The sequence below is a fragment of the Triturus cristatus genome, chromosome 4_1, assembly GCF_964204655.1.
Source record: "Triturus cristatus chromosome 4_1, aTriCri1.1, whole genome shotgun sequence".
NCBI lineage: Eukaryota > Metazoa > Chordata > Amphibia > Caudata > Salamandridae > Triturus > Triturus cristatus.
In genome coordinates, this window is record NC_140585.1 from 460,893,002 (window position 1) to 461,037,180 (window position 144,179).

Sequence of the window (144,179 nt, forward strand, 5' to 3'; positions counted from 1 at the left end):
ACACATTGCATATGTGTTGCAGTGCACTACACACTTTCAATGAGTGGGAAACTTCTGAGTTTGTTGACACATAGGAAAGTGTACTGGTAGAGTATGCCTTCAGTGCAAATCCTATGCTAGACAGTGAACACTTCCCTGTGCACCATGGAGCAAAGCCATTCTTTGTAGATATGGTGCTGCGCTTTGCTTTCTCCTTTTTGCAACCCAGCTAATCTAATTTGGACGCTTTGTTGCATAAAAAAGTAATCTATCTGGCCCGTAGTTTGCTGCCATCAGAATACTGCATACTGCAGGATGTTGACCCTTCAACTGGCTACTCTGTAAATCGGAGGCTCCACCTATGTGTTGACAGGGTCGGCTCTAGGGCGGTGCGACCAGTGCCACAGCAACGGGCACTGACTTTGGGGGGCTGGGGTTGATGCCTTATTTTAACATATATTGTGGATGTAAAAACACCTTCTGCAGCTTCTTTGCCTCCAGCGTTTTCCAGGCAACAATAAAAATGTCTAGATAACTGGCGATTAATGGGTCTGCTGGAGAGAGATCGGAGTTTTGTCTACTGGAAGTTTTGACATATCACAAGGTAGCACAGAGAATGAATATGCCTCCTGCAGAGAATGTGCATCATGCAGACCACAGAAGGGCATAAAATGTAAGTAGTTCAACACGTTTACTGCTTTGGTCACAGAGATCCTGCTGTTACTTGCAATTTATAAGTTAAAATCCTAACATAGAACAGTGACCTATTAACTGTCATCAAAGAGCTGCAAGCAGACTGCAAGGTATACATTAGAACAATATGTTTTCTTACCATGTCTTTTATTATCCTAATGTCGGAAAAAGAGTTCATTTGAGTAGAAGTCAATTCTTATTATTAAACAGAACCCTCAACCATGGTGTTACGTTTTAAAATCTGACTTTGTGCTTCTACAGACCAAGCATTCTTAAACTATACTGCCCATCAGAATGGATGACACGTGACTCCCACATTTTCTAGTCCTCTGTCTTATGTAACATTTCCTATGCACTGTTTCACACACATATGATTTATTGTCTCTGTGTGATGTAAAGACCGGCCCGGGGAAGCAAGATGGCGTCTGGTTAGCAGCAACAGGAGATCGCTCCCTATGCCGGTAGCATTCAGCTAGAAAATAATACCTTAACCCCCTCGTACCATCAATGGAACCGATCCACGGTATTGGAGCTGATTTTCTAAGGATGGCCGAGAGCCTAATAGTGGTGCTACTGTCAGGCGCTGCGAAGCTGGTGGCAGAGTTATGGTCACATCGGCGGTGGCGGCAACAACGGGAAAGAGCATCGGGTGCCACGGAAGAAATCGACAGCGAAGTCAGCGGAACTTGCGGAGTCAGCAGAGTCAGCAGAGTCAGCGGAGTTCCGAGAAACCGATACCGCAGTCAAGGTAACGGAGCGCCGAAAAAGGAAGCAGAAGCCAGTGTATCTACAAGGGCTCCGTCGAGCTGTTGGAAGCTATCGTTGACAAAGATGGCTGCTAAGTCTGCAAGGGCTGGGAAGGGGAAAGTCCCTGAAGCGGAGCAGCGACCATCGGCGATATCAGCGGCAGTAACAAAGCTTCCAGCAAGACCTCCAACACAACTTAAGCTTGCCATGAAAGTTATCGGGAAAGACATCGGGAAGGACGTCACCCCAGGTGAGAGAGGGGGGGGAGTTGATTTGCAGAACTCCGATGATGCCACAGCCCGGAGCTATACTAGAGCAGGGAAAAAACTGGCGTCGACAAATATCGGTAGTTCAAAAAATATTATGGGTTTCTTCTCCCCAGTGGAGGCGACTAACTCCGCAAAGAAAATGATAACTAGCAACGTAGGAGGTAGCATACTGAGGGAGAATGGCGATATACAGCCAGAGCCCGTATCGCGCCAGACCGCTTTGATCACCGCTGAAACACAATGGGGTGAAATAATGGAAGCTAGGGAGGAACCGAACCAAACAAATGACAGTCCAGATAGTCATGAAAACATTTTGGAGTTACCAGTTACACTTCACGTACTGCCAGAGGGGTGCACAGATCAATATGAAGCCTCACAGGAAGACCTATGCATCGGTGAGACTAACATGGCAGCAGTGGACGGTTCGGCACCGATAACAACGGATAGATTGGTTCAAGAGGCCACAGCTAGCAGCGGCCCTAGCGGCCTAGAGGATACACAGGATATTGCCGATAAATTCTTTTCAGTGACGGATGGGTCACTTGGAACCCCCTCGGATCTCGATAGGGAAGAAGAAAAAGATACCGATATGGATACAAGCATCAGTGAGAGCTCTAGCTTCAGTTCCAATCGGGAAGAGGTTAGAGAATCATTAAAGGAGAAGGGAACAGTTATAAGAAGAAAAAGGCTGTCAAAAAGACAAAGAGACACACATTCAAAAGAGAAAGTCATCACTGGCCAAAGGCGAGCAAGTGGGAATAATGGAGATAATGTACTTAAATGGGACTATTCGACCACTCGCACAGTTTATTCAGAACAAACATCACAAGAAGGAGTAACTCTCGAAGCCCATGCATTACAGCTGATATTGGACTCTATAAAACAAGTACAAGATGAGATAAAGACGGAGGGGAAAAAAAGCAGACTGGTAACCAAAAATTTACAGGGGGCAATTAAAAAAGTAGCAAAGATATGCACAGATACAAACGCAAGGGTTACACAGTTAGAGAATCGCATTAGCCTGGTAGAAGATTGTCAAGCTAGAAACTCAGACAAAATAAAGGGGTTCGAGAAACAGTATATAGATGTCCAGTGGAAGTTGGAGGATCTAGAAAATCGCCAGCGGCGAAATAATCTCAGAATCCTTGGTATTGATGAAGGAGCTGAAGGCGATAATATCCAGGCCTATGTTCTAAAGCTCATGAAAGGAGCATTCCCTGAGCTAAATCATTGGGATTGGGAAAAGGAACTTCAAAGGGCACATCGGTTTCCAATAGTTAGAAGAAAGAACCAGCTGAGAGCTCAGGATGGCACCCAGAGACGAAGAGCGATTTTGGTATATTTCGGCAGTTTCTTGTTAAGGGAAGAGGTATACTCTAAAGCTCGCCCTAATGTTAAGCGTTCATTCGAGTCGCAGACCTTTTTCATTACACCTGATTATAGTCACATCACAGTCGAGAGGCGGTGGAGATTGAGAGAATTGGTTGCAACTTGTCAGCAGATGGGCTTACAAGCCTTTCTAATGAATCCTGCAAAGCTAAAGATAATACACCAAAATAATACCAGAGTCTTTACATCTGAAATACAAGCAAAGGCTTATATGGAGTCTTTAAAAACTGGACCAGTGACTACTCCTGCCCAGTGAAGCTCTCAAGATGTAAAAACTGCCTTATTTTTTTAATATTATTTTTTGGTTCAAAATGTGAATGTATGCAATGTATGCAAGGCATGTATTATTATTATAGAATCACTTGAAAGGGTAAATAGATCTGTCTTAATAGATAGGACTGGTTTTCATTGCACATTGCTCATTGTACATTGTACATTGCACACCAGCGAGAGGGAGGGGGAGGTACAGGGGGGAAGGGGGACGGCATAGGGAGGCTGATAGCCAGACTCCATCACAGAGACGTCAAGTCTACTTGCTTCATTAGGAGGGGGGGTTTGTTGAGGGAGGGGATAGGGGAGGACACTGGGGGGGACACTGGGGGCACTGGGGGGAGAAGAGGGGAAAAAGAATCATCATCAAGGAATAAGTTAACACAACACTGTATGCATAAGGGAGAAAATGGCAAAATAGGACAAAAATCATGCGGATAGTTACTATCAATATTTGTGGGTTAAACAATGCTAAGAAGCGTAGAGACTTGAAAGAGTATTCAAAAACTGTTCATGCAGATATTATGTGCCTGCAAGAAGCGCATATAGAGTTTTCCCAGAAACATTTATTGGAACAACTGGGATTCCAGCTGCTAACATGCACAAAACAAGGGACTAGAACTCGTGGGGTGGATATATTAGCACGCGCAAATACGATATTATTAATTAGGCAGCAGGCAGATAAATATGGACGTTGGGCTCGGGCTGAATGTCAAACGCAGGGGTATAATTTCACGCTATGCTCAGTATATGCACCAACAGGGGATGATCCAGAGATGTTAAATCACATTAACGCAGAGTTGATTAGTTGACCTCTCCCAATAATTCTATGCGGGGACCTGAACATAAATGGACTGAACGGTCTATGGCTAAATGATCCCGATAAGTTTACAGGCAGAAAGAGAAAAAGTCATAGAGCTCTGGTGCAACTAATGCAAGATAATGGGCTGATTGATCGGTGGGAACAAGACAACCCTCTGGGGGGGGGGGGGGCAGTACCTATTACTCTGCACCGCATAAGAGGGTAGCACGGCTGGATTATTTTTTGACATCACCCTCGCTAATTTCTATAACTAAAATATCTAGATTACCAAGGGTGATTTCAGACCACAACCCCTTGATCCTTGATATTGTAGGGTTTAATGCCCAAAGGGAAAGAAGCAGCTGGACTTTCGAGAGGGCATTATTATTAGACCCCAAGTACATTAAGCATATGGAAGACTGGCTTAGGGAGTTCCTCGAGGTAAATAGGGGATCTGCCTTACCAGCTGTTGTATGGGACGACATGAAAGCGGGTATCAGGGGAGAGACCATCAGCTTCTCTGTTAGGCGGAACAGAATTGAAAGGGAAGAGATTGAGGGGAAGATAAGAGCTGTTGCCATTCTAGAAGAGGAACTAGCCAAAGCAATTAGTATTAAAAATGACTTGGTAAGGATTGAACAGAAACTGTCTATAGCCAAGGCAGCAGCCGGGGAAATATTCGCGTCAAGAGCAGCAGGGAAGTATCTTGCTCGAGGCAGGATCAATATGAGTTTAGAGAACAAATTGGACGCCTCTTGGCAATTAGAACTCGACAAGCTGCCACGAAGGGAGGAATAAAAAAGCTGATCTCAGGGGGAGGTGTCATCGCTACAATGCCCAAACAGATTTGTACAGCTTTTCATGATTTCTATCAAATAATATATTCTGCTGATCCGAGGTCTGACAGTGTCGAGATCGAGCATTGCTTAGAAGCATCCTTAGTTGAGAGACTAGCACCAGAGGATAAAAATGATTTGGAACTATGTATCACATTTGAAGAAATACAGACAGCGGTTAAAGATCTCCCTGCTGGGAAAGCAGTAGGACCGGATCTAATCCCACTTGAGTTCTATAAAAAGTTTCTTCATATTTTAGAGGCAGATATCATTAAGATAATAGTTTCAGTACAAGGGGGGTCGGTACCTCCAAGCTCCTGGGGGGAAGCAACTATGGTGGTCTTTCTCAAAAATAATAAACCCCCCGAAGCCCCTGGGTCATATAGACCAATAAGTCTCTTGAACAGCGATTCTAAAATCTATTCTAAGCTGTTAGCGAATCGGCTGAGCATATTAGTTGGTAAGATAGTCTCCCCGCGACAACACGGGTTTATACCCGGGAGGGGTACGGCGGACCACATAAGGAGAGTCTGTACTCTGTTCGATGGCACGGCAGCCTTACGAGACCCTATGTCTCTGATATTACTTGACGCTGAGAAAGCGTTTGATAGGGTCTCGTGGGGCTTCCTATGGATGGCATTACATAAAGCAAATATTGGGAAAGGCTGTATTGAGGCGTTGAAAGCCCTGTATAGAAAGCCCACGATCAGACTTAGAGTAATGGGGGAACAGAGCGAGGTGATTAAGATCAAGCGCGGGACCAGACAAGGATGCCCCTGCTCCCCGCTACTCTTCGCTCTCTATATCGATTCATTCATAAGGAGAATTGAGTTAAACAGAAGAATCCTCCAGATAACATTGAATAGATACGCTACCAAAATACTGGGGTATGCGGACGATCTAGCTATTACAACATCTGATCCAGCCACCGCAATAGCAGAAATAGAGAGGGAAGCAAAAATTTACGGGCTCTTGTCGGGGTATGAACTAAATGGAGGAAAAACCCAGATTGTCGTAAACGAATATGTAACGATAGCAGATAGTAGAGTTACAGAGGGAGCAACTTATCTCGGAATCACTATAACAGCAGAAATAACGAAGATTGTTGAAAAAAATCTAGGCCCGGTGATTAAGAAAGCTAAAGAAAATTTAGACGGAATGAACAATCTACATTTAACAACAATAGGAAGGTGCAATGTAATAAAAATGCTACTTCTGCCCAAAGTATTGTATTTATTTCGTACCATCCCTTTAAAATTTAATAATAGCTGGTTCAAAGAACTCGATGGTATCACTAACCGCTTTATATGGGCAAAAGGTAAAACACGTAGAGCTATAAAATATCTATCACTTTCTAGAGAACGGGGAGGCTTAACAACTCCTGATTTTAAGGTTTATTATCTCGCGGCAGTTCTACAGTATATTAGAGGATTGCTGGGCGGGAATATTAAAGATAGGTGGGGAGGTAATGATGATATTCCAGACATATATGAGTTAATATTAGAGGGCTCTAAAGGATCGCTAATACTCTATGATCCAAATTACTACAAAAAAACTAGATTTAAAACATTTGGGGGTGCAGGGTCAGCATGGTCCATGGTCCGGAAAAAGATTAATATGGGAAGAATTAATTTTTATACCCCCTTGTATAAAAACCCGGCTTTACCAGGAGTGTTCCATGATTTAGTAATGAAACGCTGGGATAGCTTAGGGGTCAAAATTATTGGGGAACTCATCGATAGCACAGGCTTGACAGCAAGTATATAATATAGAGAGCAAAGATTTTTTTAAATATCTGCAGATCAGATCAGTGCTATCCAAAAAACAAGCAGGTAATATGCACTTTAAGAGAGAGGAAATAATGGAGCAGATGAGGGATGATGGGGGCTGCACAATAACCCATCTATATGAAGCAATGTGCCAGTATAAAGAAGATGACCGAGCAAAAGTATTTGAGAAATGGAGAACAAAGCTAAACTTAACAGAGAACGAGGGTGAAAAATCGCTAAAATTAGCAAACACAACACTAAGAGTAGCAAATCTACAAACCCAACACTACAAGACCTTCTTTGAACTATATCATACTCCTTACAGGATAGCTCGGTGGGGGGAATAAGCGGTATAATTTATCCAAGGTGTCAAAGTACGCAGGCAGATATAATACATATGTTTGCTGCGTGCCCTAAGTTAGATCCCTTCAAACGATCAATAGAACAATTTCTGGATAGAGCACTCGGGATATCTATTAGCTTAACAAATTAAGTTATGGTTTTAGGGGTAGCAAGGGAAGGCACTGAAATATTCTTCCAAGAATTTATATTCCTGGCTATGACTTTAAGCCGGCTGTGTATAGCGGCCTTATGGAAAGATCCGAATCCGCCTGTGTTTCAGCAGTGGCTGTCGCGGCTGCTAGCTATATATACCTTAGAGAAGGCTCGGTATGATAAAAAGGGATGGAAGCTTAAGCAAATGGGTAAGCAAATCTGGGCACCTGTTGCTGAATGGAGATTAAGGATGGAGGGATAGTTAGATCTCGAATGTTGGATATGCATATTTGTTGATTATATTTTCTTGTTTTTTGTGCTATTTTGTGTATTATTTTTTCTTCAATAGTAGAATATTTGAGTTAATATGAGCTAATGTAATTGGATATGATTTGTATACATTATTTGTATTGCATTATTATATGTATTTGTTTTTATTTCTTCTTGTTTTGAATGTTGCATCAATAGTGCTTTAATTTTGATGATGATTCAATAAAAAAAATAAGTAAAGTGCTCTGTCCCCCTACACTGTCATGAGTGGTGCTTTAAACCAAAAGAAATGCATGTGAGAGAGAGTGGTTATGGAGACTTGAGGAGGATTGTCAAAGTGTGGTAGGACATCCGTGGGAAAAGAAGTCATTGGGGGAACCCAAATGTTTTTTTTCACCATGAGCCACCAGAGCTGTTTGTTAAAAACTAATGGTGACAAGATTGAACATGGAAATGGTGAAGGGCCTGGATGGACTAAGTGCACTGTGTGTGTTCACCAAACGAATCATGAAAATGAATGCAGGATTGTTTTCATAACACACTATTCTCTGCCAGTACCCTCTTTCCAGCCCTGGAAATTATAAGCTTTCAACGGATTGATCCCTGAGCCTCCAGCGCCAGAGAAAGCAGAGATGCAGTAATTTGTGTACCGCACAACTGCCATGCAATAGATGAGAACTGATGTATGTGACACATACCATGTCCGTACAGCACAGATATTTAAAAATATGCTATTTTATACTTTTAGAACGTGACTTCGGTATCCCACAAGTTGCTTAAAGTGTGGAGCGGATGCTAGAGGATACAGTCAGAATATGTCTTCCAGTTTTCTAAAAGAGTGGTTAAGTTTATTCCAGATACTTCTAGGCTTTTTCTTTTTTTGTAATGAATAAAGTAATAATTATTACTAGAAGGCCATCCAAATTCATGGGACCATACAATAAATGTGTTCTATGTTCTATGTTCTAAGTAATTGGTATTGCGCACAATTCATGAGGATACCTTATGTTCTTGATGCAGGGCATTGAGTCGTGTTGCATCAGTTCTGATGAGGAGCTGTAAGGGCTGCAATGTGAGACCCTGCATTTAGTTGTGGTGTGCTGCATCAGTGTCTACGAGGGCTGTTATGCAAGTTCCCGCTACATCGGATCAGATGAGGCTGCTGATTAGGGGCTGTGGGGTGCTGCGATGTGAGTGCTGTTGCACTACACCACACTGCATCGGATCTGAGGAAACTCACATTTGGGCCAGTAGGAGTACACTCTGAGGCCAGCCAAGGACTTCCTGATCTTGAGAGGGCACCTCTGAGGATCAGGAAGCACTCAAGCAGAGGCCAGAAGCATGACACAGGCACGTTGGGTTGAGTCTGGGCAGCTAGGCAGAGGTAGGGCAAGTTTCTGGAATTTTTTAACATCCCTGTAGCTCAGAAAAGGAAGCCAATCAGCTAGTCTTTATAGTCATGCTGGTGGTTCTGGGTTCAAGGAGCAAGTTGCATCCTCCTTCCTCAGTAAGCAGACCAACAGGACAGTCCTTCTTGCTTGCAGTAGTACAGCAGGGCAGTCCTTCCAGCAGCAGGGCAGCAGAGCAGTCCTTCTTCTGAGTCTTCCACAAGTCTAGAAATGACCTAAAGAGTGGGTCTAAGGGTCCCACGTTTATACCTAGTGCTAGCTTTGAAATGAGAGAACCTTCTGGAGTTTTCCCCTCACAGAGTTGTTTGGAATTTCCTACCTCTTTTCTCTGGTCTCAGTCTGTCTCCATTCATAGTAGGCGAGTGTGAAGATCTTTGTCGTTGAGCTGAGGCAGTGTCATTAAAGTGCAAGTATGAAAGGTGCAGCTCTGTCCACCCTGATCAAGCCAGGATGGCCCATCCTGTCAACGGCCAGGTCCTCTATTGTGTGGCTGTCTGGGTGGAATACTCAAAGGTCAACTGCTAACCACACCTAGTCAAGTGACGTAGAAACAGGGTGCCAGCACCAAATAGTTACGACACAAAAATTACAACTTTCTAAAAGTTAACATTAAGCATCAATGAAGTTACCCTGTATTTCTCAGAACCTGGGTATCATGTGGTACATAAACAAGAAGTGGCTTGGTAGGATGTAAATCGGTGTCAATTACCGGAATCAATAATTGTGCAAATGCTGATGTTGTAAATTCATAAAATAAGAACATGTGGGCCTGCACAACACAGTGATTGAGTAAATGACATATTTTAGATTAACAGAATTATGCTAAACCATATATTCAACAATAAGGTGCTCCATAAGTGATAAGTGAAGAGATGCTTGGGCAGTGAATCAAGAAAAAGGAAGAATGATGGTACATATACCTAAAGAACATGAAACAATCCAACTTAGCCTGCCTAAATTGTCCGTTTAATAGTCTCTTATTCATAGCCTCTTTCATCCATCTGGGAATACTCAAGAAGTACGGAGTTAACGTGCAGGCAGAATGTAAAACCATTGACATTTTGACCCTCTTATGACCTTATATACATCTAAGCGGGTCTTCAACAGGACAGGGTACGACACAACCTGAAAGTCGATGAAAATCAGCTATGATCTTTTATACCACTTGCCAAAGGTGTGTCCCAAGTGCCTTGGGTGGTTAATTCCTTCCTAAATCAATCATGAAGGCTTGAAATGCTCATTATGAACTGGGGTCCAGTATGTGGATGACTCCCACTGATACAGATGCATGTGGATAAGTTTGAAACATTGCATGATCATCAATAACGCTCCTTCTCAGAATGATGGCTCCCACTGAATGCGGTTCTGTATGTTGGTCTGAGGATCAAATATTTATACCTGGTGCTCACTTTAAAGTGGGAGAAGCTTCTGGAGTTTCCCCTTTCAGTGCAAGTGATCTCCTATCAAGAAAGAGATGGCCCATTCTGCCAACACTCAGGCCTTCATTTGTAATACTGCCTGGGAGCAATACACAAAGGCCAACTGCCAACTACACCTAGTCATGTGACCAAGGAACAGGCTGTATAAACCATATACTTAGGACAAGAAAATGCAAACTTTCAAAAAGTGCTATTTTCAGAATTGTGACTTAAAATCCGACTTTGACATTGTTTTTAAATTACAATTCCTCAGACACCAAAGATGAGATTTGTACCTACTCCCACACAAAAGTTATCACCTATTAAATTTAATAGGATAACCCAATGTTATCCTATGGGAGAGGTACGCCTTGAAATAGTGAAAAACTGATTTGAGAGTTTTTCACTACCAGGGCATGTAAAACTTAGAGGTACATGTCCAACCTTTTTTAATACAATGCATCCTGTCCTATGGGTTGTTTAGGGCCTACTCTAGGTGTGACTTATATGTATTAAAAGGAAGGTTTAGGCCTGGTTAAGGGTTTATCTTCCCAGGTCGAAATGAAAGTTTAAAACTGCACTCAAAGGCTACAATAGCAGGCCTGAGACATGTTTTAAAGGGCTGCTTATGTGAGTGGCACAATGAGAGCTGCAGGCACACCATAAGCATTTAGTTTACCAGCGCTGAGCATATGGTCTACAACTTTACTAGGGACATACAAGTAAATTAAATATGACAACTGGGCATAAGTCAATTTTGCCATGTTAAAAGGAGAGAGCCGAAGCACCTTAGCACATGTTAGCAGTGGTATAATACACAGAGACCTAAACCCTAACAAAAAGGTTTCTGGAAACAGGAGGGAGGGAGGTCAAACATTTGGGGGTTGACCTACAGAGAGGGCCAGGTCCAACAATCGGCAGGGACCAAAGTGATGTGGGTTTATCTGCTTACTCTAAATTATTCCAACTCTAATCTCTTGTGGACCTTTTACAACCCCATACATAGAATAAGAGCTCATATAATCGACATGTAAGAATAGAGCACTGTGCCCATTAATTTCCGCATGGATACCACTGACTCAATACAAAATAAAAAAATCCCCTCCTAGAGGAGTGCAAATAGGGAAAAACTAGCATATTTACACACTCGCACATTCAGTTGTCACGTGGAAAAGACGTGCTGCAAATGCACAAACTTGTCTTTATTCACATTCCAACCTGCTTGTATACGTTTCTGCTTAAAAGCTTACATGGTTATATGGCAGGTGCATAGAGAGATGCGCCAAAATCCACACTTCTCTTTCCCTACGCCTTTTCAGACCTACTTTGTGACAGCTGTAGAAGGTGCAGGGCAGCCAGAGCATAGAAATGACCTCCTTCAGAACTTCAGTCCCCTGCTCCACCACTGGGAAGACAAATGAGAAATATAGGACAGGTTTACCTCTTCATTCATTTTGTAAGATGGAATGTAAATGTTACCAATGACATGTAAAGACTTCTAATGTCAATTCTGCTGCCATGATGCGTATATGAGCACTCAAGCCTGTTGACATCATCCAGCCCCCATCATCATCATGCTGATGTGGCGCATGGAAGCTTTTGTGAAGAAGGTAACACACTCTTCTTAAAGAAACTGTGATTTATTAGTTGTAAGGAACAGACCCCTGGGACACATCTGCTTACAAGTCCAACTGCAACTCCTCTGCTCACCTTCCCAGTTTACAATCAGATAGCCGGTTGCTAGGGGACCGCAGTGTTCCATTTCATCATGACAATCCATGGTAACTAACAACAAGGTAAGCTATGTAGAATACAACACATCTCCCCTCTTAAAAAATAAATAAATAAATAAACTATGTACATACATAATCTTTATATCTTGAAGGCATTGTACGTTGTCTTACATTTGTTCTGACCTTAGCAACAGGCAATCCAACAGGATCAGTATTAACTCTGCATGCAACAATATTTTGTTGAGTACTTGGAGGCATAACAATTTCAGTGTCGGAGCATGGTGATACCTTCCTAGTGTTCCACCAATTTCCATCTTCCAACTTAACACTGTTACCCTTAACAACAATAATCTTTTTGGGAGAAGACCATTTAGAGTGACCCTTTTTTGCCTTGTCTCCAACAAATACTCTCACAAACATTCCTTGCATGAAACAACGTTTTGGCTTCACAATGTTTTCATTAAAGCGATCACAATAATTTTTTTGATATTTTCCTACTATATTCCGCACTTCCTCTAAGTTTGCATTGTATATTCCAGCTCTATTCATCCAAGGTGGCACAGCCACAGAACAAGGAATCCTTCCTTTAAGTAAGGAAAAAGGTGTTTCTCTTGTCACTGAATGTGGAGTTGTGCGGTACGACCACAACATATCCTTGACACACTGCCTCCATAGCTCTTTGTTTTTGCATGCTAATTGAATACATTCAACCAGTACTCTGTTGAAACGCTCCACCAACCCGTTTCCCCTCGGATGATAGACTGGCGTGGTAGTGTGTTTAATTCCCCACTTCCTCAGAAAACTCTCAAATTCATCTGATATGAATTGGGGTTGATTATCTGTAACAAGTTCAGTGGGGCAACCTTCCCTTCTAAAAATGTCTTCACAAAATGAAATAACACTTGCAGACTTGACCTCTTTAACAAAGGCAACTTCTGGCCACTTTGAAAAATAATCCACCATAACTATGGCAAATCTCTCTGATGCATTTAAGATATCGAAAGGTCCACATATATCAATGGCTAATTTATCCCATGCACCTTTAGGCATGGGCGACGCACTTATGAAGGTTTCTTGAGAAGAGTGGGTCTTGTCGCTACACGCACAAGCCATGCAATCTCGAACAAAACGCTCAATCTGCACATCCATACTAGGCCACCAAAAATCTACTCTGATCCTTCTCTTCATAGCTGACATTCCCCCATGCCCTTCATGCATGATGTTTAGTAATCTGTTTCTTAATTTCTCAGGAACCACTAATCTACTACCTCTCCTAAGTAGACCTTCTATCACATTCAACTCAGACTATATCAATTTGAAGGAATTTAGATCCTTATGTGCCTTCCATCCTTGTTCACAACTTAAGGCTTTTATAACCATGTCTAGTACAACATCTTCCTCCATGGCCTCCTTCCACTCAACTTCACTGATGGCCGTACACACATCCTTTATTTCAGCAACTATCCATTCATCATCTTCCTCCTCATATGTATTTTCTAACGGTAGTCTAGATATGCAATCTGCATTTACATTCCGTACACCTGGAATATATTTCACATCACAAACATATTCTTGCAAACGGTATAACCATTTTGCTATTCTGGGAGTGGCCTTGCTTGCACCTCTAGTGGAGAATAGATCTATCAAAGGTTTGTGGTCAGTATGTAATTGGAACTTGGTTCCCCACACAAATGTCCTAAAATATTGTATACCCCACCAACATGCTAAAGCTTCTTTCTCAATGGTAGAATAAGAGTGTTCTGCCCCTTTTAGTGTGCGGGACGCAAATGCCACTACCCTTTCTTGTCCCTTGTGCATCTGGACTAATACTGCACCTAATCCATTATTACTGGCATCAGTAATGATGATAGTTTGGTCATTGGGGTCAAATGGCCTTAATGACACCGCATTTCTTGATAGAATCAAAATTTTGTTGACATACTTCAGTCCACTCGAATTTGGCACCTTTCTTAATTAAGTTCCTAAGCTCTTGTACTTTGTCTGAAAAATGGTGAACAAATTTCGAGTAGTACTCTGCTAACCCCAAGAATGACCTGAGTTGATCTCTATCTCTTGGGGCAGGAGCCTTTTCAATGGCTTCAACCAAACTACGTTTTGGTTTTACTCCCTCACTGGACAAAGTATGACCAAGATACTCCACCTCATTGACTCTGAATTTGCATTTTTCTAATGCAATCGTGAGACCAGCTTCAGAAAGTCTTATGAGAACCTCTTCCAAGATTAAATCATGATTGTTTTCATCACTCCCCCATACCAACACATCATCTTGAAATACCACTACATTTTTAAGACCGGTTAAAATAGATTGCATCACACTTTGGAAGACAGCTGAAGCGGACGCTAAACCAAATGGCATGCGTTTAAACTGAAAAGCTCGTTCTGGAGTAATGAAAGAAGTGATGTGCTTTGAGTCTTCGTGTAATAGTATTTGATGATATGCATTAGATAGATCTAAAGTGCTGAAATATGTTCCCCCTTTGATAGTAGCTAGCATTTCGTTTATTCGTGGGAGAGGATACCGATCTATCCAGATGTTGTCATTCACATCTCTCAAATCAATGCACATCCTAATATTTCCATTAGGTTTTCGGGCCAAAACTACTGGACTTAGCCATTCAGACGCCTCAATTCGCTCAATAATATCTTCGTTACACAATCTGACCAATTCATTTTTAAGTTTTTCTCTTAAAACCAAAGGTACATTTCTTACTTTATGTACTTTAGGGGTAGCATCTGCTTTCAAAATAATTTTGTGTTTGAATTTATTCAAACACCCTAATTTTTCACTGAATAATTTGGGAAATGTACTAACCCATTTGGAAGTTGTGCTTGGTGAGGTTAGCAAAACTTGTTGGGGATGATTAGGCTTCAATACTATATTGAGTGCTCTCTGCTCCTTCCATCCTAAAAGAGATCTTTATTTTGCTGTTATCTTCCTGTCTAAAAAACGCATCTCAGTTTCTATACAAACTAACACAGGAAGTTTTTCACCACAATACCCCTCTGGAACAACATCGGTGGGCTGCAATTCATTCAAATTACCACCTAAACCTTCCCAAATAAACTAGTCTATAATAGTAAATGGGGAACAAGAATCTGCCCATACATGTACATCTTTGTTCTTAATTTTGATGATGCATTTGGGAGGGCGATAACTATCTTGTTTGTTTGTTTCACATTTGAGAACTTGACTTGATTCAATGACCATAACTTCAATATCCTCATTCTCACCCTCACTATCATAGAACAGCTCCTCCTTGTGAGGCATATTATCTTGAACTAATGCATTGACAGACTTAGATGTCGCAGAAGAACTTGCACTTCTACACCATCTTGCAAAATGCCCTAACCTTTTGCATTTATGGCACCTTGTTTTAATTGCAGGACAATAGGTAGCATCTGCTGTGTGTTTCGGGCTTCCACACCTATAACAAACTTTAGGTTTAAATCTCACACCTTCTAGTCTGTTGAGAGATATAGGTTTGGCTTCCACTTTTTTTGTATTCCTTTTTATGTTGTGTATAGTGTCATCTTCTTTTACAATTTTTGGGGAAGGTGTATTTAACTCTTTTACGTATCTGGAAGTGTTTTCCATCCGTTTGGCTACTGACAATGTTTTATCTAAAGAGGGATCCTTTAAACCTAATAGTTTTTCCTGTATTTTTAAATTAGACATTCTATTAATTAGTTGGTCCCTAATTAGATCATCCCTCATATCATTAAATTTACATGTAACGGCCAACATTCTTAAATTTGCTACATATTGTTCGATGGTTTCTCCTGCTGCCTGTACACATGAAAAAAAATTGTGTCTCTCCAGCACAACACTGACTTTTTTTCCAAAGTTCTCCTCTAACGCTTTCAATGCAACTTCAAAGATGTCAATGTTGCTGTCTCCAGAAGCTTCACTATCAGCGCTGGTTTCAGTCATAATGGCTTCCATTGAAGGTAATGTTTTTAGAACATTTCTTCCCTCCAAGCCTAAAAATTGTTTTAAAATCGCTAATTTTCTTTTTGAAACGTAGTCATCACCCCCAATGGCTTCTAAATAAGTTTCAAAGGATTCCTTCCAGTGCTCCCATAACATGCACGGTTCACCAGGACTCGGTAGAAAATAAGGTGGTGCTAGAATCACCTGTGACGACATTGCTTGATGAAAATAAAATACACTTTGCGAATTTCCAATAAAAATTGAGTGGTGCTGCACTCTTTGTGATGTTTATGCTCTTATGTAGATATATTTTTATTTATTTATTCTTTTTTTTTTACCAAAAATCCTTTAGAAATTAGAATAATAAAATTGTTTACAACATCAATATGAAGATGGTGTTTTTTAACGTTTGGGAATCACGACGTTTCTTTTCGCTTTCTTTTTCTTTTTTTAAAAAATGGATGCATCTTGTGCTATATGGAAATGAACTTTAGTCCTTTGTTAGTGTTTGTGACTGAGATCCATTAGTTTGTTGTAGATGTTGTCCTTTCTTTGTGTTTGTACCCAAAATCCTTTCCGGTTGGGGAACGCTCCAGTCGGCAGAATGAAGTCAGCAGTAGCTACGAACGCCCGTGTGGAGAACGCAGCGCGAGGAATGCTTCCGAAGAATCCAGGTACATGCGCGTATTTATTCAAATAATGCCAATATGCTGCTTAGAGGAATCTGCGCATCCAAGCGAAGGAAAAAAAAACCTTGATGGCAAAGTATAAATCCGTCGACAACAAGTGCACTCAGCAAAGCAAGTGCGCATCTGCAACAGTGCGCACGTAGCTGGGAACCCGTGCTCAACAGATTAGACGCTTATACTCAATTGTAACAAATCGGCACGACTCGATCCACGGTCCAACTTTAAGCGTGTCTTCACAGTCCATAGCACTACATCCACCAACAAGGTGAAAATTTAGAACAAATTTTGTCACTTTACACGCAGAGTTGGTCCCTCTTTAAAACAAATTGTGGCATTACTACACACGTAGTTGAAGCATTCAGTTAGAAGTCGCACTGCAACAAATCCGAACTTGATGCACAAATCCACAAAATCAAAGAGCAATCAGTGTCACTTAGAGAATAATGATCCAGGGGTCACTCACGGTTTAAATTGGTTCTAGCACGGCCATCCAAAGTTTATCTTTTGTAAGGTTGCTTCCACGCTCGTCGCCAGTTTTGTGCAGAAGGTAACACACTCTTCTTGAAGAAACTGTGATTTATTAGTTGTAAGGAACAGACCCCTGGGACACATCTACTTACAAGTCCAACTGCAACTCCTCTGCTCACCTTCCCAGTTTACAATCAGATAGCCGGTTGCTAGGGGACCGCAGTATTCCATTTCATCATGACAATCCATGGTAACTAACAACAAGGTAAGCTATGTAGAATACAACAGAAGCCAATGCCTGACCGCAGTGCTTTGTTGTACGCTGAGGGTCGGGCAGAAAATGGAAGTGCAAACTCAGTGTTCTCTTCCCAGCCCCCCCCAACCAACTACAGGTCTCAATTACAATTTGGAACCTGCAACCAAGAAAAATTCAGCCACGTGTTTGCCATGGGAATATTTCTCACTTAAAAATGCATCTTCAATGTATTTTATGAATCGAACTCTATGTACGTTATGCTTTTTCTACGAAAGAGGAATAATATAATGTCGTAATTCCATAAATATCCCATAAGAGCCATAAATGAAAGTGCTGGATTCAGTTTTGAACTCCACAACGGAAATGCTTGCAAAACCTACAGTTTCTGGTAAAAATAGAGCTGACGAAGGTTTTCAAAGCACATTTTAGATTCACTTTGACTCAGTGGGGAACTGCTTGACTTCACAAGCTGGCTTACTCCATGACTCAGTGCCTCTTCTCAGCCCCTGTTCGTTTTGGGCTGAGAATGCTGTCGCCTCAGATTCGGTGTCAGTCTATGCCCCAATGCACTTCTGTCTCAGTAGAAGTGGTGCCCAGAACACAAACTTGTCTCCGAATATGCTGTCAGAAATGATTCGAAAAAATGTATTTGTGTCCAGGAGTTTGTGGGACAGGTTTCTATTTAGAGAGCGACGAAGTTCAGAAAGAGCAAGAGAGGAAAAGAGACAAGGAAGGAAAGAAAGAGGAGCTGAAACAGATAGAAGAACAGAGGCACAGGAATGGACTCAGAGAGACAGAGACAGAGAGGGACCAACACTAACAGAGGGGTTGATAAAGACATGAACAAGGAGAGATAGGTAGACAGAGAGAGAGAGAGAGAGACTGGGAGGGGCAGAGAAAGAGCGAGGGACATTGAAAGGGACAAAGAATAGCAGGAAGCAGGTCAAAGAGCGAGACAGGAAAAGATAGAGGAACAGAGGCGCAAAGAATAACTCAGGCAATGAGAGGGACTGAAGGGGGCAGACAAAGGTTCAGAGGTAGGAACACAAAAAGGGAGGGACAGAGAGAGAGGGGCAGAGTAACAGGGAGATGGAAAGAGACAGGGATGGACATTGTCTGACGTGACCAACAGAGAGGAACAGAAAGATGGTGAGGGGGACAAAGAGTGGCAGAGACACAGAGGGACATAAATAGAGATGCAGGAAGGGACAGAGACAGACAAAATAACAGAGAGAAACAGGCAAAGATGAACATGATTATCTATCTATCTATCTATCTATCTATCTATCTATCTATCTATCTATCTATCTATCTATCTATCTATCTATCTATCTATCTATCTATCTATCTATCTATCTATCTATCTATCTATCCATCTATCTATCTATCAAAAATTGGGTTACTAGTTAAGGGGGGTAAAACCCTTCTCAGGCAACAAGCACAATCTTTTCCAGGGTTAAGTCACAAGCAACCCAAAAATGTATCTGTGCTCAACCCCCGGGTAGCTTGCTACAGAGCAGTCAGACTTAACTTAGATGCAATGTGTAAAGTATTTGTGCAAAACTTCAAACAGTAACAGAATGAAAACACACAACTAAAAAGGATCCCACACCAAATTAGAAAACTTGAGTAAAATGTAATAATTAAAACAAAACTATAATGACTAATATCCAATCAGTACAAGCGGAGATGTGATTTTTAAAAGAATTTAATGGAAATAACGCCTAAAAGCACAAATTAACATTCCAAAATCCCTCAGGGCCAGTGGATGTTTCATGTTAAAAGCATAATTATATGAAAAAAGTGACTGTGTCTATATGTGTTTTTCGTTACACACTTACTTATGTAACAGTTTTTTGTTAATATGTTTGTTTTCGGGTAATTTTATGGTAGTGTCAATGATTTATGATTTATGAGTTCTATCTGTTTTTAATTTCTATTGTCATTTGAAAAAATGCTCTAAAATATGAATTCATGAGAAAGTATCTAAAGGATCAAAAGTTGAATTAATGTTTTTTTTTTAGAGTTTTATATAGCATGAAGTAGACCCGAGAAATCGGGTATCAGAGAGCTTTACATTAGCACCAGTATCGTTACAGATGGACACATTCATTTTTGTTAGGCACAGGGAGATTAAGTGATTTGCCCAGAATCACAGGATGTTGAGCATCTTTGCGGAGACTCAAACCCGGTTCCCCAGCTTCAGAGTTGATTGTTCTAGCCATAAGGCTACATCCTCTCCCCAATATGGTGGGGAGATGGTGAACATGTGAATGGGAAACCACTAAATAAGTTTGGAATAAGGAAGAATGGTTTATGGCTAAGGAGTGGTGACGAGGCCTAAGAAAATTCTTGCTGAAGCTAGGGTTGATAAAGGTTATCTGTTGTTGTTAGTTATTGATGCCCCCACCCCCATCCAGACTCCTTAATTGGATCATTCCTCATCTTGTCCCTTACTTTTAGAATGCTGGCATATTCTTGTCCTAACCATTCAGCGCCTGCAGTCTGATTCCAGGTCTTTGGTGACCCCAGACAGGCTGGGGCAAGGGCAGAGAGGAAGGGGATGCTGATGCCTCAAGGGGGTGGGAACCTCTAGAAGGTTCCTCTACTTCAAAGTGGGCACCAGGCATATATCTTGGACCTTTAAAACCAACTCTTAAGCACTCTTCTGGACCTGTGGAAGACTCTGCCAGGGAAAACGACTTATGTGCTGCTGAAAAGTCTGTCACTGTGCTTGACTGCTGCCCTGAAGGACTACTGTGCTGCCCTGCTGCCCTCTTGCTTGGGTGAGGACTATACCTGCAACCTGTACCCAGGGCATCTGAGTGCCCCAAGAGCTAGTCACTTGAAACCAGTACCTGTACTCTGCAACTGTAAGTCTTACCCTGTCAAGTGGTACCATTGACATCACATAAGGCACTGCTTTATTATACACTATTTAAAAGTAACAAAATACATAAAAATAATTTTTTATATCACAATTGGGTAGAACCATATTGTTTATTTGATGTTATTTGGTTTACTGTCAGACCCCAGTAAAGTACACCAGGAGTGCCCAGGGCTTGTAAATACAAATGCTGCTGGTGGGCTTGCAGCACTGGTTGTGCCACCCACAGAAGCGGCCTGGTAAAATGTATCTAAGGTCTGCCATTGCAGAACCTGCGTGCAGTCTGGTACTGTCATGCTGACTGGGTAAGTACACACACTTGCCACTCCCTAAACCTTCCCTTAACTTCATATCAGACCTCACATTACCGCTGCTGCACGAGGGATCCACTATGCGGAACTCTGCATCTCTTCATAACCAGATTGAGGGACTGTGTTCAGTGGACCTAAGTGGGTCCCTGTAGCAGGACTGTGGTCCATCGCGGTCGGCCTGAACTTGTGATTTTTTCTTCGTCTAGCGTGACCAGAAATCCATATTTGGCTATTGTACTTTTTGGTGCTACATTCACTGAAAACTTTAAAATTGCATATTTCTGAACTGATCGGATTTTTGTAATTTTGGTCTTGTTTTGTTCATTAACAATTACCCTAGATTTCAAAAGTGGTGTGTGATTTTTCTTGTGTTATAGTTTGACGTTATTAGTATTTGTAGTTTTGCACCAATACTGTACACATTGCCTGTAGGGTACACCTGACTGCTCTGTGCCAAGCTACCAGAGGGTTGAGCACAGGTTATTTTGGGGTTTGCTAGTGACTTCACCCTGACAAGTATTGTGGTTGCTGCTTGAGTAAGATTTCACCCCCCCCAACCAGTAACCCAACCTTCTTACTGCACAGGTCACATTGTTTTTAAAGCATGTCATAGCACACCTGGCCCTCCCAATATTATTCCATGCACTTGGAATTAAAACAGAACAAGCACTGGCAAATGCAACAATACACACACACACACACACGCACACACACACACACACACACACACATACACATATATTATGACATGAGCACATTCATGAATCATGTCTGATGTCTGATGGTCTATGGACATAGCAGAACCAACACATTTCCTCGGCTGCGAAGTACAACCTCGAGCTGAACTGACACATCATCTCTGCTGTGTGGACTTTCCCATCTCAAGAACTTTGCACCACTATTGCAACCTGCATCCTCAACAGAACTGCCGCTGTGCATCGTGTTCCGATGCAGGCCTTCTTATCACAAGCCCCTTTTCAATGCCATCCTTGGTGACAATGCAGGTCTCTTGCATCTCAAGCCCACAGCTTCTTCTGAGGCAGCCGGTGCACGACACACCTTCATTTCAGGACTTTGCATTGCAAGGTTCCTCTGAGGACCTCCCCAAAAATGACACAAGACCTTGCATCCTAGTCTCCCAGCTCCCGGGAACCGACACTGCCCGATGCATCTCTGACCTGGACCTCACATCGCCTTGGCTGCGCACCCCATCCTCGATGCAAGACTTCGCAACGCTCCGCAACCAGGATTTAAGGTATTCTTGTTCAGCAGCCCTAACTAGGCCCCCGCAGCCAGTCCACACTGCATTGCAGTCAGCCACAACTTGTGATTTTGTCCTGGACCAGTGCGACTAGATATCCACAGTTCGTTCTTTGTGCTTTTTGGTGCTATTTGTTACAGAAAAGTTTAAACTTGCATATCTCTGATTCTACTGATTGCATTTTTGTTGTTTTTAACTTAATTTATTCATTAACGTTGACTCTAGTTTTCTAATTTAGTGTGGGATTCTTCTTGTGTTAGGTTTTCATCTTATTACTGTTTGAAGTGTTGCACCAATGCTTTACACATTGCCTCTGAGTTAAGCCTGACCTCTCTATGCCAAGCTACCCGAGGGATGAGCGCAGATTGATTTGTGGTTTGATTGTAACCTCACCATGATGAGGATTGTGGTTCCTGCTTGGTTAGTGTTCCACCCCCTCCTCAACCAGTAATCCATTTTTTTTTTACTAACAGTATCAAAGCAGTTTACAAGTTTCTGTTCAAATAAACGCAAACCAGAAACCCTCAGTGGGATTGATGGTATTCCGTTGTCTTCAGGGTTTTTCAAAGGAGATACTGAGCCACTAGTGATATCAATGGAAATAGGCCTCAGGACATGAGAGGGACTGAAGGGGGCAGACAAAGGATCAGAGGTAGGAACACAAAAAGGGAGGGACAGAGAGAGAGGGGCAGAGTAACAGGGAGATGGAAAGAGACAGGGATGGACATTGTCTGACGTGACCAACAGAGAGGAACAGAAAGATGGTGAGGGGGACAAAGAGTGGCAGAGACACAGAGGGACATAAATAGAGATGCAGGAAGGGACAGAGACAGACAAAATAACAGAGAGAAACAGGTAAAGATGAACATGATTATCTATCTATCCATCCATCCATCCATCCATCCATCCATCCATCCATCCATCCATCCATCCATCCATCCATCCATCCATCCATCCATCCATCCATCCATCCATCTATCTATCTATCTATCTATCTATCTATCTATCTATCTATCTATCTATCTATCTATCTATCTATCTATCTATCTATCTATCTATCTATCTATCTATCTATCTATCTATCTATCTATCTATCATGGAGTTACTAGTTGAGGGGGGTAAAACCCTTCTCAGGCAACAACCACAATCTTTTCCAGGGTGAAGTCACAAGCAACCCAAAAATGTATCTGTGCTCAACCCCCGGGTAGCTTGCTACAGAGCAGTCAGACTTAACTTAGATGCAATGTGTAAAGTATTTGTGCAAAACTTCAAACAGTAACAGAATGAAAACACACAACTAAAAAGGATCCCACACCAAATTAGAAAACTTGAGTAAAATGTAATAATTAAAACAAAACTATAATGACTAATATCCAATCAGTACAAGCGGAGATGTGATTTTTAAAAGAATTTAATGGAAATAACGCCTAAAAGCACAAATTAACATTCCAAAATCCCTCAGGGCCAGTGGATGTTTCATGTTAAAAGCATAATTATATGAAAATAGTGACTGTGTCTATATGTGTTTTTCGTTACACACTCACTTATGTAACAGTTTTTTGTTAATATGTTTGTTTTCGGGTAATTTTATGGTAGTGTCAATGATTTATGATTTATGAGTTCTATCTGTTTTTAATTTCTATTGTCATTTGAAAAAATGCTCTAAAATATGAATTCATGAGAAAGTATCTAAAGGATCAAAAGCTGAATTAATGTTTTTTTTTTAGAGTTTTATATAGCATGAAGTAGACCCGAGAAATCGGGTATCAGAGAGCTTTACATTAGCACCAGTATCGTTACAGATGGACACATTCATTTTTGTTAGGCACAGGGAGATTAAGTGATTTGCCCAGAATCACAGGATGTTGAGCATCTTTGCGGAGACTCAAACCCGGTTCCCCAGCTTCAGAGTTGATTGTTCTAGCCATAAGGCTACATCCTCTCCCCAATATGGTGGGGAGATGGTGAACATGTGAATGGCAAACCACTAAGTGTGTTTGGAATAAGGAAGAATGGTTTATGGCTAAGGAGTGGTGACGAGGCCTAAGAAAATTCTTGCTGAAGCTAGGGTTGATAAAGGTTATCTGTTGTTGTTAGTTATTGATGCCCCCACCCCCATCCAGACTCCTTAATTGAATCATTCCTCATCTTGTCCCTTACTTTTAGAATGCTGGCATATTCTTGTCCTAACCATTCAGCGCCTGCAGTCTGATTCCAGGTCTTTGGTGACCCCAGACAGGCTGGGGCAAGGGCAGAGAGGAAGGGGATGCTGATGCCTCAAGGGGGTGGGAACCTCTAGAAGGTTCCTCTACTTCAAAGTGGGCACCAGGCATATATCTTGGACCTTTAAAAACAACTCTTAAGCACTCTTCTGGACCTGTGGAAGACTCTGCCAGGGAAAACGACTTATGTGCTGCTGAAAAGTCTGTCACTGTGCTTGACTGCTGCCCTGAAGGACTACTGTGCTGCCCTGCTGCCCTGCTGCCCTCTTGCTTGGGTGAGGACTATACCTGCAACCTGTACCCAGGGCATCTGAGTGCCCCAAGAGCTAGTCACTTGAAACCAGTACCTGTACTCTGCAACTGTAAGTCTTACCCTGTCAAGTGGTACCATTGACATCACATAAGGCACTGCTTTATTATACACTATTTAAAAGTAACAAAATACATAAAAATAATTTTTTATATCACAATTGGGTAGAACCATATTGTTTATTTGATGTTATTTGGTTTACTGTCAGACCCCAGTAAAGTACACCAGGAGTGCCCAGGGCTTGTAAATACAAATGCTGCTGGTGGGCTTGCAGCACTGGTTGTGCCACCCACAGAAGCGGCCTGGTAAAATGTATCTAAGGTCTGCCATTGCAGAACCTGTGTGCAGTCTGGTACTGTCATGCTGACTGGGTAAGTACACACACTTGCCAGTCCCTAAACCTTCCCTTAACTTCATGTCAGACCTCACATTACCGCTGCTGCACGACGGATCCACTATGTGGAACTCTGCATCTCTTCATAACCAGATTGAGGGACTGTGTTCAGTGGACCTAAGTGGGTCCCTGTAGCAGGACTGTGGTCCATCGTGGTCGGCCTGAACTTGTGATTTTTTCTTTGTCTAGCGTGACCAGAAATCCATATTTGGCTATTGTACTTTTTGGTGCTACATTCACTGAAAACTTTAAAATTGCATATTTCTGAACTGATCGGATTTTTGTAATTTTGGTCTTGTTTTGTTCATTAACAATTACCCTAGATTTCAAAAGTGGTGTGGGATTTTTCTTGTGTTATAGTTTGACGTTATTAGTGTTTGTAGTTTTGCACCAATACTGTACACATTGCCTGTAGGGTACACCTGACTGCTCTGTGCCAAGCTACCAGAGGGTTGAGCACAGGTTAATTTGGGGTTTGCTAGTGACTTCACCCTGACAAGTATTGTGGTTGCTGCTTGAGTAAGATTTCACCCCCCCAACCAGTAACCCAACCTTCTTACTGCACAGGACACATTGTTTTTAAAGCATGTCATAGCACACCTGGCCCTCCCAATATTATTCCATGCACTTGGAATTAAAACAGAACAAGCACTGGCAAATGCAACAATACACACACACACACACACACACGCATACACACACACACACACACACACACACACACACACACACACACACACACACACACACACATACACATATATTATGACATGAGCACATTCATGCATCATGTCTGATGTCTGATGGTGGTCTGCCAGCCCATCTATGGACATAGCAGAACCAACACATCTCCTCGGCTGCGAAGTACAACCTCGAGCTGAACTGACACATCATCTCTGCTGTGTGGACTTTCCCATCTCAAGAACTTTGCACCACTATTGCAACCTGCATCCTCAACAAAACTGCCGCTGTGCATCGTGTTCCGATGCAGGCCTTCTTATCACAAGCCCCTTTTCAATGCCATCCTTGGAGACAATGCAGGTCTCTTGCATCTCAAGCCCACAGCTTCTTCTGAGGCAGCCGTTGCCCGACACACCTTCATTTCAGGACTTTACATGGCAAGGTTCCTCTGAGGACCTCCTCAAAAATGACACAAGACCTTGCATCCTAGTCTCCCAGCTCCCGGGAACCGACACTGCCCGATGCATCTCTGACCTGGACCTCACATCGCCTTGGCTGCGCACCGCATCCTCGATGCAAGACTTCGCAACGCTCCGCAACCAGGATTTAAGGTATTCTTGTTCAGCAGCCCTAACTAGGCCCCCGCAGCCAGTCCACACTGCATTGCAGTCAGCCACAACTTGTGATTTTGTCCTGGACCAGTGCGACTAGATATCCACAGTTCGTTCTTTGTGCTTTTTGGGGCTATTTGTTACAGAAAAGTTTAAACTTGCATATCTCTGATTCTACTGATTGCATTTTTGTTGTTTTTAACTTAATTTATTCATTAACGTTGACTCTAGTTTTCTAATTTGGTGTGGGATTCTTCTTGTGTTAGGTTTTCATCTTATTACTGTTTGAAGTGTTGCACCAATGCTTTACACATTGCCTCTGAGTTAAGCCTGACCTCTCTATGCCAAGCTACCCGAGGGTTGAGCGCAGATTGATTTGTGGTTTGATTGTAACCTCACCATGATGAGGATTGTGGTTCCTGCTTGATTAGTGTTCCACCCCCTCCTCAACCAGTAATCCATTTTTTTTTTACTAACAGTATCAAAGGAGTTTACAAGTTTCTGTTCAAATAAACGCAAACCAGAAACCCTCAGTGGGATTGATGGTATTCCGTTGTCTTCAGGGTTTTTCAAAGGAGATACTGAGCCACTAGTGATGTCATTGGAAATAGGCCACAAAAAAGAGTTCAAATTTGATATAATTGGAGATCCAGATATTTCGATTGTTCTAGTAACCAATTGATTAAGGAGACTATGGGACAAATTTCACAAGGTTCCTGTTTGTATTTCTTATATTGTGACTCCGTAGGAATCAATATCTACGAAATGCAAAAGGAGATGTATAAAATTGTGATTCCCTAATAGAGATTTTTACAGCTTAGGAATCGCTATTAGGTAATCGCAAATAGAAAATGCCAGTGCCTTCCCTCCAATAGACAAAATACTAAGGGGGTCATCAGGATGGTGGACGGACTTTGTCCGCCCACCATCCTCTCGGGGAATGGGACCACCAGCCATCGGTGTGGGTGTCCCATTGGTGGTATTAGGATGCCCCCGCCACACTGGCGGGCGCATCCTGCATACTTGACATTGTGGCGGGTGGTGCTCTCAGCACCCCCCGTCACAATGCCAAGAAGGCATGTCGTGCACTTCCATGCACAACATGGCAGGCACCGCGCGGTGCCTGCCATGTTGTGCATGGAACTGCAGGGGGTACCATAGGTACCCCCCATGTGCACCCTCCACCCCCCAGAATCCCTGGGTGCCCACTACGGGCCCCCAATGGCAAAAACCGCCTGCCTTTCCATGGCGGTGTTGCCGCCACGGAAAGGCAGGTCCCCGCCTGCATAGTAATATGGATGGCGGTGTCTACCAGACACCGCCACCATATAAACTGCTTTTCCGCCCGGTAGGCAATCGGGCAGATTGCCTATCGGCGGAAAACCGGCAGACGGTTTTACCGTCCGCCGGGGTCCCCCCCGCCATGGTAATGTGGCAGGGGGGAATTTTGCAGCGGGGGGAAGGTTTTTGGCGGGCGGATCACCACCGCCATACGGGTGGTGGCGATCCGCCCATTATCCGAATGGACCTCTATATGCTTTGCATTTCCTAACTTGTGATTTCCTAATAGGAAATTGCAATTTAAGAAATACAAAGACAAGTGTGCCTCTGCTCTTAAGGCCCCCTGGAGGCACCCTGTATTTCCTAGTGCACATGTAAGTGCACATATGCCCTAGGGCTAGTGCTTTAAATGGGCAGGTACTGTCCGGTACTGAGTACCAGCACTTTTTTATTTTGAGAGGGAGAGTACCTGCATTTCTCAAGAAAAACGTAATACTTTTAATTGGATAGTACAGGCGCTTCACAGAAACAAGCAGGTACACTGTTACAGAGTACCTGCACTTCTATTTTTCTATTTCAAGCACTGCCTAGGGCCATATGTGTGCTACATGTCACAATAAAAAGATGCATTTTTAATGCAGTGCTTTATTTTGCACATGGTTGCCATCAACTTAAAGTCAATGGTAATTGCATTTCCTAAATGCCCAATTCTCATTTAAGAAGTGCTTTGTACATGTGCTTTAGGAATTGCAAATAGATAATCCCTATTTGAGATTCCTAAATCGCGGTCGCAATTTGCCATTTCTAGGGTGTAGAAATTGCAAACTGCAACCATTTGTTCATCTGAAAAGGCCATTTAGCATTTCTTGATGGGCAGGAATAGCGATTTGGCCTGTTAAGAAATGCTAAATGGCTTTGTACATCTTGGCCTACATTTGATAATTGTTTGGGCTATTCCTACCCTCACATTTAAGTTCAGCTATTGAAAGTGTTATTTGAGGAAGCCGATAGAGAAAAGCCAATCACAGATATTTAGCTATTCCTACTTCAGTGCCAGTGTCTTTGGAAAGTTCCAGGGAAGAGACAACAAATAACCCATCAGTTATTACTGTAGTCTAAAGACTTTATGGACTTATCTAGTAAAGAAAGAGCTAATATTTTGCCTTCTCATCACCAGTCTGATGCCACAGATTTCATTCCTGAAGCCACCATTTCCCTAGGCCGAATATATCTCTTAAATGTACAAGAAGATGAGGTAAGAGAGAACCTGAAAAACTTTTCATAAGACATTCCACGTCACCCGCAGGAGCCTCCATCTTTTTGTTTCCAAAGGCACCTGGTGAGTATCACCCTGTATGTACTTCCAAGAACTGAATAAGATCACAATCAGACATTGTTATAATCTCTCCTTATTTCTGCTTTTCAGACCAGAGTAAGGCAACTAAGGGGCATATTAGCAAGACCGGCGATAAAATTATCGCCATTTTAGCGGCAGGATGTGCAGGACAACTAACCTGGGCTAGTATTGGAATTCTATAACGCATATTAGCAATCCCATTATCGCAGTTTTAGCGGTAGTTTCCTGCCACTAAAACGGCGATAATTTTATCGCCGGTCTTGCTAATATGCCCCTAAGAGTTTCTCAAAACTCGATCTACATGGAGCATATAATCTTGTCTGTATGCATGAAGGTGATGAGTGGAAGTCAGCATTCAATAAACGATATGGCCATTACAAATATCTGTGCTGCTGTTTGGCTTATGTAATGCCCAGCAACATTTTAGCATTTTGTTGATGACTTCTTTAGAGAATTTTGGGACGTTTTCATTGTTATTTATGTGGATGATATTTTAATTTTCTCACAAACATTTGAACAACATCAAGAACATGCCCGCAAAGATTTTAGGAAGATCAAGAAAACATCCTTTGTATAGAAAGAGCGAAAAATGTGTACCTTCTTAGGATTTCAGATCTCGTAAGAAGCTATCAGCATGGACATCAACAAAGTATAAACAATGTTGGACTGGCCCTGACCTTCAAATATAAAGGATATTAAAATATATCTTGGTTTTCTCAGTTTTTTTCTGCACTTCTCTAGTGGTTCCAATCACTAGTATGAAGTGGTAAAGGCAGTCCTTTCTGTGTGGTGAAGAACATGAACAAGTTTTCCACACCCTTACGGCTGCTTTTATGTCAGTTACAACCGTAAGGCATCCTGATGTAAATTACCGCTCATTGTAGAGACAGATGCTTCCTCCTATGTAGTCGGGGCAGTGCTTTCACAATGAGATCCATAGACCGAAGCTCTCCATCCTGGAACATTTGAGCTCAGACAAACACTGTGAAAAGCTACCCAGTTTATAACTGAGAACTTAGTCCCAGTTATAAACTGCCTTTAAGGAATCAATACTTCATTTGCAACATTATTTGGAAGAAGCAGTCCATGAGATAATAGTCTGCATAGAAACACCTGCTACTCTCATGTCAATAAAGTGTGGCAATGCTAGGCATGCAAGGTGGTCACTGTTTTTCTCTTGATTCCAGTATAAATTCCACATCGACTAGGAAACTGCCATGGCAAAGCAGATGCCTTATCCCACCCAGAAGATGATCACAGAAGCCACTCCAAGAGTTCTGGCTATTTTCGATCCTCTGGAGCTAGCACTGTACAGGGCCTTCTCTAATATCAAGGTAAGCTATCAAGAAATATATCAAAACGTTTGGGAGAAAGAAGATGTGGTTTGACGACGCTGAATAAACACTTTGTTATTTTATTAAATATACCTACCCAGGAGTGGCTTGTAACAACATGCATTGCGTTGGTGTCATCAAACTGCCATAGTAGGAAAATCAGTGCAAAGGAAAATGAAAGAGTCTGTAACCCAATATTTCTGATGACCAAAAATGTGAGCATCCACTAATAGTTTCATCAAACAATGCATCATGTGAGCTCAGGCCAAAGGTTCGCCCATGAAACCAGTGGGTCTGTTTCAACCCCATCCACCACTCAGCAACCATAGGCCATGCATTCTATGGATTTTATAGTTGAACTTCTTGATTCTCATGGAATTACATTTTTGTCAGTTGTCTTAGATTATTTGCCAAGAAAAGTAATGTCATCTCTTTAAAAACTACCCACTACCCTGGATTTCATGGTTTACCAGTCACCGTCATCAAAGACCATGGTTCTAAACTTCGTATGAGTTGGTCAGCATTTGTGGAGAGACAAGATGAAACAAACAGGGACTGAGCTCTCCAAATCTGCAAGTTACCAACATCAAATAGATGAAAAAACTGATAGAATGAACCAATTGTTTGACCAATATTCGCAATGTTTCCTTATTTAATCATACTGGAGAATGGAGTCAATAGATTCTATCTGCAGAATTCACTTAAATCATCTCTTTGCATTCCTCCAAACGTACAGCTCCAATTTATTGTACCTTTGGATAGCCCATATGGATGCTCCTCCAGTGCATTTCTCCATCTACACTATTAAACACTTTAGGTAATCTTAATCAATACTTACTCTCCAACAAGAGAGAAAACTGCAGACAAACATACTACAAAGTCAGCGATCAGCTTTGGCTGTGGAGAAGATTCATTGCACTCCCAGGCACACTTATAAAGTTCAGAGTCTTTAGGGATTGTGGCAGGTAGAAGGCAGTTCCATGAGAAATGGAGAATTTAACCCATGGTCCATGTCTCGATAGTTGAACTAGCAAGAGCAGTTACAGAAAGTCTGTCTCCTTCCACGATGGCAGATGGGTCATTGAAGGATGAGGTAGAATTTCTACTGGATTCACGAATAGGACATGGCCAACTACAGTAGTTGGTTGCCTGGAGGGGGTAGAATGTCTCTGAGCATTCTCGGACTCCTGCTTCTTTTGTGCACATGCCCTGCTTAGTTAGGGAATTGCATGTCAGACATCTAGAAAAGCCAGGAGTGGCAAAAACATCTGGGTGAAGAATTGTTCTGGGGAGATGCCATCACAGTTAGGAGAAGAGAGCATTGAATAGCTCACAGTCAGTCTGCATGACATTTCCACAATTCTGAATTAGGGAGTAATAAAAATAACTAGGGCTGAATGTTCCAAGAACATTTGCGTTGGAGAAAATGGAGTGGGTTTCAGTTTGCCTGGCAGACATGGAGAGCAAGTTGGTGGACACTTGTCAGGAGAAGTAGACCGCTAACCTCGAAGCGTTCTCATTAGGCCCACCACTTCTAGGGCAGATTGATTCATAAACTCCAGGTTAGCATGGAATAGCTGCCTGTTATCCTTCGGATATTGCATGGTTTCGCATGTTCTTCTTTTCTTTTTTACATTTTTTTATTTACCCTGCCCTAGATAACCAATTTGTTATTGGAGCCCATAATTTCGTACCCCACTTTTTGACCTGAAACCCCTTGCAATCATATAAAGCCTGTTCGAGTTTATATATAGCTATAAAACAGGCCAGGTATACATGAAAACTTGGGGGCACAAGATCCTTCCATCTGGTTACGATTAATAACCTGATTATAGTAACTGAGATAAATATAATGCCAGTCTGGGCTTGATCCAGCCCCACACTATTATCATACCCCACCATCATAAGCGAGGGGGTTAGGGCCACAATTTTACCCAAGATCGTCTCCCAAAACATTTCCAGTTCTATTTTTAGCAGATCAAGCTTTGGGCAGCCGTAGAACATATGTATTTCTTCTGCTGGCCCTATCCTGCACCTAGGGCATTTATCATGCTCCCTTTCCCCCCAATTAAACAGTTTAGAAGGGGTATAGTATAAGTTATAAATTGTTTTATAGTGTTGCGCCTTTAAATTGGTGGATAGAAGCGTTTTCTTAGCCAGCAGGAGTGACATATCAATATCCAAATCCTCATTCTCTAATATGCTGGCCCATTTTATTTCCATTTTCTCTATATCATCCGGAGCTTCCTCCATCGTCATACCATATAAATGTTTAATTTTACAAGTGGGCCTCCCCATGGTCGCAAACAATAATATTTTGGCACTTGAGATTGTCTGCCTCCGTTTGCCAAAAAAGCCCTTTAATTGTAGATATTTAAAATAGTGCCTATCCGGGATTCCATACTCTCTTTGCAACTCAGGGAAGAGATACAGTTGGTCATTTGGTTGAATATCCCCCAATGTCTTTAGCCCAAGTTGCTCCCATTGTTTCCCAATAGCATCGTGAAACCCAGGGGGACATGAAGATGATCTCCAAATAGGTGAATACCTTGTAAATTTCTCTATTTTCATATGTTTTTGAATTTCCCCCAACGGTTCCACGCTCTCCTTATGATCTTGAATTCTACCTTTTTATAATAACTTGATTCCAACTGGCGGACCAACAGTGCTCTTGCCCTTTCCCCAAGTGCCAACTCACAGATTGTTGGGAGGCCCTCAACCCCGACCACTCTATCGCTACCATCTTTTTCGAAGAAAAGTATATTCATATGTTGAAGTATTGCTGCCCAATAATAGAAGGTAAGATTAGGAGCAGCCCAGCCACCCCGTATTTGTGGCAGCGTAAGAAACTTTAGGGATCTCCTGACCTTACCATATTGCCAGATGAATTTACTGAATATGGAATCTAAGGTTTTAATTATAGACCCTGCAACTTCTACTGGAATTGCCCTAAATAGATACAATATCTTGGGGAGCATTACCATTTTAAGAACATTCATTCTTCCTATGATAGTCAAGTGCAATGAATTCATCCGCCTGAGATCTGCAGCTATTTTATTAATCATGGGGTCAAAGTTGATTTCTACAATATGATACTATATCCGGACTAACCCTTACCTCGAGATAGACAGCCGTAGTTCTCACCGACTATCCTGAAAAACAATATTTTTAGTAGCTATTATTTGGGTCTTAGATTTATTCAATAGTTACTCCGACTCCTTTCCAAATGTGGTAGTCATGGCTTCTATTTCCTTCATTGCTCCCTCTGGATTAGTTTTTAATATCGCAATTTCATCTGCATAGGCTAATACTTTAGTGCCGAACCACTGAGTTACCACCGGTATAATAGCCTGATTTTAGATGATCTGTTGGATAAACGGATCTATATACAGGGCAAACAAAATTGGGGAGCAGGGGCATCCCTGCCTTGTTCCCCGTGTCACTCTTATAATTTCTTTACCCATCAGCTGGAGCTTCGCATACAGTGTCGTATACATTGTTTTGATGGGAGTAATTACTCGAGGGCCAAATCTCTTGGCTGCCAGGCCATTTCCATAAGTACTCCAATGCCACCCGGTCGAATGCCTTTTCTGCATCCAAGAGGATCATAGCCAGACTCCCATTAGTTTCCCTGGCAGTATCAAATAAGGCCATGGCTCAACTTACATGATCTATTGCAGTGGTTCCCAAACTGGGGTCCGGGGACCCCTGGGGGTCCCCAAAGATTCCTCAGGGGGTTCGCGACTACTTTGAAAATCGAATATTCTTAACAGATCAATAAAGTGTAGATATATAAAGAGGCTAAATGTACAATTGAACATTTTAAAACATAGTGTAAATGTGAAGGAATTTGAAACTGGAGGCTAAATTAAATTAGTATCCTCAGATTGATTTGCGGGAGCAGTGCAAGTGCATAAAACTGAATATAGTATGGATGATGAGCGGCCTCAATTGAATTTAGAAAGGCTCCAACCATTCTATTAAAATTACATTTTGATTTCTTCTTTATTTATATGTTTTATAATTAAATAAAATGTGTTATTCGTGTATTTGTTTGATGAATGCTTTTGTTTTTGTGTGTATTGTTTTGTGGTTCAAATCATCAACATTGCTTAGGCCGGGGTCCCCGACTTCCAGTAACGACTCGTGGGGGGTCCCTGGATTTGAATAATGTTTCAGTTGGGGTCCCCACGTTCCAGTAATGATTAAGTGGGGGTCCCCAGAAGTCAAAAGTTTGGGAACCACTGATCTATTGTATCTCTACCGGGTACGAAGCCATGTTGCCAAGGCAATGCGAGACTGGCTATGACCCCCTGGAGATGATTCGCCAGGATTTTTTAATAGATTTTTGCATCCGCATTGATCAAAGAGATAAGCCTATATGAAGTGGGCCTGTTCGGTGGTTCATCTTTCTTTGGGAAAATAACAATGTTAGTACCCTTCCAAGAATCTGGCGGATTTCCTGAATATTGTACCCCCAGAAACAAATCCCAGAGTAGGGGAGCTAGCTCTTCTTGGAAGATGTTATACAATTCTGATTGGAACTTATCAGGGCCTGCTGCCTTGAAACAAGCCAACTGCTGTATAATGTTTGTACCTCTTCCAATGTAAATTCAGACTCCAACCTTTCACTCCCATCCCCATCCAACCTCTTACCCTCCTCCCTTATCCGCGCATATAGATTTCCCTGAGGGCCATGTGCCTCATCTTTATAAAGATCTTGATAAAAGTTATGGAATACGTCAATTATATCCAACGGGTTTGTATATGAGATCCCTCCTCTTGTTATGGTGGATATCTGGCTCTTCATCGATTTCTGCCTTGTCTTTAGAGCGAGTAGTCTCCCAACTGTTTCCCCGTACTCATACCTCTCCACCCTATGGGTCTGATATCTTGCTGCCGCCTTTTGAGAGTAGTATGAACCTATCTCAGCTTTATTGTCAAGCTGAGTTGTGGCCAAAACCATCCCCGCACTTATCCATATGTTCTCTCTCCAGATCCCGGAGCTTAGCACGCAGTTGCTTGTTCTTCATCTCTTGTTGCTGCTTTTTGTTAGAGACAAAGCTGATCATCTCCCCCTTAATCCTGCCTTAAACGTGTCCCACACCGTATTGCGCGGTGCGCTATATCTATTCATATTGAAGAATTCTATTATCCACTTTTTGAAATAGCTAATAAATTCCTGATCTACCAACAATTTCTGATCGAACGTACATTGACCTGGCTGCCTTTGTATTTGCTGCGTTCTTACCACTAAATTCAGGGGATTATGATCAGACATTAATTTTGGTAGTACTTCTATCCCAGCCCCACCGAGAATCTGCTTCGAGATAAAAAAGTAATCCAACCTTACATATTTCCTATGAGGATAGGAAAAATATGTATCTCCCAGATCAGAGGGAAACTGAGACTCCCATATATCCTTTAACCCATGGCTTTTAATTAGTGATCCCAGGGCTCTGTACACTTTAGGCTTCCGTCCTTTATACCTACTGGACATCGCATCGCCTACTCCTAGATGAATATTAAAATCCCCACACATAATCAGAGGGTTGGGCCAAGTTGCCAACTCCATCTCCAGATCTTCCAATATCTTGGGCTCGTCCTGATTTGACCCATACACCGTTGCTATTGTTATTCCTGACTCTAATTCCGCCAGGTCCCATCTCCCTCCAGCATCCCCCAATGTTCGCTTGGCCAGTCCTATTTGATTCCTAGCTAGAATGGCCACCCCTCTGATATTAAATGTTTGAGTAGAACAAACCATTAGGGAGTATCCCTTTATCATAATTAGCCCCCTCTTATCCCATGGTATGTGTGTCTCTTGGAGACAGATGATATCCGAATTGATAGATTTAATCATCTCCATAGTCCCAATCCTCTTGGTCATATCCCCTAAACCCCCTATGTTGACAGAGCAGATAGTTATCTTACCCATTTACTCTAGATAAGTAGTCCTTCTTTGTTTCCATAACAATATTTTCCCCCCTCTGCCCTTGGAAGAAACAATTTATACCAATTTTTGTCATTGCTTTTAATACTTTACAGTCTTGCTTGAAAATGTTATTAGTTACCTCTCTGATTTTTTTCACCCCATTTTGTCCCCACCACCCAGAAACCCTTAGACCCCCGGACCGCCCTTCTGCCCCACCCCCTTAACCTTTTCCATACCTCCCTCCCCGTCTACTCCTCCTCCCTCCCATCTGCAGGAAGTACCCAGACTACACATTGGTCTGTTTGGAGATGAAGAGCGGTTTGCCAACACCGTGAATTACTATATATACAACATTATAATTATGGGAAAGACGCTTTGAAAAAAGAATTAAGTGAATAGAGATAAAAGGAGAGGAAATTAGAGAGAGGTATCCTTCTTCCGAACAACTCCAAATTAGGATACACATAATCTCAACAGAAAAAAAATTGTCCGAGTAGTTCCCCCCCTTTCTGCTATTCTTTCTTCACCCCAACCCATTAGGATGCTCAGACTTCAAACATGCCAACATTTCTTTAGCTTTTATTTCGAATGTAAAAAATCTAGTTGAGCCTTGCCAGACTTCCTTCAGGGAGGCAGGATTATTCAAAAAAGTGTGAGCACCCTTATCCTGAAAAGGTTTTATTAGTGTCGGATGTCAGCGGCTTGAAATGGAACAAAAAGCCACTAACCTCGGAAGATCGTCAGCAGGAACAATGATAGGCAGAATGGCCTCTCTATTTCCCAGAGCGTAGTAACGAATAGAGTAACTCAAATACTTCTATGCGAAAATACGCCTCGGGGAAAGGGGAAGTGGAGAAAACAATAAACATGGCTGCCAAACGGTGTCTTCCAAGTTCTACTTCACCCTCTAGCCCGTTGTGGGACGTGTAGGGACCTTTAGAGTAGGACTGTATGCACAAAGGAGAGAAGAATCATGGGGTTAGGTAGAGACAGAACAGTAGCACTTTCCTATCTTTTTTCTCCTATCACTAAACCCGCTGTTTACTTACAGAGGACACCCCAGTCGTCTCTCGAGTTGAGGCATTGAGGTCCAGTGCGACCTTAACTAGTTTCTGCGGTTGCTTCACCGCAGTAGGGTCAATAAACAATGTACAGAATAGCGGCAGCTATGACAAACAAATACCAGTAGTCAAATGACCCTCAAAGAAAACGTTAATGATAGCGCCCCTGCGCACACGGAGTTTTGGATGATCCCACCTAAATACCTGAATGGCTAAGGATCAGTAGTCATGAGGAAATCAGGAGCTTCCGCTGTATCCACAAGGGAGCGTCTCACGGGGCCATGGCAGTCCTGCGGGGATTACCTTCCGCTCTGCCTAGCTCCGTGAAACGCGGGATGCTGGGTTCCTAAAGTTGACGTCTGGAACGTAGAAAATGCTCCCAGCGCTCTTCTCCAGCCTACGTCCTCACTGGGAACTAATGGTGGAAGACTGACAGACTCCCCCGGTCCACTCAGCCGAGTGCCGAAGGTGAAGGGCGGCGTCTGAATGCCGTCGGCGTCGCTAAGAGAACGATTCCTTTTCTTGGTAACAAGCAAGGAACAGCGGAATCGGGAATGCGGCTTTCTCGGTCGCCAAACACACGGGAGGAAAGACGTATTTCCCTCCTCCAGGACTTAAGCATGAAAGAGATTGCAAAGCCCCGTGCCGTTGCAGAGGCGGGGCTTTGTAGCGTCCGTACGGGCCGTGAGGCCTGAATCCGTTTCCGGTGCTTCTACCGTTGGGCTGCTGGGAGTTGTAGTTCCCAGTGGGTCGTGGGCCCCTTGATGTTCTAGCACCGCCTATCTCACTACCCTTCGGCTCTTGTTTGGCAGCCCTACTGCGAGAATGCGTCTGTCGCATTCCTTGCCCTTTCAGTTTGCCAGCGATCGCTACAATTAGCTGGCGTAATCGCCATCTTCTCTCGACGGTGATGTGACAGAAGCCTGGTCTAATGGAAGAAAGAAACATCATCGGCACTTCTAGCCTCAGGCCTAGCTTTTTCAAACACCGCCTGCCTCAGGAGAAAATTTCCAAACAAAAACAAAATGGCTCTTGGCTTTACCCCTTCCCTGCCAGGATTTCTAAGAGTAAAGGGTGTCCTGTGTACTCGTTGAACCTCTTGTTGCCATTTCCAATCTGAAAGTTCAGGAAATGCTTGCCGAAAGAGATCCAACACTTAGGTCCGGATGTCCTATCACTCCTTTCCTTTGGGTACTCCCAGGACCCTCAAATTATTACGCCATTGGCGATTTTCAGTGTCCTCTAATTTCCACTGGATATCAATGATCCGTTTTTCTTGTTCATTAGACTGTGTAAGTTTTTCAGTTACCTCCGTCTCAACATTACTGACTCTAGTTTCAAGCTCCGTAAGGCGCTCGCCTATAGTGTTACAGGTTTTTGTCAGTTTCCTTACTGCGCCCTGTACTTTCCTTGCCGCACTTTGGGCTTTGTGGGCATCTGCCCGTGTCTCTTCCCGGTGCTGCATGATTGTTTGCAGGACAGTTTCTAATGTCAGGTCGTGCGAGCCAGAGATGCCCTGCGGTGTTGTATTTTGGGCGATGTTTATTGAGTCAGATAATGAATAGTCCCATTTCAGACTAGCTGCTCTTTGTAATTGGTGCCCAGTTTTTTTGCTTCCAACCCGACGAGCTGTCCTGAAGAGAGAGTCACTAGCCTTCTCTGGGTTGCTATCATTTTCACTAGACCCAGTTGAGGATCCTGAGCCATCAGCCGACCATTCAGGACCATCAAATAGAGAGAAAAAACAGTCATTAGGGTCTATCTCAGCCTCAGTATTTTTATGCGGTACATCTTGCCCCTGAGGTTGATGGTGGAGCTGTTCTGTAGCACCCACTTGCTGGACTGTCTCTGTTGCTGGAGGCCTATTAGCAGTTGTATACCCTGGCTCCCCTCCACTTATCATCTGTTCTCCCCTATTCTCCACGTCCTGGCTTAAAGATAGCATACTATGCCCCAGTTGCTCTGAATTTACAAGTTCAGATATATCCCCCTTATTTAACTCAGTACTTACACTCTGGCTCCTAGAGAGTGGTTTTTCTGCCGGGTGTATATGGAAACTAGCCTCTCCAACCGCAGCTGAGCCATTCCCTTGTCCGTGAGAGAGAGCTGGTACCTCGGCTTCAACTGTGCCTGTGAGTATACCTGTAGTTGCAGACTGTTTTCCACTAGGGGCGCAGAGCATTTCCAGCACTGAGCCTCCCAGTATACGACGTCCTGATGCAGTCCCTCCTCTTCCTTTTCCTGAAGCAAGCTCCTTCTCCTTCTCTGGTGCTGGCGACGTTGTCTGCGGCGTCCGTCTACTGCCCTGTCTCCCCTTGACACCAGCTGGGTCCACCGTCTGGAGTATTCCCGATTTCCCCTTTGCTGAGTTCGCATTTTCAGAGATGGTGTTCATTATTCCACACATCTGTTTTGGAGGGTATTTTGTTTGTTTTTTCATCTCGTGAAGTGATGTTAGGCAGGATTTTTACCCTGAATGCTTTATGCTCTACCATCTTAGTATTAGAGAATATTATGTTATGTTATCTTATGTTACGTTTACTTTTAAAGTGTCCATCTCACCGGTGAGCCTAACCTAGCACTGATGAGAAAGGGGGTGGGGGAAGTTGCTCGTCGCCCTGCCTGGGTCTTATAAGAGATGCAAGGCTTTCCGTTGTTGCTTGAATTATAGGACTGAGCTGGCGGCCCTAACGTGAAAGGGGAGAGCGTTCTTGGCTTTTACATTCTGTGGTGTCCTGGGTTTTGCACCTGAGCCCAGGTAGGTGTTGAGCTCATCACAGCACTGTCTGCCAAGGAGTTGAGTAAGGTCCATTTCCTTTACCCACCTGTACAACTTGCATTTGTATGTCTCTTTATTGTTATATTTATGCCTTTGTGTGCTCATTGTCAAGTTTCACCGATTGTACTGGCCTTGCTGTTTAATTCCTGAAAACCTGAAGCAAACAAGTACCACATGTGTGTCTCTCTTCTTCTATCACTCCCCTCCCACTTTTTCTCTGACCTTTACCTTTATCTTCATAAACTCGTTCTAATCGACAGGGAACACGCGAGAGGACCAGGATTATATTCGGAGTCACAGATCTTTTCACAAAGCCTGGCACCTTCTTGGAACAGCCCTGCTAGGTCGCTCCCCAGCCACTGCGCTGCCCCCCTGAGTGCCGCTCTGGTTCGCCCGCTGCCAGATTTCTGATTCCCGCTCCCGATCGCCGATTCCCGCCCGTTTTTTCCCCGCTCCCCTTCCCCTCGCTGCCTTGGTTTCCGCCCCCCTCCCCTCGTTGCCTGGTTTCCCGCCGCTGCTCCCCTGCAGCCCCACCCCCGAGCATCCCATTCGCCACCCCGCTCCCGCCTCCCAGCTGCCCATCCCTCCCTCAGCCCCTCTTATTGAGGCCGCGCAGCGGTGAGGAGAGCGTACCTTGCCCTGCTAGGTCGCTCCCCAGCCACTGCGCTGCCCCCCTGAGTGCCGCTCTGGTTCGCCCACTGCCAGATTTCTGATTCCCGCTCCCGATCGCCGATTCCCACCCGTTTTTTCCCCGCTCCCCTTCCCCTCGCTGCCTTGGTTCCCGCCCCCCTCCCCTCGCTGCCTGGTTTCCTGCCGCTGCTCCCCTGCGGCCCCGCCCCCGAGCATCCCATTCGCCCCCCCGCTCCCTCCTCCCAGCTGCCCCTCCCTCCCTCAGCCCCTCTTATGGAGGCCGCGCGCAGTGGGCGCGCTGCTGGCGCACCGAAGGCGCACCAAAGGCAAGCCCGTCTGCGCCCGTCCATGCCCGGACCACGCCCAGCGCCAGAACCCCTGGACCCCACGCTCGCCACGACACCAGACTCAGATACGACACCGACTGCCTCCACGCACTCAACGCCGGCCGACACAACACCTGCTTCCAGGCCGCCCCGAAACGGACCCACGGAACCTTCTCCTGCCGCACCTGCAGCTTCACCTGTGACAGACCCACCAAACCTCCAAGAACTGGACCCAACCACCTCTGCTGCATTCTACTCAACACCCGCTCCGCACGCAAACACGCCGTCGAGCTCTGGGACCTGCTCGACACCTCTGACCCAGATGTGGCCTTCCTCACCGAGACCTGGCACCAGACATCGCCATAGCCATCCCGGACGGCTACAACATCACCCGCAGGGACCGCGCCAATGGAATCGGAGGAGGAATAGCCATCGTCTACAAGTCCACCCTCAAGGTCACCACCCAGCCAGACGACATCCTCAACACTGCCGAACACCTGCACTTCTGGATCCATACCGACCCCAACACCACCCTCAGAGGAACACTCATCTACAGACCCCCCGGACCCCGGGCTCAGTTCAGCAACTCCATTGCCGACCTCGCCAGCACCCACGCACTCGCCTCCATGGACTACATCCTCCTCAGGGACCTGAATTTCCACCCCGAGAACAACAACGACGCCAACTCCGCCACTCTGCACGTAAACCTCGCCAACCTTGGCCTCAGACAACTCGTCACCGCACCCACCCATGCCGCAGGCCACACGCTGGACGCCGTCTTCTCCACAAGCACCCACATCGCCTTCGACCACACCTCCGAACCCCACTGGACTGACCACCGCTGCATCCACTTCACCTTCAAAAAACCAACCACACACCACCGCACCCAACAGCTGCCGCGCCGCTGCTGGAACAAAGTCACCGAAGACCAGCTGACCACCACCCTTTGCCCAGAACCCACCTATCAACCCCACCTGCCCTGACGCCGCAGCCCACAACCTCAGACAGTGGATTGACGACTGCGCCAACACCCTCGCCCCACTCAAGAGACCATCCAACAGCCACGCCAGCAGGAGAGCCACCTGGTTCAACGACGAGCTCCTGACCTCCAAACGCGCCTGCCGTAAGCTGGAGAAGAAATGGCTTCACAAACGAACGCCAGAAAACCACGCAGCCCACAAGGACGCCACCCACAGACATCACCACCTCATCAGACTTGCCAAGAGATCCTCCTTCAAAGACTGCCTGGATAACAACGCACACGACAGCAAAGAGCTCTTCCGCATCGTGAAAGAACTCTCCAACCCCGATGCCAGCGCCAATGACATCCCGCCCTCACAAGAACTGTGTGACTGTGAGACCGGCCTCACGGCGTTGCCCTCTCCATCATCCAGCCAACCTGCAACCACCCTCAAGACACGACATCTCCGACTCCGGCCACCCCAGCCACCCCCGATCCGCGGGCCGGCCAGAGGCCTGACAGACTCAACACCCTACCACGCATGCCCAACCGAGGGAGCGGGAACCCTCGAGCCAGACCCAGAGGCGCCAGCCCAGTCACACCTCGGGTCGCCTTCCCCGGGAGGACTCAATCGGCCACCAGGCCCCTGGGGAGCAGGCGCCTCCCCTACCGAGCGTCTGGGGTCCCTCCCAGACCCACCTGAAAAGACCAAAGAAGTGAGCGGCAGGAAATCCCGCCGAACCCCCTCCGTCACCCCAGTCCCCCCTCTGCGAGCACTCCGGACTTCAAAGAACCAGCGGAGTATAACAAGGGGTGCCGGAGAAACAAGGACAGAGAAGACCTGGAACCATCTGAGCCTGCTGACGCTGTCGCGGCTCCTGAACGCTGAAGTCACCTGGGCCTGCTGAGTGACTCGCGGCCTCTTGCTATTGAACCATCTGAGCCCTGCGGACGAGGTCGCGGCTCCCGAACACTGAACCACCTAGGCCTGCTGAGTGACTCGCGGCCCCCAGCTATTGAACCATCTGAGCCCTGCTGACGGAATCGCGGCTCCCGAACTCCGACCACCTGTGCCTGCTGAGAGACTCGCGGCGCTCCCCTTGAGGACGACTCGGTAAGAGATCGCCCAGAGACACGACACCCTCCAGCTTGAGGATTGTGAGCTTCCGCAGGGTATTTCGCAGAGACACTATCTTGAAAGACTGTCCCGCTACCCCCATTCCCCACGACTGATTTGTGGTACGTTGGGCCACTGCTGTACTACTTGCCTTTTGGATCATAAAGATCCCTTGAAATCATCGATAAAAGAATCTATCATCCTACAAAGAATACGTGTGGTGTCACTCTGTTCGTAGTGCATCTCAGGGTGTGCGCGCCTGGTTCGGCTTACTTGGGAGAGGTGGGTCAAAGGGGTGGGCAAGACGTGTATCGAACCCCCCCTCCGGCGAACGCCTTTCCAACAGTGACTCACTGCTCACCTTCTTCCACCACAAGATCGCTGACATCCACGACAGCTTCAACTCCACGACCGCACCAATGACGCACGACTCCACCCGCCCCGTGATCACCAACAGCGCCAACCGCCTGACCTCCTGGGCCAACACCAACAACGACGAGACACGCAAGATCATGAACTCCATCCACTCAGGATCTCCGTCAGACCCATGCCCACACCAAGTATTCAACAAAGCAGACGCGGCCATCGCACCCCAGCTACGGAAGGTCATCAACATCTCCCCTCGAAAAAGCAACATTTCCGGAAAGCTGGATGCACGCCGAAATCAACGCCCTCCTCAAAAAGCCCAAGGCGGACCCCAAGGACCTCAAGAACTTCCGACCCATCTCCCTGCTACCGTTCCCGGCAAAGGTCATCGAGAAAATCGTCAACATTCAACTGACCCGCCACCTAGAAAACAACAACATCCTGGACCCGTCCCAATCCGGATTCAGACGTAACCACAGCACTGAGACAGCCCTCATCGCCGCCACAGACGACATCAGACGCCAACTGGACAACGGCGAAACATCAGCCGTTATCCTCCTGGACCTGTCAGCCACATTCGACACGGTCTGCCACCGCACCCTAAAGACACGCCTCCAAGAAGCCGGAATCCAAGAGAAGGCCCTTGACTGGACCTCGTCCTTCCTCTCCGGCAGAACCCAGAGCGTCCGCCTCCCACCTTTCCGGTCAGAAGCCACCGACATCATCTGCGGCGTCCCCCAGGGCTCATCCCTCAGCCCGACGCTGTTCAACATCTACATGGCCCCCCCTCGCACAAGTGGCCCGCCACCACAACCTCAACATCATCTCCTATGCCGACGACACCCAGCTCATCCTCTCCTTCACCAAGGACCCTCACACCGCCAAAACCAACATTCACGAGGGCATGAAGGCCATCGCCGACTGGATGAGGAGCAACCGTCTGAAACTGAACTCGGACAAGACGGAGGTCCTCATCCTTGGACCCACCCCCTCAGACTGGGATGACTCCTGGTGGCCGACTGCTCTGAGGACAGCACCGACCACGCACGCAACCTAGGATTCATCCTCGACTCCTCCCTCTCCATGTCCAAGCAAGTCAACGCCGTCTCCTCCTCCTGCTACAACACCCTCCGCATGCTCCGCCGGATCTACAAATGGATCCCGACCGAAACAAGAAGAACAGTGACACAGGCCCTCGTCAGCAGCAGACAGGACTACGGCAACGCACTCTACGCAGGAATCCCAGCCAAACACCAACGGCGGCTACAACGCATCCAAAACGCCTCCGCCCGACTGATCGTCAACGCCCCCCGCCGCAGCCACATCCCCCCGTCCAGAGAGACCTGCACTGGCTCCCCATCGACAAGAGGATCACCTTCAAGTTCCTCACCCACGCACACAAAGCACTCCACAACGCCGGACCAGCCTACCTGAACAGCAGACTCAGCTTATACACCCACACCCGCCAGCTCCGCTCCGCCAACCTCGCCCTCGCAGATGTCCCCCGCATCCAACGTACGACCGCCGGCGGCAGATCCTTCTCTTAGCTCGCCGCCAAAACCTGGAACACCCTCCCAACCCACCTATGACAGACCCAAGACCTACTCGCCTTCAGAAGACTCCTCAAGACCTGGCTCTTCGAGCAGTAGCGGCACCCCCGCTCCCCACTCCTCAGCGCCTTAAGACCCTCACGGGTAAGTAGCGCGCTTTACAAGTACCCTGATTGATTGATTGATTGATTTAAAACAAAAAATGCCAGTAAAGCACATTTTGAGAAAGGAGCTTTCCAGCAACAAATTGTGGCTTCAGGGACCTCCCAACAAGAAACACAAAACAAACACTTACAATGCAATAGGTCTCGCATTTGCGAGATTTTGAGCTACTGGCATTGTTAAATGACAATACCGTTTATTTGTGTGATTAAAAAACCTGCAATAATAAAAGGCATTGTCGTTTACAATACCAATAGGTCAAAGTTTTGAAAATGCGAGACCTATTGCATTGCAAATGCTTGTTTTCCCTGCCAGAAAGGATCTCTGGCCTCCTTCCTCTGTCCCTGTGTTACAGAGGGGCTCTGGCCTCTCCTCCCGCTGCCTGGGGGTCTTCTTTCTGAGTCGAGGTGGCGAGGCAGTTAGCTCGAGCCAGGCTCGATCCTGAACCCTGGCTGTGATTCAGCTCGAGCGCATAACCAGCCGAGCTTACCTGTGACTGCATCTCTCCGTTCACCCAGGATGTTGCCTTACGGACAGCACTGCCGAACAGGTTGTGTTGATTGGCAAATCACCTAGGGCGATATGTATGAAACAAAATTTTACTCGCAAACACTGCGAATCGCAAAAAACTGCGTTTGCGACTAAAAATGTGCTAAATGCGATGTATGAGACATTCTCGCATCGCAAAAATAAGGAAACGCTAACTATACGCGAACCAATAAATCTGTGAATAATAGTGCGAATTCCAAAATTGCGATTTTCATTTTGCGAAAATCGCAATTTGAAAATTCGCATTTTTACAAATCGCAATGAAATGTATGAAAAAATCGCAATTCGCGATTTCACCAAATTCGCAATTTTGAGAATTGCAATTACCACCAAGTCTGAGCAGGTGGTAACCAGGTGCAAAATATTTAAGGTGGTCCACAATGCAACTGATTTTTCCACAATGGCTGGGCTGTATGTGATAGCCAGGAGGCTGCGACTCAGAGCTGCTGCACAGAGGAGGAGACGCCAGGAGAGGATCTTTCGTGCGCTCATAACACTGTTCCAGCGGACTGAGGAGGAGACCCATACTAACTACACGCTGGATGAAGAGAGCATCCTTGATTTAATTGAGAAGCTCAAACCTATCCTTGAACACCCCACACACAGGCAGGGCCGGACTGACTACCGGGCGTTTTGGAATTCTGCCGAGCAGGGGGCTGATTTCACTGCGGTGGGGGCTGATTTTGTTCATGGAGACCTGCGTGTACTTTGAAATAACTAAAGCAAAACGAATTTCGTTCAGTACACGCAGGTCCCCATCAACGAAATCAGCCCCCAGCTCAGCAGCATTCCAAAATGCCTGGTAGTCAGCCCAGCCCTACACACAGGACACACACAATCCCCACCCACATCCTGGTCCTGTGCTCACTGCACCTCTTGGCATCAGGTAGCTTCCAGGGGATGATAGCCTGAACAGGAGGGGTCTCACAGAGTGCGTTGAAGAACCGGGGTTTAACCCAGCGGCGTCAAGGACACACCTAAGATCTTCGAGTTCACCTGTCTTGGTATACAGAGACACGGAATACTCTTGTCTGAAAGAGTGTAATTCACAAAAAAATTCAAATTTTATTTGTCCTTTTTAGACCTTAAGTTGTAGCGTTCTTTACCAGGCACAGTTTGATCCTGAAAGAGTGTTTCTGGGTGCGTAGTATCAAGTCTCAAACACGGCGGCACAGCTTCTTGCAAGACTTTATCATCCGCACGTTCTGACTGAGTCCATTCCAGATGTGCATCGCTAAAAGGTACAAATCTCGGAACCCTTTCACTCTCGGAATCGGCAACACCTTCCCGGACCCACTTATCGTACGATAAGGGCAAAGGCATCTTCTTACAATGGGTACCATGTACCCAGTTTTTCTTGCCGAACACCTTAATAGCAGTCCGAGTTGATAACAGGACTTGGTATGGACCGGTCCATCTTGGTTCCAAGTTCTTTGACCTCTGGAAATTCTTGGTTAGAACCCAGTCGCCAGGTTGAATCGTGTGGCCTGCGTCTACAGAAACTGAAGGCAAAGTGTCATGGACCTGTTGGTGAAGAACACGCAATTTAGCAGTCAAATCATGTAAATAGTCAACCAACATAGGGTACTCGATATCACTGTACTTCTTAGGCCTTGGCACACCCCAGACATTCGCCGGGCATCCAAAAACAATCTCGTATGGGCTAAGTCCCACGCGAGAATGTACTGTCGTTCTCGTGGACAAAAGTGCCAATGGTAAGGCATCGGGCCATGTAAGACAAGAGCTCGCTTGCACCTTGGCCAACTTCAGCTTCAGAGTGCCATTATAGCACTCGATGAGGCCTGCTGACTGGGGGTAATTCGCAGCGTGAAATTTCTGTTTGATACCCAGACCCGCACTTACTTTCTTCATAATCTGACCCACGAATTCACTTACATTATCACTCCATACCATCCTCGGCAAGCCATATCTGGGAAAGAATTCTTTGAGCAACACCTTGGCTGTAGACAAGGCAGTATTATCCTTTAGGGGGTAGGCCTCTATCTATCTGGAAAAGGCACAAACAACCACAAGGACATACTTCAAGTTACTGCATCTTTCCATATGAATATAGTCTAGCTGCAGCACCTCGAACAGATACGTTGGAGGAGCAAAATGACCCGCTGGAGTTGGGGTTCCCTTTCCAGGATTTTGCATCAAGCAAATCATGCAGTGTTTAACCAAATTCTCAGCACACTTAGGAATTCCACCATTCTGCCATACCGGAGCCAACAACTTACATATCCCTTTTGAACTAATGTGAGCCAACCCATGAGCCATAGTAACCACCGGAAGCACATATGCATCCGGCGACAACCATCGAGGGTGCTCTGACAACTCAACCCAACAGCCTGTTCAATCCAACATTCCCGTACTCTCTCTCCACATACTCAATTCTTTCTCAGTAGCTTCTGCCTGAATCATCTTCACACTTTCTGTTGTATCTTCACACATTCCTCCTTCCACAACCCATCTGGCAGGACCTGCAACATACATCCGACTCGTCACATCTTTCGCCGTTTCTCTCGCTACTTCATCTGCAAATGCATTCCCTTGACCCACATCATCCGTAACCTTCTTATGCGCACTACACTTCACTATCGCAATTTGGGTCGGCAAAGTAAGTGATTCAAGAAGTTCACTCACTAATTGTCCATGCTGAATTTTCGTACCATGGGAAGTAAGAAATCCTCTCTCTTTCCACAAGCGACCAGAACTGTAAGCCACGCCAAATGCGTATTGGCAATCAGTATAAACATTCACTCTCTTTCCTTTTGACGACACACACGCTCTAGTCAATGCTATCAACTCCGCTGCTTGCGCTGAATTCTGTGCAATACGTGCTGTTTCAACAATCGTGTGCAAAGTTGTGACAGCATATGCTGCAGTCGTCTCTCCATTCGGAAGCTTAAAGCACGAACCATCTACCCATAGGGTACCATCAGGATTCGAAAGAGGAGTATCTTTCAGATCAACTCTACCCTTCGTTTCCTCCTCTGTCCGGAGAAAACAGTCATGCTGTTCCTGAGCATCTGTCTCTACAAAAATCGGCAACAATGTAGCTAGATTCAATGTGTTGCACCGCTTGATGTGCACATGGCTAGCCAAAAGCGTCAACTCATAACCTGACAAACGCGCACTGGTTAGATGTTGAGTCTTCGTTCTATTCAATAGGGTATCCACTGCATGTGGGACCATCACAATCAATGTATTATCCAATACCAAACCAGCAGACTGTCGGATAGAAACAGCCGCTGCCACTGTAGCTCTTAGACAACTAGGCAACGCCCTAGCCACCGGATCTAAAGTAGCTGAAAAATACGCACATGGGCGCTGCTTGTCTCCAAATTGCTGCGTCAACACTGACAACGCACCACCTTTTCTCTCGTGTACATAAAGTGTAAAAGGTTTACTTTAGTCGGGGGTACCCAACACCGGAGCAGAACACAATGCATCAAGCAATTCGGAAAAACTCTTCTGACATTCGTCAGACCAAGGAAGAGGGTGTGGTGTGTCCTTAAGAGTAAGTGCCAACAAAGGTTTCGCTAACAAACAAAAATTCGGAATCCACTGTCTACAATACGAGGTGATACCTAAGAAGGCACGCACCTCTCTGTGTACATGGCACAGTCATTTGGGCAATCGCTTGAATACGCTCTGGGGTCAATCGCCTTCCCTCCTTCGACAAGAGATGACCTAAGTAGGTCACTTCTTGGCGGCAATACTGCAACTTCGAAGGTGACACTTTATGATGAAGGTCAGACAGGTGTCGCAACAAAGAAAGAATAACTTCTTTACAAATCTCTTCATCATCAGCAGCAACCAACAGATCATCAACATACTGGATAAGAGGAACACCAGAAGGCAATGCAAGAGTATCAAGCTGAGTTTTCAAAGCCTGACTGTAAATGGAGGGACTCTCACAATAACCTTGAGGAGCGCGTTTAAACCGGAAACTGCGGCCTCCTAAAGAGAAGCCAAAAATATCCCTACTTTCCTCAGCAATCGGAATACTGAAGAAAGCGTTCTTCAGATCAATAACAGAAAACTAAGCAACTGAGGCAGGGATCATAGTCAATAAAGCAGTAATGTCCGGGACAACAGGAAACTGTGGCACAACGATCCTATTGACCTCTCAAAGGTCGATCACAAACCGATACACAGGTGGCTGAGAAGAGTCAGTACGCTTAAGGACAGGCAGAACAGGACTGTTACACACATTACCTATGGTTTCTTCAACCACACCTTTCTCAACCAAATCATAGATAATCACTAAAAGAGATCTTTCGCCATCACTGGAAATTTTGTACTGGGGAATGCGAGGTAATTTAGCATTCAACTTAAGGGTAACAACATAGGGTGGAATCTGCAAGAGACCAACATCATTGGGACCTGTAGCCCAAAGTGTATCAGGGAGAGAACGCAGTTCCAGTGGAAGGCGATCCTTAGACAGATACATCGGGGAAATCACTTTCTTACCCACCGTAAGATGTACTCCCGAAGGAGAGCAATGTAATGTCGCATGCATTCTTTTCAACAAGTTCAAACCCAACAGATGCTCGCCACAGCCCGTCGTTAGAATAAGGGGAGCCGCCATTTCACAGGAACCAATAGAAAGGGGCAAAGGACAAGAAACCGGATTATGAACTGGGGCGCCAGAAAATCCTACTGAAACATTGGTCAAGCCAGACAAAGGAGCGCCGGGGAGTTTAAAGTGCATGATAGAACTCTTTGCTGCACCAGTATCCAAAAGAAAAGGTTCTGCAACACCTGATGTAATCACTTCAACATAAGGTCCACTCTGGTCTACTGGAACTGACACTACTCCCTCCCTTTGTCCATGGCTGTCCTAACTATCATTAAAACCAGCACTCTCACTTCCAACATAATAATCATCAGTGTAGTACTGAGCGGACTGGATGGTCGGAACATTCTGTTGGTCAAAATAATTCAAAGAATTCTGAGGGGAAAAGGAACGTTCATTCTGGGGAAACGTACCACGTCCCCTACCTCTAGGTACTTGTTGGAAACCACCACAACCTCTCAGACCAGACATACCATTCGCACGCTGTAGCAAGATCGGGCAACTATTCTTGAAGTGACCTTCTTCTTTACAATAAGCACACTGATTAAGGCCTAGCGGGAGTCGCGAAGCAAAAGACTCAGGCTTCTGCAACAGTTTCTGAAACTGTGGGGGTTGCTGAAACTGGGAAGGTTGCTGAAACTGACGCTGATTAGGGCGAGGCGGATAAGCCTGCTGCAGAAGAACTTTTGTTTTTAATTCTCTCTTCTTCTTCTCTACTTTATCCTTCTCATCCTTATCTCTATTCTCATAGTATTGTGCAGTAGCCAATATCTGAGCCGAAGAAGAAACAGCCCATGAACTCTCAGAGTCCTTTAACTTATTAGAAAGTTCAGGAAGTAAATTAAAAACAAACTTATCTACAAACAACCTCTGACCACCTTCTGTACTCCTATCCTGACCACTATGATCAATGAATGTTTCCTCAAACCTAGTGAAGAAATCAGACCCACTCTCGTCTTTCTTTTGTTTGCATGCTGCTAACTTGTCCCAATTCACCCACAATGGAGGCATCATAGTTTTCATTAAATTAATAATCCTACCAGGTAGTTCTGCAACTAAGGGTTCAGGTTTGGCACCTCCTACCTGCCGACCATCTGCAGCAGTAATATTAACCCACGTATCTCCTAACTCTGGCGCGTGATCCTCGTGACGGATCTTCGCCCACAAGGGTTGAGGAACTACATTACCCATCAACATATCTATGTCAGCTAAATTCATAACACACGCATCAACTGTCTGAGACAACTCCTTATAATAACCAGCAGGATTTTTACGGGGGTCAGGCAAAGTCTGCTTAAGAGCCAGGACCTCAGCTCTCTTCCAAGGGACATGCACCCACACTCGCTGAAAATGAGCCGGTGCAGCCGCAATACCATGAGCGGCATCAGCCACAACTGCCTCTCTCCATACAGGGGGAACCTCTCTCATAGGATACTGCTTCACTTTTCTCCTAATAGAAGGGTCAGGTTCGAACAATGACTGAGGTGGAAGTCTAGACCTAAAAGTGAATAGTGTCTCTACCGCTTCCTCAACATCGGAACCCACTATCGTCCCTTTAGCAAATTCAGACTGAACATTAAGCAATTCCAGTGGAATTGAACCCAACTCATTATTTTCCCACTCCTGACGAAGGAAGGTACACATGACATCAAAAACATACCGTTGTTTTGGTGCCTCCCACTGTAGGAAGATATCCATAACCACTTGTGGACTGTACTTGGAGGTATTCGAAACCCATCTCCGAGCAAGGAGATCTAACACTGCCCGCTCTTCGGGACCAGGGAGCTGACTACGCCTCTGCTTACGTTCAGAAACAGGGGTCATATTCAGTGACCCAAAGAAAGGAGACAAAAGACTAGTGACAGTCTCAGTCATTCGTTGCCGAGCAGAAGGAGAAGATGTTGACATGAGGACAGGAGACAAAGTTTTTTGAGGTGACAGAGACGTAGGGACAGAAATAAGAGAAGTCGAAGATAAAGGAGTGTAAGGCAAAGGAGTTTGAGGCAAGGCTGGCGGCCCTGGAAGGGGCTGCGCCGGGGGAGGAAGAACCACCTGTGAAGCAACGGGTGGCTGAACAACAACAGGGGGTTGAACGACAACAAGGGGTGCAACAACTGGAGGTAACGGAGGTGCAGTAGCACCCTGCACATAAGGGGGTGGTAATCTCAGTAAATGTGACATCAAAGGATCCTTTTCAGGGTCTATAGTCACATTTGAAAGGGGAGGTAGCAAAGCCGGGTAACATTTGTCAATGGCCATACAATGTTGTCTATGTGACACTTCAATCGCACGATCTTCTTCATCTTCCTTAAACTGCCTAGCAGCTTGCATTACCGATATATACCTTTCCTTCCTATCTCTCTTAGCTTGCTTAATTTCTCGCTGTTTGGCTTCCTTACGCCAAAGGCGGAAAGAGTCAAACATCGCCGGCCGGGCTTTCTTCTTAAATAGCGCAACTTCTAAGTTATCTAAAACATCTGATTCAAAACTACCATGTTGGGGCCATCGTAAAACACCATCTTTCCTTTTATAACGGACCCATACTTCATTAAAGGTAATGGGACCTACACCATGCTTTGAATAGAGCTCATAAGTTGGAGTTCCAACCGGAGGTATCGGACATGAGTCCTCCAATCGGGAATCCCTATTACAACTACAACAAACCATTTCCTAAATTTGCTAAAACCAGGCATCTTTTAACTCACTAGTCTTGCTTCAAACTTCAAGGGGTTATCAAAAATTATATACCCGCAAATATACGAACCCCCCGGCTTTGACTATTGCAATGGCCGAATCAAAACCAAGAAACAAAACAAAGTAGTAGGAGCGACCCACTTATACTGAACCAAAATGTCTGTTACGCCACCAGAAGACCGTCTAACGTCTCGCCTTACAAATCATCACAAGAGGGTCCAAGACAGGGCGACAGTCAGGGCAGCAGTCCTTCGCAGCCGTCGGAAAGGGGAAGCCTCGCAGAAAAAAACCTTCGGTCCACGTCGACATGCAGGGGTCGATGAAGTGGCGGCCGTCCTCCAGAATTTCCTCACGGGGCTCCTCACAATCTTCGGGCTTGGACCAGTACCGCTGAAGTCGCCCCACGTTGGGCGCCAGTTGAAGAACCGGGGTTTAACCCAGCGGCGTCAGGGACACGCCTAAGATCTTCGAGTTCACCTGTCTTGGTATACAGAGACACGGAATACTTCTGGATGGCATCAGAGACCAAGTTTATTAGCTGCAGCTAGTAACAGTGATCCTAGAAATACATCACGGTGTAAATTCTCAGGAGACTGCTCATTTTACTAAGGCGAGACGTCTCCTTTTATACCCAATATTCACATTATAAATGTACATCCACTGCACAAAATTCTAGCCAATAAGGTACATTTTCAAACAAAGTGTCACATAACAAAAACTCAATTTACAGTATCCCAACCCAAAAGTTAATTATTAGGAATGTCCCAAATTCAATCTCCACAAGCCGGATAAACCTATAATTGAAAGCATAACCCATGTAATGAAGAAACATAAAAAAAGTAACGGTAACAGATGCTGAACAAGATAAGGCATATGCAAGGAAACTAAAAGTTAATGATGTCCTGAACATTGATTGGCAATCTCAGACAAAGATCGATCAGAGAAATTGGCTTTGCGGGGTCAGTTTCAGGTGCAGAGGTCAGTTTCTTACAGTTCATTTCAGAGTCAAAAAGAAACCTAGTTAATGTATACATGAACTAAGAAGGCCAGGCCACTTTATTCGCCAGGCTACCTTCACAGGCCTACGTGAGGGCAACACAAAATGGTGGCACAGAACAAAATGGAGTCAGACTCGAGAATTACAGAACCTCAGCATTGTCGCGCTTTTTCAATGTGTTCCTTGATGCCATGCTAAAGAGGCTGCATCACCACATCCACTTCCCCAGCACACCACAGGCACTAGACCAGACCAAGTAGGAGTTCTATCAAATAGCACAATTTCCCCACGTCATTGGATGAGTAGATGGGACACATGTCGCCATATCCCCCCCTTCACAGAACGAGTATGTGTTCAGGAATCGCAAATCCTACCAGTCCCTTAACATACAGGTGTTGTGTAATGCTAAGCACATCATCACCGACATTGTCGCAAAATACCCAGGCAGCAAGCACAATGCTTTCATCTTCCGCCACAGTGGGATACACCGTCGACTCAAAAGTGGGGAGTTTGGTGAGGGATACCTACTAGGTAAATGCAATTGTACAAAGGACACACTAGTAAAGGATAGCATTGGCAGGACAGTGTTTAACCATATTCCTCCCACCCCACAGTTGACAGTGCGTATGCGGTCCGTGATTTCATTCTGACTCCCTACCTGAATCCTGCCAACGCTGGGGAGCGGAGGTACAACAGAGCCCACATAGCAACCTGATGTACCATTGAGCGGACCTTCGGGATACTCAAGAGCAGATTCAGATGCCTACATAAGAGTGGAGGGGCACTACAATACAGCCCCCAGACCTGTTGCAAGATAGTGGTAGCATGTGCCATTCTGCACAACATCGCCACCAGGAAAGGCACCCCAGTGGAGCTAAGTGAATCGGATTCATCTGATGATGAGGGGACAGCGCCAGGACGCATGCCAGGCGGTGTAATTGGTGCAGCTGCTGGGCGCCAGAGGCGGGATGAGATTACACGCAACTATTTCTAGGTAAGAATATATGACACAATGCTAAATATCAGTTGTGAGACTGTGTTTTATTTCCTTAACTTCAGGATAAATGATAGCACACAGCCTGTGTATCACACAATGTATCGTCCAATGCACAGCACATATTATTATCACAGTGCGATTGTACAATCAGGAGCAAGTGTCCATGTAAACTGGGTTGAGGCACCCATCTCCTGGTCCAAGTTAGTGCACCTCAAGTGCGGCGCTGTCGTGTCGGAGCCCCTGGCAGGGGGTGCACAGTGCCCTCCTCACATGTCCCAGTAGCCCTACTGTGACGCCCACTACGGCGCCTATCCAGAGGGGGTGGGGGGTGATGCTGCTCCTGCCTGATTGTGCATCCTCATCTGTTGGAGTGAGGACTCCTGGTCCAGTAGTGCGAGCTGCCAGCAGCTCATCCACAGCAGATGTGATCTGTACCAGGGCCCTTGCCAAGTCCTGGCTGTTATGTGCCACCTCACGCTGCATACATCCTTCGCCTTGACAGTACATTTGTTGCTGAGGACAGCTGGTTAACTGCCCGTGCGTAAAGATCTAGGCGCTGCATCTCCCTGTGCCTAGCAGCACGATCTGCCTTCAGTTCCGCACAGAGTGCCTCCAGGGCACCCATCATGCCCATGAAGCCAGCCCTGATCTCCCTCTGTAATGACTTTATGTTTTTCGCCTGTAGGCGCTGTACCTCCAGACCCTCCAGCCCGCCGAAGACTGTGTCCTCTCCTGGGGCTGCTGCACTGGTGGATGCACGTGCCCTGCGCCTTGTTGGAACTGGCGGGATTGGATCAGCACGGTGTTGTGGCTCTGGCTGTGCTGGGACTGGTAGGACATCGCCATCGGTGTCCTGGCTTTCATCCTCCAATGGGGTCAGTGGTGGCACTACAATTTGCCTGCGGCGTTTTGGAGGGATTTCTGGGCTGTCCTCCTCCTCCGTTTCCTCCTCTTGCCCTGGTGCCTCTGGGTTAGGGGATTCGTCCTCTCCTCCTCTGTCTATTTCCCGTGTTTCTGATGGTGCTGTGGACCTAAAGGCACACATTCATTTTCTGTCCTGACTTGCACTTGTCATGCATTAAATTTCACTGTTTGGAATTACATGACAAGGACGTACTAAGGAGGGACTAACAAGCCTCATAACCAATCAGAAAACAACATTTAGAAGGACAAACACACAAGCAAATGAAAATTATGGGTGAGGCTTCTCTCCCGTACTGAACTACCCCAGATCAACCCAGCTTGCGCGCTGGCTCAGGGCTCGACCTAAAAATTCAATGAAATGAATGCAAAGGCATAAAAGGTGGATGTGGTGGAAATAAATGTCACTGAGCAGCGTGAGCGAGTAAAGGACACAACTGAGGATCTATATGTTTTTTAAACGGAGTGCCTCAAAGACACAGCACATAGAAGAGAGAGCAAGAAACCGCTCATGCTCCCAATGTATCTGAAAATATGTTAAAAAAAACTAAGTCCCTGAAAGCTTGCAACGTCACCCATGGAAGAAGACAAGTCAAACAATCACAACAATGTGAGACCGAAAACTTCTGTGCAGGACAATCACAAAAACAGTGTGAAGTGAGATATTCAACTTTTTTTTAAACATATTTTTTATTGAGTTTCCATAGGTAATAATACATTTGACATATGGTACATTCGCCAAAAAGAAGCCAACTTTATCCAACATGGGTCAGAAATGGTCGGAGCATTTTATCTACATAGTTATACAGTCATTTGAGGAAACCCGTGATTTTCTATTTAACTAAACATTTCAACACTAATAAAGGTAAAAATGAAGAAATTATAATTGAAATTACCCCCCTCCCCCATGGTCCTCTGGCCCACACGGTGTAGTGTAACACAATAGAAAGTTGTAGTCACTTGTTTGGCTATAAGGAAACACAAAACATATAGATTTTTACATACATATATATACATCCCTAGGCAATAAAAGACAGAAAGTAGCATGGCGTTACTCAACTTTGGGCAGGTTGACTGCAGGAGATATGGGAGACGTAAGAGGCGCGGGTCCAGCTGGGTACACTGGAGGGGTAAGTGAGTCAAGGGCTTTGAATGTCTCCTAGCATTAGGTCCCACTCCATAGAAATAGGAGTCTTGTGCTGGCCTTGGAGTTCTTCTTGGCTAATGATTACGCTCTCTGTGGTGCCCCATCTGATAATTTCCGTCTGCCAGGCCAGTGCTGTAGGGGAATGGGCGGATTTCCACCTCATTGTGATGGCTCGTTTCGCCACAAACACAGCCAGATCTGCAAATCTATACTGAACATTTTGTTTCTTGGGGCATTTAAGCAGGCCCAATCGACAGCTATCCACAGCTGACTAGACAGCCGTACCCGTGACCTTCCAGACTCTATAACCAATTGTTTGCCAGTATAGCCGCAAGCGAGGGCAATCCCATAGCATGTGAAGCAGGTCCATGTCTGCTTCCTGACACCTGGGACAAGAGAGCTGAACATCAGGGTAGATGCGATTAAGACGGTGTGGTGTAAGATATGCCCTGTGTAGTATCATGTATTGTATGTATTTAAATTTAGCATTGCTGGAGACTTTCTTGGGAAATTCTAAAACAGAGGCCCATTCTCTATCCATTAACTCCCTCCCCAAATCCAATGACCACTGAGTCCGAAGTGGAGTCAGCGACGTTCCTGAGTGTATTTGAATACTCCTATAGAGCCACTGGGTAAGATGACGACATGTGCCCATCAGATATGTTACATACACTAGTTCATGCTTTGGGGGTTCAATCCCACAGGGGACCAATGGCGCTTGACATAGTGGGTGATGGTAGCATGAAGAAGAAACAGTGTCGAGGGGACCCCTTGAGTACGAGTGAAATTGTCATGGTTCGCTAGTGCACCCTCTATGAACAGTGCCCCAACAGTGAACACCCCCTCCCATTCCCAGGGGGACACGATCCTTTTTGAGATTGACCAATGTGCGGCAGGGATCCCAAGTAAGGGAATATTGGGAGAGTATAGGGGGTCTTTCTTTGTGTATTGAAGAGTCTTCTTCCAGTACATCAATGCTGTCTTAAGTAAGGGGGGAGCCGTAGGTGGAATCTTAGCCCATGGTAGAAGTAAAGTGTGAAGAGTACCCTGACTAAGAAGTCGTGTAGTATACCCAATTTCTTGGATGTGTCGGCCCCCTAGCCAATAGGACAGCCATTGTAGTTGACTGGCCATACAACATGCTCGAAAGTCCGGTGCTCGAAGACCGCCCTCCTCAGGCCGGAGCTGTAGTTTTGCCAGGCTCACTCTCCTACGTCCCTTTCCCCAAACAAGTTCCAACAGTAGGGTATCTAGTGTAATAAAAATTTGAGATGGGATTATAACTGGTATGTTGGCGAAAAATAGAGGAGGAGGGGGAGCATCACCATTTTTGAGATGGCTATCCTACCCATCACGGACAATGGCAGTGAGGTCCAAAAAGAGACCTGCTTCTGGATGGACCGTATTGCCTTCTGCAAATTGCCATGAATTAAGTCCTGGGGGTTCTATAGATTTGTTTACCCTAGTACTTAAAAGTGTCTGGGGCAGTCATCAGTAGTAGGTCTCCGAAAGCTATTGGGTCTGGGGCATCCCTATGTCGCATATAAAAGGCGTGTGACTTATTTGCGTTAATGACCAGGTCCGATATCTGCCCAAAGTATTTAAATATGGACGGAATGGGTTCTAGGTTTGCTGTAAGGTCCTTTAAGTAAAGAATGATGTCATCAGCATATGCAGACGCTACATGTGTTATGTTATTCGTTGGGATCCCCAAGTCTATGGCCTCTTTACAAAGCTTGATGAGCAGGGGTTCCAGCGCCAAGACAAATAATATTGGCGACAGGGGGCATCCCTGCTGGGTACCCCTGGTCACGGAGTATGCAGCCGATATGTATGAGCCCATCCGGGCCCGAGCCGTGGGGGAGGTGTATAGTAGCTCGACCCATTGCAGGTAGCCTTTTAGGATGCCAACTTTTTTAAGGGAAAAGAGCATGTAGGTCCAGTCAAGTGTGTCGAATGCCTGTTGCATGTCAAGATAGATACATCAAGCGGAGTCAGAAAGGGCTGCTGCAGTTTCCGTAAGGTAATGAAGGTGTCTCATATTTAGGGATGTGCTGCGGCCTAGTACGAAACATGCACTGATCAATATGAAAACGTTTTGGAAGATAAGGGAGCAGGCGCTGAGCCAATATTTTGCTGAGTATTTTATACTCAGTAGCTAACATGGGGAGGGGAAGATAGCCTGATATATCACGGGGATCCCTATTAGGCTTGGGGAGGGAAACAACCAGGGCCTGTATAGTTGTGGTGGGGAGTGTGCGCTTATCCAGTGCTTTCTTATAAATGTGCACTAGATGTGGAGCCAGTTGCTCCGCATAGGTCGAGTAAAACTCTCTCGGTAATCCGTCCAGAGCCAATGTCTTATTTCTATGGAGGTCTTTAAGGGCTCCTAATGTGTCTTGGTAATAGGGGCCTCCAAGTCCGACTGTGCATCCGCTGACAGTGTAGGGAATGTAAGGCCGTCCAGGAAAGTTGTTATGTGGTCATGGGATATAGCAGCCGCTGCAGTGTAGAGGGTCTTCGAATAGGTATAGAACGCAGTGTTGATATCAGCCTGGGTGGAAACGGCAGTACCATCTGGGAGGAATATTTCCGTTATTGGGACTGGGGGAGGTTTATCACGAATGAGATGAGCTAGAAGGGTCCCTGATTTGTCTGCCTCCTTATGACTATATTGAGTGTATGCACCGTAGTCTATCAAGCGCAGTCGTTCGAGTAATTCCGCATGTTGAATTCTGGCTTCTTGTAACTGTGCTTGTCGGGAAGGGTTGGTGATAGCCTCATTTTCTAGCTTATTCAATGAGTCCTCCCCCGAGATGAGGTTCTTGTGTATTTCCTGTCGAGCCCCAAGAGTAACCCCTATAGCTGTCCCCCTGATCACTGATTTTAACGCGTCCCACTCAACAAAGTATGAGGATGCAGAACCAACATTTTATGTGAAATAATTAGCAACGGCTGTACCTAATGTACTGAGGAATACTCCGTCTTCAAGTGTATGTGGCCACAATCGCCAAGTCAGGACCAGGGCGGGAACCATCCCCCATTCAAGTAGCACTTTGAGTGGGTTGTGGTCAGATAACGTTTTCCCGAGGTACGTGGATTCAGCTATTTGGAGTAACAAGGACGTTGTGCAAAAGATTCTGTTTATTCATGTGTGTAGCTGATGTGGAGGGGAGTAGAATGAATATTCCCGACTATCAGGATGTTGTGACACTGATCGTCCCGCCCAAGTGTGTAAGAAGTCTGTAGTCTTGGTAGTCATTGCGCCTTGAACCGGGGTGTGGGAGCGTTCCAGATGCACATCTAAAACAGAATTATAGTCCCCGCCAATAATCCAGAGATGCACTACCCAATCCATTAACACTGTGTTAAGGCAAGTGAGATAAGTATTCTGTTCATAATTTGGGGCATACATGCTACCAAGGACCATCAAGTTTACCCCGCAAGAGGATACAGTGCCCCGCTGTGTCTATCCTCTGTTCCAGTAGCACAAAGGATATCCCATTCCTAACCCAAATGAGTGACCCCCTTGCAAAGGCAGAATAAGATGTGTTAAAAATGTGTCCTTTCCATTTTCTCTGCAGTTTGGTGACTTCCGAATCCATCATATGTGTTTCTTGAATAAGAGCTATGTGGACTTTACGCTTATTCAGCTGAGCATGGATTCTATGTCGTTTGTGAACTGACCCCATGCCCCTCTCATTTCATGTTAGTATTTTATATTTAGCTAATACAGCCATATTGCAACACCCAGGAAGAAAACTGCGCCCTAGGGAAGCACTGTGAATACAATCCAATAAAAAGCTACACTCTTGCCGGGACCATGTAGGATTTTAGATTATGCTGAAACCTGGGGAGGAAAAAAACCCCCACATATTATGCACATTTTGGCAATATCTTACTGCCCTTCAGCAAAGTAGATTAGGTCCATAATTATGGGAGATCCACAGAGATCGAGCCACAATGTCAGCCAAATAAGTCTTTGAATATCTGTTGGGTGATCAAGTGGAACGGGATGTCATTACTTTCAGAGTCCGACAGCATTGCATTGTCATTAGATTGTTCCGGGGAGGAGACCTGTGTCAGTTCCCGCATGGAGGCAGCCACCACCAGCACCGATTCCTGTTCCAGCACCGCTTCAGGGCAGTCAAAAAAGTGGCTTTTCTGGTTGTGAATAATTTTTAAGCGTGCTGGGAACAACAAGGCGTATTTCAAATTGAGAACTTGGAGCTTCCTTTTGAGTGGCTGGTAAGAGGCTCTCTGGCGTTGCACCTGCACTGTATAGTCTGGGTACAAGGAGATTAGGGTATTTTCAAACTGTATTGGGGAATTTTCACATGCTTTTTGTGACAAAAGATCACTGTCTCTGCAGTTGAGAATAAGGGCTATGAGTGGCCTGAGTGGTCTACCTGCGGTGGGCCTGCCCATAGGGATACGGTGTGCACGCTCCACACAGAAGAAGGTGGAAAGTCCCTCCGGGGCTACCTGTTATCTGATCCGCTGCTCAACAAATTGAGTTGCGTTGGTAAGTGAGATATTCAACTTCGCTATTTCTTCATGAGTGTAGGGTTTACAAAAGGCCCACACTACATTGCAAACAATAGACATGACCGAAACACAGCTAAAACCGTCTGTGGTCAAGACGGAGAAAAAACTACGGACCATAGAGCATGGTGTCCATATGATAGTTTTCATGTTCAAGAAATGCCTTTTGACCCCCACAAACATGGCAGCAAAGATAACTGAAAGGGTTTACCTGATACATAGCACCTGCAGAAAAAGCAATATGAGAAGAACTTATTAAATGCACAATAAAATGGCCTCTCGTTGCAGTGAAAGGACTTTAACAAAGTGCATACACTCCATCAACGGGTCGATACTATTAATCCACCGATCGGATGCTGATAAAAGAGAAATACACCTATTGTCTGATCAAAAATTTAAATCACTTTCTATTCAAGCAAAGGCTGAAGGAAATGGACTCACAAAAAACGTTTGTATATTTCATGTTGATGACGCCAGACCTCGAGAAGAGTATGAACAACATTTTAGCTCATTTTTGCCCTAGTGCTCAAGAGTTAGTCTTTCTGAAGTGTACTTTTACATCACCAGAAAAGTGACTTTCTCATATTCAATCAACCTAGGTAGGGCAAAAGTATGAAATTCAAGGTATCGTGATACCTACATCTGTAGCAAACTATCAATTTATTTGTAATATTGGTTGCTAGTAATATCACAGGGAATGGTCTGAATCATCATCAATCAATCAGGGGTTTAGTAAGCTTGTGTCTCAAGGTGCTGGGGAGATGGTGAGGAGGTCCGTTCAGTCAAAAAGCCAAGTCTTGAGTGTCTTCCTGAAAATATTCAGTGAGGGGGCGCATCTGATGTTGATCGGGAGCTCGTTCCAGGTCTTGGTCCCGATGTAGGAGAAGGCTCTTCCACCTGTTCTGGCTCTGTGGATGCGCTGGGTTTTGGCGAGGGCAAGGCCGGCAGATCAGAGGTTCCTCTTGGGTACATGGAAGGAGATTCTCTCATTGAGGTATTGGGGTCCGGTGTTGTGGAGGTATTTGTAGGCATGGGTGAGTATCTTGAAAGTGACTCTCCTCTTGACAGGGAGCCTCTGGAGGCTCCACAGGTGTTGGGTGATGTGTTTGTGTCCAGGGATGCCGAGGACGAGTCTGGCTGTGGTGTCCTGTATGGTCTGGAGTTTTCGGAGCAGAGACTTGTAGATTCTGTCATTGAAGGTGTTTCCGTACTCCAGTCTGCTGGTTATGAGTGCGTGGGTGACGGTCTTTCTTGATCGAGGGGGGATCCATTTGAAGGTCTTTCGGAGGATGCGGAGGGTGTTGAAGCAGCTAGAGGCGACGGTGTTGACCTGTCGGGTCTTGGAGAGGGAGGAGCCGAGTACGATGCCAAGGTTATGGACATGGTCAGTGGGGGTGGGAGGGCTGCGGAGGGCGGCAGGCCACCAGATGTTGTCCTATGCAGTGGGGGAGGGTCAGAGGATGAGGACCTCTGTATTCTCCGAGTTGAGCTTCAGGCAGCTGTTGCTCATCCAGGATGCGACGTCCTTCATTCCTTCCTGGAAATTGAGTCTGGTGGTGGGGTCCTTGGTGAAGTAAAGGATGACCTGGGTGTCGTCAGCATAGGATAGTATGCTGAGTCTGTGCTGTCTGAGGATGGCGGCGAGAGGGGCCATGCAGATGTTTAAGAGCGTGGGGATGAGCGATTATCCTTGGGGTACTCTGCAGTTGATTTTCATGGGTTTGGAGAGGAAGGGTGGCAGTCTGATTCTTTGGGTTCTGCCGGTGAGGAAGGAGCGGATCCAGTCGAGGGCGGTTCCCTGTATGCCAGCGTCGTGACGTCTGGCGGTGAGTGTGCGGTGGGAGACTGTGTCGAACACTGTGGAGAGGTCTAGCAGGATGAGGGCTGCGGTGTGTCCTTGGTTGAGGAGGGTGCCGATGTCGTCTGTGTGGGCGAGTAGAGCGGTGCTGTGGTTGCTGCGGAATCTGGATTGGGAGGGGTCGAGGATGGAGTTTTCTTCGATGACTTTTGTTAGCTGGGCATTGACGGTCTTCTCAGTGACTTTGGCTGTGAAGGGTAAGAGGGAGATGGGTCGGTAGTTCTTGAGGTCTGTGGGGTCTGCTGAGGGCTTCTGGAGCAGCGGTCTGACTTCTGCGCGTTTCCAGTCGTCGGGGAAGGTGCCGGTCTTGAAGGTGGCGTTGATGGTGCATCGTAGCTCTGGAGTGATGGTGGTGGCAGTTCTGTGGAAGATGTGCGGCAGGCAGGGGTCCGTGGGGGCTCCTGCGTGTATGCCAGTTCACTTATACAGATCGGATACATGAGTTATACGACTTACAAGTGCAAGTGTAAGTATTATGTTGAAAACAATCAATATTCTTTCCATCTTATATCTCTTGTTATTCTGTCTTTTCCCCTGCCCTACATAATTCTGTCCAGGGATTGGAGATCCCACAATAGACATCGAGGGGTAAATTTACGAACTTGTCACGCAGTGCTGGGCAGCAAATCACCTTGCTGCACTACATTGCATTACAGAGAAAGGGCAGGAATGCACCTTTTCCCCTGAGCTGACTCCGTTTTGGCAGCCTAGCACCAGTGCAGGCACCGTTGTACCATGCTGCAAGGATGCCTCCATTGCATGCAGGATTGTTTTTGTGCAGGAAGGGGCACCATCCTACACAAAAACATTCCTGAGAGGCATATTCTCAATAAAGATATTTCTGCTCGTTACGCCTCTCCTGGGAAGGTGTATATTTTTGGTGCATTCCAAAGTTGCCCAATTCTGGTAAATCTGGGACTGCATCGATGGGAGTTGCATGGGAACACCTACGCAACCCCCATGGAATGCCTTCCCAGAGCAGAGTAAGGCAACGCAGCAATTTGCACTATGTTGCTTTACTCCGGATTTATGAAGCCACTCAGGACCATGCAAAGTGGCCATCTGCAGCTTCATTATTCTTACTTGAGGTTTGCATCACGTGGTGTGAACACGACCCAAACCGGGTCACAAATATGGTCCCTGGTGTCTGAATCCCAGGATAAGTTGTTTCTCCTTCCTGTAGAATAAATTGGTGAGTGGGGAGATCTCTTCATCCTCAAAGCATTTCTGCACTGAATTACCCTTAGCTCTCCGGCTTGAGACTAAGGGGCCTGAATCAGAGTTTGGCTAATGGGTTATTCCATCACAAACATTATGAATATCCAGTCCACCTTATTACAACTGCATTATATCATATGGGGGCTGTAATAATGAGGAAGGATAGCTGTCATATTTATATCCATCAGCTGTGGAATAACCTCCCACAAAATATACGCACTTGTAATCATCTATCAACTCTCCACAAACATCTTATTGCAATTTGGCATCACAGTCTTCATAGTACTTTCATGCATGCTGGGAAGCACGTTATGTGGTAGCCATGTGCGTTATAAATTCCATTAACATTTTGACGGAGTAACTCATCTAACAAACTCTAAATCATGCCCTAAATTCTGAAGGCACTCTAAAGGTTATTATTTTATTTCCACCTCCATGCCTTTCTATCTCCTCAAAGTTAATACAATCTTTAACTTTGACAAATTGTCATAGATCTCTATCCTGTGATTCCTCCCTACAATCTCTAGTGGTGTGGATTCTCTGAAGTGATCATAAGGCAATGTAACCTTTATATGAAAAATGGCTTAATTTGAAAACTGAAACTCAAATAAATCAAATGGATCATAGACCAGAATTCAGGTGTGGAAATACATGGGCCAGAATAATTCTGGTGGGTATCTCCACTTCTGAAACCAGCCAATATGAATGAATGCATGTAGGATGAGGGACCTAGAAATACTGGGATTGTTTCTGTATGCATTTCCAAATTCTAGGGACTTTACCACAGATATTTTCCACCTGCACTGATCAGGGATTCTGCTTAACACAACATGTAATGAAGAACATAGAAGTATAAATCCAGTGGTAATCACAGTTTCTTAAGACTATATGACTCCTACTCAGTGCTATTGTGCTTATAAATATAAGACAAGCCCGAGGCTCAGTGGCCTAATGCATCCACTGCAGGGGCCTGTGTTTGACCTCATGGTCACAGGTTCAAATACCGGCGGGTCCACTCAGCCTTTCATCCATCTGAGGTCGATAAAATGAGTACCATTGACATGGATAACAATAAATATCTGTTATTCAGCACCAAGATTCCCTGTCAGGGGTGAACGTGCATTTACAAATACACGTTATGTTAGGCTCGATTCTTATTCAGGCAGAGCGTAATTACCACATGGAATTTCATTCCACCTAACTCAGAGTAATTAAATTTTCCACACCAGTTTGTTTGGAATTGGAGAATCATACCTGATTTGTTTGGCTGGTAATATTATCTGGAAAAATCATATGTGGCTTTGGCTGCATCAACAGTCAAACTTCATTCTCTGTTTTTGACAGGATGATTCATACTATGCCCTCCTCTACCAGAGAAAACCTTTTCTCTTCCTCCAGTACTCCATGTCCAACTCTCTCACTCTCACCACATCCTCAGGTCCATCACTCAATCAATCAATCAACCATTCAATCAAGATTTGTAGAGAGCAGCTGCTTCACCCGTGAGGGGATCGAGGTGCTGTTCGAATCATGTTGCCTGTTCTCCCATTGGTTGAACATAGGTTTTGAGGTTCCTCTTGAACTGCTGGAGCAATGGTGAGTCTCTGAGGTGAAGGAGGAGGCTGTTCCAGACCTAGACTGCCAGGTGGGAGAAGGAGTGGCCTCCACTGTTCGTCCAGCGGACGCATTCGGTAACTGCTAGGGAGAGGGATCCAGATCAAAGATTCCTGGTAGGCTGGTGAAAATTAACTTCTTTGTTGAGGTACGCTGGTCCTTCATTGTGTAGTGCCTTGTATATGTGGGTGAGCACTTGAACTGGCATCTCTTCACTACTTGTAGCCAGTGGAATTTTCTGAGTTGAGCGGTGATGTGTGTCCGTCAGGAGAGGTCAAAGATGAGTGTCTCTGCTGTGTTCTGGGTAGTCTGGAGTTTCCTCATGCGTATGGGTGGTAGAGGGAGTTGCTGTAGTCAAATCTACTGGTGATGAGAGCCTGTGTGACTGTTTGCCTGATTTTGGGTGGGAGCCATCGCATAATATTAATTGATGGAGCGTAAAGGTTTAAAGATGATTGCCTCCATCAAATCTCATTATTAAATGAAATTTACAATACTACTATTAATGAAATATACCAATAGATGATGATGAAAACCATGCATCGTAAAAGCATGCAGAAGTGTTCTGAAAACCAGAGAATGCGAAAGACGTAAAATTAAAGAGAGAAAAACAGTTATTTGCTAATGCGTTGTAAACACATGTTTAAGAAATCATATGTGGTTATCTCAGTAAATGTGCTGCTAATTACCCAACGTGACAATGTTTATGTACTGTAACCCTTGAAAAATTATTGAAATGCTTAGTTTAAATATGTTTGACAGTAGCAGTTTTGCTGTTTTATTCTTGTAATACGTGAAATACGTATGAATAACAAAAGTGACACATAATAACTTGTTTGAAAAAACAAGAACGTGTGACATGTTCTTTTTACTAGTACCTAATATTTACATGTAATTGCTGCAGAAGAGAATAATGAGTGAATTTATTAAAAAAACAGAATTATTCATATTAACCTGTTTTTTATATTAATCATACCATGATAATGATTCAACAAGTTTGAGGGAGGCTCTAAATGCTTCTTTTCCTCATTTATAAAAGCAGAATCTAGCCGAAGTAGTCTTTTCAGATGTTATGAGAACTTTTCTGAGAGTTTCTCTTTCATGCTTATGAATAAAAGGTCCCTCTCTGATTCAGCAACACCTTTGGACAAAAATGTATCAATATTATTACAAACCCAGAGAGAGCATCTGGGAATGGACAGACAGTGACAAAAAAATGAATTTTCTTTCTTCCAAGCAAAGGATGGAAATTAGAACGTTGTTGAAATTAATGATTTAGCAAAAGGATTACTTATTGCTTCCAGATTTTTTAGTGAGTTATTGATCACACCATGAGCAGCCCACTGTGGGCAACCAATGGGAATCATGACTCACGATTTGAAATGAAACGTTGTGGGCACAAACTGAGAACTTTTGGAAGTATAATGTCCCCCTTGGAGAAGGAGTCGGTGCTGGTTATCATTTTTAATTTCCCTGCCTGGCATGCTGTTGGACAAACTTTGATTTCCCTTTATACCAAACCCACTTGAACTGAACTTTCTGAACTGACTCACCTGCACTTTGCCGGCTGGTAAAGTGAGCAGTTATAACTCTTCGGCTGGAGAGTTACGGACTAATTCCTGTGACTCCTTACGCTTCAATTCTGCATAATTGGTTTGTATGACCTAATTGCTGAACTTGACTTTCCTTATGTTCTCTCTTTTTTACTTATCCCCCTAAGTGATCAGCAATATGTCTATTTACTGAATCTGTATGACCTTTTGTGAATAATGCTACTAAATGAATTCGATGAGCAAAAACTTACATGTGATTTGTGTTTCGGGACCATTCAAATTGATGCAAAGATAAGTGATATACAAGAGAAATTTCCTTGTATTTGAGTCATTCTGAGTGTGGAATTTCTCATAGTAAGATTTATTGATTAACATTTATTGAAAGTTGTTTATCGTTAGCTTGAAATTGGCATTTTCTTATTCCAGGTCCTCGTAAGAATTTGCCACATGTCTCTTGAAATCCAATCCCTGTAAGCTCACATAAAAGGTCCATTGGAGGATCTAAAGTATGGTGTATTGTTTTGACATGGGCCCAGAAAGGAAATTGATCAAGAATAAATTAAACGATGTAAGTTCATGGTAACAATTTTGAATAAGCTTCCGCTGGATCACTTCATGAGTTGGGTTTTGATTCCTTTGTAGAGGGAATTGCCGTAGTTGAGTCTACTGGTGATAAGAGCTTGTGTGACTTTTTGCCTGGTGTTGGGTGGGAGCCATCTGAAGACCTTCCTGAGCATTCGGAAGTTGAGGAAGCAAGCGGAGGAGACAGCGCTGACCTGCTTCTTCATGTATCTCTGGCTGTCAAGGATGAGGCTGAAGAGGCATGTTCAATGGGTTTGGAGCCAGCTTGGAGGCCTTCTTTCATTGTTCAGAGGGTGTCCTTGCCTTTCCCGAAGATGAGTACTTCTGTCTTGTCAGTGTTGAGTTTGAGATAGTTTTTGTTCATCCAGAAGGCCACATCTTTCATGCATCTTTGGAACTTGTCTTTGATGAGTTGGGTGTTGTTGGCATAGGATATGAACTTGAGTCTGTGACTCTTGATGGTGTTGGCCAGGGGTGTCATGCATATGATGAAGAGGGTTAGGCTGAGGGATAAGCCTTGTGGTACACCGCAGGTGATTTTCTTAGGGAGCGATGGGTAGGGAGGGAGGATGATCTTCTGCATTCTTCCTGTGAGGTAGGATGCAATCCACTTCGGGTATGCTCCTTGGATTACGATCTGGTGAAGTCTGTTGATCAGTGTGTGGTGGGATACAGTGTTGAAAGCTGCTGAGAGATCGAGGAGGATGTGCGCTGCTGTTTCTCCATGGTGCAGCAGCATTCTGATATTGTCCATGGTTGCGACTAGAGCAGTCTCGGTGCTGTAGTTTGCTCTGAAGCCAGATTGGGAGGGATCCAGCAGGTTGTGGTTCAACAGATATTTGGTGAGCTGAATGTTGATAGCTTACTTGATGACCTTGGCTGGGAAGGGGAAAAGGGAGATGGGTCAGTAGTAAGCCTGGGCAAAGCACTACGCTACGCTCGCACTACGCGAATTGCACGTAGCACAGTGCAAACACGCGCAGTGTAGCGTTGCGTAGTGCAGCGGTAATTTTTTGCTTGCTTGCGGTCCTCAACGTCAAGTTGGCGACCGCGAGCAAGCAAAATGACATCCCGGTGAGACTTTTTCCTCATTCGTGATCAGCAACATCAAGTTGGCGATCGCGAGCGTGGAAAATAAACCTCCCAGCGAGATTCTCAACGCCGGGAGGTCAGGTTTCTCATTGCGAGTGGTCGCGTATGCTCGCGACCGCTCGCGATGAGAAACTACCAGTCCGCGTTGAGAAAACTGCCGCTCGAGTACAAATCTACTCGAGCGGCAGAAAACTACAGCTCACACTGTGCAAGATGCCGTTTTCAATGATTGCACAGTGCCGGATGCTTGTCTGCACTGTGCAATCATTGAAAACGGCATCTTGCACAGTGCGAACAGGGTACTACGCAGTTCGCGAAGTGCTACGCGTAGCTCGCGTAGTGCGAAGTGCACTTTGCGCTGCTTCGCAAACTACGCCCAGGGTTAGTCAGTAGTTCTTAGGGTCTCCTGGGCCTACAGATAGCACTTTCAGCAACTACTTTTTGTCAGCATGTTTCCATTTATGGGGGAAGTAGGCCATGGTGATCGAGAAGCTGAGGAGCTTGGTGAGTTCTTTGCTGATGGGCTGATTGTCAAAGGTTGTGCGTGTGGTGGGGCAGGGGTCTGCTGGGACTCCGGAGTGGATATGTCTTATGATGGACGCCAGTTCCTTCTTGGTGAGGGTGTTCCACAGGGTGAGCTGGTGTGGATGGGCGTCGGTCACCATGAGGAGGTTGATGCTGTTCTCGGCTGAAGGGATGGGGTGCGCAGTCCTGGTAGATGGTGTTGATTTTGTTGTGGAAAAAGTTTGCAGGGGTGTTGCGGAGGACTTGATAGGGTGTGATGTTGATTTCAGTTGCCGAGGGGTTGGTGAACTCCTCGACCATGTTGAAAGTTCATTGCTGTTGTTGGAGCTGTCATTGATGCGGGCAGCTAGAGCGGTCTTTTTGGTGTTTATCAGGAGGTGGTGGTATTGGTTAAGATCGTCTTTAAAGCATTTCTGGTCATTGAGAGCCATCTTCTTTCCTTCTGCGCGTAGTTGTGTTTCTGTTTTTTCAGTTCTGCTGGGAACCAGTTGGGATGTCGTGTTGGTTTCTTAGGGTTGTTAGGTTTCCTCTGTGCAATTTCGTGTGCTCTTGCCGTGATCCAATTTGTGAAATTGGCCGCCGCTTGTTCTATATCTTCGGTGGTGGTAGTAATGCAGGAGTTGAGGGTATTGGTCCAGGGGGTTTCCAAGATGACAAAGTGGATGCAGTGGTGGTCAGTCCAGGTGAGCTCTTCGGTGTGGGTGTATTTTACTCTGCTGCTAGTTGAGAAGATAGGGTTCAGCATGTGTCCTGCGGGGTGGGTGGGGTCGATGACCAGTTGCTTGAGTTTGAGGTTGGGCAATACTTTTCAGGAGGTCCGCTGCATTCTCGTGATCGATGTTCTCGATGTGAAAGTTGAGGTCTCCTAGGAAGATGTACTGATTTGAGTCGATGGTATTAGGGGCGATGAAGTCGGGGAATTAGTTGCAGAGGGTTGGGTGGAGTCCCGAGGTCTGCAGGCAAGGGTGCCTCTGATGGTGGTTTTACTGTTGGTTCAGAATTGGAAGTTGAGGTGCATCATGAAGGGGGTGGTGTTGTCTGTGGTGGTTGTGCATTCAAGGTTCTCTTTGTAGATTACCGCTTTGCCACCACCGCTTCTGTGGGATGGTGTGAAATTTTGTATCTGTTGGGGGTAGCTTTGGCATTGTCCGTTGGGATGCTGGGTTCAGTCAAGTCTCTCTGATGAAGACGGCATCGGGCGACATGGGTCGTCATGGTGTTCCAGATTTCTGTGGCATGTTTTCCGAGTGAGCGAGCGTTGATCAGCAAGCAGTTGATCTCTCCTGAGGTGTTGGCCTTGTTGTTGGGTGTGTGTTGCTCGATGTGACTGATGGAAGTGGTGTGGGTATCATCCCGGTGATGCAGGTGAAGCGGCATTTCCTTCAGTGGTCCTGGAGAGTCATGGGTGCAGTTGTTGTCATCCTGGCATCTGAGGTTCAGGGATTGAAGTTCATCCAAGGTTAAGTGGTGGCGGTCTGTGGGACTTGGGATCCTGGTGCTGGCCGTGGCCCATGTGAGCGCAGGGCGTGCCCTCTGTGTGCATCCTCTGCGTGGTTGTGCTGCGGTCTCCATGCCTTGTGTTGCTGGCCTCCGCAAGGGAAGGGGAGCAGGAGGCAAATTGTGGTGTACAACTGGCCCATGGGGTAACAGTGGGGGGTACCAGCTGTGCAAGTAACAGGCCAGGGGGCAAAAAGGAGGCTAAGGCAGGCAGAGAATGAATGACACAAGTGGCGGTCCAGGGCTGCAAGGGGTCGGGGGCGCTGTGGGGCAGCAAACTGCCAAGTGAACAGGACAGATGCGGAGCACGGGCACAGAAATAGGGGGAGTGTGGTGGTGATGGAGGCAAGGGGACTGTACCTGAAACTGCGGCAATACAGGGGTGGCCAAGCATAGCCCGCTCTGCCCTGGTAAATGGCACCAGAGGTGGGAAAATGGTGGTAAGTCTCCTCCCAGTAGCGGAAACTGCTGAGCGGTGTGGTCCTGAGGGTCTAGTGAGCAGTTCATTATAAATGTACCACTTGCTAAATGTATATGTTAAAAGGCCATGGAACTGAGAATTCGGTATGGTTTTATGACCGGAGGAAAAGTCAGTCCCACATCAAAATTCCCCAGTACATGGGGTTTTACTCATAATTGCACGCCACTGGTGCAGATTTACTGCACGGTATAGAAAATTTGCATGTGATTCTACTGTTACCCAACTACCATGAAACTTGTAATCAGACTGCTAATGTCAATTCAGATTTTCTCTAAATTACACACTATCCTCTGTAAATTGGTGGTCCTTTGGTAGTTTATGAACACAGATCTTTTGCAAGTAAATGTACGTCCGGTCAGCTCTCACAATAGGAATGCAGGTGTGCCCTGGTTATTATTGTGCTGACAGTAGAACAGTGTGAGATTTGAAGTAGACTAATGCGATTCTGCTAGATAAAGAAAGAAAGAGCCCAAGGATCTCTGTGAATAATGTTCCAATAAAAATCTAAAAATAACACCTTGAAAGTAATTCATCAGATAGCCCTAAAGCAGCACAAGTAAGAGACAACAACTGTTTCTTTTGTGTAACCACAGCACAAAACAGACATAGCTGGTATCATGCTGGTATAATAGTGCAGAGAATCATAAATACTTATAAATCATCTTTTATCATACATTTGTCAGTCAAAAGTGAACCCATTCGTACATAGAAGAAACCATTTTTTAGCATGTACACAAAACCCTGTCTCGCCCACTTAAGGCTGATTTTATTTCAACCTAAGGATTACACTAGTAGTAGAGCATAACCTACCAGTGTACTCTTTTGGAAGGCTAAAGTTAGTTGCTCCAGGATGAAAGTCTAAAAGAATTACACAACCAAGACAATATAATATAATGAAGGCAATAGTATGTGAGGAAACTTTTAGATGAACATTGTTAGACATGGCATTCTTGGCATTGTTTTGTTTTCAAGCCTCCTGTTTTGATGACTTTGTTTTTGCTGGCTTTAGGACTCTGCATTCTTTACCACTAATAACCAGTGCTAAAGTACTTGTGCTGTCTCCTTAAAACATGGTAGAATTGGCACATTCAATGTACTTTCGAAATCATAGAAAAATGGTACTATATGTAACCAGGGCACGTAAATTAAATGCCACTAGTGGGCCTGCCTCACTGATTGTGGCACCCACTTAAATAGCCCTTTAAGCATGTGTCAGGCCTGCCATTGCAGCCTACATGTGCAGTTTTAAACTGCCATTTTTGTCCGGGCAAGAAAACCTTTTGTGAGGCCCATACTTTCCTTTTTAATACATATAAGTCACCCCTAGGGTAGGCCCTGAGCAGCCCAGCGCGCCGAGTGCAATGTATCTAAAGAGTAGGACTTGTACTTTTCAGGTTTAAATGTCCTTGCTTGTAGTGAAAAACTAATACATTTGATTTGTACTACTGCAAGGCCTACCTCTCCAACTGGAAAACATTGAAGGTACCTTTTTAGATTTAATAAGCTGTAAAGTCCAATTGGGAACAGGAGGACAAGTCGAGTCTGGTGTCAAAGGAATAGTAAATAAAGGCCTCTCTAATTCTAACTTTGGATTTTTAATCACAGTTCTGAAAATTCCACTTTTAGAAAGTTTACAAAACAGTGATGGTTGGAATGCTTGAAGTAATCTGAGCTGTTGGTAATTACTCAGGGCCTCATCCCAAGCCATTGTTATTTTGCACACAATCCCACCTTAGTTTGGACCCAGCTACATGCAAATTAGTCTTGACCCTGCTTCAATCGGAACAGTCCAGCCCAAACTGCCAAGCCAGGTCCTCCCTGGACCGGAACACAAGCAATCCAGGATTGTTTTTGCCCTTGTTATGGGCTCATCAGCTGGATGTAGCTTGATTCCAGTGACACAGAGTGACAAGACCCATGTCTGGACATACCTGTCTCACTTAGGGTGACATGATAAGTATACAAAACAGTGATGGTTGGAATGCTTGAATTCATCACAGACACTGTTAATTACTTGTGACGACATAAAAAGGCATTTATTGTTGTTGCATGCAATGCCACCTAGGATGCCTGTTTACGGTTTGGGGAGGACCTGGCCTGGTAATTCATGCTGGACTGAGACTTAGGCCCAGATATCTGTACTGGGGATGAGTGTTTGACGTTGTTTAGCATTCCTTCCATCATTTGTTATTTTTGCATTTGTTGCCCTCAGTAGGACGGGTATGTCCAGACGTGGATCCTGTGCTCACCGTGCCACCGGAGTTAAGCCATCCTGGCTAATGAGGGGTGATACCCTGTAACTGGTCCTAGGATGCTTGTTTCTGGGCCGGGGAAGACCTGGCCTGGCAGTTCGGGCTGGGTTGCTCCCATAGGGAGCAGGGTCAAGTCTGATTTGCATATGGCTAGGTCCAAACTGGAATGGTGTGGTGCGTAAAACAACAATGGATTTGGACCCAGATCTCTGTACTGTGGGTGAGTGTTTGACATTTTTCAGCATTCTGTCCATCATTTGTTTTTTTTGCACTTTTATAAAGTTGCTATTTTCTTGTCCTAACCATTTGGTGTCTGCAGCCTGATCCTGAGTCACATGACTGAGTGTAGCTGACAGTTGGTCTTTGTGTATCGCTCCCAGACAGTGAGACACGGAAGATATGTGTTGGCCGAATGGGCAACTCTGAGTTTATGAGGAGGAAGAGCAAGGTAAGGTAAGGTAAAGGTATTTTACTGGCAGAATTAATTAAAATCATTGCAATTCATACAAAGACAAGTTAAAAATACTGTCCATATTCTGTTTAAAATGAGGTGTCCATGAGAGCAAAGGGGGGTCATAGCTGGCAGAGCAAGAATTCTTGGTAGTCATCTACTGGTAACACGGAATTAATCTCAGACATGAATTTTACAAAACGGGCGGCCATCTGAGCTGAGTCGCCCCTCATGCACTCCTCTAGAACTTCTAGACCTGTCCGGGCATTCAGGATCCACCAAATTGAGCGCAACAAAAAGGTTTGTAAAGGGACTAAGGTTCTGCAGATGCACAGGACGTGAATTAAGTTTTCTTCCCCGTTGTTACAAAAACGTCACTGTGTGGGCACATCTTCCTTGTACCTCCGGCCATACTTGTACGCCATCAACGGGATTTGACCAAAACGTAATCTCATTAGGTGGTGTTTCACACGTGGTTTCATGGATGATGACAAGTACTTTGGAGGAAGAGCTGTCATGTACCACGCACGTACATCACAAAGGGTCTGCCTGAGCACTCTCACAAAGGGGTTGGCACTAGTCTATTGTAATCCCAGGCAACCTGGGACAAGGACAGGGAGTAAGACGATGACTGACACCTCAGAGTGGTAGTAACCTCTAAAGTCTTCCCCCACTTCAAAGTAGCACCGGGTATACATGTTGGGCTCTTAGAACTAAATCTTTAGTATACTTCTGGACCAGTAGACTCTGCCTGGAAGGACCAATGTGATGCTGAAAGGACTGTTCCTCTGCTGTGCTGCTGCTCTGAAGGACTGCTGCCCTGTCATACTGACCTGCTGTCCTGCTGCCCTCCTGCCTGAATGATAAGGAATAGATCTGCATCTCTAAAACCAGGAACCCAGATTGACTCCAGGGGCTAGCTTGCTAAGCCTCAGGGAAATAACAGGCGTCCAACAACCTTGAAACCAGCACATGGGCTCTGCCATATGTGAGTGCTACTCCAGTCCTTGACACTTGGAATTAGGCCTGAAAAGGCTCTGCCAGACCATCTGTGGATGCAGCAAAACCGACGCATCTCCTCTGCTGTGTGGTTCAACCCCGAGCAGAACAGATGCTTCACCTCTGCTGCGTGGATGCAAGGACTTCAGCCCCATCAAAACCACTGCTGTGCAACACATCCCTGACGCAGGCCCTCGCATCACAAGCCTCTCGTCAGCTGCAGTCTTGACGATGATGCAGGACTCCATATCGCAAGCCCTGCAGCTTCTTAGGATATGCACCCTCTATGAAGGACCACACATCACAAGCTTCCATGTTAATGGCCTCCTAGATGATGACTCATTTTGTTTTCTACATTGATGTGGGATTTTTCTTGTGTTGTATTTTCACTTTATTACTGTTTGAAGTGCTATAAAAGCACTTTACACATTGCCTCCAAGTTAGGCCTGACTGCTCTGTTCCAAGCTACCGGAAGGTTGAGTACATGTTAATTTGGGGTTTGCTTGTGAGTTCATCCTGAAAAGTATTGTGGTTTCTACTTGAGTAGGAACTCACCCCCTCAAGCAATAACCCAATTTCTTACAAAAATATAGTGGCAATACATGGGAAATAGAATGTCAAAGATAAGAATTTTTAAAGGAGGAACAGGATAATACATTATACCGATGCTAAAAAGAATGGTACTGTTAAATGTATACTTTGCTAAGACTATACAAATGTAGATGGGCTTCTCCCATGTGCATTGATTTGGCATGGAGGTACAAATCACGCTGTGAGAGCTCACCTGATCACTCATCAACATACCTGTCTATGGTAAAGCCTGATTTATTATTTGGTGGAGGGTTACTCTGTCAGAAACGTGATGGATACCCGGCCACCTATTACAAGTGCAATAAGATATAATACACTTGCAACAAGACGAATGGGGTACCCGTCACATTGTGATGGATTTACCCATCCACCAAACTGTAAACCAGGCCTGAGTCTTTATGGAAGGAGTAATAGTGAACCTGCTACTACGTGTGGACACTGGTATTTCCTTCCATGAATATTCCACATGGTCCCCTTTGCTGTGGTTAACGTCTAACTTGTATACTTCTGTAAGTGTACTAATTTATTTTTCAGATATTGGTTGCCCATATGTGTCCTCAAAGGCCATTTGAACTTCAAAAATTAAGGGACAATGCAGGTCATATGGTTATTGGTGATGAGGAAGGAAATATGTTGAATCAGCCACATGTTTCTTTCTCTAGTTCTTTTTAGGATTGACATTACACCAATAAGTGGAATAGTATGATGTGTTTTCATGTAACTTGGCTCTCTGTGCTATATGCTGGATGTCCATGTTGTGTGGGGCATTGGTTAGAGGTTAATAGTTTAGGGGTGCATTTATTAATATATTTTACTCAACACAGTGCAGCAAGGCACCTTGTGCCATTCTGCAAGAGTGTCTGTGTTGCAGACAGTATTTTATTTTGTGCAGGAAGGGATAACTTCCTTCACAAAAAGAATCCTAAGATGCATATTCCTTTTTAAATGTGTGCTGCAGGATGCAGCACACGTTGAAAGAGTAAGTAATGAGGAGAAATCAAGATATTTCTTCTCGTTACATCTGTCAGGTAGGCCACCATTTTGCCACGAATCCAGGTGTACAAGTCTTTGTGAATCTAGGTTTACATCAAAATACATGGGTTGATGCACAGGAATTCCCATATCTGACTCAAAGTAACGCAGCACATATTTTGTATTCACTAAACTATTGAAAGCAAAACAAATTGACATGACAAATAGCACACAGGGGAATACAATTAGGCCAGTAGATACCAGCTGGCTGGCTGGCTAGCCAACTAAGTGCTTAACCACTGCACAAGCCATTTTGTATGTGTTGGTTTCTCAGGCAGCTAACCTCTGTGTGCGGTGAGCGGGCAAGGGATTATGAATATGTTTGCAAACATGACCTATCATTGAGTCTGATTTTCCAGCAGCTCTCGTCCTCCTCATGGTGATGTGTAGTAGAAAGACAAACCAACAGAGTTTAAGGCCCTAACCAGAAGAAAATAGGCAGCAAACCACCTCCACAATGAAGGTGGAACTTTCAGCAGCAGGCTCCATGCAGTTTCTGATTCTAAACAATATTCAGGGAGCTACAGGCCATACTTTATACAGAAAATATTGGCAGTACGACAAATGTGCACTACCAATAAGTGCCCATTTTATCCCTATCATTTATAAGTCCAGCTAAAAAGGCTAGGTCTGTCACCTGTTCAACCTGGTCGCAGGGAAAACTTGAGCCACTGCTTAAATGGAGAGTTGCTCCACCTTAATATTGATTCAAAAATATTGTTGGTAAATAAATTTGTGTGAAAAATATGTCAAGAATACCGTGGTACATAATGTTGAAGGCAAGACTATTGGGGGCATATTAACAAGCACAAGCGATAATTCTCGCTAAACCCGCTTATCGCATTTTACATTATCGCCGTCTATCGCTGGTTTAGTTCGCCGTGTTAGTGGCATATCATCAATGCCTTGCACTGAGGCGATGTAAAATACAGCAATAGACGGCGATAATCTGCATTAGCGAGGGAAATCCGGAGATAATGTAACTGTGCTACAGAAAAGCTTGCTGATAGGGGAGTGTGGATTTAACCTGAAAATCCACCTCCCATTGTGTAGATAGCTAAGTCAGGATCTCAATCAGGTGTTAGAATCCTGCGATAACCGTGGTTAGCGCTGCTTTTCTTATCGTTTTGCAGGTCCGTGGCCGCATTGTAAATAGTGCGATGTTGGGTTTCTGAATGTTTGCATGTAGGTTTGGTGAGGAACGCCCACTTCGCATGTCATTAGCAATATATTTTGCTGACATGCAAAGTGAAAAGAAAACCGGCTGTTATCACAAGGAAACTCGCTCTAACGCTTGATAGCGAGTCCTTGTTAATAATGCGATAATAAAATCTCCGCTTTTCGGCGCTATGTGCTGAAAAAGCAGTGATAGATCTCTTGATAATATGCCCCTTGGTGTTTATACTTTGTAGAAAATTTAAATGTATATAATAATAATGATGTATTTACAATTGCTATATATAACAACTTTTCTTCACTAATATTTACAGCATTAAATAATATAAATATGAATAGTTATTTATATCTATATATTTTATTTTTGGGAGTTTTTTCTTGTTTTGGTATATATTTCTAGAACTTAATTTACACATTTTTAGTATTATAACTTTCTGGCTGGTTGGTGGGTTTCCGTGGGAGAAGGCTGGGAAGTGTCAACCCCAAAGTATAATAAGTAAATCTCAACCTCAAAGTTTAATAATTCTCTTGAATGTTTTTTTTTTTTAACAAACTTAGTATGATCCCTCCAAAGATCAACACTTTCCCCACTGTTTAGGTTGGTGTGAGAATAGTAAACCTGACCCTTTGAGAGTCCAGCACATTCCCCAATGTTGTTTATGTTGTAATGCGAGAAGTAAACTTAACCCTTCAAATTTCAACAGTTTCCCCAATGTTCCTTACATTGGAGTGGGAATAGTGACTCTGACCTCACCGAAGTCTAACACTTTCCCCAATATTGCTTAGGTTGTAGTGGAAATAGTATATCTTAGCCCTACAAAATCAGCACATTCCCCAAAGTTGTTTAGGTTGGTGTGGTAGTAGTAAATTGAAGCCCTTTCAAAATATGAAGTTTTTTAATAAAGTTTAAATTTAAAGGGCTCGGTTCACAAAGGGGCTTATGTGTAGTAAAGTTACAAGATGGGGAGTCTCCACAATCATGGCAGAATCTGAGCTCTAGTGGCAGAATCTCCACATGGTGAACTGAAGAGAGTGTGCCGTAAGGAGGTTCTGCCCGAGTGCAGAGATTCCACCATGAGTGCAAAGACTCCACTACGAATGTGGAGACTCTGCACTCATGCAATTTACTACACGTAAGTCCATTTGGGAATCAGGCCTACCCATTTATACTTAATATATTTTGTCTGTAAATATTAATAATCAGAGGCAAACTTTGTTTATTTAACAATTTTATTTTTGGGTTATTATATATTTAATGTTTATTCATGGTAAATAGCAGAGGCCTGAGACATGTTTGAAAGGCTACTTCGGTGGGTGTTGCAAGCAGTGCTGCAAGCCCACCAGTAGCATTTAATGTACAGGCCCTGGGAATATGGTATACCACTGTACAAGGGACTTAGAGTAAATTAAATATGCCAAATAGGTGTAGACCAATCTTACCATGTTTTCAAGAGAGAGCACATGCACTTTAGCATTGACCAGCAATGGTAAAGTGCCCAGAGTCTTAAAACCAAAAACAAAAGGTCAGAAAAAATACAGGGGGACTGCAAAAAAATCTGGGATGACCCTGCAAAAAGGACCAAGTCCAACAACTGTCAGTAAACATGGTTACTCTAACTGGTAAGTGCAATCAATTCAGCCACCTGTGCTGAGTACACGCCTTTCAACCACAAAGGCTCAACTACACCCACCACAGTAGAGATCACATACGCAGCTCTCAATGTACCTCCTGAATCTCTCAAGTATGATCCACCCACAAACAAAACATGATCTGACTCAGGCAATGGGGTATCTTGGATGTCAGGTCACGGTTTGGTACACAATTCGGTCACGTCAAGACGATCATGATCAGCTTTATCCACTACAACTTCAGGTCCTAGTACCGGCATCAAAGTAGCTGGAATCAAACTGGTGCACCTCATCACAGTCACATTTTCCACACCCAAGATCACTTGCTCATATTTTGTTAATCGACTACTTGTGAGATGCTGTGTTCGAGTTTGAGTCAACAAAATCTCAACAGAATCTTGCACATACACTTTCAAAGGGTGACCCATCACAATATTTTCACACCGCTCCAAACTCACAGATATCGCAGTGCCAGCTTTTAAGTTTAAGCATCCAGGTACAGTAGCAGCTACCGGATCTAGTGTAGCTGAAAAATATGCAACAGGTCTGTGAGCAGTTCCATGCATTTGCATTAGAACCAATAGTGCACAACCTTCGCACTTACTGCAAAACAGAGTAAAACTCTTGTTAAAGTCGGGCATTCCCAGTGCTGGAACTCAACACAAACTGTCTTGCAGTTAAAAAAAAGAGTGCATGTAGTCTTCGTCCCATAGTACAGGATCAGACACATCCGATACTGTACACATTTGTGTGCCAGTCTCTGTAGAGAAAAATTTGGTATCCACGCCACGGTCTGCAATAACCAACCATTACTGAAAACATACAAACCTCCTATTGCATATTAGGTGGATTCATTTGCAAAATAGCAGTAATTCGATCCTGTGACACATTTCTGACTCCTTTTTAGGTCGAGCCTTCGAGACCTCGTATATACTTTAGTATATACTTATATGTGTATGTACTTTGTGGGCTCTGGAGATCAGCCCTAGGACTTGTATGCTTTTGCTTAGGGACTTTTTTCTGTTCAACTGCCTCTATTTAACTGTCTTGAAAGTAAAAGACCAGCAGAGGTCAGTAAAATACCAGAATCACTTTAGCGTTCTCTAGATTCCAGTCCATAAAAATTGTCTTCCACAAGCACCCGTAGACAATAATATTTTTTTCAAATCTTGTATTTTCAGTGATATGACCACTGAAGGCCCTGATTTTATATGAAAACAGAGCTTTGGACCATACCGTTTCCGGATGAAAGGCAATATTTCTGTCCATGTGTTCCCATACCTGGTGTGTCACGCAGTCTGGAGCTTACTTTCCCTCCATCTTAAAGAACAGTTGATGTTTCAGCACCCAGGCTAATGTGCTGCATAGCTAAATACATAAAAGGTGCCAAAGGCGAGGCAAATTGCATTGCAAATGCTTGTTCAATATGGTATCCCAAATAGAGTTTATCTGGTGACACATTATGTCCACTCACTGCTAAATGGTTCAGTACGGCAACAGTATCAGTAACGCAAGCTTCTTTCGTTCCTTATGCAACCAAAAAATTATCAATGTACTGCACTAACACCCAGTGATTAGCCATTTCCAATGATTCCAAATTTCTCTTCAATATTTGATTGAAGACTGAGGGACTCTCCGTATACCCTTTTGGAACTCGGCACCATGCCAAGACTTGTTTTCCAAACTGAACGCAAATAAATATTGACTATACGGATGCAAGGAAATGGAGAAAAAGACTTGACACAAGTCAATCACTGAAAACAATTCAGCTTCACATGGAATCTGATAGAGAATCACAGCAGGATTTGCACTATTGGACAACAAGGTATCACAATTTGATTTATTTTCCACAAATCCTGAACAATTCTATATTTCCTGTTTGGTTTTTGTATGCTCATGATAGGTGAATTACACAGACTGCCCCAAATCTCTCTCAGAATTCCTTGTTCAAACAGAATCTCAATCAATGGTTTTATTCCAGCAATAGTCTCAGGGCTTGAATTATACACTGGAATTCGTGGGTATTCTGCATTTGGTTTTACTGTGATTCGAATTGCAGCTACTCCTTTTATCAACCCAATGTCCTTTCCAGTGAAATCCCACACTTTAGGTAAGACTGGGTCCCATAGCATCCCCTTGCCCGTCACCTACCCAGCTGGACTTTGGGCTCAGTTTCTCCCAGTCTCCCTGTCTCTCCCTTATCCCCTGCTTCGAATTTCTGTAATTCTGCTCTCTTCTTTAAACTGTGTCTATTTTACCGTGGAGACTGAACACCCTTGACCGCTGCCCGGTGGAGCTGTCCAATGCAGCTATAGTGGAGTCTGGCTCTGGCTCACCCCCTTGGCCGTCACCTACCCAGCCGGACTTCGGACATTGCTTTTCACTATTCTTCATGGCTCCTCTATCTCTTCTCTTCAACTACTTGACTGCTATGTTCACACTGAGTACCTTCTCCCTTCAGATCCCCTGGCCCTACCCACCTGCCTCTATCCCTACTATCTGTCCCCTCTATCCTCCACCTTTCCTATAACGTGAGTCTTGGTTAAGTTACGCTCTAATATCTTATATTATTGTGTTAAGATCACGTCTTTCTTTCCCTAGCATTTATTATTAATTGTAACCTTAATTGATGTAACAATGTAAAAATGTTTTGATGCTATGTCCTCATGTAACTAAGAACAAGAATGGGTGTGGCTCTAGACAGCAAGGCTGAGCCTATCAACTTGAAGAACAAAAGAGGATGCCAATGCTGACGATTGTTTATGCTGCTTGACTGTAGAAGAAAAATAGAACAACTACGTCTTTACTAATTAATAGTGTTTTATTCAAACTTGATCTGATTTTTTCTCATACAAAATGGATAATTTTCTGAAAATATACTGGTCTGAACAAACAATAAAGATTCAAATAGTAAATAAAGGAAGAAGAATGTAACAACAAATGGCAGTTCATGTATTCACAACAATAAAATACACACTAAGGCTCTACTGCCCACATAGCAGAGAAACAATTCTATTAATCAATCATACACCACTCCTCATTCACCCAAACATTCATATGAACAACTAGAGTCAATGTGCCTTTGGTTACAAATAAAGATTCAGAAAGAAACCAAAGGGGTCTCCAAACAAAAACTTTTTAGATAGTACCGCTAAGGGGGTGTACAAAAGGAGTATTCAATTTGTCCACTGGTCATAATTGCATAAAGTCAGAACCCCAGACGGACTAAAGGTTCAGATGAATGGAGAAAACAGAGAGAAGGTCTACGCGTTTCGAACTCCGTAGGATTTAGGTGTAGGGGTTCTCTTCAGGACCAAGGCGCTAGAAGAAGTGGTTTGTAGTATCAATATGGGGTAAGCTTGCATGTGTTTGAAACGCGGGGGTAGAGCCAAGGGATCCAATTCCCATCGGGGGTCAAAAACCTTTCGTTATCAAATCCAGTAAATACGGGACGATCCACACTTGTTAGTGCATGGGCAAATCATCCAAGGGAAGTAACGGGCGTGCAGCAGTGAAACTTCCGGGATGATTCCGAAATAGCCGGTTTACAGCTATGACTAAGTTCCACCTTCTGAGGCCCGCATCATTCACTTCTGCACGCCTGTTACTTCCCTTCGATGATTTGCCCGTCCACTAACAAGTGTGGATCATCCCGTATTTACTGGATTTGATAACGAAAGGTTTTTAACCCCCGATGGGAATTGGATCCCTTGGCTCTACCCCCGCGTTTCAAACACATGCAAGCTTACCCCATATTGATACTACAAACCACTTCTTCTAGCGCCTTGGTCCTGAAGAGAACCCCTACACCTAAATCCTACGGGGTTCGAAACGCGTAGACCTTCTCTCTGTTTTCTCCATTCATCTGAACCTTTAGTCCGCCTGGGGTTCTGACTTTATGCAATTATGACCAGTGGACAAATTGAATACTCCTTTTGTACACCCCCTTAGCGGTACTATCTAAAAAGTTTTTGTTTGGAGACCCCTTTGGTTTCTTTCTGAATCTTTATTTGTAACCAAAGGCACATTGACTCTAGTTGTTCGTATGAATGTTTGGGTGAATGAGGAGTGCTGTATGATTGATTAATAGAATTGTTTCTCTGCTATGTGGGCAGTAGAGCCTTAGTGTGTATTTTATTGTTGTGAATACATGAACTGCCATTTGTTGTTACATTCTTCTTCCTTTATTTACTATTTGAATCTTTATTGTTTGTTCAGACCAGTATATTTTCAGAAAATTATCCATTTTGTATGAGAAAAAATCAGATCAAGTTTGAATAAAACACTATTAATTAGTAAAGACGTAGTTGTTCTATTTTTCTTCTACAGTCAAGCAGCATAAACAATCGTCAGCATTTGCATCCTCTTTTGTTCTTCAATGTCCTCATGTAAAGCGCTCTGATACCTTCGGGGCTAGCCAGCGCTATATAAAACTGTTCAAATAAATAAAATAAATAAATAAGTCATTTAAGTAAGAAAGGGATACAACCCCTTTATTTCTTTCTTTTGTGTTGACATTTTAAACACTACATCTTCATCCTTAGTATGAAATACTATTCCTTCCGGGGTAAAATATTTATTTTAATAGTTTTATATAGCGCAAACATGACCCTTGCGAGTATCAGAGCACTTTACAGAGTTTCAGCAAACAGAGTAGTAAAACAGTAATGACACATTCAGTAACAATGCCAAATTAACTAACAACCGAGTATCATAGTTCTGTCATAAAAAACAACATATTGTCATAGTTCATACCACTGCAAATACCACGCAGTATGGAGGAGCAGGGGAGTAAAGACGTTACCGCATGGAAAAGCGCCAACAAAACGTAGTTGGAAATAAGTAATCATGTGAGCGCCTGAGGAGGCTAGAGTCATGGGATCTAGGGAAGAAGTTTGTTTATAAGGAGTTCCTTGACTTTTTTTTTTAATGTTATGATTGAGGGATTTGTTCTGATTTCAGGGGGTAGTGAGTTCCAGATTCTTGGGGCAATCCCAGAGAAGGCACAGTTGTAGGTTTTCTTCTTGTGGAATCTTTGAGGTTTCAGAAGGAATGTGTTGGAGCTTCTGGATGTTCTGGAACCACTAGAGAGCTAGAGCTTAATAGATGGAATAATTTATTTTGCACAACAAATCTCACCCTAGCAAATTTACTGGACTAGAATCAAACACCACAAGTGTATGTAAGTACTCAAAAGTTCCAATCTGCACTTGCATAGGCTCTGGCACTGGGTTTGAAATCAATTGATTCGATACTCCCACTACTTGTATTCTTTCTCCTGAAAGGAGTAGGTTGGGAATTTCCACAGTTCTTACAGTGGATCAGGTAGCACCAGTAATTACAAGGAATGAACTAGGTGTTCCATTTACCTTGCCCTCCATATAAGGACCATTCTGATCTATCTCTAAAGATGGGCCAAGCATGCATTTACCGTCCCCTCTTAGGCACTATCACTGGGACGTGTCTGAGTCATTGTCATCCATCTGCAACTAATATTGTGATGCCACTTGCACATTCAGATTTATTTGATCATTTGTATGGAAACCCATATTCACACTATATTTCTGTACCTGTCCATTCAAATTTTGCATATGAGCTTGAGGCATATTATGGACCTGACCCCTTACATTCATCATAGGCTGATTCAATATACCATTATTCACCTGTGACTGAACAATTCCATCTGTACCTGCCGCATTGGTCTGTCCATTCACTTGACTAGCCAAATTAGACTTGCACTCATGCTTACAATGCCCAAACTTGTCACAACTGTGACACGGATACGTCTTTTTCAATGTCTCTACATTTGATCCTCGTCCTCAGCCTTGAGGCATCAAATTCTGCATGGCATTTACCATCACACCTTTCATTCCAGTTGTAGGCTGACCATTTCCCTGCATCATGCCTGAAAAATCAGAATCAAAATCCATGTATCCTTTCTTAGCTGCTCTCATTTGTGCCAACATCAATTTCTCTTTTAACTTTTTGTGACATTAATCAATGTTGCCTCCACAATACTTAGCATAACTCAATATGAGAACTCTCTACAGCAACTTCAACAAGCATACACCTCCAACCAACAATGCAACCCATCCTACCATCACCTCCTGGACCCCTGTCACCACAGAAAACACCATCAAGACCATGAGAAGTATACACTCAGGAGCACCCACCGACCCCTGCCCGCCCCACATCTTCCACAGAGCCACCTCCACCATTGTACCGGAACTACGGCGTACCATCAACGGCTTCCTTGAAATAGGCATTTGCCCCAATGACTGGAAAGGTGCAGAGATCAAGCCCCTCCTCAAAAAGCCCACAGCAGACCCGACAGACCTCAAGAACTACAGACCCATCTCTCTCCTACCCTTCACAGCCAAAGTCACTGAGAAGATCATCATCAACCAGCTCACTAACTTCATAGAAGCCAACTTGATCCTCAACTCTTCTCAATCCAGATTCCTCAGCAACCACAGCACCAAGACCAGCCTACTAGCCTCCACGGATGACATCCGCACCCTCCTCAACCAAGGCCACATGGCAGCCCTCATCCTACTAGACCTCTCAGCAGCCTTCTACACCATCTCCCACTGTACACTAACCGCCAGACTCCTCGACACTGGCATTCGGAGAACCGCCCTTGACTGGATTTGCTAATTCCTCACCTGCCAAACCCATGGTGGGAATCAGACTACCACCCTTCCTCTCCAAACCCACAGGGATCAGCAGTGGAGTACCCCAAGAATCCTCACTCAGCTCCACACTCATCAACATCTAAATGGCCCCTCTTGTCACCATTGTCAGAAAACGCAGACTCAGCATAGTATCCTACACCGATGACACCCAGCACATCCTCTCCCTAACCTACGAACCTGTCATCACCGGACACAATTTCCAGGAAGGTATGAAAGACGTTGCCTCCTAGATGAGCAAGAGCTGCCTAAAGCTCAACTCAGAGAAAACGGAAGTACTCATCCTCGGATCCACCGCCTTAGCATGGGACAACACCTGGTGGGCCACCACCCTCGGCGAACTTCCCACACACACAGAGCACACTCGCAACCTCAGCATCATACTCGACTCCTCCATCACCATGTACCGACAGACCAACGTCGTATCCTCTACCTGCTTCAACACCCTCCGCATCCTCCGCAAGATCTTCAAATGGACCCCCAAACCAGGAGGACTGTCACCCACGTACTCATAACCAACAGACTGGACAACGGGAATGCCCTCTACGCCAAATAAACAAATCTCTAGTCCTCAAACTCCAGATAATCCAGAACGCCACAGCTAGACTTGTCTTCTGCATCCCACGACAACACCACATCACCCAACACCTATGAGAACTCCACTGGCTCGCCTTCGAAAAGAGAGTGGCCTTTAAGTTCCTCACCCACCCCTACAAATCCCTCCACAACATGGGACATCAATACCTCAAGGAAAGAATCTCCTTCTACGCACCCAAGAGAAGACTCCGATCTGCCGATCTTGCCCTAGCCAGGGCGATCTTTCTCCTACATCGCAGCCAAGACCTGGAACGAACTCTCACTCAGCATCAGACAAACCTCCACACTGCAAGTTTTCAGGAAGAGCCCAAGACCTGGCTCTTCGAATGAGTCGAAGCTGCACGATTCCCCCTCCCACAGCGCCTTGAGACCTGCGCAGGTGAGTAGTGTGCTTCACAAATCCCTGATTGATTGATTGATTTATAATGAAGTATGTTGGTCACACGCTGAAAGCTGATCGCATCCGTGTGAATCAGGCTGTTTCTTTAGAGGTTTTAGCTGTTTTAAAAAAAGCTTTAGCAGTATTGCATTTTAGAATTAACTTGTTACTGTATATGAATTTGAATTTCACACGCACCTTGCACTTTGCTCAGAACGGTTTGCTCAGAGCTCTGCTAGATACAGGAAGTCAGGTGGGCTTTTGGGAGTTCTGCCTCACGTCTTGGACATAGAACACCACCATTTTGGGAGGTGTGCACTCTAGTCTTTTGATGCATACAAGCAGAGATGCTGGGTGGCCACGCAGCAGGCACGCCAAAGGCAAGTCTGTCTGCGCCCGTCAGCGTCCTGGAGGTGGCCAGCGCTGGCCATGCTGCCCAGAGAGCCTCATTTATGACGCATAACATTCAATGTGGGTGGGATGCACTGCTCAACTTAGGCATCCTTCACACGTGTCGTGGTACTGCGGACAGCATTGACAGTGGAGTCATTTCTCACTGCCCCCGCTGCAATTGGACCCCGGTCAGGGTCGGGCCAGCCTTAAACAAGAAGGAAGTTAACCCAAAAAGACAGGGAAACCGTTTTAAAGCAGTATTGCTCAATACTCGATGGTTGCAAAAACATGAGGCACAAATACATGACCTCCTACCTGATGAGCGCCCTGACCTCCTGTTCTTCACCAAAACATGGCTGTCTGACTCCTCTAATCCCACCATTTCATCTGCCATTCCCTCAGGCTATAAAATCATTAGGAGAGACCGCATCTTCGGGAAAGGTGGTGGCGTCGCTATTGTTTTCAAGCAGGAGCTGGAGTGTATCTGGTGGAAGGTGCTGAATGCCTGTACTCTTTCACCACACCAATGCATTGCTGGGGTGCTGATCTATAGACCGTCCGGCGCATCCAGCAACTTCATTAGGATGCTGCAGGAATGTATTACACCGCTTGCCCTCAGATATAAACACTTCCTCATCTTGGGGGACCTGAACCTACATATTGATAAGCCTTTGGATCCTCAAGTGACCGCCTTGTTGGAAATAATGGCAGCCTGTAAGTAAATTCCGCTAATTTCGGTCCACCCCCGTTGCCTCAGCTGCGGCACGCCTCTGTCCCACGCTGGGATTGGAGTGCGCACGAGAGGCTGGTGCTGCTCCCTGAGGCCCCGCGGTGAGAGGGACCGCGGGAGGGCCTGGGAGGTAGCCACCCGGCTGCACATAAAAGTTGACAGGGGGGGATGTGGCACCCTCAGACCTGCCCACCCACATCACACATCTGGCGCCATGCTCTGCCAATCAGTCAGTACCGTGCATGAGGCACCAATGAAGACGGCATAGAGCCTTAAACACAACGGCTGTGGCATGCAGTGCGGCCACCATTTTGGAGACCCCAGAGAAGACATTGTATTTTACGGCACTGAACGGACCCCTCACTTTCCTGATTTGGCCTTGCAAGAGATACAGGGCAGGTCGCATTTGCACGGCGGCTAGCAGGGGGACCGCATATTGAGAGGCGCCTGGCCCCAGCATTTGTTCACTCTCCCACGCTCGCATTTTTCAGGAATTTTTTCCTTCCCCCTTGCTGCTCCTACACTACTATTGCAGCCACACTGTCTATGGCACGTGGGGAGCTTTTGTGACCCGTCTTAACCATCAGCACCGCTGCCAGTACAACTCCACACTGCGTACATTCAGGATGGTATGGGTCGGAAGGACCCTAAGTAAATGTTGTTAACATTTGATAGACCTGCGGAGAAAACACAAGTGACTGACGCTAACATGGCGGAGGGTGGCCCGGAAACGGTTCCCATTGATGATCCGGTCGCTACCCAATCCTCCGTTTTGTCAGAACTGAGAGCTGGGTTCAGAGCACTGGATGGCAGGTTTGACATGCTTGAAAAATGCCTGGATAGCTTGGGGGCCAAGATTGAAGTCCATGATAAACGTCTGGACATGGTGGAGAGGAGGGTCTCTGACCTTGAAGATGGAGCTACCCAATCCACCAAGCGCTTAGAGCGTGTGGAAAAAATCCTCAAAGACGTGGCAATAAAGAACGAAGATTTAGAAGCGCCCAGTAGACGCAACAATCTGCACATACTTGGGATTTCTGAATGCACTAACACGGGCCGGATTGACCTCTTTGTAGAATTATTGCTCACTGACCTTTTTGGGAAAGACGCTTTCATGCCTGGCTTTGTCGTGGAGCACCCATATTGCTCCTTAGGCCCCCGTCCCAACCCTGGCTGACCTCCGAGACCCATTATTGCGAGGATAATAAACTTCCCTGACAGGGATACTGCACTCCGCCTCGCCAGGGAACGAGGCAAGACTATCTGGCAGGGATCAACGGTGGCACTTTATCCAGACATCACCGCTATGCTGCAAGAAGCATGGCGAAAATACAACGGTGTTAAGGCAACTCTTCAGAACTTAGGCCTTAGGTACGGACTGTTATATTCGGCCAGCCTATGCGTCGACATCAATGGCAGGTCTCGTATTTTTGATACACCCACTGCGGTGCAGGAATTCTGTAGCTCCTATAAGAACACTAGCAGTCAGCAGAAAGAGGCCAGGTCCGGCACCTCTCCACCGCATAGCGGCTCGGTGGCTAGTGTCAAACTCTTCTCCTCTGAATATCTATATTAAAGTGTACAGCACCATGGAATGTCAGTCTAGAGGATTTTTCATATATGTTTAGACAGAATAATTTCCGCATTTCAATATGGTACAGTGCTGGGGTGTTGCCTCCCCCGTGTGTATATCACGCTGTTGGTATTCTTGATAGTAATGCATCATATCGTATATTGGTATCCTCGACTTGGATGTTTACAGGATGCATTTGGTTACTGTTTGATAGCGCCAGTTCCTCATGTCTACTGGCGTGAGGCTGGGTGGGGAATATTTGCCGGTTGGTTTATCGGACCTTGTTTATCAGCATTCTTACTGCTATGTTACAATGTATCTCACCGCTGAGCTCATACTGTTTTCTCAGATAGACTGTTTACATGACAGTGTTATTTAACCCCTTCAGCGCGACGCGGATTTCTGCGCCACGCTGAACGTTCCGTGCGCGGGCGGGGCCATGACGGAACGGTTCCGTCATGCGCACAGCGCAACCGACGTGCATGACGGAACCGTTCCGTCATGCGCGTCGAAGGGGTTAAGTTGCCCAACCACTCTTGCCTGTCTTTGATCACTTGGAATGTCAGGGGCCTAAACAACACCAGAAAAGGGAAGCACGCACTTCATTACCTACAAAGACATCAAATAGATGTCGCGTTTTTCCAGGAAACCTAAGTCCAACCATACCCATTTCGCAGCTAGTTGGGGCCCACATTGCTATTTCTCAAACTATAACTCATACGCACGGGGCACAGCGATACTGATTCATAAGAGACTCCCCTTTCATTTGCACAAAGCTTACTGCGATGGAGAAGGCCACTACACCATTGTGATAGTAAAGTTGATGGGTTATAACATTGCACTGGTATGCTTATATGACCCTAACGTAGATTGCCCCGACTACTTCCAGGATCTCCACTCCCTGGTTCTTCGTTCAGGGACTGACCACATTCTCATGGGCAGGGTCTTCAATCTACTGCTCAACCCCTTAGACTGCTCTTCGACCTCCCCGGACACTAAAGCAGGCTCACGCCGTGCTCTTGTAGAAATGTGCGACTCCTTTAATCTTTCCGACATCTGGGGACGACGCAATCCGGGTTAAATGGTCAACTTTCCGAAGGGGATTCAGAAGTTTATTTCCATTGGGATATTGTTGACTAAGAGAGAAATTGTAATTAAATGGGGACAAAGAACTGCCCTGGCACTAAAGAGCTGGTTAAACAGCTTAGCATATTGCAATACAAACTGCGATCTGCACATCAGCAGCTTGCCATGTCATCCGGCCCAAAAGACATCTGGGGCTCCCTAAAAAGCTATGCCACTGCATCACACACACAACCCATTTCACAACACGAACATTGGATTGTCCCTACAGGAGTGGGTTATTCAGGCCATCAAACTTACAAGTGGTAGTTACATCACATAAATGTAAAAATAAATTTGAGAATATTGCTGTTTTATATGAACCATGGTAATCTGCGTGGTTGGTCTGGTCAGGTGGGATAGATGGTCAGATAAGAACTATTGTTTATTTCTTTCCTAATCACAACAGCATCTCGTTGTCAATGTCCGCAAGATGGTGGTGAGTTAACTTTTCCAAAACCCATATTATGGATATTGTATTGTATCACTATACAGCTATTATTGGAGCTGATGTTATGCTTGTAAAACTGGTAAATAAAGTTTTTTAAAAAGGAGCTCTTTAGTATCGTAAAGTCCTTTACGGCTCCTAAGGCAACTAGTAAGGAAGCCCTGTTATCAGCAGATTTGACTAGCCAGGTGGCCCACTCCTTTCACGAACAGATAGTGACGATCCATCAGTCCTTCTCTGCGCAGATGAGTGAGGATATGCCTTCACCTTGCATCTATGTTGAAACAATCTGGGTTCATCCTCCCCCGGTACTCTCACAATGGCCACCACTATTACACTTCTAGGCCATTGAATCCGGGGATTCACTTGCATACCTGATGGGCCTTAAGTCAGGATCACCAGCAGATGCATGCCCAGCTAAATTATTACCTGCCCAAGCATCCACCATGAACCAACCAGTCAATAATGTGCTGAACTCTTCTCTTGCAACGGGCATTGTGCCATCGCTCTGGAAGCAGGCAAATATCCTGCCACTCCTAAAAAAAACCAAATGCAGGTCCAAATGTTCCCATGAATTACAGGCCTATATCCCTCCTCCCGGCCTTCTCCAAAGTTTTGGAGAAAGATGTTAATAAAGTGATCATGGAGTACGCGGAGAATCACAATCTCTTGCACCCCACTCAATCTGGCTTTAGGGCCAATTACAGCACTGAAACAGCTCTGCTGGAAATGATGGAACATCTCAAAGATAAGCTAGATTAGTGGGGCAGAGCAATTCTCATATTGCTTGGTCTGTCAGTGGCGTTCGACACGATGCCACGCGTGATGCTGCTTGACAGACTGAGGAACATGAGCATTAGAGGTTGGGCACTAGCCTGGATAACATCCTATCTGGAGTATAGACAACAGGTAATTTGGACCCCCCATTTTTCAGCCCTCATGCCCAGTATGCAGGTAGGAGTCCCTCAGGGCTCTTTCTTGAGCCCAACTCTTTTTGATTTATATATGTCACCTCTAGCACCCCTGGCAAAAACATATAGCGCCAAGATAATTTCATATGCTGACGATACTCAGCTGATTTTCTCTTATGACAAAGGCACAGATTTTGATGGGGACGCGATTAGATCTTGTCTCACAAAGGTTTTTAAATGGCTGAAGGAGAACCAGCTCAAGTGAAACTCTGATAAATTAGAGATGGTATTCTTTGGCCTGCCTTCTGTGAGCAATTAGAGCCAATGGTGGCCGGAGGAATCCCTCTTCCCCCTAGCGTTGCCCAATCCACTGTTAAGAATTTGGACATCTACATCGATAATGCCCTCTCTATGTGCTCCCAAGTCCAGGCCCCGGTAGGAACCTGTTTTGGCTTAATCCATATGCTGAAAACATTCCTCCTGCTTCTCCCACCGGACTCCAGAAAGAAAGTGGTTCAAGCGCTGGTTGCGTCTAGATTAGACTACACCAATGTCCTTTACCTGGGTCTACCGGACTGCCTCCTTCAGCGCCTTCAGGTAGTGCAAAATTCAGCAGCTAGGGCTATACTCCGATTGAAATCTAGATCTCATATGGCTCCTCATCTCAAGGCCTTACACTGGCTTCCAGTGAAGGGGAGGATAAAATTCAAGGCCATTTTCTTTAAAGCCTTCCATGGTAAGGGTGTCGACTTCCTCAGGAGGCATTTTCGCCGCTACGCACTTATGAGAGCCCTTAGATCATCCTCTGCTGACTTTGCATATGTCCCTAATGTATGCCTGGCACACAGGGGCGTTGAATCTTTCAGCCTCCAGGGTGCGTCCGGCGGATCTCAAGGCTTCCACGACTAATTTTAAGAAACTGCTGAAAACATGGCTTTTTAGGAGCTAAGTTGTCCTCGGGGCAGCCATGTGTGAACCTGTGTGAACCTTTTAGTGCCAGGACACTACTGTCGGAGTAGCTGTGCGCTTTACAAGTACCAGTCATTCATTCATTCATTCTATGGACTCTGCCAACAAAGGAAATGTTGCTAGATCATAGCACTCAAACCATACACTTTAGGATACACAAAATGTCCCATATCTTTTTCTGACACATTCTCAATTCCACTATACTATTTGAATGCCTGTAAAATTCACTCATAGTAGGCATGAACTGACTCTTTCAATTCCTGAGTAGTTTCACCCAATACGTTTCCTTTTGGGAAAATCTTTCCTTTCAAATACGTAATGACCTGATTATACCATTTCATTTCTTCCACTGATGGTGCACCTTTGTTTGGATCTCAAACAGTTTCTATGTCTGGCCAATCAACAGCAATTTTACACTCCACCCATAAATCTGTTGGATCCACAATATCAGACAAGCATCTAAGGGGCATATTCACAAGGACTTATCTCCGATTTATCTTCACCTTAACGCAACAAAAGTGGAGATAGATTTAACACCCCATTCACACGCAGGTGCAAACTGCAGACATAGCCTGTATTCCCGCGATTACTGCCCCAAAATCTAACACCACGGCGGACACCACCAACTTTCTCTAATGAGATGCTGAGTAGGCGTTCCCGTGCAAAAACACAAGAAAAAACAACAACACCACTTTCACAATGAACTGACAGAACTGCGAAGCGAACCAAAAACAGGCGATAAGACGCAGTGGCTGCAGGTATTTAACACCTGCTCCAAGCAGGTGTAAAGACAGATGCATACCTGTACTAGGCAACAGAGCCCCGCACACAGCAATACCCGAAGAAGAAACTACACCATGGAGCCACTCATCATGCAGCTCAGAGCCCCAACAGGGCCACAACATCCACCGCCACCACCCCCAGGACCACCACCACTCCCAGGACCCTGATCCGCCTCCGGACCACCACAGAGGCAGCGTAGAGTAAGACAGCAGACCTACCGAAAACACACCACTCTCACAGACCTAATGCCCGCGGAAGTCATTGCCCACTACTACCATTCTCTACATCATGAACCACATCGCCCACAGGCTGACGGTCCCAACAGAGCGGAGAACCAACATCCCACCTCAGACAAAGCTGCTGGCTGGGCTGCACCTGTTGGCCTCTGGGACATTCCAACCAACAACTGCCAGAGTTGGAGGAGTCTCACAGCCAGCCCTATCAAAGTTCATCATACCTGTCCCGGATGCCATCCTCAGCTTCATACCTTAGTACCTTCACTTCCCCAACACTGCGCAGAAACAGCCAGAAACAAAGCAAGACTTCTACATAGCCGGATTCCTGGCCGTGTTGGGGGCAATTGACTGCACACATGTTCCACTTGTGCCCCCTGCGGATACTACACACCACTACCGCAACAGAAAGCACATGCGTTCCATCAATGTGCAGGCAATAGTGGACCACCGGAGACTCTTCACCAATGTCGTCGCCAACTACCCAGGCAGTGTCCCGATTCCCTCATCTTCCGCCAGTCCATCATCAATCAACGCTACCAGGATGGTACATATGGAACGGAACCGCTCATTGGTAAGTACCAAATCAACACACCACACATCCCACAGCCACCAATGCACAAAGCACATCTGTGGGGATGCACACATGACCACGCCACATTCGACATGTCAGACTACAGGATCACCTACCAGACACGACTACACCACTCCATGGTCATCCTGGGCTACCCCTGCACCCAATACAGACATTACATGGCACCACAGCCACACAACAGCTTGATGTGTGGAGATGCGGAATGCAGCCATAACACATGTGAGGCACTGCTCTTCCCTCATGACCCTGCCCCATTCCCCCGCAGGTCAGCATCCCGAAGCGGTGGGCCCGAGTCAGCCGCTGTGCATCCGGGGCCACTAGCCCTGTGTGACTCGAGTCATCCCACTTGTGGTTCTGACATTGTATGTCTGAGTGCCTGATGACTGTTGGAGTTGCTGCCAGCACCAGCTACTCCCTGAGGGCTGCTTACACTCACCCCACACACAGCCAGCACAGGCGTCACTGAATTGGTGGGTCTGCCATCACATCCTGCCGAACCAAGTATTGATTCTTTTCTCCCTGCACTGTCACAGGTGATCGAGGATATGCACTCTGCCCTTGGATGATGACACCCCTCCGGGACCCGAACACACCCGCCCAGAGGCAGTACAATGCGGCCCAAATACGCACCAGGGGCATTGTTGAACGTACATTTGGCGTGTTGAAGTCACGTTTCAGGTGCTTGGACTGCACCGGTGGAAAGCTCCTGTACAGCCCGGTCATCATGTGCAAGATGATCGTTGCATGTTGTGTGTTGCACAACATCTGTGTTCGCACCAGGGCCCCATGGATGCCAGTTCCAGAGGTACCGGACGATGATGATGGTGATGGGGCTGGTGGCCCACATCCCACTGCAGCTGCGGCAGGAATGGCCCGTAGGAACTACATCATTGACACCTACTTCTCATGAGCACGTCACATTGTGTCCGTCCGTGGCAATCATGGGACAGTAGTAGATGTCCAATTGCACTGCATGTGTGAATAAAACATATTTGCAGGTTACAGGTTGGAATTGTGCATTGTCATGTTACGTATCCCTGGGGTTACAGATATGATTTGCCTGGTTGTGCACATTTGCCAATCTAGTTGTGTCCTGTGTTCAGTTGTAGAGGGGTTGCTGTTTGTACCGGGATGTTGCCAATGTCGAGGTGCATTTCTGCTTATAAGCGTATGCCGCACGGTGGGTGTGTCGCTCTTGCGGCTCTGTCTGCCACTGGTCTCTTTCATGCGGTCTGCCTGTCGGTTCTGTCATTCCACGATGCTTGGATGTAGTGGTGTGCATGTCGTCCTCTGCAGTTGGCCAGGGTGCATCTGTGGTACTCTGCTGTTGCTGTATTTTCTTCATTGGCATTTTCCGTATGCTGTTCTTGTGCTTGTTCCCACATTGCACGTGAGTTTGCTGCCCTCGGCTCATCTCAGGTTTTCAGGTGTTGTGGTTTGTGTTTGTATCTCCATCGCGGTGGTTGTATCACGGACATTCTTCGCGTTTTTGACAGGCTATCACATGATACCACCGTGTTGTGAATTCCACGTTGACACAGAGTTATTTTCCCGCAATGGGCTGCGATATTGAAAGTTGCTTTACGCTACTCTTGTGGTAGTTATCACACGTTCTTGTGAATATACCCCTAAATCTTTTAGCAAGACTTTGCAAACCTTCACAGACCTTTCCACTTTTATATACCACTCAACAGGTTTTTCTCTCAATCTTGGGAAATCATTCATAAAGGATAATATATCCTGTTGGTTCAAAGGGACATGGACATACACTCCTCCTTGTACTTCCCTCATGGATATGTCATTGCGTCTGCCTCACCCCTTTCCTTTTCGATCATTGGGTATGAACGCAGAACCATTGCTGCATCTTCCATCTTTTTAGCCCATCTGCCTTCCCATCTGCCTACTTCTCCTCATTGCTTTAAAGTAGTTAATAACTCTTTAATATGCAGTCTTTTTCCAGAAGGATTCAAACTCTCCAAATCTCTATCACGAAAATCCAATTGATATGTTTTCTGTAAGGCTTTAGACATTTCTACATCCACCCCATATCTCTGTGCTACCTCAGCAAATTTCTCATGTGTGTTTCTAACCTTTTTTGTTATATCTTTGCACATAAATAGTAATTCTTCATCACAGTATATCACTAGTCTCTCTGGACTGATTGTTCCCAATGTCATCTCTTCTAGTTCTACTTTTAATTTGCTTACATCCATGCTCATGTCTCAATTTTTATTACTCTGTACACTACCTGATGGGGATATATTTCTAATCCAATCATCAAGTTCTTCTGGTGATGGCCCTGCGATGTGTTCATTTCTGATCTTTGAGATTCTCCACTAGTTTCTCCTTGTCTCTGCGAACTTCTAGTGAGAGTGGCTTTATACTGCATTATATCTGACTTCCTTGATGAGTGCTTCAAGTGTCTCTTCAGGACGTGTATTCATGATTGGCTATGTCTGTTTTTCAGTATTCATAACATTTAGTCTTTCACTTTTATGCCTTCAGTTATTGTAAACAGTTGTTCACAGTTTTACAGTCATTTATATTTGTCTTAACTTTCCATTTAGAAAAGGCAAATACTTACTTTATGGCCCCTTCAGAAGTCCATTTGCTTCAGATTTTCTCCCTCTATTATATTCATAGATTCTACGACCATGATCTTGGTTTGATCCTTCAAACCTATGCATCCTAGGTACTGCCTTACAATCTGAGCTTCCATCTCAAAGTCTCAAAGTCCTTCTCAGCATGGAACTGCATTCTCCTTCTGAACCTTCTCTCTGCTATGGTCTCTTGAACTCACACCTGGACCTAACCTGAGTGAATCCATACTCCCTGAATAGTGCCCCTCCTGTCTTGGAACCCTGATGGTGGTGTTAAAGGTGCCCGATAGCCAAAATCTAAACTTTGTGAATTAAAACATTTTTGGCTAACAACTGCTCCAAGATTTGATAGGAGACAGGGACCAACCTACTTGTTTTTGCACCCAAGGTGCATTGCCAGTCGGCTATTCTCCACAGCAGCAAATTCTATTTAGCAGTCCTTCGAAGAAGGCGTTTCTGACCTCATGGAGCACTCATCGGCTACAGCTTACAGCTTCATCCAATAGGGGATTTTTGAATTCCAAAAAAGAGCCAAAGTCCAACCACAGATATCTTCACCATGACTTCAACCATTGGCTCACCGACAATGATGCCTTCTCATTGACTTTTCCCTGAATTTTCTTCTAAGTCTGATGGTAAGGGCTGACCAGGCCCAATCCAGTCTTTGTGTCCGACTTGTGCTCCATCGCTGTCGGGTGACTTTGAATCAGTTTCACGCAACTAGATGTCTGTGATTGGTGCTTTGATTGGTTGGTGTCAAATAATTTATTAAATTGTAATCCATTTTTCTGAACTTGTTTGGGAACTTTCTTGTTGTTTTTTCACTTCATTTCTGTTTCAGTGCTGCATAAATACTTCTCACATTGCCTCTAAGTTAAGCCTATTTAGTGACTTTTGTGGGTCACCCTGACAATGATTGTGTTTATTATTTGAGAAGGGGTGTCCAGCCCTATAAATTGATAACCACATTTCTTACACTGTATTTTTTCTAATCTAATTGCTTTCTATTTTTCTACCTGGGTTGAACAGAGATTCCCTCAAACTGTGTTTTGACCTAACCAGATTGTGTTTATTAAGTTTGTGTGGGTCAACCCCTCACAAATTAATAATCTACTATCTGACTGCGGTTTATCAGTCTGTTGGGCCCTGTTGTAGACATCTGTTATTTGTCTCCTCCTGCAGTCTTCCTATTCTGGCTTACTAGTATTGTCCAGCAGGAGGGGAGGGGTCAGAATTAGAAGGCCAATCGAAATGAGGGCCTGGGGGCCAGGGTTTCGTATTTGTTGGGTCTTCTCTGGTGCCAAATCACAATGTAAAGGCCTGCACATATAGGTTTGGCCCTGGTCGTTCTTCAGTTTTCATTACATGTTGTCATCACGATATACCAATTCCCATACGTCCCCATACATTATTTCAAGGATTATCTATCCTTGAATTGTTTGTGGAATTTCTTTTCAGGGTGTATAGTTGTACTTTATTTCTTGATGCTTTGCTGACCATATACCTTTTTGGGCATTATTTTGCAGGACCATACTCTCATTTTTGTTTGTTGATTTTCTCTAGTTATATTAATGTAATTTTCTGAGAATTTCGAGAAGCTTATTTCCGAACTGTGATGGTTGCCTCGATGACATGATGTTTCTCTTATTTAATATGCTCAATCGACCTTGTGCCTTTTTGAATTTGATTTAGAAAATAGCTCCACAGGACACACGATCGAGACTTATGAATTTATATTTTAATAATAGGCTTAATAGGTTCTCTGCTACTGTGTTTTTGGCAGACTATCCATTCTTGTCTCAATGAGATCCTTCGGTTTATTGTTTTACTTGGCAGAGACCCTGACGTGCCGCCATGGGAAAGAAATATGCAGCGCAATTCTCAGACAGTAAACAGGAGATGAAAGGCAACGCAATGGAGTCATTTTCTATTGTGTTTTTCAATAATAATTCTTTGCTACTGAGTGTTCACCTGTCATAATGATTCCAAATGATGCAATGCTTTGAATAATGGGAGCGGGAAAATGCTGGCTGTGTCCTTGAATGACCTTTGCTGAGATTGTTTGTCGTGTCTTGTGATTGCAAATTGGTATTTACGAGTTTGCTACCCAAGAGTATACTTGAGTAATGAGTACAGTTTCCTTTTCACTCGGAACTTTAAACGATATATTCCCACCAGTTAAAAAAAAAAAAAAATCTGGTCTTTGTTAAAAAAGTATAACTTGGATTTGCTAACTACAGCAATGTTGTATAGATGTACATTGTTTTATAGCACATTCACTATTCATTGAAGTGATTTTGCATTTTAGTTCGTGCGTAGAACTAATCACACAAAATGGAATTACGTGCATTTTAAATGATGTCTCCAATGACTCAGAAAGTAAGGCACTTGTCTGTTTCGATTTTGTAGAAAGGCTAGCAAAAGAGACGGGGTTTGGACGAAATAGAAATAATCACTTTAAGCAATTAAAATCATCATAAATAAAGTCAATGCATTGTATTGGAAGCTTCCTCTAGTTTGGTAGCTTGATAGATGTATATATGTTTGTGGTATTCCTACGATCCGACGCTAGCCAAGAAGCAGGAACGTGCTGTCCAAAGTCAAAGAAAAGTATCAAGTCACGGAGTGGTGGGAGAGGTTGTGGGTTGTGGATTGAAACTGCACGGTACTAAAGAGGAAAGCCCTCAACTCTTTTCTGAATTGGAGCAGTATTGGGCTGTCTTGATGGGTGCAGGCATGTTGCTCCAGATCATGGGTGCATAGATGGAAAAGGTTTGGGGCCTTGTTTTTTCTTTTTAACACTTCTTAGTCTGCGGTCTGATGGTGTTCTGGGTGCGCGTGTGCAGAGAACCACAGGAGAGGGGATCCTTGTCTGCAAGGTAAGTGGGGGTTCTAGTCCTGATGGCTTTGTAAATGTTGCAGCCGGTTTTGAAGATGGTGCAAGCCGGAAAGTGGAGTCAATGGTCTTCTAACATGACTGAGGTGATGGCCAAAAAAGTTGCGAGTATGGAAGTAGTAAATCTAACAAGAAAAATAATTTGCAGAATTTAAATGAACAACTAGGACCAGATTGTTTGTACAGGTTTACAGGAACAGGTGCATTTGCACCATGAGGGAAGCACAAAAGCAACAATTACATGGAGTGACAGGGCAAAATGACATTCTAGATTAGGCAGTAAAACCAAATGTTGGTGAACAATTACACTTGCACTAGGGCAACCTTGTAATCTGGGGAAAATACACAATCTATCCGTGTCGATTGTTCCAAATTAAATTAAAGAGTATTACTATGCAGATGTTCTCACATTAATGTTATAACCACATGTATGTAACTATTTCAAATCAAACGATACTTTAAGTGTTATTTTTTAGAGGAAAACTATGGCTTCTTAATGTGACGTGTCGAACATTCATCGAAACAAAATGTACTTGGTTTTCAGCTGAGTGAAGAGCAACTAAACTTAAGACACAGCTCGACGCCTCAGCATCTACGAGGAGCAACCCGCTTCATCACAGAATTCGAATGCAGATTTCTGACACTCATTTCCTTATATACCAGCAGGCCTCGAGTACAGGCCCTCATAAAGACATACAGTAAAATGTATCTTTTTAGGTTCTGGAAAGTACAAACATTTAAAAAAAAACCTGTTTATTGTTTCTAGCCAGCAAACAAACAAGAAGACATTAATACAACACACCACTCTGATGATCCCCCAAAACACTCCACCGGTAAAATGAAATACAACCACTTCTCCATGTGGCGTCTTCCAGCAGCTAGGTGCACCAATTGCCTCCCACTGTGCCGTTGCGGCCAGTGTTCCACATCATATACAGGTCATGACACACCCACATTCTCTACTTTCTCCATTAGGGCGTTCCTTCATTCCACCGCTTTCAGGTGTGCTAAGGTCTCGCCAGCCCCCCCAACCATTTGTACTTCCAGATCTATGTTCGGCTTTGTTCCAGCCTTTATGATTCATTACACTGCATTTGCCTCCATATAATATACAATGGAAGCTTCAACAGATGCAAGCACTTTATTTTTGTGTCTCCAACAGCTGGGTAATAGGCAGGATTCATGTCTACTATCACTATCTGTTAGAACTGGTCCTCTCAGCAGGGTCAACCCCAAATGTTTTGCCTTAACTCCTCCTGTTTTCAGAGTTCATTTTTGTTCGCCTTAGGAGTCTGTGCTCTTTACCACTGATAACCATTGCTAAAGTGTTCGTGCTCTCTCCTGTAACAAACATGGTACAATTAGCTGACAGCTGATTGGTACATTTAATTTACTTAAAAGTCTCTAGTCTTACCATGTAACCAGGGCCTGTAAATTAAATGCTACTAGTAGGACTGCAGCACTTATTGTGCCAACCACTTAAATAGTCACTTAAAACATGTCCTAGGCCTGCCATTGCACCCTAAATGCAGTTTTAAACTGCCAATTCGAATTGGTAATATAACACCCTTGCCAAGCCTTAAGCTTCCCTTTTATTGCATAAAAGTCAACCCTAAGGTAGACTGTAGGTAGCCCATTGTTCAGGGTGCAATGTAATTAAAAGGTTGGACATATACTTTCAAGTTCTACATGTACTGGTAGTGAAAAACTCATAAATTCATATTTCACTACCAAAAGGCCTACCTCTCCCGTAGGATCACATTGTTTTGCCTTGTTTTCAATTAGCAAGTGAAAACTTTTGTTTGCGTTGAAATGACCGCTGTCATCCTTCTGGGCCTGTCAGCCACCTTTGACACCCATCACATCTTGATCAATAGAGTCCATCACATCGAAATCTAGGGAGACACCCTCAATTGGATCACCTCATACCTCACCAGAAAACAAAGAGAATCCGTCTCCCACTTTTCCCTTCGGGACCCAAGAAGATCATCTGCAACTTCCACCAAGGATCATCCCTCAGCCCCACCCTCTTCGACACCTACATGACCCCGCTGGCCAACACAATCAGATTGCATGGACTCAACATCATCTCCTACGCTGACGACACCCAACTCATCCTCTAGCTGTCAGAGGACCCCTCCACCACCAGAGCCAACTTCCACTGATATATGATGAACGCCGTCAACTGGATGAAGGACAGCAGTCTTAAGCTCAACACAGATAAGACGGAACAACTTCCCAGCTTTGGGAATAACACCTCTCCGTGGATGACGGGTGGTGGCCCGCAGAACTCAGCCCACCCTGTACCCCGACAGACCATGCCCGCAACCTCTGCATCATCTTGGACAGCAAGCTATCTATAAAGAAATAGGTAAACACAGTCTCATCTTCCTACTTCACCACTCTACGCATGCACCACAAGATCTTCAGGTGGCTCCCAGTCAACACCAGAAAGACCGTCATGCAGGCGCTTGTCACTAGTAGGCTGGACCACGGGAACACATCCTACGTAGGAATCACTGCACGCTTCCTGACAAGACTGCATACATTACAAAACTCAGGAGGAAGACTCATCCTTGACTTCCCCAGAAGTAACCACATCACACCCCACCTAAAGAAGCTACACCTGCTCCCCATCCATAAAAGATGCCATTTCAAGATGCTGACCCATACATACAATCCCATGGACAATGAAGGACCAGCATACATCAACAAACGTTTGATCATCCACTAACCCCGCCCAGACACCTTCGATCGGCCTCCCTGTTCCTCGCAGATACCCCCCCAGATCCACCGATCCAAAAGCGGAGGATACTCCTTCTCAACACCTGGCAGCCAAAGCTTGGAACAACCTTCACTTGCTCCTCAAGACTGCCCCATTGCTCCAGAAATTCAGGAAAAGGCGACAAGACCTGGCTGTTCAAATGAACAATCACCACACAGCAGCTAGCAACTCCATCAACTTGAGACACTCACGGGTGATTTGCTGCACTTTATACATTTTTGATTAATTGAATAGCAGCAGTAATTTTCGTATTAAATAACAATCCCCCAGAACTAACATTGTAAGCTGGTGCAAGCACATGGTTATTACAAGGCAAACAACCCACCATGTTTATGCTCAGCCATGTGGCGGTTCAAGTAAAATATACATTTACAAACAAGTAGGGCATTTCCAACGTATCAAAGTTTAAAAGAAAAACATGTTGTCAATAACAAGCACTTCAGATACATTTGTATCATTTGCACTGTCACCAACATGACTACTGCTATAAAGAACTCATGGCTTGTAGCACATGAAGGATAACATGGTGACATTCGGATCTGTTACAAGATCAATCACCACCTTCCACAAACAGGTGTAACACACCAATCCCAACAACCAAACCCCAACATACACAACAGAGTCTGCTACGGACCACTTTTTCATACTATGTCAGATTCCCATTCGAAATGAACATACTTTGTTTTGGGAGTATCGGGAGAACCATGCTGTACAATGACATTGGGGATTAGCACAACACCAAAAAGAGAGGTTGCCCCAATATGTACTCCACCAGGTTGAATCTAAAGCTTTTGACATTCAACCATGTCGCCAATAACTTAACATAGATAACATCAAACATATTATGGCTTCTGTTAGAAATGGGGATCTCTAGTTGGCAATGGTTTGCACCTTTGTTCAAGTAGGGACCCTGTTTCCTAGTCAGGGTAAGGGGGATACACTTCTAAAATAACCCCTACTCACCCCCTTGATAGCTTACCATGAGAAGACAGGCTTATCTCAGAGGCAGTGTGTAAAGCATTTGTGCACACATACTGTAATAGAGTGACACCACTACAAATGGACACCACACCAGTTTAGAAAAATAAGCAATCTTTAACTAAACCAAATACGACCAAAACGACAAAAATCCACAGTACAGTAATCAAAATGTACTTCTTAGAAGGTAAAAACAGTTCTGTCCATATCAAACTATAAATTTGACACCTTCAACACAAAGTACCTCTGATGCATCACAATCATAAACAAAAAAAGCTACAGGGAAGGTGATGTGTTGGTTTTCTCAGTCCAGAGGAGGTGATGGGTCGGTTCCTTACTGCCACGCAGGGGAGGTGATGCTTCGGTTTCTTACTGAGGGGAAGGTGATGTGGCGGTTTCTTAATGTGCGGGAGGTGATGCGTCAGTTTCTTACTGCGGCCCTGGTGTCCTTTTAAACTTGGCACCCTGGTGCGATGCATGGGAATCAGGGATGCATCAGTTCTTGATGTGGTGGTGGCAGCGCCACTGCGTTGGATTCTCCAGCCGTGGTCCCACAATGCGTTGGTTCTTGCAGCTGCACAGCAGGGCCTGCGTCGAAATCGGTGCTGTGATCTCGGACTTCCGAAATCGGTGCACGGGATTTGCCGTACAGCAATTTCTCCAGCCGCAGGCAGGCACTGCATCGGTTTCTTCTGCAATGAGGCGGAAACAGAAGCGGATGCATCGCTCTTCTCGTAGCTGCATCTTTTTTCCACTGCAGGATCAACCTCCAGAGGCCCAACTCAGCAACAGGCACCTCTTGGCAGGTCAGAAGTCCCAGCAAGGAAGTTCAAGGGAGCTCATAGTGAAGTTTTTGCGGCCCTGAGACTTCAGAACAGGAGGCAAGCTCTACTTCTGGCCTTTGAAGATCTTTCTCAAGCAGGATACACAGAACACAGCACATAGCACACAGCACACAGCAAAGTCTTTGTACTCTCGTTGGCAGAAACAGCCACTGCAGGGCAACCCCAAACAGCACATAGCAAAGGGGCAGTACTTCTCCTTCAGCTTTCCTAGCTTTTCTCCTTGGCAGAGGTTCCTCTTGAGTCCAGAAGTAATCAAATGTTCTGAACCCCAATATTTATACTGCATTTCCCTTTGTTCTCTGGTATCAGAGAGGCTCTGTGTTCAGTCAAAACCAGTTCTGCCCTCTTTGTGGCAGCTTCCCGGCAGATGGTGGAGACAACATTGTGTAAGGCAGGCCAGGCCCATTCAGGTAAAAGGAAATCTCCTCCCCCTACTCTAAATGCACCCAGGTCTATTCATCCCAGCCCTGACTCATCCAGGAAAGACGGGACACACCTAAACCCTGCCCCCCAGTGGCAGTTTACAGTGAATGCACATCCCCAGCCCCTGTCACTCCAATGCCAGACAGTCCATTCACAAACCAGCAGAGGCACACAGGATGGCTAAGCAATAAAATATCTACTTTCTGAAAGTGGTATTTTCAAACACAGAATGTAAAAATCATCCTAAAAGATGCCTCTTTAGATTCTGAGTTCAGGCATACTAAATTTTACCTTCTTATCTTGTCCCAAATAGGAAATTATATTTATAAGATGTTATAAATAAACTCCCATTCTATCCTATGGAACAGTAGCCTTTCAATAGTGAAAAGCGAAATTCCCTGTAGTTCACTATCAGGACATGTTACACATATTATGATAATCAATCAGGAGGGAGAAGGAAGAGCTTCTGATCCACTCGACTTCCTTGTCTCAAGTATTCAAAAATCAATAGGGGAGTGGATCACTAGTCCCAAGGAACCAGGGTGTGCACGGACAGTATGTTACACATATAACAACATGCCCTACCTTTCACAGACGCTGCACCCTGCCCACAAGGTACCTTGGGCCTACCTTAGGGGTGACTCACATGTAAGAAAAGGGAAGGTTAGAGCCTAGCAAGTGGGTGCACTTGCCAGGTCGACATGGCAGTACCAAACTGTGCACAGACACTGCAGCAGCAGGTCTGAGAACCTGTGCAAGGCTACTTTTTTGGGTGGCACAATCAGTGCTGCAGGCCCACTAGCAGCATTTGGCTTACAGTGCAGGCCCTTGGCACACACAGTGTACTGTACTACGGACTTAGTAGTAAGTCAAACAAGCCAATCATGTAAACATCATTCCATATTCACAATTTACAGAGGGAACACTTGCACTTTGGCATTGATTACCAGTGGCAAAATGCCCAAAGCATCTAGACTAGCAAAGATGGAGTCCAGCACACAGCAAACACACAGGAGGCAGAGGCAAATATACTTGGGGAAAACCACGCCAAGGATACCAGGTCTAACAGCTTCCATTGAGGAAGACCCCAGCTAAGACGTCCAGGCTGTCATATCAGTATTTGTGACATTGCTGTCAGATTTGCATGCTTGTGCTTGTGGGTTGTTCCAGTATACCGTCACCCTAGCTCATGAGGCAGCATACCACATTGTTATACATCCTGACACATGTCATGATGAGCCACTAAGGCACGTGGTCAAGAACATTATGTTTCCCAGTAAATCACAGACAGTCAATAGAATGAACACAAACATATGCCATCAGGGATTTTCTATATTGGTGTAGGCCATTGGTTGCACCCAGAATTTAGTAGTACCACAAAATGCAAAGAATAGAGCATTGCTGAAATAGAAGATGGAGGACATGCTGAATGTGCAGATTATATGAAACACTGACCTCTGATTCACATATTGTTGTACCATATTGTTTTAGTTTACTAGCAACAACATTAGTCCCTTACTATTTTATGAAATGATCTAGCCTTATTACAGAAGAGCTATATTAAAGCTCTCTCCTCTTAGAGATGCATATTTTTCTTGCTTTCATTTTTGTGTATGCTAGTTGCATTTTCAAGATCCATATTGTGTCCAAGGAAAAACTGCTGCACAGTACTGTATGGTAACATTAAAACACATGTTTTAAAATAGTATATGCATCTGGCAACAGTGCAAATTGGTGTGTCAGTAAAATGCTACATAAACACACTAATACCCGTAAACAGGTCACAGAAGCCTGACTTGGTCAGCGTAGCACAGTCATTTTATTTGCAACAATTTCAGCAACCACTAGCTTTCATCAGCAATTTCTGCCCCCTATGCACTGCATGTGTACCAAAACCAACCTAGATACACTGTTGAACTTTAGTGTCAGCGGAGAATTAAGCAAATTTCCATAGATGTGTCATATAAAGAAATGCTGTTCAACATAATACTAATAAAGTGATTTGGAAAGCGCCTGGTTACACCTTACAGTGTGGTGTATCCCCGTGCTAGGACCTGGCCTACCTAAACTGCAGCAGAGATACCGTGGAGAGCAGAGGCTCACCCCAACAATCTGAGGTGACCAAACAGGCAAGTTTAGACATAAACATTGTGTCCTAAATCCCGTTTACAAAAATCGTGTCCTATAATGTGCAGATTTTCTATTACTTACTGCAATGAAGCAATATTCATGTATGACACACTATTAATATGGATGCATATCCACTACAGCATCTTATGTGTGTGTCATAATTTGAAGTAGGCAAAGAACTCCCTAAGAGGTCCACGACTGACCTGAGAACAGTCCAATAGACGTGGCTGAAGCCTTTTCAGTTTCTAACAGTAAAAGCTAGAGGTGTTTGACTCACTTCGGCCCAATCAGCTAAAGCCCGTGTTGCTGCTGTCGGCCTCTGCTGGGAAGAATGCCACAAATCGCATTTGTGAAAGACACCTTGAGGGGCTTATTTACAAGCCCCATGTGCCGCCGGTGCGCCACTTTTATTATGGAAAAAGTGACGCACCGGCAGCGCAAGGGGCTTGTAAATGAGCCGCTTTGGGGCATATCAGCAAGGCGAGGCAATAAAATTATCTCTGCTTTAGCATCCGTTTTCGAACGAAAAGCGGCGATAATTTTATCGCCCTATCAGCATGGACACGCTAACGCGTGAATCCATGCCTTAGCGCCTGTTTACTGAACGCCCAGCTTTGCATCTCTAATGAGACGCAAAGTGGGCGTTCCTTCCCAAAATAACTGGAGAAATGTCGCTAACCGACATTTCTCCAGTTATCATGGGAATCGCTCACAAGCATAGCGATAAGAAAAGTAGCGCTAGCCATGGTTATCGCTACTTCCTTCCACCTGCTTTAGTTCTGATTTAGCCATGTAATCCAACAATGGGAGGTGGATTACATGGCTAAGACCACCCTGCCCTATCAGCAAGGTATCGCCGGGCACAGTGCGATTATCGCTGGATTTCCAGCGATAATCACACTGTTTTCCAGCTAACGCTTGCATTGCTATCGCTTTGGAGATAAGCATTGCTGATAGCACTCTATCTCCGCGATAGAAAGCAGCGATAGCCGGCGATAATTATCCTAGCGCTAAGTGCGCTTAGCGATAATTATCGCCGGCCCTTGCTGATATGCCCCTTAGTATTTACATCTCGTGAATTGGGCCAGCTGCTCATGCACATCTTTATGATCAATTCATGAAATACCGCAGCGAAGGGACCAAAGAATTTCTGATAAATTGGGATTGAGGATTTGCCCCTTAGCAGGGTCAGTCTGGGTCAGAGAAAAGGCCGGACCACTAAATTCAGAGTGGCCCCATGAGTGAATTAAATAGCTAAAAAAGCGGCCCATGTTTGTATATTGGGGCAGTTTTGAACTTATTAATACACGCTGTGTATGGGAGAATGCATGGATTTGAGCTTGCTGAGGGCAATGTTTGTTTTAATACATGGAAAATCAACAGTAAATACCGGCCCACCAGACAATCAAACAGGCCCACTCACAAGCGAAAAACCAGCCCCCACACTGGCCTGTCAGACCAGCCCTTCGGGCACTGTCTGGTTGCCCTCTAGGCCCGTCCGATTCTGTCCCTAACAGTTTGGTGCCTATTTTATAACGCCCTCTATGTCTTATTTTATAACGCCCTCTATGTCTTATTTTATAAAGCCCTCTATGTCTTATTTTATAACGCCCTCTATGTCTTATTTTTTAAAGCCCTCTATGTCTTGTTTTATGAAGCCCTCTATGTCTTACATCGCGTGGGTTAGTACAAGGCAAGGGCTTGGTCTGTGTTTTTTCCAGAAGTGTCAACTGAGCCAAGTCTATTTTGGGCTGATCTAATACGTCCATGGCAGTATATAGGTTTTGATAACATGGTTTAAAAGTATTGATTATTTTATTGGATTTGAATTGTTGACCCTTTTGTAAGTCATAAAGCATCTTGGTTATTTTCCATCCCACTTTGTCCCAGGCAATGCACGCCAACCGCGTGCACATTTCCTCTGTGAACTCATGAATTTATTATTTTGATCTTAATGCCTCTTCCGCCAATTTGCCTAGATGCAGCCTTTGCGTTGTGCCCTGCATTGTGAGCGTTCCCGGGTGGTGTCCGGGCCACAACCCATAAGCCATCCGTTCTCATGCCTGCCTATCCTCTGAAGTTACCGATTGTTTCTCAATGCAACTTCTTGTTCTATTCTTTCTTTATGTGCCCCCTTGGAAGCATTAGATGGGATCACGACAGAAAACTCTTTCAATCTGTCCTCTTGTCAGAGTCTATTTTTCTAGTTTTCTTGAAGTAATTAGACAACTGCATTTCTTCCTCGACTATAACCTGATATTCCCTATTACTTCATAAAGTATGCTGATGTGTTCATTATCCAGTTGTTGCAGCATCAGTCTGTATTCCCCAGATAAAAGATGCAAGTGTGTTATTGTCATGAGATCAGCTAGGTCTGCAATAAAAATATTCTATCCATATGTATAATTGATATGAGTTGGACAAATAGGAGAATGCAAGTTCGCGAGTGTAAATGTGTACTACTATCTCAGTAGGCCTTTTTACTTTCCGAACCCACTGTCCAAGATAGGAATCATTTGGAGGTAGTGACCCACTCATCGCGCTTTTTGATATGATCTCGCCGCAATTTTAGCAAGATCTGCAATAATTTCAATTATACCTACATACAGGGTTATCTTTGCTAGGGCTATAGACAGTACAGAATAAGAAAGACTACATGCCATATTTTAACCTGGCTAATGCCCAGTTACCGAAAGGGTCCACTTTAGAAAACATTACGCTGATAAGTGGATCACAAATAATTATAGCTTCCCCCCAGACTGAAGCAGTATGAGCTGAGGACATTACTGAGCTCTTGACCTGTATCCCTTTTTATTATAAAAAGTCTGCTCTTTGTAAGTAATCTGAGTTTCCTGCAAACAGACTACATCCCTTTTCATGAATGCAATTGGACGTCTTATTAATTGCTGTTTTATCCCATCTTTTCGTCCCTTAAAAATATCTGTACCTATTTTTAACACACCTTTCAATTTTCATCCTTCTGCCTCTTCTCTCTCTCCTTTGCAATTGTTCCCCTTCCTTACATCTGCCTACCTTTTCCTCCCCTCTCTTCTTTGTGCACACTCACACCTAAAGGCATAACAGGATCTACACCCCTCTCTCCTAAATGCGAAAGCGCTGCAGGGCATTCGTCTTCTGCAAATGGTTGTGTTTTTCCCGAACTGGCATTTACCGTTTCTTATTTTTTCTGCTTGAAAAGGTATATAACTCCCTGATTCCAGTTTCCCCTGAAATGCTGGACTTCTTAGCTGTAGTGCCTTTTTTAGTGCCTCTATGGAACTTTCTATTTACAAGTAAAAGAAAGCTAGGCTTCTCATTTGCGTGGCACTGTGCACTGTTTCAAATGAGAGACCAGCAAAAATGCTTGATCTTGAAGCCTGTGTCTTTCTCTAAGATTTCTTATTTTATCCACATGTCTGGGAAATAAGCCACAATACTTTGGGTGTAAATAAGGCTTCTGAAGTGGCACTCTTTGGACTCATATAATCACCAAGTCCACGTTAACACTAAAGTTATCACTCAGGATTGTGTCTTTTATTAGCTTCTGTAGAAAAGCATTCATTGTGCAATTTTCTTCAGCACCTTCCTGTAATACAATAAATGGAAGATGTTATGTTCTTGATCTATTTCCAAGATCTCCATTCTTTGCCTTCATGTTCTCTATTGAAGCTTCCAACTCACTGCATTGTTGCATGTATGTTTTATTTAAAGGATACTCATTTCCTCTTCTATGACTGTGACTTTGATGGTAAAAAAAATCCACAGTTGTATTTGAGTCCTCTTTATATCCCATACTCTAGTAATCACCTGAAATCTTTTAGGGTAGACAAGATCTGATGTAGAAAGTGAGGATTGCTCTCAGAAGACAGGCTGGTAATTTTGGTCAATCCTAAAGCTTGTCTGTTCTCTCTTTTTGACATAAGACGAGCTTGTACTTGTGTACATCAGAGTATATTTTAATCGCACATATTTTGGCTAGCAGTGATTCATGCTAAAAGCTCCATGCATCTAAGGTGAAATATCAAATGGTTGATAATGGTTGAAAAAAGCCAGCTGTGAAGAGATCTGGAACAGTTGCAAATGGTATCTACTCTTCTGTAGAACTTCTGAGGAACTTCGATTTTCGATCGTGATCATATCGACCCGCCATTTTGTGCTCCGCTGCCATTTTGTGTTGCCCTCACTCAGGCAGCACGACGATCGAAGTCTTTTTTCTGCTTTTCCTGCAATAGTGTGTCGAAATAACCTTGTGCCTCTGTTTACAAAAGCTGGTGTTAGAGACTGGCCGAGTACACTAATCCCTGTCTGGTTTTCCTAATCCCTGTCTCAACTATCTGTTGGTTCACACTATTCTCTTCTGATTTTATCTTTTCGTCTGACCTTCGCTGTCCTCTGCTCGTATTCTCTTGTTTCACAACTATCCTCCAAAACACACAAACGTATCTCGTCACCTGCAAGTCAGCTACAAGTCAGTTAATGAATTAGCTCGTGGGGAGGGGTGACAAACACAGTTAGAGGAGAGTCTTCTTCGAGTTACTCGATACTCTATTTTCAAACCTTTCATATTGGTTCTGTTCTGTTTTACAACTTTCCTTATTGGATCCTTTTATATGTTTTAGGTGTGTTCTTAGTTAATGTATCTATCACATATATACTATATAAGATTGTGCACCACGGAGTGAAGTGGCAGTCTCCTGAGAACATACCGTGTGTACTTCTAGGACAACTGTACTAGCTGCAGCTAATAAATCTAATCTTTCACGCCGACAGAGTGTCCCCGTGTCTCTGTGTAGCTAAGCAGGAGAACCCAGGAGATTAAGGCGTACCCTGCGCCGCCAGGTCCAAAAGGTTCTGGTTCTTCAACTGGCGCCCAACGTGGGGCGGCTTCAGTGGTACCGGTTCTGCCCGAAGGTCATGAGGAACCCCGCAAGAAAATTCTGGAGGAATCGCGAGCCACGTCAAGCGACCCCTGTATGTCGAAAGTGGTCCGAAGGTCATTTTCAGCGCGGTTACTCCTTCCTGATGGCTACTAACGACTGCTGCCCTGACTGTCGCCCTGCCTTGGCCCTTCCTTTGGTGATGTATGGTAAGGCGAGATGATAGACGGTCCTCTGTTGGTGTAAGAAGACGTCCTTAGTTAAGTATTTCGTGGGTCGCGCCCACAATTTTGGTTCTTTGTTCCTTAGTTTCTTTGGTCCTTAGATTCGACTATTGCAATAGCCGAAGCCGAGGGTAAGTGCATTTGTGCTGCGTAAACTGAGTTTTACCCCCTTGAAGTTTGTGAACAGTCAGGTGAAATCACGAGATGCCTGGTCTGACTAAGTTTGGGAAACTTTGTTGCTTTGTTTGTAATAGGGATTCCCGGCTTGAGAACTCTTGTCCCATTCCTTCGGTTGGAACTCCCACATATGAGCTCTATTCTAAACATGGTGCTGGCCCCATTGCCTTTAACGAGGCATGGACCCGATACACGAAGAAAGATGGTGTTTTAAAATGGCCAGAAAATGGTAGTTTAGATTCTGATGTGCTAGATAATTTGGAAGCAGTTCTATTTAAAAGAAAAGCCCGGCCGGCAATGTTTGACTCTTTCCGCCTTTGGCGTAAGGAAGCCAAACAGAGAAAATATAAGCAAGCAAAACGAGATAGGAAAGCACAGGGTATGACAATTATACAGGCTGCCCAACAATTCAAAGATGATGAAATTAATAATGCAATGGAAATCTCAGAAAGACAGCATCATATGGCGATAGATAAATGTTATCCGGTGTTGCCTGTTTCCCCTTCCGATAACAAGAAAGATTTAGAAGAAGATCCCCTAATGTCCCATTTATTGAGGTTGCCTCCGCCCTATGCACAAGGTACTAATGCACCCCAGTTGTTACAGCCTGTTCAGCCGCCAGCAGTACCTCCGCCTGTTCCGGCTCTTCCGCCTTTGCCCCTTTTAGTATCTCCACTAGGGGGACAGGCGCTGGCCTGGATAGGCTCCTTTCTGGCTGACCGTACCCAGGCTGTCCATCTAGCCAAATTTTCCGCTCCGCCCCGTAGTGTACAATGTGGTGTTCCTCAGGGCTCTTCTCTTTCCCCTCTCTTGTTCAATCTTTACATTTTTCCCCTTATTTCTGCACTGCAACAAATGGAGGTCACAGTTTACAATTATGCTGATGACCTCCAACTTATATTTAATTTCTCCTCTCCTTCACTAGGTATCACTAGCTTCCAGTCCGTCATGCTGTTTATCCGGGACTGGATGAATGCAAACCATCTCAAACTCAACCCGGATAAGACAGAGCTGGTACTGACTGGAGGCAGTGACAACCCCGGGTCTCCCTCTTTCTGGCCTCCCTCTCTCGGCCTACCTCCCACCCCCTCTCATTCAGTCAAGACTCTTGGTATCACACTTAATCATGACTTGACTCTTCACTCCCACATCAGTGCTGTGGTTTACTCTTGTTTTTTCTCCCTGCGCATTATTAGGAAAGTCTCCCGGTTCTTTTCTCCCCCTGCACTCAAATTGATTGTAATGGCTATGGTCTTATCCAAGATCGACTACGGAAACATTATTTATAATGGTGTTCCCGCCTATGCCCTTCAACGCCTTCAACTAGTGCAGAACCAGGCAGCTCGCCTGGTACATGGGCTATCTAAATCTCACCATTCCTCTCCCCTCCTTATCGCCCTTCACTGGCACCCTATCAAACAGCGGGCCCTTTTCAAACTTGGCTGCCTTACTTTTCAAGCCAGGGCGGGTACAGCTCCCGTCTTCATCAATTCGGCCATCACCAATTACCACCCTTCTAGAGACCTTCGCCCTTCCACTAAATCTCTACTTGTCATTCCCCGTTTTAAGAAACAAAGATCGGGAGGCCTGAAATTTTCAGTCCTCGCGCCTACCCTCTGGAATACCCTCCCGCTTTCCATTCGTCTCTCCCCCTCCTATATTGACTTCCGCAAGGCCCTTAAGACCTTCTTGTTCCAGCAAGCTTTCAGCCCTTAAGCTCTTAGCCTCCCGTACTCTTTTTCGCCTTAGGAATCCCTTCCAGCGCCATGAAACTGCATAGTGTATGTGTGCTTTATACATTTTTAAAAATTCAAATTCAAAAATACAGAGGGTAGTCAGCGATTATCTGTGGACAAATTTGTATTTAATTTGCTTCCTGAGTTTTCACACAAATTGAAAGATTCTGAAAGTTCATGGGCTGTTTCTTCTTCTGCCCAGATATTGGCTACTGCACAATATTATGAAAATAGAGATAAAGAAGAAAGAGAGAAGCAAGAGAAAAAGACGAAAGAATTGAAAACAAAGGTTCTCTTGCAACAAGCTTATCCTCCTCGCTATGTTCAGCCTCAGTTTCAACAGCCTCCGCAGTTTCAGAGGTTGTATCAAAAACCTGAGCCATATATTCCGCGACCTTTATTAGGACCTAATCAATGTGCCTATTGTAGAGAGGAAGGTCATTTTAAGAATAGTTGTCCGATTTTATTACAGCGCAATGGAGCATTATCTGCTCCACGAGGTCGTGGTGGTAGAGGTGGAGGTATGTCAACTCAAGAACAGCGTACCCTTCCTCTTCCTAATTCCGTGAATTATTTTGATCAGCAAAATGTTAGGTCTACACAGTATTACAATGAGGATTGTTATGTTGAAGGCGAGAATGAAAGTCTTCATGCTAACTAGGACAGCCATGGACAAAGTAAGGGAGTTGTGTCGATTCCAGTAGATCAGAATGGACCCTATGTTAATGTCACTACAATGGGTGTTTCAGAGCCATTTCTCCTAGATACTGGTGCGATGAGAAGTTCTATCATTCATTCCAAACTCCCTGGGGCACCTTTGTCTGGCTTAACGAATGTTTCTGTAGGATTTTCTGGCGCCCCTGTTCGTAATCCGGTTTCTTGCCCTTTGCCTATTTCAGTTGGCCCTTATGATTTGGAAGCTCCGCTTCTTTTGACGAATGGTTGTAGTGAAAATCTGTTGGGTTTGGACTTATTAAAAAGAATGCATGCTACGATATATTGTTCTCCTTCTGGTGTACATCTTACTTTAGGACAGAAACTGATTTCTCCAATGTATTTGTCCAAAGATCAGTTTCCACCTGAATTGCTTTCTCTTCCGGCATCTGGAGATTCCACCTTATGTTGTCACTCTTAAGCCTAATGTTGAATTGCCACGTATTCCGCAGTATAGAATTTCTACTGAAGGTGAAAAAGCGCTTTTGGAAATCATTCATGATTTGATTCAGAAGGGTGTGGTTGAGGAAACGAGAGGTAACATATGCAATAGTCCTATTCTTCCTGTTCTTAAACACACTGATCCTTCTCAGCCTCCTGTATATCGTTTCGTAATTGATCTTCGGGAGGTAAACTTAATTGTTGTACCACAATTTCCTGTAGTCCCAGATATCACTGCTTTGTTGACGATGATACCTTCCACAGCGACTTGGTTCTCTGTTATCGATCTAAAAAATGCCTTCTTTAGTATTCCCATTGCTGAAGAGAGTAGGGATATTTTTGGCTTCTCTCTTGGAGGCCGAAGCTTCCGGTTTAAGCGCGCACCTCAGGGCTATTGTGAAAGTCCCTCTATTTACAGTCAAGCTTTAAAATGTCATCTTGATGCTTTTCATTTGCCGTCTGTTGCTGCTCTTATTCAATACATGGACGACTTGTTGATAGCTGCTGATTCAGAAGATATTTGCAAAAATGTGACTGTTGCATTGTTACGTCATCTGTTTAATCTGAATCATAAGGTTTCACCTTCAAAACTACAATATGTTCGTCAAGAGGTTACCTACTTGGGTCATCTCCTATCAAAGGAGGGATGACGATTAACCCAGAACGAATTCAGACGATTGCGCAAATGTCTGTGCCATCCACACAAAGGGAGGTACATGCCTTTCTGGGTATTACTTCTTATTGTAGGCAGTGGATTCCGAGCTTTTCTCTGTTGGCTAAACCTCTGTTGGCACTCACTTTGAAAGATACGCCTCAGCCCCTTCCATGGACTGACGAATGTCAGAAGAGTTTCACTGACTTGCGTACTGCTCTGTGTTCTGCTCCTGTATTGGGTACTCCCGATTACAGTAAGCCTTTCACGCTCTACGTTTATGAAAGAGAAGGGTGTGCGTTGTCAGTTGTAACGCAACGATTTGGAGATAAACAGCGGCCATGTGCATATTTTTCGGCTACGTTAGATCCAGTAGCTAAAGCATTACCTAGTTGTCTTAAAGCAACATGAGCAGCAGCAATTTCTATTCGACAGTCTTCTGGAGTAGTGCTAGATAATACACTTATTGTTATGGTGCCGCATGCAGTGGATACCTTATTAAACCGAACAAAAACACAACATCTTACGAGTGCTCGTTTGTCTGGATATGAGTTGACACTTTTGGCTAGTCACGTGCACATCAAACAATGTAATACTTTAAATCCAGCTACTTTGTTGCCTCTTAAAGTAGACAAAGATGACCAAGAACAACATGATTGTTTCCTCCGTACTGAGGAAGAGACAAAAGGAAGAATTGACTTGAAAGATACGCCGCTAGAAAATCCAGATGGAATTCTATGGGTGGATGGTTCTTGTTTCAAGCTTCCTAATGGAGATACAGTTTCAGCCTATGCTGTTACTACTTTACATACAGTTGTGGAAACCGCACGTATCAGACACAATTCAGCTCAAGCAGCAGAACTGATAGCTTTGACGAGAGCCTGTGTGTTGTCCAAAGGAAAAAGGGTGAACGTATACACCGATAGCCAATATGCTTTTGGTGTGGCGTTCAATTTTGGGCGTCTTTGAAAAGAAAGGGGATTCCTTACTTCCCATGGCACTAAAATACAACATGGTCAATTAGTGACTGATCTTCTTGAGTCACTTTCTTTGCCTACCCAAATAGCAATTGTGAAGTGTAGTGCACACAAGAAGATTACTGACGATGTTGGTCGAGGAAATGCATGTGCAGATGAAGTAGCGAAAAAGACAGCGAGAGATGCTACAAATCGAATGTATGTTGCGGGTCCTGCGAATTGGGTTAGAGAGAGAGGAATGTATGAGGATACAGTGGAAAGTGTAAGATCGATTCAGAAAGAGGCTACAGAGAAAGAATTGAGCAAGTGGAAAGAAAGTACTGGAATGTTGGATGAGATGGGATGTTGGGTGGAATTGTCTGAGCACCAACGTTGGCTGTTACCAGATGCCTATGTACTGCCAGTAGTCACTATGGCGCATGGTCCAGCCCACTTAAGTGCGAAAGGTATATGCAAGCTTCTGGCTCCAGTGTGGCAGAATGAAGGAATCCCAAAGTGTGCAGACAATGTGGTGAAACATTGTATTGTTTGTTTGATGTACAATCCGGGAAAGGGAACCCCAACTCCAGCAGGTCACTTTGCTCCTCCGACATATGCATTTGAGGTGTTGCAGATCGATTATATTCATATGGAGCGATGCAACAACCTCAAATATGTTCTGGTGGTAGTATGCGCCTTTTCTAGATGGATAGAAGCATACCCTCTAAAAGATAATACAGCCTTATCCACAGCTAAAGTTCTACTAAAAGAATTTTTCCCCAGGTTTGGTTTGCCGCGCATTGTCTGGAGTGACAATGGGAGCGAATTTGTGGGCCAAGTCTTGCAAAAAGTTTGTGCGGGTCTTGGTATCAAGCAAAAGTTCCATGCGGCAAATCATCCACAGTCAGCGGGTTAAGTAGAATGTTACAATGGAACTTTAAATCTAAAACTAGCGAAAATTCAGGCTAGTACAGGACTTAATTGGCCAAATGCTTTACCATTGGCTCTTCTGTCCACCAGAACTGCAGTACACTCTCGTTTGGGACTTAGCCCTTACAAAGTGGTTTTTGGACGCCCAGCTAATGTATGGGGAGTCCCTCGCCCTAAGAAATACTCAGACTTACCATATACAATGTTAATTGACTACTTGCATGACCTTACGACTAAATTGCGTGTTCTCCATCAACAGGTTCAGAGTGCTTTGCCGAAGGTTTCCACAGACCCAGGTCATTCCATTCGGCCAGGTGACTGGGTCTGCACAAAGAACTTTCAAAGGACAAAAAATTTGGAACCCAGTTGGAGAGAGCCCTGAATGGTGTTGCTCACCACGAGAACAGCAGTAAAAGTTGAAGGAAAGAAAAATTGGATTCACGGTGTGCATTGCAAGAAAGTGCCTTTGCCTCTTCCGTTCGATCAGTGGGTACGTAAGGGCATTAGAAACTCTGAGAGCGAAAAGGTTCCACGATTTGTACCTTTCAGTGATGCGCGCCTGAATGGAACATTGTCTGAGAAAGAGGACGACGACATTCTTCAGGAAGCAATACCACCAGATCGTCGCTTGAATACGACCAATTCGCGAACATTGTTCCGAGACCAAACTGTACCTGATAAAGAACACTATAACCTAAGGCCTAGACTAAAGAACACTTAAGTTTTCTCTCTCCTATGTAGTATTCTGTCCCAGTTGCAGGGTCACGGTAGGAGTCTTGGTTGCGACCTGAGTAGTGGCAATAGGCCTGCAGGACTTGCAGTGTCATAGGACAGCAGACAATCGTGATTAAGTGATTGAGGAAGATTACCGTGAGCATCCACTTAGAAAGATGGAGACTACATTAGGCAAAAGAGAAAGTAAAGATAAAATGAATCATTGTAAAGAAATGTATAGTCGTTGTGGTATTGCTTTATGTATTATTATATTATTGTGTATTCTTTTGGCATGTATAAATTGGATTGTTATTGCTCTGCAGCGAAAAGTTGTCTCTCCTTCTACCTCTTCGTCTTCTTCTACTGTCTCTCCACATCTATTTCATACACTTCCTCAACATGAACTCACTAGAAGAACCGAATATTACAACAATTCATTTGTCCAGTTATTACATCAACATCAATTAGTGATAAATACAACAAACTGTTGGGTGTGTGGACTTATGCCACATACCGTAGAAAAAGGAATGCCATGTTTAGTTCTTCCATTCTCCTATGAAGGTTCTGCTTGGGCTTATTTTGTTATCTTCTCCAATGCCTATCAAAGCAAATTCAGACGATCCGTTAGTTCACATATTGGTGATCCAGATTTTAGTCATAGTTGATTGATAAAGGGAATGGTAGCTATGGCTAAAATCATGGAAAATAGTAAGATCTCCGTTGACGAAAGAAAAGCGTACACTAACTGGAACGTCACCCATTATGTCACTAGCCTTAGTGATAAAGTTAAAAAAGGAAAATCTTCACTGATTTGGACTATACCACATCAGGGCAATTTCTGTCTACAGATAAATGGTCAGTCTGCTGACACCGCACAAAGAAATAGCTGTTCCCACACATACGTCTACTCCTCTCAGAATTCACCGCCTCTAGTACCATCTCAGGGTACATATTTCATCTGTTATAATAAGGCTTACACGTGGTTGCCAACTGGTTTTTCTGGTACCTGCTATATAGCTTTCCTTCTTCCCCCTACATACACCGCTTCTGCAAATCATCATCGAAACAGATATGGCAGAGGGATTATTAATTCCAAGGACACAGCAGGGCAAGAGGGAGGAGATTTCCTCAAAGGATTTCTTCCTTTTTGGGCTCCAATGGCCAACAGCAGAAATATAAGGCAACTGGTTCGTGTCGTAGAAACCACCATAGACATCACTGTAGGAGCCTTAAGTAATATCACGGCAGAACTACAGGCAGATCGTCTTATGACTTTACAAAACCGAGTTGCCTTAGACTTTGTTCTTGCAGACCGTGGTGGAGTGTGCAAATTGATCGGGTCAAGTTGCTGTATTTTCATACCTGATGACGCTCCAACAGTATACCAAGCTATCTCTAAGTTACATATAATCTCTGAGTCGATTCATCCGGACGAAGGAGATTGGTCATTATTGGAGTGGTTTTGGGGACTACTGTCCAAATGGGGTTCGAGGTATTGACATTCCTTGGAGTAATTTTAGCCATCGTATTCTCTTGTTGCCTTTGTATGCACTGTGGCCCCGCCATCTGCGACCTTTGTGCTACTATGTGCATCCCTAAACCCAAGTCACAAAGAGCAGAGAATATCAGAATGATGCTACAGCAACAGCTCGATGACCTCATGGCCATTGACATTGACTCAGATTAATGTGAGTCTGAGTATCTTGCCTGAGTTCTGGCAAAAGGAGGGTCTGAGGAACTTCGATTTTCGATCGTGATCATATCGACCCGCCATTTTGTGCTCCGCCGCCATTTTGTGTTGCCCTCACTCAGGCAGCACGACGATCGAAGTCTTTTTTCTGCTTTTCCTGCAATAGTGTGTCGAAATAACTTTGTGCCTCTGTTTACAAAAGCTGGTGTTAGAGACTGGCCGAGTACACTAATCCCTGTCTGGTTTTCCTAATCCCTGTCTCAACTATCTGTTGGTTCACACTCTTCTCTTCTGATTTTATCTTATCGTCTGGCCTTCGCTGTCCTCTGCTCGTATTCTCTTGTTTCACAACTATCCTCCAAAACACACAAACGTATCTCGTCACCTGCAAGTCAGCTACAAGTCAGTTAATGAATTAGCTTGTGGGGAGGGGTGACAAACACAGTTAGAGGAGAGGCTTCTTCGAGTTACTCGATACTCTATTTTCATACCTTTCCTATTGGTTCTGTTCTGTTTTCCAACTTTCCTTATTGGCTCATTTGATATGTTTTAGGTGTGTTCTTAGTTAATGTATATATCACATATATACTATATAAGATTGTGCGCCACGGAGTGAAGTGGCAGTCTCCTGAGAACATACCGTGTGTACTTCTAGGACAACTGTACTAGCTGCAGCTAATAAATCTAATCTTTTACGCCGACAGAGTGTCCCCGTGTCTCTGTGTAGCTAAGCAGGAGAACCCAGGAGATTAAGGCGTACCCTGCGCCGCCAGGTCCAAAAGGTTCTGGTTCTTCACTTCCTTGGCTTTCTCTATGTTCTAACTTCCTCATCAAGCTTACCCTCACAAATGTAATCTGCATTATGTTTGTCATACATGTGTTTGAATGACAAAGAGGAGAAGTTATGCACTGCACTGGGTAGCTGTAGAAGTTTCCTTTGGTGTCCATTATACATGCTACCTTCTTGTTGTTGTGGTTGAGCACAAGTTATCTTTGACAACTTTTGTTTTTGTACAAATACTTCAAGGGTCATTACTATTAATGTCTGTAGGCTGTTTCTGTTATTTGGAATGATTCATTAGGAATTACACTCATTAAGGTGGTGGAATCTGTTGTAACTTGTGTACTGCTGTGTGGAACCATGGCACTCATATGTTCCATGTGGTGTCATGAGCTGCCATGGTTACAGGAGACAGATTGGTTGGGAGTTGGAGACTGGCTGTTTAGGAAAGAGTAGCTAAAGGGGCTGTGGTGTACATGTTGGTGGGTTAAAGGAAGACTTGTACTGGTAAACGTGTCCAGAGTACTTCTTAACACTGGGTACGAGTTCCAACACTTCCGATCCAGTGAGCCCATACCGGTGCTTCGTTCGTTGTGGTATTGTAAGTAAAGTCTTGGTCGCTGGGGAGTTGGAGACTGGCTGTTGAAGCGAGAGGAGCTAACGGGGCTGTGTTGTACATGCTGGCGGATTAAGATAAGTCTTGTACTGGTAATCATGTCCAGAGAACTTCTTAACAGAATCATTATTGAGAATCTTAGTAGAGTTATCCTTTTGTAGAGTTATTTCCTCTTCTTGATTGGTCACAAGGCCTTTGCCTATTATTTGTTTCTTTTGCCATTATGCCCTCTGTTCCCAGTGGGTCAATATTTTTCTCCAGAGCAACAGTTGCATCTACGCATGTAAATGATGGTTAACTCTGGACTTTCCTTGAGCATTTTCTATCACTTCATCTTTCAGGTGAATCTCACTGTTGCCCTTTGGCTCATAACTCAATAAATCACTGTCCTCTAGTTCTCCCTCCTGAAATAATCAGTTTGTTTGTAGGTAGTAACAGTTCATATGTTTTAGTTTTAAAAGCGTATAATGGCCACAGCACTTGTACCATCTATAGTGCTTAGAATGGTAGCTGTCACTTTGATTTTTTTTACCAAAGAAAGGTAAAGGATGGAGAGTTCAAGGGCTTTACCTCATCTCCCCTGCTGAAATATTGGGTAAATTTACTAAGTAGAAGGTTAACTAGTCTTCGTTTTCTCTTTTGATGACTCTACTCGTCAATTTGCCACATTTCCTCCATGGAATGGTGGGTATGTTCCACGGAACAAACTAGCCTTTTCTACTTGTGAGGTAAGGCAGTACTCTACTTCTAGTGTTCTAATTTTTCTTTGCTATTTTGCCAGTGACAAGTTCACTTCCCTGGTCGCTTTAACAGTTTTTGCTCATCTTCTTATGGAGTTGGACAGACCCTAATTGGGCAGGCACTTAATGTTTATGCAGTGAAAGTAATCACCTGGATCTTTTATTCCTCAACATCTTTGCCTCAATCTGTAATCTGACACAGATGCTAGTTGACTGTGCCTGTGCTGACTTTTAAGTTTAGCTGAGCAGGCTGAAGATCCACTTTCAAGGAGTTGATGGAACTGTTAGCACAAATTGATTCTCATTTCTGGACCTCCATGTTCAATTATAGCTTCTGTGCGCCAATGAATGAGACTTAATCTGACCTTTAGCTGTCTTTGTTTTATGGGTGGGCATTTCATTTTGATGATCATTTTCTAGTTTCCAGTCCATTCCTGGAGCAAGCTCTCATAAACCCGGCACCCCTGCTGCCTATTTTCCTCCTTGGCAGTTATTCAGTGTTTTGTCAGACACCCTTCCACCAAGTATTTATAAGCTGATTCTTTGGTCTTCCAATGCTCTGCTTTCATTATTCTGTTTCTAAATGATTTTCTTCCTACACTCTTGCCCCACCGTTTGTCCTCTAACCTGCAGGCAAATATACTTTTGAGGGACTTTCACTAGGATTCAGAACTCCTCATAGTGCACAGACAACTCACTTAAACATCAGAGAAGAACTGTCCACCTCAACCCACATCTGAGGAACTGTGTCATCATGGATTCACTTTTGGTGGATTCACTCTCATCAAGTCAGTTTGGGTCCATTAATAACCAGAAGAGCCAACATCTCTCATTACAAAACTAAAAAAACATATTTCTCAAACAAACTAAAGTAAACATGTTCCATTAATCGTAGCTGTTGTTTTGTCCCACCTGGACTACTGCAACAATTTATACAATGCCCTCCACAAAGCATCTCTCTCAAACTACAGAAGATACACAACTATGCAGGGCAAGTGTTGTTTGATCTAAATCACATTACTGATGTCCTGAAATCCCTACATTGACTGCGAGAAGAAGAGCAACTATCATAACTCTCTCCCAAGCGCATTTTACACTTTAATATTATTATTAATCAGTAATCTACCTTACAAAACAGTTCCTTTCTTAGCTATCATAAGGAAGTCTCAGGCCTGCTGGTATATGTATCTTGACTCCTCACTGACCAGATGAAAGATATTCGGTGGTCAAAATCTTCCCATCCCGAGCTCTTCCTTATGGAATTCTCTATCGCTAAATCAGAGACATAAGGCTGATTATGTCAAGTTCAAGAAATCCCTGAAGGAATATCTGTTCCCCCGAGCATTTGGATAACTCAGTCTTCTTCAAGTTCTCATACTCACTCGCAAATCTCTGGTTGAACAGATTCCTAGGAGTTGCTGGTCTTCTGCACCATTTATTTTTCAGGATTCTGTTGTGCAAGATTTAGTCTCCTTTCAGGAAGTATTTCAAGGTGGAGCGCTCTTTGCCTCTGTTCAAGAGTACCCCACCTGTTCCAATGTAATAATCTGTTTTTCATCTTCAGCCCTTACATTATCCTATTACCCAGCATGACTGTAGACACCCAGGCCATAAAGAAGTGGCGGCTAATAGCACATGATAAAAAACCTAAGTAAATAAACATAATCCAGAAATAAACACAACAAAATTCTTAAAGCTGCATGTTTGTCTGATGTGATGATATAAATATTGCTGATTTTACCCAAAATGCTTCAGCAGACTTTTTCTTACCATTTAATGTACAAATTCTCGAGTGACCACCCAACCTCCTACTACCGTCACTTTACTCCATAATACAATGTGACCAAGAAGAGAGACAAGGTTAGGGTCTCGCAGTCATTCATAGAAATGTGCTATTTGATTTCAATCCTTCAAATGTCTGTCACTGGAAATCTCCTTGCATGCTGCTCCCAACTTGTCCACAGCACAGAAAAAGCAATTCTGCCAATTCTGGATGACGTCCTTCACAACATTGACTCCAGAAACCCTATTCTTCCTGTTCTCCATAACCTCTCCACTACCTTTGATACAGTCAATCACCAGGTTCTGCTAGCCACCATGAAGCATCAAATTGGCTTTGAAGGAGTTGTTCGTTGTTGGTTCACCGGCCACCTCATGAACCCCTCTCAAATAGTGAAAATCAGGTACTCATAGACCGTGAGCCTGCAGGAGGCAGACCTCCAGGGCTCGATACTCTGCCCAACTCTTTTCAATCTCTACCTTGAATCCCTCTGTACAATCCTCAGTAATTCTAGTATCGTCTACCAACTGTACGCAGACAATACCCAAATCTATATAAAAGCTTGATCCTCAGATGACATCACCCTCTTAACACCCTAACAAGAATTCAATCTTGGATGACAAATCAGCACCTCAAACTTAACCCAACAAAATTGAAATTTCTCCTTATATCCGAAGAGCGTAAACCCACAAGTTAAAGACAGGTTGGAATGCCTCACCTCAAGAGAGGGCCGTCCCACCATTGTTCAAAATGCCAAGTCATTTGGTTTCACAGTCTGCAGCCAGTTCAACCTCAAACGTTATATCACTGCTATGGAAAAATGTGCCCAATTCCAGCTAAGCTGCTATGGGGAATCAGGCACCTTATCTCTGATCAGGACCTAAAACCAATGATTCAAGCGCTATTGCTATGTAAACAGGACTATGATTTTGCACTCTTCTCAGGGAGCCCCGAAATCCACATAGCACAGCTCAGATCAGTCCTTCGTGCATCAGCAGGGTTAGTGTCCGAGCACAAGAATTTGACCACATCACTCCTATCCTTCATTCAAAGTGTCAAAATCCTCACCTGGAATTTCCACTGTAGAAACAGGCAACCAAGATGCAAGGCCCTAACCTCCCTACTGCCTAGAATTACCCAACATGAGCAAACCTGATTCTAGCAGGGGGGAAGAGGAGAAGGGAAGAGACAACATCCACAGCTAACTGCACTGTAGGAGGTGTGTCTGTCATGACATGTCTAAGGTTCTCCCTGTATGAAACAACAATATATCAGTGATAGTTCTTCTCTGAGTGCGTCCCTATCTCTTACATAACATACATACGTTCGTGCAATACCTAATGTCCTAATACCTGTATGTGCCACCTCTTTCATCTGCAAGTAGAGTTGTTAGGGTCAATTGGTAAATCTTCTGAATCTAAAATGAGAGAGAGGAATACATGCATCGGACACTCAATGAAAGTTACTGCTCCTCCTAAGCAAATAAGCAATTGTAATGTAGCATAACTTTAACATTTACAACAGCGTCTTAACACAAGGCTAGTACTGAGGGACTGTAAAAGAAAACATAACGCCATACAACATAGAATGTATTAATACATTCACCCTGTCATGTGCCAAGTCAGAACAGTCAAAAAGGAAAAAAGATAACAATTAATACAAAGATTCATAGCAATATCAGATATACTGTAACCCAGTATTAATCTAAACATAAGAATGACTGATGCTCTTGTGACCACCACAGAATATGACCATTGAGATCAGAAGCAGAGAGGCAGTCCAGAACAAAGTCAGACAAGTATCAGCAGCGTTAGTACTGAACATGAAACGCTTGCGTCTATCCCGTGGCACGCCACTTTAAAGCGTTTTACAAATCTAACCCGAACCTTCTGAGGTTCTTTTGCCTGGACCACGTCCCAAAAGATGAGAGGGGTGGGGACAGGGTTAAGAAATTAAGAAAACTCGAGTCAAAGTACATATTGGACATGCAAACAAAGAGCCCCTCTGGATTAAATAATGAAGAGGAACTCTGGGTACATATTACATAATAATCTTGAAAAAACAGAATAAATTGTAAAAAATGAATATTTGCATCATCGGTACTACCTATTTGCTTTTTTGTGGAAGGTTTGGTGGGTAACATAGGTAAAAGAGGTAGGGAGACAAAGGACATAGGAAAAAATCAGTAATGAAATCCTATCTAATAACAGAAGACCCTAGATAAGAGGTTATGTATGCCCATTCAGGGCTGAAATCAGAGACATTACACATGCATGGGGAGACTTGTAATATATATGTATTTCTAATAATGAAATGAACATTGCTAAATGAATTCATTAAGAATTGTATAAATGTATCTAATAATGTATGGTGGAACAATACGTTACAAAATGTCTGCCCAAAGTTTGAGGGAAAGTAATACATGGTTTCCCGCCTCAGTTTCACTGACGGACAGCAAGTGATTCCTCCTCTCGATGTCGATGTAACTTTAATGTTTAGTTTAAATTGACAAAAAAATGTGAACCCTACCGACATTGACAAAGGCGTGTAGCCGAAACGCGTCTGTCGGGTGTTTTCTCACTTTGTGGCGAAATAAATTAATGAATACATTTCCCCTGGAGTGCGCCTCATTTACGATCCGAGATAGGATCAACGACAAGGAATATATATATATTGTGATCAAGGAAGTTTGACTTCCGAAACGCGTAGCCTGTACCTCTATTAAATATCCTCCTTGAACTCCGGAGAGCGCGTATTATTGCATTTTGGATCAGAGTATTTCGCCAGCTGTGCCTTACTGGCTTCACGCGCCACCGATCAACGGGCGGAGCTTCCAGGAAAGGCGAAATTCATTTCAGAATATATATATATATATATATATATATATATATATATATATATATATATATATATATACATACATACATATAAATACATACATATATATCACCTACTAGTGAGCACCAGTAGGTAGTTGTATTTAGGACCATATTTCCATAGGAAAAGTGTTTTTTGACTTGCCTATATCTTTGGCGCAGTTTGATGAATCTCCACAAAATGTTCCAAAAAGAGGTTTGCTGGTAATTCCAGTTGTGCATGGAAAGTTTCAGGGTGATCTGTCAAGCAGGGGGTGAGAATGAGGGGGAGCCAAGAAAAGTGTGTTTCCCATGTAAATTCCCATAGGAGTTGTGAACACTACTACAGCCCAGACTGTTGGCAGAAAGGTAGATTATGTTCCGGAGATAACTTTTTTTGTTATTTGGTGTAAATCCGTTCAGTAGTTTAGGAGATAAAAAGGAAAACAAAATTTGTATATCTGGGCGGAGCCTAAGCACATATATCATGGTGGAATCTGACTGGCAGCAAACACTTCAAAACAGGAATTGTTGGCAGCCATCTTGGGATCAATATACATGATAGCACCCCCTTGAAATGCATTATAGTGGCAGGTTTTGAGGATCACAAAAGGGAGAACGTATAAAGGGTGATAACAGATTTTAATTACAATTTAAATCATTTGTTTATGGTAGCATATTAACTTTAAGAATTGTGGTGTGCTCTAAGGGGATTTTACCCTGTGAAAAAGCCTTCTGATAGTATTTCTTGAATCATGTTTGAGAGAAAACTATTTTCCCATGAATTTACCATAGAGGTTATGGTGGTGCTCCAGAAGCTAAAATGAGAGCATAGTTTCTGTAAATTCACACTGTCTTTCTCAGCTATATGAAAATGAAGTCTGACATTCTCAGAAAATCATATACTGCCAACAGGAGCAGCCTTTCATTTGATTCCCTTGTGTTCTGGTTCAGCCTCCCAGTGTGTTCTAAAGAACAACTAGAGCGCTAAAGTGTTCTGAATTTCTGGAAAAAGTGTGACACCTCTGAACGCCATCTTGATGGAATCGAAGTAGAAAACAAAGCGTTTTCTACTGAGGATACTGCAGTAAATGAGGAAATGTGGGAGCTACATAACAAATACGTCTCCCAAGATGGCTATCAATGAAAAAAGAGCCCAAATATAGCAAAAATATCACACAAATTTGAACCCAAGTATAATCCAAATGACACAAGTGTGCAAAACACTTGGGGCCCAATTATGACTTTTGGTGGCGTGGGAGCAGGTGGTACGCCACGGTCCTATCGCGCCAAAGCCGTGGTCGGGCCACCCGCCAGATTAGGAGTTTCCTTCTGTACGGAGGGCTGGTTTTTGGCGTTCCCCTGGCAGTGCCTCTAAAAATAGTCACTACAATGAGAATGTAAAAAACAGTTCCTGCTAGGCATGAGCTGTAAACTGGTGTGCATGCACACAGAGGGGCACATTTTGTGCCCTCCTGTGTGCATCCACATGGCGTGAGGTACCCTTTGGTGGAACCGCCATGAAAATAGTGGTGGAGAAGAAACTCGTAACAAAGCAATACGGGGACAGAGCACTGACAGAAATGATTGTATGAGATCTACATATAAAGAAAATTTACATGTGAGAGACAATCTAGACAAAAGTCCTGAAGAAGCGCAGAGTGCGAGAAACATCTATTGGTTGTTTGAAAATAATTTATTTCGAGAATAAAAGAAGTCATGATAGACGAGTCTCAACTGTTGGATGATGTTATTTCTTCTGTGTTATATATAGTTTTATATATAAATCATATATATACATATATATGTATTTAAGAACAGTATAGAAGAGATATAGGGGTACTTGGTGGGGAACTTTATTACTACTTAGGTATCTACTATAATACCGATTATTAATTTTGAAATATTTTTATGGCAAAGTTTTTATTTAAATGATTACTGTCAAATAAAATAAATATTATTTTAGGTACTGAATGCAAGGGGGATGGGGTAATGAGTGAGTATGTGTCTTGATACGTCGGTATAATGTTTAATACCTATCAATTTTGTATCACGTTAATAAAAGAATAAATAGTTTTTCAATAATTTTGTACATTTATTTAAAAATCTCAAAATAAAGTTTCAGGGTTGGGATGTGATTAGTATGAGGGTTATGGGTGGGAAGTTTATCAATTCTCAGGTATCAACTGTAATAACTGAGTATTAATTTTCATTTTTAAAATAATAGGTTACATTAAAAAAAATGTAAATTAATTTTAAAATATCAAAATAAAGTTTTAGGGATAGGATGCAAGGGATATAGGGGATATGGGTGCAGAAGTGTATTAATACTGAGGTATCAACTGTAATACCAAAGTATTTGTTCCTCATTTATTAAAAAATAGGCGCTTTAAAACAAATACTTTTTGCAAATGTATTCACCAAATATCAAACTAAAATGTTAGGGACGAGTTGCAAGGTATATAGGAGTGCTGGGTGGGAAAGGGTATTAATGCTTGAGTATCTATTGTATTGCCTGACTATTCATTTTTAATTCATTCATCAGTAGGTTAAATATGTTATAAACATGTTTGGGACATTTATTTAAAAATGTCAAGCTAAAGTGTTAGGGATGGGAGCAAAGGATATAGGGGTATTGGGTAGGGAAAATTATTAATACTCATGTATCAACTGTAATACCTGAGTATTTATTTTTAATTCAGTTAATTATAGAGTTATAATCCCAAATATGTTTTTGAGAAATAATATTAAAATATCAATAGACAGCCTTATGGTTGGGATGCAAGGCATATAGGAGTAATGGGTGGGAAAGTGTATCAATACTCAGGGATTACTTTGCATGCCTCAGTATTAATTTTAGAACAGCATTATCAGATATTTTGACTCATACATAATCAATATAAAACAGGGAGACACACCTGATAAATTGTTTTAGAAAATAGTACAACATTATCAATAACATTTAAAAGTATAAAAGCAATTTTATTAATTGTATTGTAATTTAAAAAAAGCACACCAAGTTTAATACAAATATTTATTGATATAATTTTTAAAATTCTTTAAACATTTATTAAAATAGTAAGAAATGTTATGTATTTTACAAAAATATAAAACTTCATTTAAGTTTAAGTTGAGCAATATATATATATATATATTATCTACTGGCGGTCGCCAGTAGATAGTTATAGTTAGGACCTATTTTCCATAGGAAATCCGCAACATTCTATTGGGAATTTCTTTGGCGCCGATTGACGAATCTTTGCAAAATTCTCCAAACTTTTGGCCAGCTCCGCTCTGCTCCTACCCTGAAAGTTTTGTGGTGATTCGTCAAGCGGGGGCCGAGAAAAAAGGGGGGTCCCAAAACGCGTTTTCCCCATGCAATTTCCCATAGGATCTGTTGTCGCAGCTATAGCCCGAACCGCTGAACGGAATGACACCAAATTTGGCAAAGAGGTAGTCCTCAGTTCGGACTCATGCCTTTTGCATATTTGGTGTGAATCTGTTCAGTAGTTCCTGAGATAATTAGGGTAAAAAAGTTAGTGATATCTATGGCCGCGGAGGATCCGCGGACCCTACCCGCACCGTACACGAACCCTCCCCGAACTAAGCGCGCACCCTCCTGATCGCACGCTGAATGCTAATTGGCTGTCGAGCATCTCTCTATATTCGAAACCAAGAACTGTTGGCGGCCATTTTCTGCCTCGGTAGAAGCGAGGCTGAAGAAGCAAGGGGAATAAGTGCGTAAAACATATAAAGGGGGCAGAGTGGGAATACTCTGACCCTCTAGAGGTGCTTAGGGTGTCCCAGAAGGACCCCCTGGGGCCCCCCTTTTTAAAAAAAAAAAAGCGGCAAAATGCGCGCACGGTGCGCGCATCCTATCGCGTTGGATGCACGGATTCTCTCGCGGTGGGTGCGTGGATCCACGGCAACGTTTTTTGAAAAACGACAAGAATTCATTGGTTGTATAACAACTTTCGACACTGAAAGGTAGGGTGTATATTTTTGTTTTTTAAAGGTATGATTGTTATTGGTTAACAAAAACAGATTGTAAGGAACATTGTATATGATAAGCTGATAAATTGAAAAGTCAAGCACACTTCCTGTCTTGTGTAGGAACATTGTGTGCTGAACTTGTGACCTGTGAGCTCAGTGCAGTGTTCCATGACCTGTTTCTATGGTAACAGGCAGAAGGCAGATTGGGGGAAGGGTTGAAATGTATTTCAGTTGGAAAGGGTTGAAATGTTTAACCAACAGAAATGTGTGTTTGCTTTTGAGTTTATGTGCGAAGGATTGTGATTTGATGTTTACATGTATATGTGTGGAAAATGAAAGGGAAACTTTTCCATTCTTTGCTTTTGATGAGAGGTGCACAGTGCAGAGATTCTGTAAAAGAAAATATGGTGAGTGATTGATATACTCCTTAATCTACAAAAGAACTTGAAAGATGAGTTATTTAATTGTGAGGGGATGTATGTGGACTATTTTGATTTTAATCAGACTAATGTATTTTTCCTGCTAAAGTGTAGGGAGTACTTTTTTTCTCTACAATGTGTGTGCATGTAGAAACCATTCTGTGATTGGCATTTGTGTTTTTCATGTGTTTGTAGAGAGATAACTGTGCAGTTTTTATATTTTGGTAGAATTAGAAACCAGTCATTGTTTATGAATTTGTGAAATGAGTTATGTTATGTTTCTATACTAAACTGTAGTACTACTTCTAGATGAAGAAATGTGTTTTCATATAGTGCAAGGGATAGTGTTGTTTGTCTAGAATCACACAGTGAGTCTGTGTGCATTTGGGAACCACTGTGAGAGAAGCATTTGGTAATATTGTGTATTTGCTGACAGATAAGTGTTTTAAAACCAGTCAGGTTGTCAAGTTTTAGTAGCATTAGAAGTCAGTCTTTGCTTATGTGTTGATTAAATGAGTCAGGCATTGACACTAAAGTGCAGTCGTGAAATATGTAGATTGTGTGCAGTTCCCTTATCACTTCCAGTGTAGTGAATGAGTTTTGGTAAACTCCTAGGAATACTGGTGCTTGTCTAGAATCACACTGTGAGTCTTTGTGCATTTGGGAACCACTGTGAGAGAAGCGTTTGGTAACATCGTGTATTTACTGAGAGAAAACTGTTTTAAAACCTGTCATGTTGTCAAGTTTTAGTAGCATTAGAAGCCAGTCTTTGCTTATGTGTTGATTAAATGAGTCAGGCATTGACACTAAAGAGCAGTTGTGAAATATGTAGATTGTGTGCAGTTCCCTTATCACTTCCAGTGTTGTGAATGAGTTTTGGTAAGCTGCTAGGGATACTGGTGCTTGTCTAGAATCACACTGTGAGTCTTTGTGCATTTGGGAACCATTGTGAAAGAAGCGTTTGGTAACATTGTGTATTTGCTGACAGAAAACTGTTTTAAAACTTGTCAAGTTTTAGTAGCATTAGAAGCCAGTCATTGCTTATGCGTTGATTATGTGTTGATTAAATGAGTCAGACATTGACACTAAAGTGCAGTCGTGAAATGTGTAGATTGTGTGCAGTTCCCTTATCACTTCCAGTGTAGTGAATGAGTTTTGGTAAACTCCTAGGAATACTGGTGCTTGTCTAGAATCACACTGTGAGTCTTTGTGCATTTAGGAACCACTGTGAGAGAAGCGTTTGGTAACATTGTGTATTTGCTGAGAGAAAACTGTTTTAAAACCTGTCATGTTGTCAAGTTTTAGTAGCATTAGAAGCCAGTCATTGCTTATGCGTTGATTATGTGTTGATTAAATGAGTCAGGCATTGACACAAAAGAGCAGTCGTGAAATATGTAGATTGTATGCAGTTCCCTTATCGCTTCCAGTGTTGTGAATGAGTTTTGGTAAACTCCTAGGGATACTGGTGCTTATCTAGAATCACACTGTGAGTGTTTGTGCATTTGGGAACCACTGTGAAAGAAGCGTTTGGTAACATTGTGTATTTGGTGACAGAAAACTGTTTTAAAACTTGTCATGTTGTCAAGTTTTAGTAGCATTAGAAGCCAGTCATTGATATGCGTTGATTAAATGAGTCAGGCATTGACACTAAAGTGCAGTCGTGAAAAATGTAGATTGTGTGCAGTTCCCTTACCACTTCCACTGTAGTGAATGAGTTTTGGTAAGCTGCTAGGGATAGTGTTGTTTGTCTATAATCACACTGTGAGTCTGTGTGTATTTGGGAACCACTGTGAGAGAAGTGTTTGGTAACATCGTGTATTTGCTGACAGATAAGTGTTGTAAAACATGTCATGTTGTCAAGTTTTAGTAGCATTAGAAGACAGTTATGGCTTATGCTTTCATTATATGAGTCAGGCATTGACAGTAAATTGCAGTTGTGAAATATGTAGATTGTGTGCAGTTCCCTTACCACTTGCACTGTAGTGAATGAGTTTTGGTAAGCTCATAGGGATAGTGGTGCTTGTCTAGAATCATACTGTGAGTTAGTGTGTATTTGGGATCAATGTGAGAGAATCATTTGGTAACATCATGTATTTGCTGACAGATACCTGTTTTAAAATCTGTCATGTTGAGAAGTTTTAGTAGCATTAGAATCCAGTCTTTGCTTATATGTTGATTAAATGAGTCATGCTTTGACACTGATGTGCTGTACTTAAATATGTAGATTGTGTGCAGTACCATTAACTCTTCCAGACTAGTGAATGAGTTTTGGTAAACTCCTAGGATAGTGTTGCTTGTCTAAAATCACACTGTGAGTCTGTGTGCATTTGGTTAAGGATTGTGAGAGAAGCATTTAGTAATATCGTGTATTTGCTGACAGATAAGTGTTTTAAAACCAGTCAGGTTGTCAAGTTTTAGTAGCATTAGAAGCCAGTCTTTGCTTATGTGTTGATTAAATGAGTCAGGCATTGACATAAAAGTGCAGTCATGAAATATGAAGATTGTGTGCAGTTCGCTTACCACTTCCACAGTAGTGAATGATTTTTGTTAAACTCCTAGGTATAGTGGTTGTTGTCTAGAATTACACTGTGAGTCTGTGTGCATTTGAGAACCACTGTGAGAGAAGCATTTGGTAACATCGTGTATTTGCTGACAAATAACTGATTTAAAACCTCTCATGTTGTCAAGTTTTAGTAGCATTAGAAGATAGTCTTTACTTATGCATTGATAAAATGAGTCAGGATTTGACACTAAGGTGCAGTACCATGTACTATTCTGTTCACTGTGGCAGAACTGAAAATTTAAAAGTTTTACCTAAGCACTGTCCTAGAAGTAGTCTGATTATTTAGTCAGTTTCTAAGTACCAAATAGATTGCTTCAAATGTCTATGCAGTATGCATGTAGTGTTCTAACATACTATACACTTGTCTTTTACACCTTCAATTCCCTAGTCAGTATCCATACACTTCCAGGAAACATCCTGTCACTTCCTTTGCAGTCCTCTAGAGACCCATTCAACAGCATCTACTAATCCATTTACTGTACCAAAACCCAAACACTTATAAATTCACCTAGACACTCTCTTTCCAGTACTCTAATGATTCAGTCACTGCCTAAGTATTCATGCACTGAGCAAGTTCTTAGCACATGGACTACGTCAAACCCATATCCACTATGCATGCAGTCCTCTAACCACCTACACACTTGTCTTTCACACCTTCAATTCCCCAGTCAGTATCCGTTCACTTCCAGCAAACACCCTGTCACTGCCGTTGCACTCCTCTAGTGACCCATTCAGCATCATGTTTTAATCCATTCACAGCGCCAAATCCTAATAAATTCACCCAGGCACTCTCCTTGCAGTACTCTAATCATTCAGTCAGTACCCAAGTACTCATCCAGTGACCCAGGCCTTAGTATATGGACTGCTTCAAACCCTTATCCTCTATGTATGCAGTCCTCTAACCACCTACACAATTGTCTTTCACACCTTCAATTCCCTAGTCAGTATCCATACACTTCTAGGAATTACCCTGTGACTCTCTTTGCAGTCCTCTAGTGACCCATTCAGCACCATGTACTAATCCATTCACTGTGCTAAAACCCAAACACTTATAAATTCACCAAGATACTATCTTTGCAGTACTCTAATCATTCAGTCAGTGCCTAAGTATTCATACACTGAGCCAGGCCTTAGCACATGGACTGCCTCAAACCCCTATGCACTATGCATGCAGTCTTCTAACCACCTAGACACTTGTCTTTCACACTTTCAATTTCCTAGTCAGTATCCATACAGTCCAGCACTTGTCACTGCCTTTGCACTCCTCTAGTGACCCATTCAGTACCAAGTACTAATCTATTCTCTGTGCGAAAAGCCTAGCACTTATAAATTCACCTACGCACTCTCCTTGCTGTACGATAATCATTCAGTCAGTACCCAAGTAGTCATGCAATGAGCCAGGCCTTAGCACATGGACTGCTTTAAATGCCTATGCAGTATGGATGCAGTCCTCTAATCACCTACACAGTTGTGTTTCACACCTTCTATTCCCTAGTTACTATTCATACTCTTCTAGCAAACACCCTGTGAGTCACCAAGTGTGTCTCCTTATACTACTGTAATCATTTAGTCAGTTAGCATGTAGTGTTTTAGTGAGGTAGGCTTTAGGGCATGAACTGCTTCAAAGTAGTATGCACTATGCATGTAGTGTTTTAATGATCGTCACACTTGTGGTTCAGGGCTATAGTTTCATAGTCAGTTTTTATATAAAATGTGTTTGTACAGTAATGGAATAGTATAAATTTGAAAGTTATTAATATACATTTATTTGTGATTCTTTTTTACAGATACAGAACAGGAGTGTTTCTCATCTGTTTGCACTCTTCTCGTGCAAGATTGTTTGGATGAAGGGTCCTTAGGTGTTTCATCATACTTGCTGTGCCGCACGAGTATTTTTTGTTAGGATCTCCTCGTAACAGAACTCTTTGGCAAATCTTGCGAGTGACGAAGGTGGCATTGGTCTTTGTTTGCTCCTTGGAAAAAGTAAAAAATGTCCTCACCACTGAAGAAAAACGTTGTTTGTGTGGTGCCTTCTGTAAAACATTTTCTTCAGATTCGGTAAATATTTTAAAGCGGCAACATTTACAGTTTTTGTAAGTTAAACTTATAAAATGTTGTTGGCTGTATGCATTTTATACATCTGTGATTTGTTTCTTGTGGTATTTTGTTGAGAATACCATGCTTTTTTTTTTTAACAATCTTTCTTATTTTCCAGGTCTGTCGTCGACATCCATTGTCCCCACAGTAGTGTTCCGCCTTGTTGTTTTTTATTATTGTTGTTACATTTTGTTTATTAGTTTATTGTTCATATATATGTTAATAAAAAAATAAAGTTTGAAAATAGTTTTTCGTTTATATATTTATTATTATAAAAAATAAAGTTTGAAAAAAATGAATAACGTTTTTGGTTGTTCTCTTAACTGCTGTGTGACTCTTTCTTGTTCTTATTACTGTTATTTGATGGAGTCCACGAGGTGCACCTTTCCGATTTATTCTAAATACTAAAATCCTGTATTGAATTGGACTGAGGTATTGGCTGCAGTTAAAGTGTACACACAAAATCTATTAAGAAATCTCATTGTATTTATATTGATTGGGAATAGTGTGTCAGGTGCTGGATCTTGATGAGATACACTGCTCAGTTCGTATATTGTTCTGCACACGAAAAAAATTCCATCACAACTTTCACACCAATTGCAATGCGAAACAAATTCCGGCGATAAGACACGTTAGCACCAGGGATTTTACACCTGCTTTCTGCTGGTGTTAAGCAGGACAACTACCTGCACCATGAAAGGGAACACAGTTAGGAGCCGCACCAGAAAACCCACAGGTGCCATAGAGTCAATGAGCATGATACAGGGATACCCATGAGGGACAGAAGACTCATCTCAACAACTCCAGGACCGCCAATGCCCCCCAAACCCACATCTTAGTCCCTGTGGTCATTGTCTTAGCATGATAGGCACGAGCCCTGCAACATCACAGTGTGCTGTCACCTCAGTGTCATCAGTGATGTCATTTCAGATGTCATGAGTGATGTCATGAGTGATGTCACTGACCATGTCATGAGTGATGTAATATGTGACGTCATCAGCAGTGCATTGCGGGGGGGCGAGTTATAGTTAGCTGAACTAACTATAACAGGGGAATTTCTAGGGTTTTGTACGAGGACAATGTCCAGCTAACTATAACGCCCCTGAAACCTTTGTTTTTTTCAGTGAATATACACATATATACATATATACACACACACACACATATATACATACATATATACATATATACACACATATATATATATATATGTAATTTCTAAATGGTTTCCCATTGATTTCTATGGTAGAAATTGTCCTTTTTTATACTTTCCGGGTTAACGTAAACGGTTTGCATCTGTTTCTACAGTTGGTGGAGCCTTAGGGTCAAGATTGGATGGAAGGCGGAGCTTCGGTCAGGTAAGAATAATTAACTTAACTTTTTTAAACAGACTGGTGCCAAAATTTATTGGAGGAGGGATTGAGGGAGGTAGATTGATATTATATATTTTAAAATTGTGTGTCGCTGCGGTTTTAATCACTTTTACATCCCCATGTAGGTTGTGGTCTTATGCCCACATTGTGACTTTTTTTTTCTTTCAACGTAGGTTTGAAAAAGTTTGAAAAAAATCTTGGAGTCAACTTTTTTAAACCTATTTGAAATAAAATCAGCATTATAAAATTTTGGGGCGTCATTTTTTTTTATCATTTTCATTTTAGAAGATAAAGTCCACACTTAATGAAAAAACATTGTTTTGGTAAGTGGATATTTTTTTGCATTGTTATTTTTTTCAAATGGAGAGGTTCAGAAATGTTCTTTCTTTTTGATGACCTCTTTTTATGGTGTGACAAAAAATGGAATGTACAAGATGCTTTTTTTAATAAAATTTTGTAATTAACTTTATCTGGATTTAGGTCTACCTTCTAGGATTATTGGACTACTTGTGACTACTAGTGACAGGTTTTATGAAATATCACCAAGATTCAAAGAAAGGAGACGACTACAGGTAGGAATGCAAACTGTTCTTTAATTTTGTACACAAATAATGGCACTTTAATTTGATTAAGTTTCCAAAACAGGTGAGTAATCTCAGATGGGTATGAGTTGATGTTAGTAGTGTAAGATGTATGCAATATTGTCTAGGTATTCTGAAGCTTCCATCAATGGAAATTGATGGATCTTTGGTGATAGTCTTTGAAACATCTCTTTACTTTTTATATAAGGATTCAGACTACCTAACAATGATTGTGCCATTCTCATTATGAATTATGCCAACCCTATATGGTATTATTTGTTTTTGCACCTCCCTCTAAGCAGGTTGAGTAACAGTTTCAACAGTCAATGGGAAACCTTGGCTTCCTTCTGTGAGCCCACCTGCTTAGATGACAAATTTAAGTGTCTTCAACATAATTTAAGAGTGGAGCCAATTTTTCTTAATTTTGAGCAAAGTTGACTGATTGCATAATTGATTTGTAAAAAACCATCCACACACTTAGAAGGTACAACACACATAGCTGTTGTTTTTTTTAATTCAAATTGCAGTTTACTGTTTGACATGTAATCCTCAGCTGAGGACGTTTATTTTTATTTTTCACCAATATGCCTGGGAAAAGTGAAAACACATCCTTGAATCAGTGTGATAGGATACAGTTTAGTAATTGTGTTAATAATTTGTAATTGAAAGGCAATTATAATTTTAAAAAGGACTTTTATTCACTCTTTTGGATTTTATTATTGATAAAAATTCAGTGTAAGTTGATGATTGCTTGTCAGGGAGAAAACTGTATACTAATGGGATTGTGGTGTTGTTAATGTTGGTATGAATAGTGTAATTTTGGGGGAACTGATGTGAAGTCGACTTAAAAATTCAATTGATCTTCCAAATTTCACTATTCTCCAGAGTTACTAAGGGGCCCATTAGCATGCCCGACCTGCAGTGGTGATCCTCCCGTCAAAACACACTGCCGGACGGCCTTTTACCCCCGCCACATTAGCATGGCGGGGGGTACTGTCTGCTGCTTTTCCACCGGTAGGCAATCGTCACGCTTGCCTACCGGGCGGAAAAGGCCTGCAATATGGTGGTGGTGCCTTGCAGGCACCACCATCCATATTATGATGTTGGCGGTGTGATGCCTTTCCATGGCAGAGACTCTGCTATGGAAAGGCATGCAGTGTTTACTTTGGGGGCCCATTGCGGGCCCCCAGGGGAGTGGGGGGGGTGGGAGGATGCATTTGGGGGGTACCCATGGTACCCCCATACATTGGCATACATAAGGTGGCAGGCACCACGCTGTGCCTGTCACGTTGTGCATGCCAATGCACAACATGCATTTACTACATTGTGGTGGGTGCTGCTCACAGCACCGCCCGCCACAATGTTGTATATGCGGGATGCGTCCTAGTTGGCGGTGCGAGACTGTAGTCCGCCCGCCATCCTAATGGACCCCTTAGTTATGGAGTGTACTAAAGATTAGCAAATGTTTGAGAGACTTCTTATTATCATACAGTAAAAAAGGTTTATTAGTAAAAGAAACAAGAGGTTAAGGGGGATGTTAATGTCAGAGAAGGATTGTGGAGTTATTCCTTCGGGATAACTCGCCTATTTTTGCCTTTGAACCATTCTTCTTAGATTTGGTATTGTGGGCATACTACTGGCAACGTAAATGGCGATGTTTTGGGCTATCTCCATCACAACTGAGCCTGATGATTCTTTGGAGGTGGCTGCTTGTATTTGTATTTACTGAATGTTGCATTGCAGAGGCAGAGTGGTTATGCTCTGTGGTTCTTTCAACATTGTTGCCAAGAGTAACCTCTTTGCCTTTGTAATGGGATGAATAATACTCAACACACCTCCAATTACTCCTGGGCTCTGTTACTCTCTTCTTACAACAAATGTAACCACCATAGTTCAAGAGCATATTGCCATGTGGCCCATTATTTCATTAATGCCATCAGCCATGGATTTAACCACTCTAATAAAGTGCTCGGTGTCAGTGCAAATCACACAATATGTGATAAAACCCTATAAAACCTTATAATATATAGCTGTATATCCCATGACCAAGATCCCTGCGGGACAAAAATGCGTAGGATATTTTTTTTCTAGAGTTTTATATAGCGCAAACTAGACCCGAAGATATAAGGTATCAGAGCACTTTACATGAGCACCAGTTTCATTACTCAAGGACACATTCATTTATTTTATTTTTTTGTTAGGCACTGGGAGATTAAGTGATTTGCCCAGAATCACAGGATGTTGAGTGTTGTTGCCGAGACTCGAACCTAGTTCCCCAGCTTCGAGGCCGACCGCTCTAGCTTTAAGGCTACATCCTCTCCCCATGTTATTCGTATTGTATACAGTTTATTTTTATAATTAAAACAAGCAAATTGAAAATCCACCCATGAGTGTGGCTCATTTCCGTCGTTCAAGGTAAATCTGCCTGCCTGCTAAGAAAACATAATGTATGAAGCCTGTGGAGTGAAAAAATGCTTCGTTATCCTGTAAAAAAAAGGAGAGAAATGTTAGTATTTGTTATGGTTGTGCTCTGTGGAAATACAGCTGTTAGCACTGGCATTTCTATATATTTTTAAATATTTATTACCTGATGTTTTGTTTTGTGGTCCATTTATGGTCCAAAACTTTCTGAATAGTTTAGCTTCAATTTGGACTAGTATTCAGATCTGTTGGCCTTGTTGTTTGTTGGATATCTGTTTAAGGTTTGAAAAAAAATTGTAAAATATTTTCTGGTGTTTCTGATTTCTTTGTATTTACTTTTTTTATTTTTTACTATTTGCTTAAGGCCTGATTACAAGTTTGGCAGTCTCACTGCTGTCCCGCTTTGGTGGCGATCCAAAGAACACCGCTGTGGCAGCGGTCTCCCTCCCGCCATATTACAATGTTCCAGTTCCAGTGGCAGATTTTCTGATGGCAGTGTATATTTGTTCATATATGTCCGTGCTGGTGTATATATTTTTGACTGCAGTGTACACATATGCATGACACATGTGCAAAAATACCTACTACCAGTACATTCTCATTGCTGGAGTCTAGACCATATCTGTCCAGCCCAATCAATGGGTAGATACTGCAAAATGGGCTTACCTGGATTTCAGCACCAAAAGAGTTGTTTTCTTCAAGGGTCAAGATGCTACTCTGAAAGTGGGACTTGGGGGAAGGCGTCCACGTGGGAGACTCAAGGGAAGAAAAGGAAATGGGTGAGTATGCACCCCAAATCCTTTGTTTCCGCCAACTGAAAGCCGGTAGTCTGACTGCCACGGTCGGCTTGTCAGAAAGTCAACTCATAATTTAGATGGTGGTGAAACTTCTCTGTACTGCCCTATGACAGCTGCTTATCCTTGACCGTCTTCAAAGCGGTCAGTGAATTGCTGTTGGCAACGTCCGTGCTCTGGCGGTCTTTCATTCTGAAAACCAGCATCATATTTAGAAGGCAGACCGCCTAGTCGGCGGCGGTGAATCCGATGTGACGGCTGGGGGGGACTGCTGAACTCATAATCAGACCCTTACTTGTGTACTGCTGATTTAATTTACAGAGTCTGTTTTTGGTTCACTGGAATTCTTCCATTTTTAGAAGAGTGTCCTTTGTTATTTAAGTTCTAAGGAAAAGGAAAAAGGGTAAATATTTGGTGGAGCTACAATAGTAAATTTGCCCCCGGCCACTGTTAAGCACCTTCCCTGAGGTAAGTACTTAGCAGAGTTAGAATAGGAATTTTGCACCCCAGACACTGTCCAGCACCTTCCTGAGGTATGTACTTATTGGAGTTAGAATAGTATTTTTGCCCCCTAGACACTGTCCAGTCCTTTCTCAGAGATAGGTATTTGACAGACTTAGAATAGTAATTCTGCCCAGGAGACACTGTCCAGCACCTTCCCTGAGGTAAGAACTTGGCAGAGTTTGAATAGTAATTTTGCCCCAGACGATTTCTGGCACCTTCCCAGATGTAAGTACTTGGAGACTTATAATAGTAATTATCTCCCCAGACATTGTCCAGCATCTTCCCTGAGGCAAGTACTTGGTGGAGTTAGAATAGTAAGTTTGCTCCCCAGACACTGTCCAGAACCTTCCCTAAGGTAAGTACTTTGTGCAGCTAAAATAGAACTTTTGTCCCCAGACACTGTCATACACCTTCCCTAAGGTAAGTACTTAGCAGAGTTAGAATAGGCATTTTGCACCCCAGACACTGACCAGCACCTTCCTGAGGTACATACTTATTGGAGTTAGAATATTATTTTTGACCCCTAGACTGTCCAGTCCTTTCTCAGACAGACTTAGAATAGTAATTTTGCCCATGAGACACTGTCCAGCACCTTCCCTGAGGTAAGAGTTTGGTGGAGTTACAATAGTAATTTTGCATCCTAGACATTGTCCAGCACCCAATCTGAGTAGGTCAAACATTTTAATTCAATTAAATATTGCTATCATTTTTTTCTTTAACCAAAAAAGGAAGAATTATATATATCTTACATTGTTATAATAGTTGAAAATCTGTCCGAAACTGAGGGTTGGAGATAACCTTGGGAATGTCTGCAAAATGTAAAACATTTATGCAAAATTATTGGCTCCTTTAATATGGCTAGTAGTTCCAGAGGGCATTAGATGTTAGGGTTATACTTACTTGCTTAGGTAGACTGCAGTTTTTGGAAATGGCTGTGCTTCACTTGCCCTAGTATCTGTGGTGCGTGTGGTTGCTTCAAAGGCAGTTTACCACTGAAGACAAAATGGTGGTTGGTTGTTTCATATATGTTTTTAGGGAGGTCATATTTAATTAAAAATAAAATAAGCATTATAAACTAAATGGATTCGTGATTTAAACCAGGACTAAAGTATATTTATTTTATTTGGGAAAAATAATGAGTTTTTGACCTTTTTCACAGTATGTGACAGCCATCTGTGTTGGGGACAAGGGTCTCTTTATACATAGAAATGAAAGATTTATGGATGTTTAACTGCTTACACTGTTATTAATCCACTCTGTAAAATGTCTGTACCATGTTGATGTGCTTTTTTTTTTCTTAGGTGTTGGATTTTTTAAAAGAGTTGGCATATTTTGTATTGTGTTGGATCGATATATAATGATCTTTAGTAATGTTGCGTAGGGTTCTGTTGTTGAGCATTAAGTTACATGGGAATATCATGGTAAAAACATTTGCATAGGGTTGCGATGCATTGCTCTAATTTGTGTTGTGTTGTATTTAGTTATGTGTAGCTGCACTTTGAAA